The sequence below is a fragment of the Apteryx mantelli genome, chromosome 3 (assembly GCF_036417845.1).
Source record: "Apteryx mantelli isolate bAptMan1 chromosome 3, bAptMan1.hap1, whole genome shotgun sequence".
Lineage (NCBI taxonomy): Eukaryota > Metazoa > Chordata > Aves > Apterygiformes > Apterygidae > Apteryx > Apteryx mantelli.
Window position 1 is genome coordinate 89554633 of NC_089980.1, and position 144179 is coordinate 89698811.

Sequence of the window (144179 nt, forward strand, 5' to 3'; positions counted from 1 at the left end):
GCACTACATTGAACTTTTCAGTTGTTATGAATCAGAACTAAAAGAAGCACTAATATTTTTGTTTCTCTTTTCAAGAAGAAAGAAAGGCTGACTTGAAGAAAATCAGCAGAAAAGCATGCAGGAAGCTGTTGATATGGAAAATGTTAATACTATGCCAAGACACCCTTTTAATCGAGTTTTTTAAGGTGTCGCTTTGCAAGGCTTTTGCCTATTAAGTGCTGATAATGATGTTTTGCTACTAAATTTGGAGGAAATAAGGCTAGTGTAAGCTTTCTGTGTGAAAACCTGTAGAAGTTGACTTTGAATAGAGAAATATCCATAAACCATGAACGTGGCAGTGACTTATGCTTCTACAGAAAAGCTATAGCTATTGGGGATATGAACAAAGTTGTGAGCGTTTCTTCTCTCAGATTTGCATAGGTGGAGATACGTTGATTCAAAACAGAAGGATTCTGATGAACAGATATTAGCTTCAGCCATAGCTGAGTAAAGAGGAAAAAACGTAGGTCATATTCACAGCAATGGAAACTCAACAGCTTAATTATATGCTACAAATGGTCCTACTTCTTCAGTCAGCTAAGATGAAAAACTTCTGTGTTAAGTGTTATTAGTACACATGAAACTATGCTCTGCAAGTCAATGCGAACTGCTTCTGAAATCAGGACAGAGAATCAAGCTACACTGTAATTTGTTTTTCTGAATCCATGCATTTCAGGTTACGAGTGAAACTTAATTGGGTCAAATGAAAAGGTTTGGGTTTGATAAGTGAGTTGGTATATGTTTTATGTACTTTTGTTACTGTTCTGCCTTTTCAGTGAAGAAATATTAAAATATTTGGATAAAGTGAGTTAGTGAAAGTAATGCAACAGCTTAGATAGATAGTATAACTTTCATGATGGCTAAAGGATGGCTCAGCATCAATTACACATGATCAGTAATAAGAGTAAGCTAAAATTATACACTGGCAGTGTTTAGGAGGGGACTTGAAGGATATGTGTAATATATTTCCTTCTCTCTAAAACCTGTTGGAATATCAAGCTGACTACAGAAAAATCATGTAATTTAGCTTTTGTTGGCAGTATTGGCAGTGGCATAAATACATTGCTTTATACATATCTCAGCCCAGCTCTAACATGGTAATAAGTGAATATGGGAAAGTTTATGCAGTTGTTTTTTCTACTTTTCTTAAAGAATAAGAGGAATAGCCAGGTTTTTCCGGGGCTGTGTGCGTGGAGGCACGTGGGAAAACCTCTTGGTTCAAAGTGTCAGGCTGCGGGAAGGCAGCTGCCCTTACACCTCACCCCTGTCTCAGGTGAGGGCAGTGATTGCTGTTCTCCGGGTAGTCCCTCTGCCTCATGTCTGACACAGATGTGCCTGGTCACTGAAAAACACCTGCTGCAGCTCATGGGCTTTGCTTTGAGGTGTCTTTGGGATGGAATTTATTTATGATAGGTATGGACAATAAATAAAGAGTACTGCTGGTCCTGGTTTTAAATTTTGGAAGATGGTACAAGGCAGCAAAGTTGTATATTGTAAACATTTGGTTCCTGCTCCTGTGAGCTAAGGAAGTACTCGTAGTGATATGTTTTGCTGTTAAAAATGAGCATAAACAGACTCCAGCTCATGCCCTAGAGGGTCACTGTCCATTTTTGTGGCCCTTTTGGCCCCACATGTAAGGAAACAAAGAATGAGTCTAATCCGAAGATCCAAATGTTTGACTCTGTGCCAGCGAGCACCTTTCAGCAGGGCTTTACCAGGTCTTTGACCTCCAAACACAGATAAGCTGCTGTTGTGGGTCAGGAGATTTAAAACTGTTGGACTGAAATCCAGCATGTTGCATCCCAAGCTCTTTACCTTTTCCTTGGTTAATAGGTGCTTGAACTATTTGTCAAGGAGCCAGCAAGGTCTGCCAGGCCTGCAGTGGGGCAAGGAGTTAAATTAAAAGACCTCGTTTCCAGTTAATCCAGGTCCTTGAAACTTTCTAAGTGGCTTGCTCAGAGTCGCAGAGGCTCCCTGTTTTCATCATCTGCATGCGAGAGTGGGTGGGTCAGGCCTGGAGATTTCCTGAATGTTAAAGCTCGGTTTAGACCGTTACCATTTTGAAATCATTCATTGAAAATTGCTAGAAAATTATGTCTGTGGTTATACCTGAGGGGCAGAAGGCAGAGCAGAGGTAGCTGGACAGTGTTTCTCTCTTGGGCTGGAGCTCAGCATAGCACCATGACCTCTGAATAAAATAGCTCCTTGCAGGAGCTCCTGCCTGGTTCATCTCATGTTTAGAGGAGGCAAAAATGAGTGAGCCATCATTTAGCCTAATTTTTTTTGTTTTTCTTTCTGCAGTTGCTGCTGTAGGTCCTGGATGTGGGGAACTCACTGCTGCACCTCCATGGAAGCGCTGGTACGGCTTTGGCCGAGGGCGCAAGAGCTGGTCCTCCTTGTGCGTGTGCCTCGGCTCACTGAGCCGCCTGGTTGCTTTTGATATGCACTTGGTTCATATCCCAGATACTTGCCAAGTATCTTTCAAAGGCATTAGGTACCTCCTGATGCTGAAGGATGTCACGTGTGGAAATATGATGACCTGGTAACTCTAACATATGGCAAAGCTTTTTGGTGTAGCAATATTGCAGTGAATACCCCTTTGTAGCAACTGGGAAGAGGTTTGCTTCTCAAAGGCCTGGTTAGCATGATGACTGATATGGTCAACTGATCGGGTCACTTAAAAACAATTATAAATGCAGTGTTTGCAAGGTGGATCCTCTGCTCCTTGTTGCAATTGAAACGATGCTCACCATCATTTGCAGCAAATGACAGTTAAATGGAGTGCCTTGGTACACCTAGTTGTTGTTTTAACAATTCATCCTTGCAAGGGCTTTCAGGTCCCTCAAATTTTACTTGCTCAAAGAGGAGTCACTTAAAAAAATAAAAGTAAAAAAAGGCAGACAACAGGCATCACATAGGAAGCTTATTTTGCTTGAAGAGCATGCAAGTGTAAGTTGTTTTAGTAGCATTGCTATCAAATAATACTTTGAGTAGAAAAACTTTACTGGTGTTTCTGTTGTGAACTTCAAAGTGTCAGAGCAGTGTTAAAATAGTATAAATTGAGTTGAGATAAAAAGATCTAAGAAATGGCACTCAGGTTGCCCGAATCCTCTACAGTGTATGTTTAATAAATTTTCACTTAATCATCCATTGATACATATGATAAAAATAAATATGGCAATTGAACAGTGCAGTAATAAATACTGTTCTGAAAGAAAATCACATTGGGTAAACGAAAACAACTGCATTTCTTACTAATCTACACAATGCATTTCATTTAAAAGGAGAATTTATAGTATTTGAAATATCCTACCACATACTGAAACTTTTAGTGTAAACTGCCACTTTCTGACTATCGCATATTGAAATATTTGTGGTGCATAGTGAAATTTATGTTACATAGTGTAAAATATATAGTGAAACCAAACTGATGTATAATGAGACACACATGTGCCTGTAATGACTTATCAGTTCCATTATTTTCTAACAACATTATTTTCATGATCAAGTTTTTCTGGGTCAGAGGAAGACAATGGTGAAGACCAGAACTGGCACTGTAATGGAAAGTGTAGACCCAAACTTGTGCAAAACCCCCCCATCAAGCTGAGTGGGTTATCCTTTGTCCTTTATTGAGATAAATTCTAAATGTAAAGTCTGGTAATAGTTACAATATGTCTCTGCTTCTCTGCCAAAACTTCATTACGAACATCAGCATCACCCCAGTCAGGGAAATACCTCTAGTTACAAGTGGAGTGGCCAAGCGCCCAGTGCTTAGCGGCTTCTCCCCGTGCGGGGCTGACCCCCGGGGAGGTGTGCCAGGGTGCAGCCTGTGGGGCTGGGAGGCCCAGCACCCCACGAGAGAGCCCTGTGGCCATGTGGACGTCCTCTGAAAGTGCCACATGGAAGTGCCTGATCTGGACGACCAGGCTGCTGTTGCAGCTTGCAGGTGCTCTCCGAACTTATCAACGGCTTGCGTTGAAGGTCTCATCTCCTGCACTTGCTGGCTCGGGAGCGAGTTTTGTCCCTTTATCCCAGTGAATGGCAATATCTCGCAGGTCCTCCTCCACCTGCGTGAGCTAGCAGGACTTCTCCAGTCCTGCCCAGCACTGTCCCACAGAGCTTGAACTGCTGACCAAGCACTGCTGCTAGAGCTGGCCGAAAAGAAACTCTTATTCCAGCATCACTTGACCTAAAGAGGGGCAAATTAACAGCAAACCTTGCATCTTCCTGAGCAGTCCTACTCTGAGCTCCATTAGGCTGCTTGCTTTTATGAGTTATCCTTTGCCTGGTTTTGCGCCAGCATGCAAAAAGGCTTAAATATTCAGAAAGTGATAGCAGCAGTGAAGCTGTGATCTCCTTAACTGTCTCGACAGCACACAAGTCAAAATGTTTGCCTCATCCTAGCCACTGCAATGCTGTCCCTTCACTAAATCAAAGTGATCTAGGCCATGTTATAATTGAAAGAAGACCTTCTTACTTCATGGTCATTGTGCAATAAATGCTCATCAAGGAGGGTTGAAGGCACAAGACAAAACACACCCTACGTTTGAGGGTAACGTATATTAACCTTTCCACTTGGAATGCCTAATTGCTCAAATATTGCCAACATTGTTCAAACTGCCAGATATGTTAGGGAACAGGAAGAACTGGAGGGACAACTCTATATAAGGGGTATGACAAATTTATTGGGTAAATTGTATGGGAGTGCTTAACCCTTCTCTCTGTTCTGTTTTTTTATAAGGACAACTGCCAAGTAGATTTGGTCATGACTAATTCATGTGAGGAAACAGCACAGAAGTTTAACAGCAACAACCAGTTTAATTTCACTTGTTACCAATAAAAGCTAACTTAAGTTTCAAAAGGAGACGAAAGGTAAGTAAGTTTGCCATTTACTCTTCATGTTTTAGAAGCTGCAAGAGAGTGTGAAATGAGATTTGCTCCTCATTACTAATTCCACCTCAGGAGTGGTGGGAGGAGACAAAAACAGTTTAATTTGCACGTGCACCAGGACAAAAGGTCTGCAAAGCATTGGACTTGTCTTCTGTTTTCATTCTTCTCCAATCCTGCATTTTTTTAAATCATTCCAGGGAGGTAAAGTAGTTATAAGCAGGATACAGCATATACATGCTCTTACACATACCAATGCCCAAACTGACCAAGATGTTATAGAAGTGATAAAGAAGAAATTGTCTTGACGGAGAAGGAGAAATAAACAGGAAACAAATCTTAAGTATCTGAATATGGACCCTAACAAACAGCATATTAGGCGTGAATATTTTGCAGGTGGTACAATCATCTGGTACCTCTTTTTTGACCTATTTTATTACCTCCTATGAATCAAAGGGTGAGACAATGGTGACAGTGAGTGCATGAGGTAGTCCATATTTAGGTAACGTAGAAGATGATCTGTCATCAGGGAAGTAGAGGCCTTTCATAATGCTGAGAGGAAAATTCATACAGTAATCACAGAATAATAGATTTTTAATCCTTGGTGGTTTCCTCGTATGATACAAGCTAGTGAGCATCATGCACTCCTTTAACCCCTCTGTAATTTCCGTGAACTAGACCATTTGCTTTTGAAAGATGCTCAATCCAGAATGAAACATCTACCGATTCCTTCAGCTCTGTGGCTAAATTGTTCTTCTACTCAACCAGAATAGAGTAAAAGCACTCCATCTTTTCAAAAGCAGCATGGAGAATTATTGTCCCTTTGAGATAACTGGTAAACCACTGACATGGATTGCTCAGGCTGAAACATCATTCTCTTCATTTAAGATGTTTTAGCATAAAACAATCTTGACTTAAATATCCAACATATGTGGACTGCAGATGAAGATGGTCCAAAGTCAGGCCACCAAGATGAGTCTGTTCTGTACTAAGCTAGATGAGTCCCTGCGAGGAGGCTGAAGGCAAATCTCTCTGGTGTACATTAGCATCTTAATAATTTTCTCAGCATCCATGGGAAAGCTGGTGGTGATCATTTGTCAATAATGCAGATGCTTTCCTAGTACGAACCTAAATATTTTCTTCCCCAGCTGCCTGTGCCCAGCCATGGTGATGATGAGCATGCTAACAAGAGCATGAACCAGTGGCATTTCAGCTCCAGAGGGAAATATTAGCAAAGATATGTCAAAATAAGGAAAAATATAAAAAAAAGAAAAAAAAAGAAAAAGGGAGTAATTTGGCGATATCAACCCAACAAAACATTGAGGATGAGCTTTGGCAGGGTTTCTGAGGAGCCGCAAAGCACTGTGGATGTTATAGTTTGTCAAGTCATGGGTAAAATTTAATGTCTCAGAATAAATTGGAGAGAAGTCAGAGATGAGAAACTCTAGGCCTTTCAACGTGGGAGAGCTGAACCTATCAAAATAGTTTCACTTTGCATCTTCAGGCTGCACAAAGATCTTTCTTCCCTTTTTCTTTTCTTTTTCTCTTTTCTTTAAGTGTGTCATTGTCACCTTGCTGTAGTAGCATGGGTCCCTTTGCTTTGCAGACACTGGATTTTCCGAAGATGAGGATGTGCTTCACCATTTCCCTCAGCTGGGTCTTGTTTGGGAGGATTCAGGGAAGCTGCTGGTGGCTTTGCACCGCGGCATGGGGCAGGGCTGGCAGCCCTGGGGAGGGAGCTGGGGCAGCACAGGGGCTGGGGGACGCTGCCCTGAAGGGCCAGGAGCCAGCGAGGATGAGGATGGGAAAGGGTGACAGGGACTGCCATGAAGAGCCGGGCGGAGAAATGGCCAGACAGGGCCTATCTGGGTATGGGGCAGAAGCATATATTTCTGTTGCCCCCCCCACCACAGTGTGGGGCTGAGCCCAGCATTTAGGAGTCTCACCACTTCTTTTTTTCTTGTCGGCAAATATTAGGAAACCCAGCTACAACGCGTGGGACTCTTTGCCCTTTGGCGCTGGTCTGCATGATGGGCAGTGACCTGTTCCTGATATCAGCGCCACAGCAGCTGAATGGACTGGTTGATTCACAGAAAAAATATAATCCTTTCACATTATACTTTCATCCCCCAGGCCAGCCTCATGGTGGGATTTATTTAATTGGCAAAATCTAGGAAGTCACTGGGAAAGCATGTTAAAATACCATAAAGGCTGCGGACTCCAGTGCTCAGAAGTTTTTTTTTTTTTTAAAAAAGCTAGAATTAAGGTTGACTCAGACCCCTCATGGATATGTGTAATGATGTGGTCTTTACAGGATGTGTGTTACCTTTCCCTGCGACCTTTGCCATCTGAAACCAAAGGAGGCTCTAATTTGCAGAAGCCACATTTTGGTGGTTGCCGTTATGGAAAGGGCTGGGGTAAGCAGAGGGGCAATCTCGGCGCGAGAGCCCGTGCCCTGGCTGCTGCCTGGTGCAACCAGATTTTTCACCGGTGCCTATCAACAAAATTTCACATAACACAGAGCAAGTCACAGGGTTGAGTTTTCACACGCCATTGAACATAGCAGGGCTCGATTTTTTCAGTGCCCGGTTTGAAAGCCAGGAATCCACGGAAGTGCTGAGTGCTCCTAGGGACACCTGGAGTTAGCGTGAGCCACGCTATAGCCAAAAAATGGTTTGTTTGGGATAAACTGCCTTGGAAAATATGGGTGCCAAAAAAGAGCATTTGTCTTTTGACTCTTGTATTTAATTCCTTCGCTGCCTTGGGCAGGCTGGCTTGCTGCCGGGCACGAAGGCTGGGGCTACGCGGTGCCCCTGTGCATGAGCATCGCCCCACGTTGCGCGCTTGGCGAGCTAAAAGGTCCTGGGGGAAAAATTGCACATGATCACCCAGGCACGGGCTCCCCCTAAGCCGAGGTGCTGACAAGCTTAATTAATTCTGGCGGTTCATAACGTTTTAGTGCTTGACTTTGCAACCTTACGAGCGCTGCCCTAGCATGGGGAGGGGAGGTGGGCGTGCGGGCGAGTGAAAGTAGCATTAACATTTTGATTAGAACAAGATTTCCGCTGGCTACAGACAAATGTCCAGGCTGATACCCATTTGTTTCCAAGCTATGTGAAGCGACGGCCCACTCATTTTCAGCACACTTCTGGGGGCCCGGGCTTTTAATGGTGTATAATATTCCTGGCAACAGATGAGAGCTAATATATTGTGTTTAAATCTGGGATGAGCTGTTGACCAGCCGTGGTCTATGTGAAGAGATATCAAATGCATTTCTTTGGATAATGTCAGCTCCAGCCTGGAACCCACATGTGGGTCAGAGGCAGAACCAAAGACCATGAAAAATACCCATTTAAGCTCATGAAACAGTATCTGTTTGGCGCCGTTGTCCTCTAAGTATTTAAAAATTTCAGAAAGTTCTGGGTGAGATGGCTCATTTTTCGGTGTACATGTCAGTCTACCCTGGTGGGAGGTTTCTCTCCTTCTGTCTGCATCGAAGAGGTAAATTAGTTAAGCAGAGCCGCGAATTATTTGCATGCAGCTGAGGTGGTGAATGTGTTATCTTAACAGCAGAAAAGGAAATGGTTCTCTATAGATTATTAGTTTCTGAAAAAGCAAAGGCATGTTTTTTGTTGCCCCAGGACCCAGGGTCTGACTGTTGAGTAGATATGGATCAATACCCCCTCCTTCCTCCTCACCCCCCCTCATTCTTTACATTTTCACTTAGACTGAGGTGAAGAGGTTTCACTTTAATTTATGTCATTCTTGTATTGCCAAATGGCATGCCAGAGCAACCGAACCAGGCGTGATCTGACTCTGTGTTGTGTACTCTCACATGCAATCCCCTCGTGGGAAAATGCTGAGAGAAAATGGAAATTTAAGCTCTGCAGCTCGCCACTGTGGTTTTGGGTTTTTAATAGTGCTTAGTTTGTAAGCTCCTTGGGGCAAGGAGAGTTTTCGTTGTGTTCAGGGTAGTCACAGCCCATAAATGAGGACTTCTAAATATCACAATATTGCAGATGATAGTAATATAAGCAATGTGTTTTCTCTATGAACAACAAAAATGCATGCCTTCTTTTTACATATCAGAGTATCTCAAAACATGGTACAAATATTAGTCTTACACCACAGCTTGCACAAGTCTTGTACCTATTCTACAAATGAATCGGGTGGTGTATGGGAAGGTCAACTGACTTGTTCCAGACCTTGCTACCAGTTAATGAAGGTACCAAAATCATAAGCTAGCAGCCTTGGCTCCTGTTTCTCTGTTCTTGCTGCAAAAATTTCTCTCTGGCCTTGACATACTGAAATTTCTATTAAAAAAAAAAAAAGAGGTTTTAAATTTCCATTATTAGAGAAGTTTAAACTCAGATACGTTCCCTTGTGTAACTGTACATCACTGAGTGTGTATTGATATAAAAAATTAAATTGAAAATGAATTTAAAAAATGAAATGAATTAAAAATGGCATCAACAGGCATTCCTGGATTTAAATACTCCAGCTCTGGGAGAAATGAGCACCTGCAGCTAACCTCTGTGGCTGGGCCCATCCCTGATTGTGTTTTTGGAGTTAGACCCCCATGGGTTGGGGGTGCTCCCTTCCGTGCGTTCATCACTAACCCATGCAGAGGGAGTTGGTGGGCAGGTGGCCAGTGGCAATAACGTGGGATTTAGGATGCTCAGGTTTAATGAGGTTCTGCTACCGGTCCGTCGGTATTTTGTAGGGGTGCGCGCTGCTTCGGGAAAAAGGGCTTGAAGGTCCAGGAGGACCAGTGTAGACCTTTCTCCTCAATTTGGACAAGCAGCTGTGATGATTGAAATGTTTGGAGGAAACCAAAGACATCGTACCTTCACTGCAACCTGCCCCCTCGGCCTCGGAGCCTGCCCCTTTGGGGGCACTCAACATAAGGACAATTCCCCCCCCCCAGCTGGCAGAAGTGCTTGTGCTGCCCGAAGGAGCCCGGCTCCCTTGCGGGCACCAGGCAGAGGGAGCCGCATGTGCAGCGGGGCTCTATGCCGTCTCCCTGGCTCATCTCTGAGCTCGAGCAAGAAAAGTGACTGTGCAGCAAACACCACAGTCATTCCTGCATGTTGCTTGTGTGCGGGGGGGATCAAAAACCTCAAGCAGTTCAAAGGGCGGGAGGAAATCTGCATATCACTGCTGACTGCTATGTAGGTCATAACTTCATTTGAGAAATATTCAGATATTTCACGGAGAAGCCTGCTAGCGAGCCGCGGTGCTCGGCCTCGGAGGGCGCGGGAGGGTGTCTCGGCGGGTCTGGGTTAAATTCCCACAGAATGGCCCCAGGTGCAAGGGGGAAACTTTCTGCGGGTCGTTGTCACTGGGGATCCTAAATAAAACTGGTGGGGCTGTTGCTCAGGACAGCACTGAAAGCACCGTGAAGTCGGTGGGACTGCAGATGGCAGCAACGGCTCCCAGCAGACCCTGGAGGGGAGGCAGTTTTAAAGCAAAGGTGCAGATTCGCCAGGCAAAAACAGTCTTTTTGCGGCAGGAGGGGGCGCAGGGAAGGGCAACGGGCACCTCTTGGCCATGGCGCATCTGCGGGCAGGGGGATGGGGAGCATGAATATTGGCACGGACTCTCAACCAGGGGTTTTTAGCAGTTGGATGTAAGGACAACACTGTTCATTTGGAAATCAGCTGTATGGGTGAGCACAGGGATTGCTGCTAAGACCTTAGGTCTTTGGAGGGAAACTGGACCAGCTTCCCAAGAGACGCGGCACCCTCTTGCAATCACGGATGCAATTTTGCGCCATGGCTTGAAGTGAGACTCGCTCAAACCCCTGGCCAGGAAGGGGGACAAGCACAGGCCTTCTCCAGGCACCAACCGAACGTAAATGCTGCAGTTTAAAGCCAAAATTCATCCTGAAATATTCTAGGTAACCTCAGCAGGAAAGAGGTCTCCTGCCCCCAGTGGGGCCAAATTTGCACCACTCGCGGCAGCAGGGTGTTGCAAACACCCAAGAAATTGGAGGGAGGCGTCTTTGGGCCTCGGCAAGCGCTGTGGCTGGGAAGGGCATATTCGCCCCTGAGCATGAGGCTTTTGGAGGACGGGATGCAGGGAGGAAACGAGCACTTTGGTTGTCGCTTCGCTTTTCTGCGCTGGAAGAGATTTTGCTGGGTTCGCAGTGCCCGGGGGCCGGGCCCACCTCGCCGCAGTGCTGGCTGTACCCTGCATTGATAAGGCGAGTGCAAACTGTCCCCACAGCTCTCGAGAGAGGAATCAAACCGAAACTCGCCACTCAAAGTAGAAAACACATAACACCCACAGCTACAGACATGCATAAATTGCTGCAATATAGGTTAGAAAAGCAGCCTCATTCTGCACCCTTTGGTTTTGTAAAAAGAAAAAAAAAAAAAGCAAAAAAAAAGTCCTCTCTGAATGACTATAAGCACCAGTGCGTGTTCCCTCCTAAACACTCAACTAACTTGTAACGGCTTGTTAAAAAGGCAAATTTTCACTTTTCATGTATCCTTGCTCCCTTTCACACCTGGTCACAGTTTCTACAACATTTTTAACTTTTGTTTTTTTCATGATCAGTTGCAAGTAAAGTGAAACCTCCCCAAGACACTGCGCAGCCTTGTTAGTCAGGTCCCCACCTTGGGACACAGCCCCAGCGTAACCAGAACCAGCAAAACCCTCCCATGTTACTGAAGGCCTCAATGCTGAGAATGATTTCTACATGGCAGGGTTTTGAGGCCGAAAACAAGAGCAGATCTTGTTTGTGCTAATCTGTAAATAGGTGCCAAACCCATCCTAAAAAAAAAAAGTGCTGCCCCAATACACAAGACAGACTGAGGACTGGGAAAGCAAATGTTGCCTGCTGTTGGCAGGGAGGGGAATCCTCACGCACAAAGTTTTGCTGTAGAAAACCTGGAGAAAATCTGGGAACCAAGACTAGAGCCCAAGAAATCCTATTTGGGCATCTCACTACCATGCTCTTCTCCGTGCCCAAAAGCTATTTTCCACTTTGATCATGTAAAACTCATCTGGTAAATGTATGAACATTGGGGGTCTCCCTAACCCTAAGCCTGGTATCATGTTGTGACAACTTGGTTCCTTCGTGTGGGCAAGCCAGAGAAGAGATCTTCAGCCTTTTATTTTGCTGTGCATGGTTTCAATATTACCCGAATCGCTTCACTTCCCAGTGCAACGCAGCCACTTTGGGGCTGGAATGCTGCAAGGAATCTCACTAGGCACTTGGGATAAGGAAGTGATCAAGGACTTGCCTATTCACAATTAATGGGAAAGAAAAAAAAAAAAAAAAAGGAGCTGAAGGCCTTCATTAATTATTGCACAGTAAGGAAGTCGTACCGGTTTGGCTCCTTTCAATAGGGCTATTTGGTCACACCTACCTAAGTGGTTTGGCATCCCAACCATCTCCCTGCACGCTGGGAGAGGAGGAGGGAAGTGCCACTGCACCTGCGTGGCATGAACCCGCCTGGCCTTTGCCTCTCAGGGCAGGGAGAGTGGTGAGCGCCCATCACCCCTCTCTGTGGGGTGCTGGGTCTCCCTTTTCCAGGAGGTGCTCCAGCATCTCCTCAGCGCTGCCCATCATCATGCTCTGGGCACAGATTTCTGCCCCAAACCTTGACTCTGAGACACCTGTGTGTCAGAGGAGCAGAAGCCCACAGGTCCCACAGTCTGTGTTTCCTCCGTGCCCACTCCAGGGTTTCCCCGTGGGCAAGGGGAGCAGGTCTTCTCCCAGAGCCTGCCCCTGCCCCGTGAGCCCAGGTCCTCGGGTGGCCTAGAGTTATGGCCTGCAGCACCTGAGTATGTTTAACACCCAGATCCAGAAAGCAGATTCTGAACAGATGTGGAAGCAGTGGGTGCACCTGAGATGCCAGGAGACACATTCAGGAGTTGGGCTTTGGCCGACATGCCAGGTGGCACAACCTGCTCTGGACGAGGGCACCAGGGAGGGTCGTCTAGTAGATGGTGGGACATGGATGAGAGAGATGACGCTTTTGGGAGCCTGAGCTAGGTCTCCAGTGTCTTTGCTTGCATTCAGGCCCAGGTTGCAGAGCTGAGTGGCCTGAGCCAGTCGAGCCCATGCTACCTGGGGGTAGAAAGTGTCACCTAATCTCTCCTGCACTCAGCTTCCCTGCATCCTTTGGCTGGTGCCAAGCTGCAAGTTGTCACAGAGGAGGTAAAGAGGTTTGGTGTTGAGTGAGATGAGCAGAAGCAGTGTCTGCTCACATGTGTCTCCAAGCAACCAACCTCTGATGGGTTAAGAATACATCTCTGCATCCAAAGGTTTAGCGTGCACCCAGGCAGCGGGGGCTAGGCTGGCGTTAACAGGTCCCTTCCTCTTCCCTTCCCATCCCCGCGGCGAATCGCTGAGAAATCTTCCCCAGCGCCTTTTAAAAGCGAGAGGAAGCAGATTTGTGCAATATGTTTGAAAATATTGAACCTTCAGCTGTAATCTGCAGTTACTGCAGACAAGGCTTTGATGGGTGTGGAAACGTGCTCTTTGCCAGCACCTTCGTGTGCTGCTCAAGAGCAAGGGGCCAGCCTGTTTCCAGGATGTCCCTTTTTCTGCATCTTATGAAAAAATTTAACAACACCTGTGTTTTTGCAAAGTGATGAGCTTTTGACAAAAAGCCATTCCCCCCCCCCCCCCCCCCCCCATCCAGGCAGGGCTGGTTAGAGCTTGGTGGCTAAATTCTTCAGGATTTCTGCATGCACTCAGCATGTCCCAGTCCCAGCGGCCAACTGGCACTGTAGGGGAGGAAAGAAAGGCATCAGAGAGGGTCACCCAGCAGGAGAGCACTGGCATGGCCATTTAGAGGCCTGGTTCCTCCTTAAAAGAAAGCAAAGAGAAAGCCTCCCTTCTTTTTTCTTTTTTCTTTCTTCTTTTTTTTTTCCTTTTTTCTTTTTTTTTTGCCTTTACCCTGGGGCCTCAGCCACCTTAGGCAGTCAGATCCCAGTGGGCAACATTTTTTCTGGAAGATGTACTGTGCTTTTTTGCTAATACAGAGCCCAAACTCTCCATTTTTGTATCCCTCAAAGGGAACCACCAGACAACCATTGCTCAACCTGCAGCGGCCTAATAACCTCCTGAGACTCCTTAACAGCAGTTTTTTTGGATGGGGGGGGAAACTTTGTTGAAATGACCTTGAAGATGTCAGTAGCTTTTCCTTAGGCTGCCACTGGGCTTCCGCTTTTCAGGTCCCCGCCATGTGCCAGGCACAAGCCTTGGCCCCACCACAGCTGCAGCAATTACCCAACTGCTTCCTGGCTACCTTTAATAATACCCAAAGCTATTTTCCACCTTGTAATACCTCTAAACACCAGCAAAGTTTCAGGTCCCATCCCGCAACGAGCGCGGCTCCCAGCACGTGCTGGGCCAATGCTGCGTAGTGGCAGTGACCAATTTAAGCGTGAAGGGCTCACCCCCCCCCCCCCCCCCCCAGTGAGTCACGTTGGCTTTGTGGCCCTCCAGGCTGTAATTGCCAGCACTGGGAATGAGCTATCTCTCCCGGGAACCCAGCTAAGAGACCAGGGGCTTTATAATTCGGTAAGGACAGCCAGCTCCAGCACCGCTGACCTTGCAGGAGCGCGTCTTACTGAAGCAACCGAAAAAAAACACGACAATTTTTCACGCTTGTAATGGGTACTTCTCACATGGGCTGCAGTCCTGCTGTTGTCGTCGTCGGCAGTGCGGAAACCCGCTGTGTTTCTGGTCGCAATATGCTCCCTTCAGCAGCTTCTAACTGGCTTTGGCTTTGCCAGAAACAACTGCAACAGCTGCTGGGCTCAGCCTGGCGAGACTGTGATCTATAATGCGCATTGTCTTTTTATGTAATGTGTTTTATTAAACATCTTCTAAAGCTTACAAGTGTCCCCGGGACATAACTCTCCAGCGCAAAGGAATGCTCTGCCAAGTAATGAAGTATGATTTATGGTGGTAACGGTTATCCCATGTTTTTTCAAAAAATTATTACAGCAATAGCTCTGTCGAATATAGGAATATAACATGCTGCATTTGGCATGTTTATGACAACAGTGCTCTGGTTTTCTTAACTCCACAGTTCTGTGTTGGCAGTATTTCAAATTCTTGAGGCAGATGTTTAAATGAATTTTAAGAGGACAGTGAAATACTTCTAAAACATCATACAGTGCTGACTGTCTCAATATGAAAAGGAACATTATTTCTTTAACATTCAGGTAGGGAAGGACAGCACATGGCCTTTCTGTTTTAGATCTCACGGTAAATGATGGAAGCAGCAAATGCTGAATTAGCTTTCTGAGGCATCCCAGCATATTGTTGCCTTTTGGCTGAGGTTGTGGTGGGGGGAAAGGACACTTGACCTTTTTCTAGACTTAGTTCATACTCACATCTCATTTGCGAGCGGTGAAAACAGATGCACATTTGTTTTGAATGCAGTTCCCACCACGTTGATACAGGACTAAGTGGTCTTACGCTGACATTTTGATTGTGTCATTGTGGTCCCAGTGGTTACAGTTTCAGGCCAGAAATGACAATCATTTGGAAAAATGTAAACGAGAGCCCTGGTTACATCTCTGAGCGGCAGACGGCATTCACGTACTTCCATCGAAACACTGACAATTCTAAAAAGACGCTGTTTTTTTTAAAGGTATTGACTAGGAACTGAGCGAGCGCCTTGCTGAACGGAACAGGGAGCTTGGCTCTGGCATCGTTACTTGTGACTCTGAACCATGGAAAATTGGAGCCCGCAAAGGCAGAAGTGAGCATTGTTCGAGACATCATCGCTATCAGCGTACGCCGGGTTTGCGGTGGCACCGGGAAGGCGCTCCAGGACTGCGCTGTGCACAGCCAGTGTAGAGATATTGAAGACAGGCGAAGCATTAGTAAAGCAATGAACACTTATATTTAATTTACATTTGACAATTTGCACATAAATAATGATGTAAACCAATACGTAAACATATGATAGTTTGTTGTTCTAGCAAAGTAAAAAGCCTGTTAACTTTGGTCAGAGTCTTTCTTAAGAGAGACAAAAAAAACCCCAAACACTGTTGATTGTTGCTACATTCACATGTAAAACTTCTAAGGGAAGGGGGGAACAGTAAAGAGAAGTAACAATTTTTAAAGCTGATGCATATAAATCCTTGTAAAATTTGTATCAAATACAAGAAAGCACTACAGACAAATAATAGGAAAAGTGTGTGTCCAGTGACAGAGTAGTGATACTTTGGTTTATCCTACAGGTAAGTACTATACTTATGAACTATTGCTACATTTAAAAGATGTCAGCCTCACAATTTGCAGGAGTGGAAATGTAATGAACTGTAGTCCTTCAAAAGCTGTGTTGAGAGACTTTCTTAGATTTCAGGATTGTTTTTAACAGAATGCATTAGAACAAAGTTTACAGGAAAAAAAAACACCAAATCCTGGACTGATGAAGTGGGCTATTCTTAACATTATAATTTATAAGAATATAAACAGACAAAAAGATATACATAGAGGGAAAGTGTGTAATAATGCTACTTTTATTTACGTGAGTTGACCATGCAACTCTTTAATGGCAGGGTAAAATGAGACTATGGGCTCACCCCAACTACCTTTAACTGTGTATTATACTTACACCACGCATGGGCAATATTTGGCTTCTTTTCAAGTTCTTTCAGTTAAGTTTTCTGGCTGTTTGTTCACTGACCGCCCTCCTCCTTCCCCCCAGTATACATTGCCAGGCGATGGGGGGACCGAAGCCCCCAGTCCTGCAAACATGATAAAATTCCCACTCAATTCTTTGAGGCTCCACACGCGCGTGGAGTTGGTCACATAAGGTGTTTGCAAGTTCAGGCTTCACACAGACAACTGTGCCACGTGGACTTGCAAGTGATTTAGCACAACCTTCTGGGTCTGAGGTCATTGGTAATATGCAAAACTGGATAACATTTGATTTTCACACTTAGATGAAAAATAGGTTTTATTACATGGCTTGGCTCACAACTTAAGTGGTATAAATATATATACATATACATATATAGTATAGTGGTATAAATATATCTATAAATATACATGTATTCTTTGCTACACCTCAAATGTCACCATATCATCTTTGGGCTTAGCAAAACAAAGATAAAAGGACGTGCATTCTATCCTTCCCTGTGCACATTTTGGTTTCTTCTCTAAAGTAGCAAAGCATTTAGATAAAACAGCATTGTCTGCACCACTGGACACAAGCACTGAGGTAATTGTTGTTCAACAACTTTGCAATGCCCTTTTCATCTTTAATTAAATTAACCACAAAATGTACAAACACAAATACTGAGAAAAATCTGAGTTGTAGAGGAAGGAAGAAAAAAATGTATGTGCCAGAAAAGGATTTTGTTTCCCACTTCTACCCAGGCAATGTGGGAGAGGAGAATACAAATAAAAACAAACCGCTCATTTCTCAGGGAATTTGACCCTCCTTTTTATCCCTGGAAGGCTCTGGCCAAAAAAAAAAAAAAAAAAAAAAAAGGGAAGAAAAAAGTTTGCCAAAAAACTTCTTTTAAGAGAATATTAAGAATATTTGTGTTTTTGTTTTTAGATGTTTTTTGGAAATAAAAGAATGTAAGTGATATTTTATTTTGGAAGAGCCACTTGAAGCTGATGCAATCCTTTGGTCATAAAGTTATATGACAATATGTGGGGCGATAGCTGTTCTCTAAAAACCTAATGTATTGTCCATGGCAAGTAGGTGTTTGCTGTGCCACATCTGTTCTGGGCAGAGCTGCAAGTAGAAGAATCTCTCTCCTATCCCTGGAGAGCCAGGGGTAGTAGTTTCTTCTCTGCTTGCTGCTACTTTGCTTTTTTTGTTTGTTTGTTTTAATTCCCAATGGGGTGATTTGCACATAAGAGTACACAGCATTTTTTTCAAACCAACTGATCTAGGATTCTGTATGTCAAATGTCCAACTTTGGCAATACAAAAACCCACATTTGTTTAAAAGACATTGGTACATAAAACACATTTACTGAAACCCCAATCGTAGGTTTTTAAAACAGATGTGCGGGAAAAAGTATCTACAAAGAATGGCCATAAAACAAAAAAATAAAAACATTTAAAGTAAAAATTACAATGAATTTTCCAGTCATTGTAAACATTTTTCTAATTATTGCTTTTAGAATGATAAATTGTATAATAAATTATGAAGTACTATCATTGAAAAAATAATTACGGATAGATGATTGTCTTTTAGTAACTGGCGAGGCAATGCACAGTCCTTTGCCTCTTTTTATGCCCTGAGAAAACAGTAACTTTGGATTTCCTTCTTTCAGTTGGAGAGAGTAGGGAAACTACTGTAAGCCAAGATTGCTTTGCAGCATTGAAACTATGTACAAGCAACTGCTACAGGCACCCTGACTTGCCAAGTCATAAATAAAAAAAATCACTTTGCCAAAAAATCTTAAGGGTCCATTGGTTCAACCGTTTCTTGCTTGACCTTTACAGGTAACAGAGGTAGTGGGTGACCGTGAGGCAACTTCATAATTGACATATCTGAAGACTCGTAAAGGTTGCATCCTGAGGAGAGAAGTCCATTTCCCAGGTTCCTCTGTAAAGATACTTTCAGATTAGCTCCTTCCATTTCCCTTCTGAGCATGGTCAGTATATCCTTCTCCACGATTGATGTTAAGTCGATATTGTCCTCCATTTCTTCCAGCTTGTCGGCATTGTCACTGATGTCAAACTTTTCTATCTCTTCATTGATTCGATTCAGGTCCTCCATGGAGAGGCCGGAGGCAGGGGCTACAGGGCAGTTGCCCTTCATATGGACCTGGAGGCTGGAGAGGTGAATGTAGCTCTTGTGGCAGTGGATGCATTTATGCGGACGTTCCCGGGTGTGGAGACGCTTGTGCAGCTTCAGGTGCACAAACTGGGTGAATTTGGCTGGGCACAGCTTGCACTGGTAAGGCTTCTCTCCAGAGTGGAGCCGCAGGTGGGTTTTGAGATTGCTGGTGCTGCTGAATCGCTTGTGACAAACCTAGTGTGGGGGGGGGGCAGAGAAACAGTGAATGAGTGGGAGGGGATTTTATGTTTTAAATCACAGACACCTAGGAGGAGACAGCATGATGAAGCAGCAGCTTTTTATATCTTTACACTTTCTCACAAGGGGAAAAGAAGTCCCCACCTCTTTTATTTAAATTTTGCTGAACAGCGTTTCGAGTACGGCTGGTGTGGCAGAACTGTATCGGGCAGATGCTGCTCTAGCAGGCAAAAGGCAACCACGTTTTCTCACAGACACTGGCACACCAGGGCTGGAGACTGCCGCAATACGGACTTGAGTCTTCAGCAGCCACTGTTTTGACACGCAGACCGCCGCACATGCCACGCTGGGTGTGCACACGGGGCAAGGAGGGCATAGACCTTACAGTCCCTTTGGCCTCCAAGATAAGTTGTCCCTGTAGTGTGTTACATACCTGACACTCGTGGGGTTTTTCTCCTGTGTGTACCAGATAGTGCTTCTGGAGGTGCGCCAGCTGTGTAAAGCCTTTATTGCAAGTCTGGCATTTAAACGGTCTCTCTCCACTGTGTACTCGGAGGTGGACCTACGGAGAAACAAAGCACTTAAACTTGCAGTTCCCAGCAACCATAATGAAAGTACTTTCAAATGTTTCCTAAAGTTAGCAGAAGCCATCCCATTGCCAAAATATACTACTATCCAGTTAATTAGCTGGCGCCAATTTTAAAACATTGTCTTTACAACCATGCTGTCTTGGCAGGGGATGTGGAATTAAGCCCAGACTGATAAAGAGCCTAACAAAGAAGGAAGGTCTGTCCCTGCTTTTCCTAGATAACTTATAGGAAGAAATCAGAGCCTTCCAGGAAGGCTTGTACGTCTTATTCTCCACTGCCTACCTTCAGATTGGAGAGTTGGCCAAAGGTCTTGGAGCAGACGTTGCATTCATACTTGATCTTCCCGTTCTGCTTCTTCAGTGGGTACGGAAGGGTTTTGTAACCGGTCACATTCCTCTTACTTTTAATGAGATTCATGGCTTCTTCACTGCCGGTAGCAGCCAACACCACTGAGGTAGGTTTAGGTTGCATTATGTGTTCTGAACTGGCTGCTGTACCAGCAGTGGGAGACCCGCTGGTGGGGCTGCATGGCTTGTCCTTCATGCTGGCAGCAGCGCCCGTGATAGAGAAGGCACTGTTAGGTGCTGGTATGAGGAAGTCTCTTGGATGATCAGGCTGCAGCAATCGACGGCCTCCTTCACTGGGCAACGAACTGGGGAGCGTGGCTGGGTTCAACATGTGGTGGGAAAGGCTACCTCCACTGAGCAAGTTGCCATAAAGAGGATACATCCTTGGGAAGAGACCGAAATTGTTGATGCCATTGATATTGTTCAAAGCACTCAGGTTATTACAGCTCATATTGAATGGAGGTAACAGGAATTTGGGGTAGTGGGGGTTATAGGATGGTAGAAAGGCAGATGGGAGATGACTAGGGGGTGTGTACCCAGGATAAGACCCCAATCCTTCTGAGCCGTATGAGCCATTCAAGTAAGAGTATGACTCTCTGTGCTCTTGGGAAGCAGGTACCAGAGGTGAAACTGTGACCCCTGGACTGCTATGGGGGCTTGAACTTTTTAAACTTTGGTCCGGGCTGCTCCTCCCGGAAGGACTTGGTGTAGTAGATGACTGGATGGGTGAGTGATTAATGTAGCTAGGTCTGTCCATCCCATATGCTAAGGAAGCTTTCAGATAGTCTTCGGGAATGTGAGGTCGGATTGGATAGACAACTCGAGGGAAGAAACACCTCTCAGGGCTATAGTTCTTGCGCAAATCATCCAAGTCTTTTTCTGAAGTAACTGGTGAAATGTTGGTCTGGAAGAAGTCTTTTCCTTTTGGAGGGCTGGATTCCATTTTCAGGATTTCTTTCACACTGTGCTCTTTCTTTGGAATGCTTTTCTGACAGAGCTCATCTTTATCAGCACTGTGCTGCTTTGGATTAACATGGGTTTGTGCTGAAATACAAAGACAAGGTAACAATTATTTAGATAAGTCACCACGATTATCTCTTTTCAAAACACAATCTAACTCCTACAAGTTTACTGGGAAGGAAGGCCCAGTCTTGGAGGTGAACGATCACTTAACTCTCCCAAAAATTAACTTCTGTGCAAAGAAATGCCTGCTGATATGAAGTGCTAATCAAAAACATTGTTAACTTAAGGGATATCAGACAGTACATATAGATCTGGATGATGATTCATTTGCAGAGTGATAGTCTCCACTTTGCAAACTGATTTCACCTTTCGTTCCTCTTAAATTTGACTAGATTCATTGTTGATTATCTATAAAAGCTGTATATCTAATAAATGAGGTAACAAGCATTTGTTCAAAATACAAGTTTAACAGAAAGCCTGTGCAGAATGCAAGCTCCCAGAAATGTTCCTCACTAAAATAACAAGGCATGACAAATCGGCTTTTGCCAAACCACAGCAGTCACTTCACCAGCCAGTTCAATTACTTACAGTACCAAAAAACCCTTGGCTGGCTAGGATGAAAGCCTTCTTCAAAGAGAAGGTATTCTCCATCAGTAAACAGATCATTACTCATTAAATATACTGCTTAGGAACATCTACAACAAAGCAGACTATTTACTGCAGATTTCTGTGGCATTCAGTCTATGCAAAACTCCTCTGCTTACAGCTGTACTTTATAAAAAAAAATATGCTGAAGCAAAGCAAAAGAAAGCAAGTCTAGTTGGCCCCAGCTTAAGTTGAAAGGTACTTTTAAAAAAAAAAAGAAAGAAAGAAAAAGAAATATGCATTTAGAAGCAAATACAAGCTAGCATCCTTTTGGTCAGTTCAGCACATACACTGTTTCCTTGTATTCAGACTCTACCTTGTTATCTGGACATAATGTAATATAAACACTACATTGAAAGATGTATACAATAGAAAAAGAATTCTGCTTTTATCTAATCTCCCAAAGTTAATAGTTATATAATTTTGGAATGATTACTGGTGAGATATTTTATTATAGGGGAAAAAACTACAAGAAGGTTTCGTATTTGTGGTTAGTTATGCGCAAGGTTTTCCATCAGTAGGTACAAGTCAACAGTGATAGGTATGTGACTTGAAAGTATCACAGTTTTTATCCAAATTTCTACTTTGTGACTGACTGTTCTTACTTCACTAAGTGGGGTGAGAAACGGTTGTTTCTAATTTTTGGAGGACCAGCTAAACGCAGCAGGGAAGATGGAAATGGCCATTTTCATCACAGATTCTTTGCTTCGCTATTCACTACCCTCATGGAATCTATCGTTTGGCAACATTACCCTATAAGGCAAAGAAACAGCCTTTTATTAAACGTATCCAAGAAAACAGCTGCTTTCAAAGCATGCTCCTACTCACAGCAACTTGCTTTTACAGTAACATCTTTTTTCCAACAGCGTTAGACTAGTAGCAAGCAAATTTAGTGATGTGGGCAGTTTGCATATTTTGAAGTTGCAATGAAGTGTGATTGAACACAGATACGTTCAAGTAAAATATTTATGATGAAATATATGGTGTAATATATACAAGCACATACACACATAGGTGTGCAGATAGCTTCCCAATTGCTTTTCTAGACAGTGAAGTACAATTCAGAGCTGCTTCAAAGATAAATTAATAATGTTTCATGTTACCTGGCATTAGAAATCATCTACTTTCGTTTGCAATTTTGTCTGTACTCACAGACTAATGGCTAATTCACTAAAACCCCACCCAGATTTTATGGCACAGGCCACCTAGGTCCTGCCAGATTTAAGAAGCTCCACAAGGGTGGAGAGGAGAATATTGCCTTCATCTTCCTTTCAGCTGCCTGTCACTGCGTGCGCCAGTGGCTCAGAGCAAACATTCCCGGTGACACTATCAGCAGCGAGGCTGACTGGGAAGTATCGAAAGCTGGGCAGGGGGGTGGCAGGGGCGAAGAGGGACCCGGGAAGCCCCAGAATGGAAAAAATAAATAAATATCACCTTATCGGGCCCGCATCAGTTTGTCAGTGGGGTCTGTCAAGCAGGAAGTTCAAACTGACACTTTTTCTAAAAAAAACAAATAAATGACTCCGGGGGAAGGGGAAGAGGGAGAAGAAGTGCCAACACTGCTGGAAAAGTGATAGAGAAACTCGGCCGCCTCTGCAGGAGGAACGGCTTTCGCTGTGACAAGGTTAAACATTTAGGGTGGGGAACGTACGTGCCTTATGTGCAGGAGACGGCCTTTGAGTGACAGAAAGGAAGCTCACGCAGAGAATAAAACTTTCTGTGCGCAACAGCCTGACGTCCCCCCTTGACAGACTAACGATAATTGTTGTTTCCCTTCAGGGTTCCCAATAAAACCTTCCCTCCTATTAATTCCCACGTGTGGACAGAAATCGCAGTATTTAAAGATTATTGTTCACGCCTGACTGTGACAGATCTCTTTCTTTAGTTTGCATGTTAGCTTTGCTCCGTAAATCCCCACTTGACTTTTTCCCCTATTACCTGAGTGAAGGGAACTCTTGGGAACACCAGACACATCTAAATATATAAACAAGGGTGTCAACACTGTGTGAAAAAAGAGAAGGTAACGTCGGGGGCCAAGGAGAGATTCTTATGTTTTATACCGAACGTGGATTTAAACCAGGGCTGGACCTGACTGAGAGGTTTATGACCCTTTTTGTTGCTCTTAAAGGAGCCATACTTCAAAGTTAAAGAGAGATATTTCTTATAAATGGATTCTTTAACTTGTGATTTTAGATTTCTGTTCTTACTGGTCACAAATGTCTGTCTCTCTCTTGAAAAATGTTTCCCTCTGTTTCACTCCATATACATGTGTAAACACATATCATAAATATAGACACACACTCTTCCAAGATCCATCCAATTTCTGTGGTCAAATAGACACACAAGAAAGGGGTTCACGACCAAGCAAGAACAGTGCAACTGCATTTGTGAGTTACTGATCTGAGAAAGAAAAGAAACAGCTGTGCCTCCTCAGGAGCCTGATCTGCCTCTCCCTGAGGTCAAGAGATATCTGCTCAGACCTGAGAGTAGTGAATGTGTGCAAGAAAAAAAGGGACAAAATTCTTGTTACTTGTAAGTATGAACAAAACCTGAGTGGAGGGGATGTCTGAAGTCACTGTAACTTAAATATAGATGTTCCAGGCACAAACTGCTGCATAGCTGTTGGTTTTGCTCTCATTCTGATGCTTCTAGCTGTAGCCTGAGAAAGACTTTGCAAAAACAAAGATCTGTTTTTTTCTAAAAACTTGAGAAACGGTTGTAGGCAGGCAGTAATTTCAATAGTAATTTCAAGAGTGAAATGGTACTGAACCCTTCGAGTGGCAAAGCTTAATTATGCCGATTCACATTTTCGATCTAAATTAAGAACCTTCTTTACTAGTAGAAAGAGAACCTAGAAGTTGTGAAGCAGGCAAAACAAAGAGTGTTTCCACTCAAAATGAGAGTGGAGACCAACATTTAGAAGTATATGGTTTGATCATCTGTTTTCTAAATGTGTCCAAGGCAGTGTGACATGACTTTGAAAACATTTTGCTCAAAGGAGGTCTTCAAAGGATCCTTCAAATAATCCTCAATATTAAGTCAAATTGAGCCCCAAATTCTGATTTTATGAAAACAACCCTTCATATAAACTAAAAATCATTTTCCTGTGCCCTTTTGAAGATTCCAGTAGGCTTTTTTTTTTTTTAACAAATGCAGATGTTTCCTCTTAACCCAAATAGAAAAGCTTTTAAAACCAGAAAGTGAAACTGACCATAAACAAAAGGGAAAACGACTAGAATATTTTATTGAAGGACAAAGTTGTGGGGGCCAGCACAAAGAACAAAAAACAAATCACATTTTTAAACCAAGCTTTTGAAAGCTAATCTTGCTAGAATTTGAAAGATTTTTTAAAATACCTCCTTAAAATTGTTTATAAAACAAAAAAAATCAGCAAGTGTTTAAATAGGCAAATTATCTGCCCCTAACTCTAACTTTTTTCTGAAGCTTGACCAAATAAGATGTCACCTGCCTGTGGTTGACTGATGAGACAAACATGTCATGAATAGCAGGAAGTTGCATCACATGATTGCAATACGTGAACATTATTATCGAATAGTCATGTCCTGAGTCAATGCAATTGTATTTTGTTTTGTTTTGTTTTTTTAACTTTTACCCTCTCCACCCTCTATCCCAAAATAATGGTGTTCTGAGGAGACAGAAATGAAATGCTAGACTATGCGGGACCCCTAAGCAAACTTCCCGGCTCTGTCTGCTAGTCCAAATGCCAAGAACATTAAAGACTAACAGCCAGTCTGGAGGCACGACTGAATGAGGTTAAGCACATTTTAACAAATTATTGAAAATTAATTTTTTGGCCAGCAGAAAGCAAAAATCCTGTGTCATCACACTTAAAACCATTTACTGAACAACGGCACCATCTGAAGGTGATATATCACAAATCTTGACAGGAAACAACATCAATAGCCTCAAAAAGAAGGAAAATGGAATTATTTAAAATGAGAATCAGTGTCCCCTCCCCCAGTAGTATGTGGAGTCTTGATTCTACAGACACTGTACAATTCCTTGCAGGCACTTCAGCAGGTACTCAAAGCTCCCCTTGGAGCTAATCACGGCCATGAAGGTAGGCGTGTGCTTCAGTGTCTGAAGGACTGGGTCAAAGGCCCCAGTCCAACAAAACACGGCGGACATGGTTAAACCCATAACTAAGTACATGCCTAATTGCTGCTTGAATCTGGATGCTTTCCTTCTGCAGCACAAATGAACTAATGCTAGAGAAGTTACCTTTAATTTGAAAGTTTACTGTTACAGAGGCAAATAGATGTTATATGTGGATGTGTAAATATATTTATGCTCTGAAGTGGTAGTTCTCATTTCTGAGGCCACTAATTACAGGAAATAAAGCCAGAGAAATTCTCTGATACATTTTCCCTGGAGGCCCATCCAGCTCGGGCACGTACAGAGGAACATTTAGTGCTGAAGTTCAAGAGACTGATCCCCAAATCCCCAACATGCCTGAAGTAGCTGCCTATGTTTTACCCAGTAAAATTCAGGCACCGTTGGCAGTTCTTTGTCAGTGAGTATCCCAGACAGCCTCTGCCGTGCCATCCTGGATCACCCAAAGTCTCCGACGGGTGCCAGCACTTGCTGCACACCCAGTGGGACTGAGCCAACACAATGAACCGTGGCCGTGGCCACATCCATGCGAAAGCCCGATGGTGCTGCTGCCCCACGTTCATGCTGTGCCCAACTGACTGCACATGTCCCACCCGGAGGGAGCCTGGACGCCAGCAACCCTCTCGGTCTGGAGGGGCTGGACCCCAATTCTCCCTCCCTCTTGCTCAGAGCGTGCCAAACTCCCCAGCTAGTGGCTGGGAGAGGCGTACGATACTCTCTGCTGCTCCTCCTATGGAAACCGTGCCCCTCTAAACACAGAAAATCAGTGATGCATTAGGCTGGAGAGGGCCTTATTCTCTAGCACAGAGGTTGGAGCACTGATCTCTGTCTCAAATACTGTTTTAAGATATTTTGATGGGACAACGCCCTAAGTCCGCAGCAGGGGCAGTTTTAACAATTCAGGGAAAAGTGTTCTGAATTTATTCACAGCTGAACACAGTTTGAGGACACCTTGGTCAAGCTTGCCCTAGAAAGAAAAGCTGGAGAGGCAGTGGGATATTTGCTAGTTTGGGATTTAATTAGAAGTAGCAGCCTGGGAGGAAGGGGAAGGAGAAAACTGAAGGCCTCTGCCAACCCAAAAGTGCTGACATTCGCTTTAAGCTCCTTTGGTTCCAGTATTAATGCTGGCAAAAGAATCCCCGTTTGCACTGCTGCTACAAGTCCTTCAGTGAACGGGTGTCTTTGTGACATCTCTGGAATATTTTCAGTACTTTTCAAGAAGGAGCACTGAAACTCTAAAAAACTCCAATCCTTACATTATATGAAGGTTTTCTGGCCTGACTGAAGGCCTCAGGCCTGAATGGGTTTGTTACAAAGACAAGGGAGTAATACCAAAAAAGTGAGAGCTGTTGCTAGCAGTGGAAGACAATCAAAAAGCCAGAGAACTTTTGCCCATTTTGCTATGCTGCTATTTTCATGGTCTGCATGTTAATATAAAATATCTAAGCGGTTTACATGGAATAACTTTTAAAAGTAGAAGGGATGCTTCAGTTTTTGTGTCTGGAAAGACTGTTTTTTCTACTGTCAGGACTGAAATACATAATTCTTACAAGATCCAGTCTGTTTTAATCCACTTATTAAACCTGCTTTCACTAAAAAGGTATATGCTGCACATGTTCAGACAGTGTTGTAGGGTTAATAAATTAATGCTTATAAAGCACCAAAAATTCCCAGAAGGATTCTCATGTAGCAAGCAGTTGTGATATACCAAGTTTTATGTAATAACATAATTGGGTTTCAAATGTATTTTAGAATGAATTATATTTTTCTATCCAAGTAATAAGGAATTTTAAGATGTTGGTTTTTGCCATTTGATTTTCTAGGATAAAACTTTGTAAATTCTTCAAATTGCAAATGTCCACTTGAAAAACAAAAAAATTTACTCCTGCAAAATATTTCTTTGATCTTGCAAGAATGAACAGCCTAATTTTAGGTTTCACCTAAATAAGTTTTCACCTAAATAAGAGCTACCGGGTAATTTGTTGACACTTTGTGAATACATGCCTTACTACTTCTGGAAGGTAACTTAAGATACCAGCAGATGCAGAAAACTGAGAATGTATCTGTGTATCCACCCAGCTAGTATCCAAATGGGTCTGATTAGCGCTTTGCAAACTCCTGGTTCACAGGAACATCTAATGCTGTTGAGTTGTCCACCTGTAGGCCCCACTGAAAAGCCTTCATATCGGGAAATAAAACTGCACAGAGAGTGGTGAAATGACATATGAACAAAGATGACAAAATCGATGAGATATTTTGTGAATAGAGAATATAGCAGCATAGGACATATCTCTCTCTTCCTTCCGCCTACATTAAAAGAAAGCCAGTTTTCTTCTATAATTTGTTATATTTAGCAGGGAAAGGAAAAGACAAAAACTGCAGAAAGGAAGATGTTCACAGAAGACCGATGTATTTTTGATTAATCTGAATCTGTGACATCACTTTCATGATGTGGGGTCCCATTTTAGTTCTGATAATCCTCAAAGTAATAATGACATTTTATAATCCATTATTTGTTGCCAAATAACAGCAAATGGTCCTTTGCAGAAAAAAAAAACTGCTTGCAGTTTTTGCTTCCAATTCCAGTGCAGACACTGGCAGAATGATGAGAGAATGCTCTGCTGTAACTCAGACCAGCTAACAGGAGGGGAGGTAGCCTAGGAGTTAAACGAAAGTCCACAGGAATCGCTCTCTCTGTTCAAGGGGCTCTGGGTGACGTGCTGTACAGAGATTAAAGCTACGAGTAAAGCACCGAGGCTGGAAATGGTCAGAAACCACAGCGGAACCCAGAGATAAACTCCTGGAAATACCTCTTCCCCCTGCTACCATTGCTATTATTTTTGAACACAAAATGAAAGCTGAAATATACAGGCAAGAAGTGGGGACAACATACATGGAGCTTAAAAAATAAGTAACCAGATTAGACGACTACATGGGGTTTGCTCCCATAAGAGAGGTAACCTTAGATGCCAAACTTGAAGAACATTATACAGTCAACATATATTTTGCTAGACACCTAGACAGAGTCATGGCAAATGGCCACTTCCGTGTGCAGTAAAGGCAGCCCTTTGGGAGCATGACTGGACAGCCTTTAGTATATGCTGTCAAAGCAGATTTTTGCTCAATGCACTACAAGATCTGGACTTTGAAAGTCTGAGGGTGAATCAACATCTGTGACTCTGAAGAGAGAGGATGTATTTGGGTTGTTTGTCCAGAACTTCATCATATAATGCTCAGATTATAAAGCAATAACTGTTTAGATTTTGAATAATCTGTTTAGACTTAAATGGGCACAGGGAACTCATTTTGCTGCTTTTTTTTAATTTCCTCTTTCCACTCCAAGCTACCTGCTGTGACACAACAGACAATACAGCTACATAATTATACAACTTATTATTAGATCATATAGGCAGAAGAGACATTACTAGCATTCTTTGTTCATACTGTAATCCACTTACTGAGGTTCATCATTGTCAGCTCTCTGGAAGAGGGGTAGTGGAGCCTCTCTGCAAAGTCCCGACAATACCACACGAGCAGCTCCTGGTTGGCAGGGATGGGCTTGATGGTGTAGAAGTAAATGTTCATTCCATTCTGACAAGCAGCCAAGTTCTGCTCCTGGACAGAGTAGCCTGGGTTTACATAACGCATCCAGTTGCTCTTGTCCTCATTAAATCCGTCAATGAAGTGGTGAAGCTCACCATTTGAATAGATCTGGGATAGAGAGGAAGTACATATGAATACATACATACATACGTATATATATGCATAATACCCAACATGTTCTCATAGAGTTCTCCAGAGTGGAGATGATGAGCTTTTTTAAAAAAAACAAACATAAAAAGAAAAGGATTAGGTATTACTGAAATCAGAATTCAAGCTGGGTCCCTCTTTCCAACTATGATTTCCTCTGCATTAGGAAAAGAAATGCTTATTCAAAGGTAAGTACACAGTTACCTCTTCCATTTCTCCTTAGCCTGTGTGGCTCTGCTAGCAGGTACAACTGAGACACACGCAAAATCTGAAATGAAGAGTCCTCTCCCTGTATAAACAGTCTACCTTAGAGTCCTCTTCCTGGTGCTATGATCAACAAGTGGGTGATGCTAATGACTGCAGGTCTGAGTGCATGCTTGCATTAATGCTTTGAGTCACCTGTCTATAAGACTGAGTGGCTGTGCTACGTCAGAGTCTTTCTTGCCTTTTTCTATGGCCTCTGTACTTGCAGTTTCCTACCACCCCCGCCCAAAGGTTTAAACTATGCAAACATCCTCCACCCCACCGAGAGTCCTGAAGGAGCACTTGCTCATAGTTGGACTGTAGCCCTTCTGCAGAAAGGCTGGGTGAGGCAGAGATGAACTTCACCTGCCATAGCTCAGCGACAACCTGGAGAGGAGCCAGTCGATGAGAAGTCACTTTTCCTATCAAGGGACACGCTCTGGCTTGTCCATGGAGGGGAAAGAAAAGGCAAATTCAAAAAGTGCTCAGCAACTTGTGGTAGAAAGGAGCCCAAATAGCTGCGAGAAGCTACTGTTGCTTAAGTGATAAGAATAAGAGAAGTAATTAAAAAAAAAAAAAGTCTAACAAATTCAGCAAATACTTTCGTTAAAGATACAGCCGTGCTTAGTGAAATGGGACGTTTCGGTTTCACGCAATAAATGACCAGGCACAAGGCTGACCTTAAAGCAGGAGCAATCTGCATCAGCGATGAATCTCTTTGAGCAGGAAATGCCTTTCTAAAGCGCAGCTACAGCTTATCTCACCAAGAAAAGCACTCTGCGGCATGTTCCTGCCTTTGTGCTCTCGCACCACTTTCTTTTTCATTTGATCAGCGAGCAGTCACAGTGAAAGGCAGCCGGGCCCGCTCTTTTTAAGGGGATAAAAAGAGAGCGCGCTGGGCAGGAGGGGAAGGCAGGCTGGCCCTTTAACGCGGGCAGTAAACACCAGAATCACTTTCTTTAAGAGTAACTTCCTGTAAACTGAGAAGGGGGAAATACATGTGGCCTCATCAAAGAGGCTTGTGAGAGATTTTGCGGTGTGTTTGTTATGAGAAAATGGAACGGAGCCGGGTGAATTCTGCTATCAAGAGGAGGTTTTTTTTCACGTTTCTTTGTTTACTCGGCAGCGCAAACTTCCAGGAACGTGGGGCTCCAGCGCCGCGGCGCCTGGCGGAAGCTGCTTTCTAAAGCTGCCCTCGACGGCTTCCAGGCACCCGGCTGGAGAGCGGGACATTTACTGTACTTCTCTTTTCAGAAAAAGGAAAACGCATCAGGGCTCTGAGGTCATGCACACACGCACACACACACACGCACACACGCCTCCGCGGGGCTTCGTCCTGCCATCTCACTAGGTTTCCACGCCTGATGGAGAAGATTAAAACAAACGTGCTGAGTCACGGCGCCCTTACGAGAAGTGACGCTGCCACTGCCGGCCCGGGCAGCCCTCGCGCACAGCCGGGACCGGCCGGCCTTTGGTAACATGTGGGAAGTCATCTCCCACCATTTCCTTCGCCGGTGCAAGCCGGCTCAGCACCCTTCGGAAGGAGCTCGTTTTTGTCGCAGCAGTGCGTCTTGAATGAATCAAGGGACTATAGCAGCGGATTTAACGATGCTTAGATGACTCCTATAATATTATTTCTGAGGATCTCTCTGCGTTAAGGCTTAAAATCACATCATGAAAATGATGTCATCTCTCTCGCTGCAATATAGGAATAAAGTCTTGCAAGATGGTTAACAGCCCTTCTTCCTAACATCTGCTGAATTATTAACAACTGGCAGGGCTAGGCCAGGGCAATGATCGCTTCCTATGCTGGACACAAGCTCCTGAAAACTTAAGGAGAAAAAAAAAATCTTAGCCTTACGAATGTGCATACAGTTGTACACTTTGTGGAAGCGTCCATGCAAACAACTGCCTGTGCAATGCTGTGTAACACCGCACGAAGACAGTCGGAGAAACCCCAAATGATGCAATTCAGTGGGAAGCAAGGGGTGTGGGGAATGCTGGGTGCTGCCCCAGGTTTCACCTGGGTATGAGGTTGGGATATGGCTAAGGCAGGCACCCGGGCACAGGAGCTTGCGTATACTCCCAAATCCACTGATTTAAACCCAACCTAACTGACTAGATGGCAGCAAAACAAATCCATGGAAGGAGATGAGGCCGAAGGAACGTTCTCTAATAATTAATAATGGGTCTATAAAGGAAACTGAGCATTGTGTTAACTGATAAACTGGAAACATATTCCTCAGCACAGAGTTCCCAAGCCAAAACAAATTGGCTGATGCTCCCTTCCAACCTAAGCTACAGAGTACAAATTATCCATCACCTCTAATGCCTCTACCTGCCATTAATGGATTTTCTCTACACCAAGATCCATGGGCTGCTATTTTAACATTTTCTGAAGTGGTCTAGAAAAATCTATGAACTGAAAAACATATATGGAAGAACAACACCACTGTATTATAGCAGTTCTATTCAAAATCCAGGGGAAAAAAAAAATCACAAAATATATCACAATTTCAGAATAAAAAAACTATGCAATACTCTCCATAACTTCTTCTAGCTGGAGAAATCAAGGGTATGTGACATTTGCATAAACAAGAATGACTTTGCTGTGAAGAAATGCAAAATAACCTGCCCCTACAGCAATCGACAGATCTGTTTCTTTATAAGATCAAGCACTGATATGTCTCAGAAGACAGAGCTAGGAAGAGCTGTGCCTCTCCCCTGCTTTCTTTACCCACACAGTCCCAATATCCAAGAGAGCCAGACTTCTACTCAGCCCTGTTCACCACATTTGCTCTGTTCATATATGGCAGAGAAAAGAAGTTGCCCCCTCATTCACACAGGTCTGAAGCAGGAAGTGACCCAGCTTTTCAGCTGTACTCATTTAGTGATCTGCTTACTGCAACAACATGGTGCTGTTTTTTCCTGCTTACCCGCCAAAAGTATTTTCTGTTCGCATTCTTGGGAACCGTATCGCTGGTATAGATCTCTCCTACCAGGGGTCCAAAGCGTGTTCCTTTTGGGATATACTCTTTGCTTATCACTCCAGTGACCTACAAGAAGAACAGCACAGGATCAGTCTCCATCTCCAGAAGAAATTGAAAATTCCTCCTTCTTCTCCCCGTCCTCAGATCTTACAAGGTAAAATACCCAATGCAACAGATTTTTAGTGACAGGTCAGCAAAACAGAAATAACTTAACAGTCATGTTTGATATGATATGATCAGTTCTGCTAGAAAATAACATCTTACTGAGACATATGGAAGCCAGTGATGAACACTGACTGAAAAATGTGTTTTGTGGAAACATATATTTACAAGAAGAAACAGTAAGTGAAGTGTACAGAGTCTGTCAAACACTTTCATAAGTTATTTCCCCTATCAAAGGCAAACCCTAGAAGTCAAGTCCCACAAAACAAAAATACTCAATAACAACCGATCACTTCACAGCTAGAGAGCCAACTTTTCTGTGAAGTTGGGAACTGGAATGCATACTCCTCCTCTAGACCAAAATGAAAACCTCCCCCCCCCCCGCCCCCCGCTTTTTCTTGCTCTGTACCCTTCCCAATAGCTAAAAGGAGAACAAAAAGATAAAACCCCCCTACAATTCTCTCACCAGCATACAGTAACAAACAAAACAGAACATGAAATGGCTTTGGGACATGTACTCACAGATCACTCTCTTTTATAAAAAGGAGGCAGCAGTTCCGGTAACATATGTCAAGTGGGTTTGGTCAAAAAGGCGTACGGGTTTTAACAAAAATGCTCCACAATGCTAGGTCTAAGAAATGTACTCTAGTTGTTCAGCTTCCTTCTTGACAGTAATTATACCAAAAAAAGTCACTGACCACAAATCAGGAAGCAATTCATCATTATTCAGAAGAACGTGCCTTGGAGTAACCCTTTGCAAAACACTGCTGAGTTACTGGTTTTGTCTCTCTCTGTTCCTCACCAATCTTCTTAATTTTAATGTGTCCAAAAATACAGCAGTTTGGCAACCAAAAAACAAGACTTTGTAAGATTGATCCTGCTGCTGAAATGGCGGAGAAAAAGGAAGGTAAAAAGCCCATTAATTTGGTGGTCTAATCAAACTTTCACAGCAAAATGTATTAATCGTATCCCTTTCACACACCTTGCTACTTAATAATTGTCTTTTCAGAATTTCAGAAAAAGACGGCAACAGCAGAACTTGTTGATAAACACTGAGAATAGCAATTACTGCTGTCTGTACTCTGCAAGGAATCACCATTCTTACCAAAGCAGATATAACTGTATAACAGTAAAAACCCTAGACTGTACACGGCACTTGATAAATTTGCTAAGCCTTGTGATTTTCTCACACTACATTTTCTTCAGTCGTTTCACCTTGGGTGTGAGAAAAGGAGAGACAGAGACATAGAAATATCTGTTTGTGTATTGGGCAAGTGAGAATTAGTGAGCTTCTACTATCTGCTAACAATGCATGAATACTCCAAAAGCCATTTGAGCTCTTGATTTAAAATCCCAGTAAACGACTAATGCCTAGCATAATTTTACATTAAATCTCAAAATAAGGGGGACCAATAACAGCCCTAGAATCAAGGAGATAAAACTGCTGAGTATGGGTGGTAGCTGTTTGCACTTGTCTGTGTTTTAACATGTGTTTCAGAACACTAACAAAAAATAAATAAATTAAACATCAACAGTAGAGGTAGTTAAATGCTCCATTGATCTGTGCATCTGGACTGAAGAGAGAGAAAAGGGACTTCCAGAAATTTTCCTACACCTACCACAAGCTGAAACAAGCTCAGTGCCTCAGTTTTATTTTTGTCTTGCTTGTACATTTCTCATAGAGAGCTGAAAAAGGCAGATGTTCTTCTCATCTTCCCCATATATCTTCATTTACATCCATCTGCCCTCTCAAGAAAAGTTCACAACCAAGCTATAGCACACCCTAGCAGTTTTACTGCAAGGTAGCTCGAGTTCTTTCACAGTTTTAAAATATCTTGGTCTTAATTAAAACAAGTTTAATGAAATTCTCAGAATCTCTAGAAATCACTCCTTGGACTAGTCAACTTGAAACATTCACTGCACTGGCTTCTCTGACACAGCAGATACTTTTCGATATTTACCTTATATAGCATTTGCTTCTTCCCCACTGTGCAGAATACGAGCATAATTTGTCATCATGTAACCATCAGAAGGTATTCGGGCAGAACGCACTCCGGACACTTGCATGTCAACATTAAAGGTTTGTTAAACCAAACTACAATCGTTCAGCCATTTTTCAACCACGGGTGGCTTCCCAGGCAGAGGTCCCTCATCTCTGCTGCGCCCCCAGACTCTCTGTGGGCGCAGCCGAGGAGCAGGAGAGGCAGAGGAGGGTGCTGGCCACACAAGGCCACCACCGGCCCCGGTGCTGTGGTCCAAGTGCATCCTGCCTGGGACTTGGCAGCAGTGCTTAGCAGGAGGCAACGCAGGATGGCGTCATGCGGGACTGCACGCAAAGCGATGAAGAAACCCTGCACCCAGAGCCGAGGGGAAGCGGGCTGCCGGCTGCCGAAAAGCCGGCGTGGAGAGGCATTTCAGACTTGTGTCCACCAGGTGTCCTTCGGCACATGTCTGCCTCTGCGATGAGACCATCCGAGGCGGTCTCAGCACAGGGATGCGCAGGGGAGCATCAGCGCGGCCCTGAGCTCTCTCCCCACCGCCAGACTCCTGCCACCCCCATGCAGCCGCTGCGAGCACACCAGGCTGAACTACGAAGGCAGAAAACAGCACGCTATTTTTGCAGGATCCTCCCTACTGACCTTGTTTCCCTCTCTCTTCAAGCTACAACCATCCAAAACCTTTTAGCATTGCTGCCAGCAGCCTGCTAACATATTTCTCCTTTCTCCCATGAAAGTCACATCTAATGTTCTCTCGAAACTCCCGACTGGAGATTCCTCCTCCGAGCTGTGCACAAGCAGTGCTGCTGCCATGCTGAGATGTGCTAAACCACTTTCCCCATGGCCGAAGTGGGAGGAGATGAAGGGAGAGTGTTCGGGCTGGCAACCAGGTGCCGGTGTTCAGAAGAAACAGCAGCGGCATCCACACTGTCAGCCACCTGGAGACCCTGCCATGGCCGTGCCCAGCACTGTTGGCGAGGAGAGCCCCGCGGTGTCCGCCTGGGCACGGTGCGAGTGGGCTCCGGGGCCCCTGCAGGACCCGCGGGGCGGCCGGCGAAGGCGGGGAGCACCTAGCCCAGGAAGGAGGCACCGCTGGAACTGACCAGGGTCCTAATGGCGCGCGGCGGGGCCGGGCGCCCGCCCGCCTCCTGCAAAGCCGGCAGCCACCAGCTCCAACCTTTCAACACTTTCATGCTTCAGCTCCCCTCACAGAAGCCCGGCCAGGAGATGCTTTATGGGCCGCGCCGACCTCCCGGCCATTTTGGCGGATCTGTCTTTGTCACCGGGGCTGGGTCACGGAGCACATCCTGACAAGCCGCAGCTCCCAAACAAAAAACAGTATGGCTTAGGTTCTCATTTTGATATTAAAAAGCACTTTAAAATGCACCTTTGTTTAGCATGAGGGCACTGGAAGGAAACAACAAGCCCTATTAATTCTGAAAGAAGAGGGTATTTTGCAAGAGGACCAATAAATTGCTTTAAAAACAAACAAACAAACCCTTACTGGCTTCAATACCCTGTAGAACAACAGTACATCATGTATTCTGGCATAACACTAATATTTTTAACTACTGGATCTATAGTTACATAAGCCCACATAAAATCGACCCTTTCACTGAGCTAGCAGTTTTCTAGAAAGAATGCCACGAGGGAAAACGTTTTCAGATTGTTTCCTCTGTGATCATATATAAAAGAAATAAAACAAACATAATACAAGAGAGCAAGCGTATGAGGTCATTACAGTATATTTTATAACAGTTCAAAATCAATGCTTCAGAATTCAATGTCAGTCTCTAAAGAACGGCCTTGTCAGAAAAATGCAACAAGTAATGGGTTTGCTGAGGTATGTCTCTCTCTATGAAAATCAAAGGCCAGGATGAGGTACTAGTAACATTCAAGACCACAGAGCAACTGGCATTTTATATCAGGAAGGGCTGTTAGCGGTTTAAGGACTGAAACCAAAGGGAAAAAATTATTGAAAAAAAAGTCTTTAAATATCTGCGTGAAAAAGATTATTCACATGCAGTATTGTAGAGTGCGATTTTGTCACTGTGTTTCATCATTTCTGTTAATTGTCAAAATTGGAGCAAAGGGTAAATAACTCACACAAAAATAAATAAATGACTTCATGTAAATCTAACAGCCTAAAATGTTATGAGCAATAGTAATTCATTTTTTAAAATGCTGACACATACTGGGAACTCATAATGAAAAATGCGTCCTTTAGAAAAATCCCCAGTTGAGATCCAAGAATAAACAAAAGTATGATGTGTCATGGAATCTCTTGCAAATTCAACAAGCCTCTCAAGAGGAGCTACTGCCTTCGCAAAGCATGCAAAGAGCAGAAACACAAGAAATGGCCTCCCCCCCTCCAAGCAGCACCGATTGTACTTCCTCCCTCCCAAGCAGGCACACAGTAGTTTTCCTGCTCCAGAAGGAGATAAAACACTAATCATGACAGCATTAGTATTTCATGAGCTAATCATGACAGTATTAGCATTTCACAAGCAATGTATTATATGTTTTTGTCAATAAATTGACTCAGCATTTAAAACTCTCAACCAGATGAAGCCACAGCTCTCCCCGAAGTTAATAATGAAGACAGCTCACATCTGATATCCACTGGCATACACGCACGCATGCACCCCCCAAAATCTTACCTCATCCTTTTGCAAGTGAAAAAAAAAAAAGCCCTATCGAATTGTCAGAACTCCAGTGGTTTTATATCAGGTCAAAATCAGAATCGGGCTCCCTTTCCCTTCTGTCCTCTCCCTCTCTGACCCTGCAAATACTTATGTGCATAAGCAGTGGACACAGTTCTGACCCCACTGAGCAAAGTTAAACTTGTAGATCAGACAGAAGAACACAGCGTTTCAGGTCAGAAGTTGCTAGAACACAAGCGCGTTATGCCATTCACAACTGTTTTATCCTGCAGACAAGTAACGAGCGAGTGACCTACCTATAAATTTACAGTACTGTGGCTTTCACAGCAAGGAAAAAAATTCAGATTGGCTCCTTCATTCAGAGCTGTGTTAGAAACAGTCAGGATTCAGCAGTTCCTATTGCTCCTTACAGTAGGTGCTTTTTAGTGTAAATAAAAGAGAATGGGGAACTCTGGAGAACAAAAGGAGGATGTTCTATATTCAGACTCCCACTAGCAGGGATCTGTATTGGTCATATTTTACAAGAAAGAACTAGGAACCTTTCAACAACTTTTCTTTTCCTCCCCCCCCCACCCCCCGATAGGGATCACAACTCTGATTCATTAAGCTGAGCTATAGCGTAAGAAAATTACACGTTGGTGTTTCCAAACACACCACTGGGAATTTTAAAAGCTTCTTGGACTTCTCCTGTTGAAGGAGCAAAACTGAACGGAGGCAGCAGAGCAAGGAATTTGAGCAGCCAATCGGTTACGAGCTGGCTGCCTACGATCCGAGTGAGCTGTCTCGCTGCAGACTCATCGCTCAGCGAGGAGATTGTTCTGTAGCACACGACGGAATTGCAGCTTAATCTCCCCCAAAAGTAAGACTTATCTAACAACGCGATAATGCAAAAGAAAGTTTCGCCTTTGTTTCTTAAGCGCGTCCTCTCTCTGCCAAGTTCTACAGGGCAGGGCAGGGCAGGAGGGGGAAGAAGAATGATTTACACGGGAATTCGGCTTTAGCCTTTTACCAGACCTACCAGGTACTCTATTAGGCGCTGCCAAGCTAAATTCCCTTGCGCCAATACCCTCCAGCTGGGGGTCCGGCCCTATTTCTGTATGCGGGATCAAACAAGTACCTCCTTCGGAAGGAAATATTTGATAGACATGGATGAGTGTACCTCTTCTTTTCAGCTCTGTGGTCAGTGTGTTTAGCCAAAGTAGAAGCACAGGTAATAGCTGCTATACCACAAGTCTCAGCACAAGGAGAAATGAAGGGTTGTCCCTTGGGTTATTACCCCGCTGAACATCACACCTAGCTATAATAGCTACTCTATATGAAGGAGTAAACACAACCAAATTGCTCATCCGGACTCATTTCTTTCCAGCCCTTCTGAAACAACAACAAAGAATGTCCCCACTCCAGGGACAAGGATAGGACAGACTTGCATGTCTAGCTACCACTGAAGATACTGTCCCAGATAAACAAAAGTTAATTTAAGCTACGGCTGTCCTTCTGTGAAACTCGCTACAGTTTTACCATCACTTCCTTAATCGATATGCCAGAGTTTTTAAGAATTTAGGAAGCTGAAAAAAAGGCAAGCTTATGAAAAGAATAAAGCAATTTCATAACCAAGGGGAAAACAAAAAGAAATAATTAAACACATTTCCAGGAATTTGTTTTTTTCCTCTACTTTTTTTAAAAGCTATTTATTGGACAACCGAGGCACTTTAATCTCTGAGCCAGAGGTAATGAATGGTCCTGGCAAACAGCAGTCTAGAAATTGGCACAGAGAACTACCCCAGAGTTTAAATATGCTTATTCAGATGCTGTTCAAATTGTGTGAAAATTTAACTGTTTGCGAATTGGTACAGAACCAGTTTCAGGAATAGGCTGGCTAAAATTTCCAGTGAAAATATTACACGACAGATGACCAGTCCACAGTCTCTTAAAAGAGTTATTAGGGCCCCATCTTAAAAGCTGGCAGCATTTGGTGGTGGTGGTGGTGGTGGTGGTTTCTGTTAAAGAAGGGAAGCCAGGGTGAGCACACACTTCCCAAAGCGCTGTGATTTGGCTTGTCTGACTCCAACCTTCCCCAGAGCATTGCCGCTTACCTCTTTGCAGTTAGATGCGTATTTGAAAGTCAAGTTCCTTGGCAAGGAAGCCTCTGCCTGAGTTAGGGTGTCTCCATCAGCGCTGGGATCCCATGGGTGATCGTTTACAATGTAGGTGCATTTCTCTTCAAAATCACCTTCTGTCCACAGGGTCATGTCAGCATCCTCCATGTCCATTTTCATTGTCCACTCTCTCCCTTTCACCAGATCCTTGAAACTCACAGCGTCCGAGCTACACTGTGTAGCAGCCTGGAAAATAAGAAAACAGCCTTTAATCCTCATTGTCCTTCAGTGTTGTGGTTTCCGTTGAGACAGCGTGACTAATACAGTAGTCTGTGACACTTTAAAAGCGTATGCAGGATAGTTGGTACAGTTGAGTAATAGCCAAAAAGCAGTGTAAACTAAGCTGCTCTGACTGAGGCAGTGCCTTAAAACGCCAGCCTCGGTAATAATAAGGAGGGAATAAAAACAAAGAGGAGAAAAATCCCTAGGCTGACAACTGCATTACCTTTTTCAGCCCCTTCCCTTAATGCCTCAGAGAAAAAAAATGTATTCCATGCTGAAGAAAATGTTGGGTCATGGCCGCAAGACCACTTAGTTGCCCGTGGAAAAGCTGCCTCAGAAAAGTGTCACAAACAAGGAGAGGAAGAGGAAAGGAGCTGCTGTCTGCGTCTGAATGAAGCTAAAAATGGAAAGCGCATGTTGGAAGAGCGGAACCCAGCCTTGCCTTTTCCAAATGGGGAAGCCTGAACTTTCCCACCAGCTTTCAACACACAAACAACTTTCAAAACAACCTGCCCCCCTCCGCCCCGACGTCCCCTTATCCTTTGGCATGGACGGCTGAGAAAGTCCACATCCTGCCAGCATCACTGCAGCAACAGCCCTTCACAAAGCGCTGGAACATGTTCCCGTGGACCAAAAAAGAAAAGAAAAGGAGCGGGGGGGGGGGGGGGGGGGGGCGGGGGGGGGAAAAAAGTTCTTCTATCCCTTTTGATTTTGATGGTACCTCCGAGAATTACTTGCTCAAAGCACTAAGTAAGATCCTCACAGGACAACTCCATCAAGTCCTTCGCTACCTATTCCCATTCAGGACAAAAGTGCTGTTATCAAACATATAACCAGAGTCTTTCCAGAAGGTAAATAAAAGTCCATAATCCGTGCCTGTATCAGTAGTTGTGAACTGTGTTTAAGACCGGCATAAAACCCCTTCATTTTTCTTTCTGGAATATGCAGCTACTAAGAAATTCACAGCCCCCCTCCTCAAAAATTAAACATTCAGGATTATGGGATGAAGAGCACAATCTTTTGAGAAAGAGGTTAAGAACTTACTCCTGGTAACTCCTAGTTTAAATAAAACACCCAGTGACCTCACTGGGCGCCTTTCTCAGCGCAGTGGAGATGCGTTAAAACGCCAAACAACACGCCGCAGCCCCTGGAATATCTGCGAGAAGAGAGTTTACGCTGAGGTCACAGTACAGAGTTTTCTGATGGATTTTTACAGCAACGCTGCCCTCCAGTTCAACAGAGCTGAAGAGCCCCCGTCCTTACGCCGCGATCTGATTTAAATCAAAGTGATCAGTGAGGTATTCACCAGCTTCGAACACTAAAAAGGGGGGAGGAAGGACTAATAGTGAAACCTCGGGGAACTGACAGTTGCGCTAAGAAGTGAAAGGGTTAATGCTCATGAGCTCCGCGCTTCTGAGCCAGAAGAGGCTGCGGAGAAACTTCTGCTCCGTCCGTCCAGTCCTTGCCGCGTTCGGGCGAGCGCAGCCACCGGCGCGGCACGCCGAGGAAATGGGGGCAACGGGGGGAGTGAGGGGCGGCGTTGCTTACCCGGGCAGAGTCCGCCAGCGCTGCCAAGCACGAGCCCGCTGCCTACGGCCGCTCTTGCTCATATCTACGGCGTGAGCATTTCTTCTTCCTTCCACCGGCGGGGCCCGAGCCGGACTGACTCACACCTCGGTGCGTGCTCCCCGCTCCTCCTCTTCGCCGCCAGACAGGTGTTGCCGTGCGCACTGCTTTTGCCTCTCCGAAACACTGGAGGGCTGAGTGTTACAGCAATACTTTCAGTCCGCGTTAACTAACCAGCCGGTTCCTTTCCCCTCCCTGTTTCAGATTTCCTATTAGCCACTCATCTGATTTACGCACCGCCGCGGCTGCCAAGCGCGGGAGGTGGGGCGATACCTGCAGCCCCGGCAGTGCGCCACCGAAGCGCCGGGACAGGATGGCCGGTCGAGGGGAATTTGGGGGGTTTCCCCCTCCCCTCTTGACCAAAGTTTCATGGCTGGGGATTGTCTCCTCCGTCAACAGGGATAGTCGTGGTCCTGCCAAGCCTGGCTGGGTTTCACGCAAGAAACACCTATGCGCTTAGCAAGAAGAGCATGTGATCTGCTTTTTTTAATATAAAAATTTACTTTTCACGCTGTTTTAAACTCCAAAGGTCAACAACTACGTGATTTTATTCTCCCTCAATTTAAATACACATAACACTGTAATAATAACAATTAAAATGACCTCCAGACTACAGAATATTGATTAAAAAAAAAAAAATTTTAAAGCTCTCACTCCCAAATCTCAATTCTCTATTGCTTTATCTGATACAGCTCATGAGTTTCAGGATTCTGATTTTGGCTGCAAGGACTATTCCTTTCTGGAGTCTCTTCTTAATCAATGTTTGTTAAAGGAATTAGGAAAAACATCTCACTCAGTTTCTCTAAATAAAAACTTCTCCCACTCCCTAAGTAATAACAGGGAAGCTTACAAGAGAAATACAAGGCAGGCAATATTTTAAAACTTGACACCTCTTGTGCAGTGTGGTAAAAAAAAAAAAAACAGCACTAATCTTGTACAGGGCAATATGCAAGTGATCATCTGGGAGCGTGCTGCTAATGGGAGGAGGGTTGGTATAGTAATTAGCGGACCCTGAACCCAATTTTTCCCTCCGATCCAAGTCAGCATGTTGGCTGAAGGAAGGACATCCTGTGATGATGGCATACAATGTCCTGTTTGTTTATTATTAAGAGCATTCCTGCTTCTCATTACAAAACAACCAGATGCCTTACTTCCTTCAGTGGTCCTGTCTCTTCAGCGAGGAATCCTCCAGCTCAGAGAAATGATGATGCACGATTCCATTTATAGCCATCTATAGCCTATTGCACACACTAGCCGGTTCACTGAAAGGCAAGTCTCCTACTTTTCCTTCTCCTCTCACGTCTGCAAGCATAGCTTTCATTTCTTTCCCAGCACTTTACATTGCAGCTAGTTTCACATTATCTTTTTAAACAAACACATGCTTATATTCTGGGGTAATCTGGATGTTACGCATTTCTTTACAGGAAAAAGAAGGAAAAAAAAAAGCAGGTTTTATGAAATTGGATGTCTGCCTGTCCCTCTGTCTGGCAGCTATATACACCTCCCTTTCCCTTAACCTGCTCCTCCTCCCTCTGATAAAGAGACTGATGAGAAGGATTACTTGCTCTTTTAGGTCTGCAACGCTGAGAATAGTATATCTGTGTAAAGACCTTCTGCAGGCTCTAACACCAAAGGGCTCACGGCAGCAGACATAAGTAGGGCAAGTGCTGCAAGTGAGTGTCCTGGCTTAACTTCCACCACAGCATGATTCCACAAGAGAGGTGGCCAGAGCACTGGACCGAAGGAGAGAAATGTAATTGGATACACATGGTAAAACCGAGGCACAGCCAAAACGAGGTCTAGGAAGGCTCTGAAGTAGGAAGAACCATTCATTAAAGGAGAGAAATCCGGCCTACTTGATTGGGTTAATTAACTGATGCTGAGTCACACCACATAGAACAGAAAAACAATGTAGTCATACTGAAGGTGATTATTTTACCAAAAAATAGTCTCACTTTGAGAGGCAGCTGTTTCAGAGCTTTTCACTTCCCTGTTAGCTTGAAAAAAAAAAAAAAAAGACACACACACACACACACACACACACACACACAAAAGTTGATGTGTTTTCTTCAGGGGCTGATCTTCTTAACATGAAGGAAAACAGGAGAAAAGTAAATCTGCCTTTCAAGGAACTGAGAATGCTGTTTAGCTGGAGAAGAAGAGGAGGCAGAGATTAGATTGGATCAGATCCAGTGAAACATTCGTCGGGATGACAGAGGATGCCAATATTCCAGGTCAGTACAGACCTCTCTTCCAAGCTAGGGGAGGTGAACGCAGCCTATGCATACAAACTTCATTAACTCTGTGGCACACACTGAGGCTATCCTGAAATTAGCTCCAAGTGTCTCAGTGAAGCTGAGCAAAGCCTAAGTGCAGAACTACAGCAGTGTAGGAGATGGGATTTCACCAGCATGCGGGTCTAGCCTAACGCTGTCTGATCTGGAACAAAACTAAGTTTATTAAGAAAGGAGAAACAGAAAGAAATTGTTAAGAATCTGTATTAAAGTAAGAATCATAAAGGAAGCTCTGCCAATAGAAAAAATATATAGACTGACCTTCTGACCTTCCTCCTTAATAGAGAAACATTAAAAGACGTCCTATTCAGCTAGCAGGTTTCTGCTCTTTTATAGAAATCTTTCATACCAGTAGCTGCTATTGTCTGGAATGTGCAATCTCAAAATGTTGTTCATTTCAAAAAGAACATTTTTAGTCACATTTTCATTTTTTCCTTCTCGCTCATAGAAAACCTCAATTAACTTATTAATCAGCATTTCTCAGGCAGCTCTTCCCTGCAGCCGCTTTCAGCCTGGTAACAAATCATGAATGGCCATAACAGCTCTGATCTCAGAAATCCCCATCCATTTCCTTTGATGCTATCACTGCTTCAGCTCAACAACAAGCCAATGCAACTCAGCTTCAGCTGCTGCTGCTGCTGTTTTCCCAGTGCCTGGGAGAGCTGTAATCATAAGGGGAAGAAGGAGGGAAGGGAGCTGGCTCTAATAGATGAAACTTCTTTAGAAAGTTGGAGGGGAGATAAAATGCACACAAGAGATTAAAGCACAGTCTCATTTTCACATCCTCCCCTTCCCCTTACCCAAACAAGGTCAGTGGCAGATTGACCACATCAAGAGTAACTACCAGACCCACCCCCATTTCCCACTTCCTGCATGTAGGCATCCTTGTGCTGGTAAACATTTGGGGCCCAGTTGTGGTCATTACTCGGAGAAGGTACATGATGTAGTTGTATGACTGCACAGCTTTTAAAAGCCAACTTCGAAACAAAACTCAAAGAAGAACTTCTTTCAAGTTCTTCTGAGATGCACTCGTGTTCTGAGGCCACATTTTTGAAAACGTGGCCACTGAAAGGTTCAAGGGAAAGAGAGAGATCCAGCATATGACAGTGACTTTGCAACAGTAAAAGTTACAGCCTTCTTCTCACACACTGTCCTGACCTTTGCAAAACACAGCCTATAGGCTTCAGATATGATCTCAGACGCTTTGTATGCCCTAGACTACTTCAGTATGATATTGCCTATAAGGAGGGAAATTAAAATTACACTTGAATCTACATGAAGATTTTTTGCAAGGACATTTGGGGTGATGTATGTTGTAGCCAGCAGGCTTTTGAATTAATACATGCAGCTTTCAGGGACTGCCTTTAATTACAGAGCACCCTGGTCATTGCCTTGCAGCACTTCCAAATGCCTTTATATTTATTTTTGTCTTTGCTGTGCAATACCAGGAGTAGATCTATTGGTTGCACTCTCAGCTACTGCCTAGGGTAAGTCTGAATTTCTCTTTTGATTTCAATGTTCTCTTATCCTCTAAGAGATATTTCCCTTAAAAAGAGAACAAAAAAATAGTCGAACTAAAATATCATATTTCCTTTTATTTCCTACTAGGCCTTATTAAAATACTGTTCAGATGACTTCTGAATAAGCCAAAACAGCCCTCCTGCAATGGAAAAAATGTTCTTGCAGCACACAGAAGCAAGAACTAAGCTTCAGCCATTTCCTCTTGTTGAGGCTTGAGTTTGAGGAAAAGAGCTGAGGCTGTCTGAGCCCGCTATCAGACACCTCTTACTTAGTAGAAGGCAAGAGTATGCTGCAAGAAGTTTGGCTTCTCTTTGGTGTAAATGCAGCTGAGAAGAAGTAGTCTAAAGCCACTTGCTCTCATTTTCCAGGAAGCAGGCTGGGGTGAAGATATTGAGAAAGAAGCAGTAGGAGAGGCTTTGTCATTGCATTTCTTTGATTTCAGAGTGGGAGAGGGCAACAGACAGTAGGGTATGGAAGAGGAAAATGACTAAATGTAAGAAGCCATCTCCCTCCCCCTTATGAGAAGCAAAATGCCTCACACTGAAGACCACAGATGTTCCCCTCTTGGTTACCAGTAGCCTTCCTATCGCAATCCTGAACGATGGTGGTCTTCGGAAGGCAGGCAAGATAGCCAGTAGCCAATATGACACAGCTTGTATTGCCTTTGCATGCCTCTACCAACCCAAATTTAGCCTGGGCAGGAGAATGTGAGCACAGAAATCTGGTGTTACATCCCAGACATGGAATTTTGAATATTCTGTCCATAGTGACTGAGTTGGGGAAAAAAGAATTAACATAGGCCAACCAGTTCCAACCATTTTCTTACCCTACTGGTGACAGAGCAGAAGCCTGAAAAAAAATATTTTGGGAAACTTTCCTTTAAAATGGGCTGATTCCCAAATTATTGTGGGGGAGGGTTGGGAAGGAATAAATATACTGGAAGAATCATTCCTATGAATATTTCAAATATGTCAGCCCTGGAACCACCTTACAATGATCTCAAATAACAAAGCCACTCATATTTAGTTGCATGATTTCAGCTTTCATGTCTCTTCCCAACTTGACAATCATGACCCTTTTGGGGGCATTCTTTCCTCAACTTGCCTGGTAAGTAATAATGATTTGAACCACAGGGAAATTTTAGACCCTGTTCCTGCACAATTCTGTTCTCATTTCACATACTTTCCAGGCTGCCCAGTTTTGTGGAGCTGAATACATTAGAAAGAAGGCGAGATCCACTTTTAAATCAGTGGAACCATGCCACTTTTCTCAGACAAAGAATTGGCCATGGAGCACATTTCAAAACAGACTGACAAAAAAAAAAAAAAAAAAAGCTATGGACCATGGTAAAATGTATATATGGCAGAAATGAATATATTTAGCCCCAGATTATCACTGATCCAGCATTGTTACCACCATGCATCCAGGACCAAAGGATTCGAAAGAGTGAATACATGTTTAGAGCCCATTAGGGAATTCCAGCTAGGGTGGGTTGGACGAGCCTTTTTAAGCTTCTAAGAGTACAGTTGTCATTTCTCCACCTTTCCTACCCCACGGTGGTGAAATAACAGTCTTTTCATACCTGTGTGTTGGATGGGGAAGGCAGGAAGAATTCCTCTACTATTAAACACAACTTCTCATTAAATAGTTGACACCTTACCCTTCTTTAAATGTTGTAATGTTTACTTTGCAAAACCCAGGAAAGCTTTTAGAATAAAGATAGCAGAGAGATTCTTAAGCCCTGTGTCCTTGCTTATCTGCTCTTTATCAACCAGCTATTGTTTCTCGAGGCGCTCGTTGGGGAAGGTGGAGCAAAGAGGTTTAATGTTCAATAGGTATCTATCAGTTCCCCTGAAGGAATACTACTGCTGACAGAAGAGCAACACTGGGCTCTCAGCGACTTCCTGCAGAATGTGACAAATCAAAGAGAAAAAAACTAGGGCTGGAGCTACTACTTCTTTTTTTTTTTTTCTCTTTTTTTTTTTCTCCTGCTCTCCCCAAACAACTAGTTTTAAAGAAAGACATTGTCCTTACGAGAGATAATCCCACAATAGAGAGTCCATTAGAGGTATTAAAGCACTGGCAGCGCCTGATGTACAAGGGCTCTGTCCTGACAATAGACAATTAAAGCTGATAAATCTGCACTACTTGTTGCCGTTCTAATTCCTCGTAATTGTATGCTACTTGTCCCTGCCTCCTGCGTCCAGGGATGAAGCATGCTTCTTTAATCTCCGCAGTACCTGACCTAGTTCCTATGTGGTCTTTTCAGGACCTGTTTTCTTCCCATCTGGACTTCTTTCCTCCTACTCTCCTTTTCTGCTTCCTTCCCCTAAGCATTAAGAAGAGGTTACAGTAGAGGGCACAGAAAACATCAGAGCGCAGCACCCAGATCAATAATTCGGGAGCCCCAGACAATGCACTAATCTGCAGTAACAGCTAATCATGCTCAATTTGGCACACCAGTGATTAAACTGTACTTTTCATTAGGCTCAACAAGTAGAGCAGATGCACACTGGCAATTCAAATTGCCCTGTCAATAAAAGCTGCCAAACTCATGGGCACTCCTGTAGTTTTATCTACTGCCTCCCTAGTTTTGATCTCAGTGCCAGACTAAACGTTTTGCATGGATTTATATCGTTCTTTTGACATTTTATGGGCTGCAACTCTTAGCTGTGTTTTCTACAAAAAGCAATCTCCCCCCCGTCTCACTTCACTCCAACAATTTCTGCTAGTTTAAAGGACTCACTGGGTGGAATCGTGATGTGCTAGGCAGGATACTGGAAAAAGATCATCACAATTACATGTTCACTCCTAGTGTTAACAATACTCTTGGTTTTATTTGGCATCTTGAAGAAATTTGGTGTTTTTCTCAAATTTCCAACCTTTTTTTTTGTTCTTGAGAAGGCTTAGGATCCTACTGGTGACCAAGCAGAAGCCTGAAAACACGTCTCATGGGACTTAGAAGATAGAAAACAAGTATAAATTACGTTGGATCTAATTATTTTTCAAAATGAAATTTTCAGCTAATCTCACAAGCTTTTGAGAGACTGAAGAATGGTTTGGATTTTTTTCTTTATCCCTGAATATATGAACATGGCACCCTTGTATCCATCTTAAATCGACAAAGATATTAACTTTTACATGCCATTTGGATAGTGACCTCCTAGTCACCCGCACAGAACTGGATTCTCACAACAATTTCTTCCGGTTACAACTGTATGTAGCGGACCCTCTTTGCAAGCTGCCCTGAAAGCCTCACCCAAGAGTTTACCACAAACTTTCTATAAAGCAGAGCACTGAATTCCAGGACTCCTGGAGACCGACCTCACACACTCAGGGGTCTCCTTCTGTTTAACTTTAGCTTATCATCCTTGTATTAACTTGAATAAGTGTTAAAACTGCACTCCAGATTGCTCTTAAAAAAAAAAAAAAAAGGCACGGGATACAGCAAATGAATGAAGGAAATGTCTATTCTGCTATTAATACTAATGAATCCCTAATGCATTTGAAACCCACTTGAGTTAAGTCAGTTGAGTCCTTCTCCTGATGGCAATTCCTCATCAGACTACCAGTGTTAAAGATGCTGATTCTTTCCCTTTTGCTTATAATCTTTAAACAAAGTTTAAATCACACCAGAGGCTACCACAAAATAACGTACTTTATCCTGAGTGAAGGCAAAGCCCTGGAGACAGACATTTAAAACACTGCACATGTCTGCTCAATTTATCATTTTAAGATAGGAAGCTGCTGCAACAAACAAAACACCTCCTTGAAAGTGGGACAGCAGCAGATTGTGGTGCAGAAAGCTCGGGGATCTTTTGTTTTCCTGGAGAGCAACAACAGGGCTTTGCAAAGAAAGACAACAGCCTCCCCTTGCTGAAATCTAAATCAGCTCCTATATGAAAGCCTGCCAACTGCTAGTTGGATGGTAACAAAATATTGCAGATAATTCACTTTTCATGATAAAGGAAAAACAAGCAGGCATGAAGCACCCAGCAGGGGCTCAACTGATAAAACAGTGTCAAACTCAAACCATTTGTCAATTGGGAGGGAAGACAGCAAGCTGAAAGATGGACTCAGGAAGTAGATTTATCTAGTGCGACACATTAACTAGTATAAATACTAAGGAAAAAGTAAACACATTTACCCAGCAGTATCTCCAGCCAGCAAAGAAAAGGCTTCTGAGTCCCAGACCTGCACTAGCCATCTAACCACTCAGCTGTCAGCTGCGACAGCAGTAGCATTTTTCTTCCTGTGCAGCATTGCAATGCCATTTCATTCACGGCTCTAAAAGGTTTTATTAAAAGCATACATTATAATTAAACAAAACTAAAGTGTGACTCCTCTGCTGTTCTAGTCTCCTCCCCTCCACCCAGTAGCCAAAACAATAAAACAACCCTGGCAGCAAACAAGTCAGGTAACATACCCCAGAGAAGATCCCAGATTTGTTATATAATCATTCGCTTCACATTTTGCTCGCTCAAAACTGCCTTATCAGAGAAACTGCTGTGCAGGGGGCTCCCGAGGAAACAGAGCGGCCGCACAATGCGGGTCAGGCATGGCCCCCAGTAAGTCGCCAGCGGTGCAATGTGGGGCACGCAAACAAACTGGAGTGACACAGGGCAGAAGGGCTCTGTGGATGCATGCTTGCCATTTCAAAGTGGAAAGGAATAACACGATTTTGGGGTAGCACCTCCCTGCTGCAGTAACGGTGAAGGAAGAAGGAAAGCAGTTCACAGAAATTTAGGATACAAACCCATAGCTATGTGCATACAGATCTTGTGCCGGCAGCACCGCAATATCAAAGGATGGCATCCTTTGCCATGGTGCCATGGCATCCACGTCTCATCCACAAACCAATCTGACACCCAGCTGACCATGAAACTAAAAAATTAACAGTAATCATGCAAAAAAAAAAAAAGAAGAAGAAGAGTCAACTCATAAAGGAAAAGGCAGCGCATTTCTTTGTTTAACTGTACCTTCCTGTGTCCGCACTGAAGGGGCTCCCCACCGCCGGCTCATGCATTGCAGGCATTTAGTCCATAGGGAGAGTGTGCCACCCGCTCGCACGCTCTGACACCCGCACGCACGCTCCCGCACGCACTGCCGGCCACCAGGCCGCCCGGGGGTTTTAGGATTTCCTCTCGCTAGCAGAGTCCTCCCTCCCCTCCACATCCACTCCACCCCGTTCTGTAATTAGGCTTAACAAGAGCAATTAACAAAACAAACTCCTCTCCGCCTGGTGGTCTGATAATTCTGATTGTCATAATGTATTAAGATGTGTAAGCCAGTTTAAAATAAAGGTAAATTAGGACGTTGCACAAGACCCGTTTTGCACCTATTTTACCGCTTTTATCATACAGATAATGCACGGTCAACAACGCCTTTAATTTAAAAAACAAAACTCACCTCTGAACAGCAGAACGCAAAAATGTCACTTTTGGACCAACAAGACTATTTTGTTTTTCACTAATTTATTAGAGTGCAGTTCCTTCCTCCTATGTGCACAGCAGTATCCATACTCTTTATAAACACGTTTCTTTTTTTGAATTATCTAGTGACCCTAAAAATCTAAGATGTAAAATGAAGCTTAAATGCATCTTCTGGCTTTATATGTGTCCATGAATCAATGGGTGCTAATTGTTCCTTTCCCTACCTGTTGCCTAATGACATGATATGGGAGGCCAAAGTCTCAAAACATATTCTGATGTTTTTTCCATCCACTTTCAGAAGTTTGCCTCATTCGGTAATCAAATCAAAGAAATTTACTGTCAGAATCATCAAGAAAACAGCAATTAAGGACTGACTGAAAGGGCAGTCAATGGAGAAACCCTTGTTTGATTTCAGTGAGCTATGGGTCCAACCCATACAGAAACTTTACACACAGCCTGTATTCAACTGGAAAACACGCATGTTTGCACTGAGACCTACTTCCAGGTCGTCTCTAGTTCTTGTTCGGCTTATACATCTGAGAACAGAAACATCATGTTAACTATACACCTGATCAAAACTAGGAAGTGCTGTTTGCAGTAATAGTCGCATAAATTAATCACAATCTTCAGACCAAAACCAGTATAATTAAAATTGTCCACATAAATCAGTAAACATATCAAAATTATAATCTCACAGAAAACTAATAAACAGAAGAGAAGACCAGAAAATAAAACTAGTTTGGTATGTGACATGAACTCAGCTTCATATGAGCTAAACAAATATTCTGCTCCTTCAGATACATATAACCTGATTCACAGTACCATCTGCCAACTAACTGCAGAAGCAACTGAAAAGAGAAAAAAAGGTCTGTGTTGCTAGTGTATTTTTGGAATCCCACAGTTTCTGATAAGCTAGATAAGTTTTCTCAAGTTACTGATTTCATCTCTACTGGGTGTCAACATTTGCACAAGAATAAATTTGGGGGTCAGAAAGACATCAGCAAATGAGATTTCAAAAGGTTTCATAAGAGGGCAGATTGCTCAAACACAGGGAAAGGAGAGTTTCAGCTTCCAGAAGTTCACTCTTCTGCTTCTTCATCCTTCCTTGAAGCTGAGTCAAAGTTCTATAAAAACCCACAGTGGACCATCAGATTTGCAAGACAACAGCCTCACACAGAAAACTATGCTTTGCATAAGACAAACACTCCAAAATTACATGATTATGGTACAAAATTGGGCACTCAAATTTTAGAAGATACCAAGAATAGAATTACATGCAGGAACATAATTCTGCACTCCTGGCATACAAAGTACCGTAATTTTTTCCCCCAGACCTCTTCCTCATTCAATGTTTAGAAAGAACAGTGATGATTTAAGAAGTAACTATTCTGTATTTTGTTTTTTTCCTCTTCATTCTCCATGCCTTACTTTTCTCCCAATGCCTTACTTTTAGCTCAGGCTGTTCAAATGGAAGACAAACTGACCAGTTTTGTCTTGTATTTTTCCGCTTTGCTCATCACAGTAGCAGTGCTTGAATGCCTCACAAATATCAAATAATGACTAATCTCATTTTCACAATACCTGATGAGGGTATTATTACTATCCTTCTTGCTCTGCAGAAGGGTTGTGGAGACACAATGACATTAACATCAAAAGTATACATGAATTTTGGGATGCAGAAAAGCCAATGTACTCAGCATTATGTATTATTGTATATGTTCAAGACATTCTCTTATTCACATCTGTGATGGCTCTGTATTTTGCAGGGCTTCAAATCAGGCACTCAAAAAATGACAAAATTAATGACCACCTGCAAAAAGCATTTTTGAGGTGAACTGACATGAATTTTATTCAGAATCACAGGCGGAAATAGTATCTAGTTCCTCAGAACAGAATTCACTTGCCCTAAACAGAACAACACCTTCTTTCTGCAACTCCCATTTTACTTTCTTACACTATAGCAAGTGAGATGGGGGGGAGAGGTGTCTTAAAGACAACATTTTATTACACCACCCCAATTCATCTCCCCTAGCAAGCTTGTCTGATACTTGAATGAGGCAAGTAAGCAGTAGAAAAAACAGCAATTAAATGAGTAATTAAAGACTATATCATAATGCATAAGAGGATCAAATTGAGGTTAGGCAAACAACCTATACTCTGGAGTACTTGAATTTGCAATTTTAGTAATGTTCTTAAACAGTTCTTGTGTGTACAGTTTCCTGATTTTTAAAACTGCAAATAGAAAAAGCAGAAATCCTATGACCTGGCATCACACCAACACCCACACAGATCATCAGCAGAGTTAGGATATTCTGGTGTGCCACAGAGAGACCTCTGCCAGCAAAGCTAACAAACCTGGCTCAAAGCAACCGTATGTTGTTGTCAGCGTCAGCATGAGCACTAGAAGGGATGGGGCACCTCTGCCAGTGGATTTTGCCAGGTGATTTGCTGGAAGAAGAGGAAGGACTGGGTTCAGGAATCTTGCTTCAGTCCCAGGTTGGTGAGGAGTTTGTTCCTCCTTCCATCTCTTCCTGTCTCAGCCCTTCTTCCAGTCCTCTGCTCAGACTTCTCATCTATCTCCTTGCCCAACAAGTCCTCATCTTGTCCTTCCTGACACCTCTCTTAGTTTCCCTTTCCAGTCACTCCCACTTTCCTCTCCCCACACCCAGACTCCTTGTGGGAATCTTCTTATCAAGTCAGTTTCAGTCCCTCCTGATTCCTCCTGGTTCCTCATCTGAGCTGCACTTCTTCCTGATCCAGAATACACCATACACTCTCCAATCCCACATTCCCTTTTCCCACCGACTAGCTCGCCTAGCCTCCACAATCTGCACAGCAGCGTGGTGTACTCCAGCCTTCAAAGATCTCCTGGTGCTTCTCTGGAAATCCGATCAGTTGAGTAACACAGAAGTCGGGCAGGTGAAGTACATCACTTCTCCACCTGGCTGTGTCCCCCTCTCCCAGCTCCTTGCTCCAGCCTCTCTGCCACCCCACTCCCAGCCCCACTTGTCCCTGTGTGGTATTTGGCCCCTTCCCTGGCCTGGGCTCCAAGCCCAGCTTGGGGCTATGAAGGGGGCATGTAGCAGTGTGCTCAGCTCACACTTTGAGCAGACATGGTGTCAAGCCAACTGGAAGTCCTGTGACTATGTTAGCATGGCATTGAGCCCGAGCTAATAAGCCCTGGTGAGAAGCCGGATATATTAGCTTGGGCTTAGCACTGTGCTAATGCAGTCAGGCAGCTTTTGGATGAGAGCTGGCTTACATCCCACCCGCTTTTAACACGGAGCTTGCTTGCCTTTGTCTACAATAACCCATAAAGAGAAATCCCTCAGTCTCGTACCAACCTTACTCTCAGTTTCCCTCCTCCCTGACACTGCTGATCTCTAGGCCCAGTCTCTCCTCCTTCATAACCCTCTCCAGGTTCAGCTCTTGTCCGCAGGCTTTTAAAAACAGCTCCTTTTACGGTCCTCAGCCTCAGGAGGGTTTGCAGTAAGCACTGAACATACGCTGTGCTCTCAGTTCTAGACCCAGCAGCATTTACTGGCTGAAGAGAGCCACGTGCCCTGCTGCAGCCCCACAGGGTGCTGGTCTGCCACTCATCTAGGTTGGCTTCTAGCTCAAAAGCAATTCTTCTGGGAGTGGGAGCTGGGGATGGAGCTGGGGGAAGACTGGTGCATATCCTGGTCTTGCCCTGACAGTCACGTGGTGGGTGAAGCACATGGGCAGACCCAGGAACTGGAAAGTGCTCTTGGTTGGCTTGCAGAGGGACAGGATGCCATTTGAGCATCCCTGGTGACAAAGGCCATCCTCCCCTGCCAAATGCACTGTCCATTCCCTGTGTGCTGAACTTGTCATTCAAACCTCTGCTCCAAAAAATGGAGGCTGTCGTGGTAGAGAAGAGATTACTTTTCAAAAGGAAGGTCATCACACTCTTTTAATGTTAGCAACACAATTTCCATAGCCAAGTTCTTGGAAATCGCTGAACAGGTTTTGGGGAAAAATACACTATGAGGCAAGTAAATTGTCAGATATTACTGAGCCACATGTTTAGAATTTGGTAAATTTACAAACACCTAAAAGTAGCTTCTCCTAATGGGGATGGTCTGTCAGTCTTAACAACAGGTGATACAACCAACCTTGCTTATACTAGAGATTTGTTTCCTGAGATTAGTTTTAGGGAGATGGTATAGATAATTCTCCTTGGTATGAGAAAGAGAATATGAATACAACACACATCACACATTAAGCACTTGCAGATTTAAATCTTACTTCCTTGGTCTGCTATTCCTTTCAGTGGCCCAGGCCAAACGCACCAGAACTGTATTAATTATAAAACATGGCAGGATTTGATAAAGAGAGAGAGGATGCGCCTGACTCCAAGATGTTTACATAAAGCTCTCCTTCTCGTACACTAAATCCTAAATGGCAATGGAGACAGCAGAAATGCTGATGCTACTATTTTTCACTACTGTTACATTTAAAAAATAAACAAGCGACTGTCTAATTGCAACAGTTTGCTGTATTAAAAAAATCCTTAAGTGACTAATCTTGCCACCAAATAATAATCAAAAAAATTTTTTGAAAGATTAGTTTGCACTAATCTGCCCTGGCACACTCCTTGTCTAAAATTATTACCACTATATGCACACAAATCAGGCAACAGGGAGGAAGGACCTAATGTCTTCCCTTCCTCTCAGCCCCCAGTACAGGACAGCCACTTCCTTTCTACAAACGCTTCACTCAGATCTGTACACAAGACAGGCCACATCTTCCGGGGAGGCTCAAAGTCTTTGCAGACACAAAGTTCCCTTCAAAGCATCACTGGAAATCTGTGTGGGAAGACACTAAAATATTAAAACCATCCTATACTATTTATTAAGCCAACAACAAAAATCCTCCAAACTTGTCCATCACTTCTCTGTTCAACTTATTCTGGGTTGACAGAAGAAATTTTCTGACTGCTGAAACAGAGGCACAAAGCAGCACCACATGTGCAAAAGAAAACAATACAGAAGATCCATATGTGCTTTCCAAAAAGACAGTTCTCTCCCAAAACATTAAAATTGTGTATATGCTTTTCTTCCATTACCAAAAGCAGGCAAAAAAAGAAGGCTAATGTGATAATACTGCACTTAAAAAGATAGCTTATCTGTTCTAAAAATCTGAACTGACTTTGGATTAACACCCTATTGCCATCTTGCTTGCTTTTCTTCTACCAAAGGTAACCACTTACCCTCTAGCAGATTCACAAGTTGTTTAAGCCACGATTTTCAGTCTTAAGAAATCCCCAGCTGAAAGTTTTCTATAGTACTCACAACCACAGCAAAAAAGTGAGAGAGCACTGCACCGCTCCTCCTAGTGCAGTGTTCAGTAGGCCAGCCTGTGCTTGCTGACTGCAGGCAAGAGATTTCCACGTTTTCTCAGTTTCTCCATTTCTAATGTGAGAGCTACCCTTGTGAGTGAGGTTACTTTCAGAAGACACATCCTTTGTACCCTCTCCTTGCTGCCAGATGTCCTCTGCAGCCAATTCATGACCTTGGTTTTGCATTTCACATTAGCTTAAGAATTTTGGTAAAAACTCACAGCACAATACTACTGAGAAAAGGTATGTGTTGATTACTCATAAAGAAGGTGGAGAAGCCAAAGGATCCAATTTCAGTCTAATCCTCTGAATTTCTTTCATTTCATGTTTCTTTCTGATGGTCAAAAGCAGTCCTTTGCCAGTCCTATGCAGAGATAACTGGATACCTTTGAAATATGGTCAAGCTGATGAGTTATGGGGCAGTACAATCTAGACACTGTATGCCTGAAGTGCCTGGCATATTTGCAGCATGCTAGGACCTCAGGAGAGGGTAAATTAGCACAACTCACTGCATACGGAGCGGAGCTGACCTAACAGACCTTCAGAGACTTGTGATCAGTTTCTGAGCATGGATGCTGGGACCACACAGGTAACAATGAGGCTGGAAAACTGGTTTAAGTCCGGTAAGGATCCAAAGACAAACAGGTACCATAACTACAGAGTAGATGCTTGTTGCTAAAACAGACAAGAAATGTGGAAATATTTTTTCAGGTTAATTTACATAAAAATAGATTGCATTTTTGATGTACAGTAAATGCGGTTTTGCAAATCGCTGTGTTGCAGAAACCTAAACCAAATGCTTACATGCTTACAAACATGTAAAAAATGTTCAAGGGACACAATTTGTTTTTAAAAAAGTCAACAATAATGGTTAGTCCATGCTTCCAATTATATTCTTTCTTCAATTAGTCTTGAAGAAACTAACACCTCTATTAATCATTTCAGTTAACTGCACGCACCACATGACATCCGAACCAGCAGCCCATATGTTGCATTCCAATCACCCAAATATTAAAGCCTTTTTAATTGATTGATCTAAAGAACATTCAACAGGCTCAAGGTGGCAGCCAGCCAGGAAATCCCAAAAGAAGATGACAAAAAGGTGGGGGTGCTAAACCAGCTTCCCAATTTGTTTTTCCTCTTCCTCCAGGGTTCACTAAGTTAATCCAACCACAGCCCATAAAGCCCCTTTTTAATAAAATAAATAAATAGATAAGAGAACACACATGTTGGCTTTCCCCCAGAGAAGCCCCCTCTGCTAAAGCCACAGAGCCATCCTGTTAAGAAAGTGCCGCATATAAGGGTGCATTTTTTATCCGGCAGAAATATTTAGCTTGGCTGCCCGCCAGGGAATGCTGAAAGAATAGCCTGAATTAGGGGATTTACCTTCCACGTGTTTGGCACGCGTCATTAGAGGCTCTGAAGAGCCTGGCTCTTTCGCTCTCTCACTCTCCGTTTTTTCTCCCCCCATCAAAGCTTTGATGCGGAGAATAAAGTATGACCTAGAAGAGCAGCTGATGTGTTGCATTTCTAAGCGCTGGCACAGCAACTTTTGTTCTGTCCAAGAAAACTGATGCCCAATTTCAAAAGGCAGATTTTTTTTTCTTCCAGTCAGGTATGGGGTGATATGTTTCACAAGCTTTCACTTTAAAACATAGAAAGTATGCTCTCCCTCCCACTCCTTTTTTTTCCTAAAGAGTTTATGAAGTTTTCTGTAGGCAGATTTAAACTGGGAGAAAGTGGCTTAAAAGTAAATTCCTCAAATGAAACTCCAACCACAGAATATTTTAAGAACTCATTTGAAAGGTTAGTTTTGTAACAATAACCCGTGAATTGCTCTGTCATTTGACATTTATATGCTGTCATGTGGACTTATGTCATTTTGAAAAACACTTCTTTACATAAGTGCTTTGGTCCTGCAAATACCTCTTAAGATGTATAACCAGAACACATTAGTCAAGACTTGGTCCATACTTCCCGTAACCCATGTAACTTCTTAGAGCTTTTAATTTGTGAAGGGAAAGACTGTAAGTTAGCCTCTGGCCCCATTAGCTTATAGGAAAGAAAAATAAAAGAGGAAGATTTCCAGCTGAGTAAAAGCAAGGAAGTCCTTAAGCCAACACTAAATTCAAAAACCTATGTTTGTGTCTGGCACACATGCCAACCCTGTTTACGGGGACCAACTCCCCATGGCACCAATACCACGTCACTGAACTGGTGTGAGCACTGGGGAGAGCCCTACCAGAGCTGAGACTGTCGGGGCATCTGGTCACAGCATTAGTTAAATAAAGGCCCTGTTCACACACAGGTTTTATCATTATTGATTCAGGTAAATCAGTTTAGAAACTATTTGTTGAAATGCTTGCTCAAAGCAAGGTTCAAGCAGAGTTTCTTAACTGATGCTGACCATATCTTTATCCTACCTTCACTTGCAAATAAAACTGTTTTTGACTTTGGTTCCGCTAAATTGATGTCACCAGATGACAACATACGGTTTTTCATCTCTCCTTCAGTAAAACTAGTTCATTGTGCTGTGTATATAACAGGAGATTCAGGGGGCTACAGAAAAACAGCTAAAGGCATAGATACCAGCCTCAACTGAAAACACAAGAAATTAACTCCAATATCAGAAGGGTGCCAAGGCCCATCTCCTCAGCAGATGTGAAGCATATCAGCTGTGGGGACCTCCCCGAAGCTAGAGAAGCTGAAGGGCAGGCCCACAGCATATTGCTTCTTAAATAAATATTCTTACTTCATAGCCAGGTTAAAAAACACACAAATGATGAGCTCTCAGTATTACTCAGTGGAAAGTGAGAATTGGAGTTTTCCACCCAAAACCATAAAGCCTGACAAGCTCTGACATATTTTCATGATCTCTTCCTGGACCCCATGTTTTAAATTCAATTTAAAAAAAAAAGCTAGCCAGCCACTTCCCCCGTCTTTATATAAAAGATGTTAACATCTGCAGTAATACACCTACCTGTTCTTCTGTCACAGACTTCAGCAATTAAGAGAGGCTTTCTTTTTATCACAAGGGAAAACGTCAGAAATGAAGCTGTCTAGCTCTGCTGCTCACAGTGCATGTTTGGCTATACCCTGGACAGATGGTAGCCAGTCGCTGAAGTACTGCTTTATGTTTCCAGTTGAGTATCTTTGCTGCTAATTGAATCTTTGAATGACCGGCCATGCAGCACTTGACCACTGCATGCCAGTAGCAGCAGGAACTGTGACAGAGAATGCACCACCACTTGTTTCCACTTTACCAAGAACGTGGAATAAGTGTTCTGGATTGCCAGCCCCAAGTTAGATAATTTCTCTATGGAAAGACTGCAGTTTTAATAGAAAATAATTATGAATTAATGTACTGTACAGTGGCTACTGCAGGCTTATATTCCACTACAAAGCACAATGGGGTAGCAAGTGCTTTTCCTTGTAAACATGTAAGCAAAAGACATTTCACTGTTCGCTGCTCACTCTATATAGGGCTGATTTCCTTGCAAATGTCGGCCAACACAAAAGGTGCATTTCTCTATCTTTGGCCTCAGTAATATATGATCACAGTAATATCTTGGTGTCCAAGTCTGGAACTAGGAACTGCCCGTTTGATTTGCCTCTGAAGTGCCTACAGTGAAGCCAAGCACATTTCAGTACTGTGATTAATACTCTGAAACTTAGGCCAAATAACAGAATGCATTGGCCTGCCAATACTAGTAAGAGTTCAGCGGCTGATTACTTGATGTATTTGTCATCATTGCAACAAACTCATGTTTAAAAGAGTCTGCTACACCTTTCATATTTACAGATTAAAAATACAACTTTTGAAAGTGAAATAAAAGAGCCTTTTCTTCCTTACATCTCCTTCATCCAAGTTTTTAATAAAAACCGCAAAACAAAACATTTATCCATCCTTCTTTCTGTAATAGTTTGGAATTCCATTCTCAAATACTACACAGATAAAACGAACCTTTATGTGTTAGTGATTCACAATGCAGTAAATTCTCCTTTCCAAACCTGCCGTCTTCATTAAAATCTTATTTGCTTGGTAATCTCCTTTGATCGCTAAAGTTATAAGAAGCCCCCTCCTCTTCTTTTGATACTATCAGTGTAGCTTTTGACCAGAGAGCGTGATGAATTAAATGTATGACAGATATGACAGGTGAGGAGTGCTTGGAGAGGGCTTAAACAGCAGGGATAAGACAAAGCCCCCATTTAAGAACAAAACCCCTACCCGATGGCTAGCCCGTTAATGACCAACCACTCTATTTGTCCTCTTGGATGAGGAGCAAGCTGATACTACAGACAAAGCTTTGTTAGCCACAGGGCTGTTCTTCAGTCAGGCCACACAACTAACTAATTAAAATGCCCATTCCCCCCCCCCCCCAAGGATTTGATATACAAGCTAGGGGTTTTGTAGGTACACTGGGGTTTTTTTGTGGTTTTTGTTTTCTCCCTATAATGTATTAATTCAGCCACCACAACTTTAAAGCTGGACTAAGTGGAATTACAGCATATAAACCTGAAAATCTATCTGCAGGGATCCAGCTAAGCCCTGGAGAGAGACAAGTCCAGCAATACAAATCCAAGGAATTTTGGAAGTCAATCCATTAGGATTACTAGGCCTTTGATTTTGGAAGTCATAGGCTCAAAATATAGAAGCAATGAACTCTCAATCTTCCTTTATTTTAGCCTATTTTCAGAGGACTTATTGACCCCATTTCTATTAAAACACACTGATAAATGTAGATAAAATTACATATTTTTTCCACTATATTTGCAAGAGAGGAAGACAGGAAAATATCTGCTTTCCCAAACTAACTGATAACATGCCCTTTAAAATTTTGTATGTATTTTATATATATTTGGACTTGTCACAACAAAACTTGTCACCCTTCTTGTTAGCTGAAGGCCCCTTTCGCCCTCTTAAAACTTCACGTTAATTTTCAGCATGATGTGCTGTACCTCAACGAGGCGTTCGAGGCTCTAGTTACTTTACGCTACAGGCTGCCGCCCAGAGGTGAAGAATTCTCTGTGCCCCCTACAGACATGGATTATATTCTGAATGGGCAGCCTCTTATTTTATCCTACCAATCTGTGGTTAGCAGAAGGCCAGCAGTTTTCTGAGGTAGGTGCCAAAGTGATATTCATTGTTAAGCCCAACTGTTAAAAAAAATAAAAAATTATAGGGATACAAATACGACTTTATCTTTGCTTTGGGTAAAATGGAAAACACTAACTGAAGCAAGAAGAGTCTTCACTTTTAGAACAAATTCAATTTTTAAATACTTTGTTCCTTCCTGTCTCGCCTTCGCAGAATACTTTAGTTAAATCACAGGTGCTAGTATCAGGAAATCCGGGTTCTGTTCTTAGCTCTGCCACAGGCTTCTTACGTGGCTTTTGGCATGTCATGTACCTTCTCCGTGCCTCAGTTTCCTTATATAAAAATGCAAATATTCCTACCTATTTCAGAAAGAGTGTGGTCTAGTGGTTTAAACCACAGAATAAAGACATCCTAATTCTCAAACTGAATAACAATATCAATTTCTGCTGTGGCTTTGAGCAACTACTCTCACCTACCCTATGGGTCAGTCTCCCTCTCGGTAATATACGCAAACACTTCGGAAATATTCCGACAAGCTTTCTTTCCCCCCCCAGAAAACGCTGAATGGTCAAAACCAAAGCTTCCTGGCAGAATATGCATCCAGCTTCTTAAATGAGTGAAATTTTGGGCTGGGAGGAGCATGCTTACCTGGAGCGCTGGAGACCAGACGGTCTAAACTGGGGCAGGCAAAACCGCCAAGGCTGCCTCCTGCCCGCGCTCCCATCCTCCGGCTGCCCCACAGGGCCTGCCTGACTCTTTGGCCCAGCGGTTACCACCCTAATTCAGGATGTGGAGGCGTAAGGTTAAAGTCCCAAATCTGCAAGGAGCAGAACAAAGGACTGGAACGATAGCTTTTCGCTTCCCAAGGGAGTACTCTGACTTTGGGCTGTTTTGCAGCAGACCAGTTGGTCTCTCACGCTCTCTCCTCCTCCATGAAAAACTCTGAATCAAAGCCTTGAGTCCGTTCCACTCAGAATAAGCAGCATTTTGAAACCTTTCATGATGCAGAAAAAGCATTTCCTGCTTGGTTCTATCTCATGGTTCCCTGGCTCATTAGACACTTGAAAAGGTTAATTAAATAGTGTTTAGATATTTATAATACAAAAAGTCCAAGACAAGTGGTATGTATTGATGCCATAAAGCACCAAGCGGTCATTCAGAGAAAATAATCTTACAGAAACCTGGAAGAAAATACTACTAACCTACACAGAAATACATATTTCTTCACTATGAACTGAAATAAAGCTATGCAAAGTTGTTACAAGCATCATCACAAAACTTGTATTGAAAAAGAAAGATTTTTAGGAAAAGACTGTAGGACTCTGATCAATAAATTTATAGAAAACTATATTAAGCTGGGGTATTTGGGTTTTGAATCTGCAGATCTGAACAGAAGCTGGATTTTTAGACAGCTTTCCAATATCCCTATTAGATATAATGTTATAGTCTTATTACACATGTTGCCTACTAGACATGCTCTGACTTTTATAGATGTCAACTCCATTTCCTAATTCAAGCCATTTGTCTCTTGTGATCTCTGCGCCTCTGGGTTAGAGTTCCAGCCAAAGAGGTGAGCCAGCTCCTATCTGAAATACAGCCATAAAATCCTCCAGCTCTACATCCCCGAAAGCTGTTGCTGCCCTGTGAATAGGCCTGGATTTTGTCTGTCTGCAGCTCAGCACCCAGAAAGGACATTTTACAGAAGGGCTCAGTGGACATCCAGGAAAACTGCTTTCAGGACCTTATCTGAAGGACAATACTTAACTTTCACCACCTGGGCCTGGCCCCTGAAAGGAAACAGTCACACTCAATTATTGTCTTTTTCTAGACAATTACTATTTAATCAAACCTCCAGCTGATATTAACTGGTGGAAAAAAGGCTATTTTTAGTCAGGACAGTGATTCCCCCTCACTCCTTTCATCTATGAGTAATGTATTTCCTTTTGCTCTCAGTACCACAAACCAGTCCACACCAGATGCTCAGTATTAGGTAAAATTAAAAATGTGGGCATCATACCCTTTGAAAGATGCTTTGAACTCAAATTAATATACCTAAACCCGCTACTTAAATTAAAGATATCCTGTCTCTCTGCTGTGTAGTCTTCCCTTTTATCAGAAGGGGAATTTTAGTCCATTTAAAGGTTTTTTTTGGTTCAGCTCCACAGACCACACTTTGACTTAACAACACATTGTAATTTCCTTTTAGCCACAAGAATAAAGGAAATGTATAGAAGCAACACCATAATCTTGTCAAGCACCCTCTTTTGTTTCCCTGAACAAGCCTGTTCAAGAAAACATGAAGCCTAAGGTTTTTAAGCTGTTATCTGGAAAAGGTTTAGATCATGGAATACTTTTATTGAAAACAGACCTATGTATTTTTATGTATCTACTGATGTACCCACATACATAAAATATATGCCTACTAAATTTTTCTATGGACAAGAACAGAGTAGTCTGCAACCTGCAGAGTTTTTGCAGAGTTCAATCCCTATGCCTCAGCATTTTACTTTTCCAAGCTTTTTTCCCCCTAGAATCCACACATATGTTCAGCCCCCCCCAATTCTCCTGCTCATGGAAATGCAACCCAAGCCCATAACAACTGAGGACTATCTGCATTTGGACTCACTTGTGAACAGGGTTCTACAAATGATATCAGAAGCAAAAATGTGGAAGTGATGTAAAATATACTGATTTCTCACATCTATCTATCTATCTATATGGACTACTGCACTATTTGTGCCATTTATTTTCATACTGTTTTTTTCAAAACACTGATTTAAATGCTAGTTGCTCTGTTTCTGGTTTACAGCATAAGAGCTACAGAACTACATGCAGTTTGCTACGAACACCCAGACTTCACATTTCACAAGCAAACACCACCCACCTTCACACTAAGTCGATCCACTCTCGACGTCGCTCTTGATGCAACTTCTAATAGCACTACGGCATGCTTCAAGGTGCAAGAGCTGCCTCTCTGCTTCGTCGCTAAGCCATGACAGCGCTACGGACCGTCCGGAGGTGGCATTGCTCCACGGCCCACGGGATGGCGAGGCATCCCTGCGGCACAGGGCACACCATGCCAGGACACACATGGCAGGCGGGAGCACCCAAGGGCACGTGGGACACTGCTGCCTCTGCAGATGCTGAGGTCTCGCTTGGCCCCTGGCAGCTTTGCCCCAGTAATGCAGCAAAGGCTAGAACCGGCCACATCCCAGAAGAAAGAATTAATAGCAGTAAAACAAAGCACCAGATTGAAGAAATCAGTGGTGAACCCGCTTTATTTAGCCAGGGGAGAGGTACGATAGTCCACAGCAACCTTATGCTAAGAAAATGTATTTTAGGACAAAGCAAACTGGTAAATGAACCATATGTGAGCTCTCTCAGTGCCGTTGAGACAGTGATAGTAAGGCAGTTTATCCCCAAGAGCTTTCTCCTCCTCAGAGGTGTTGAGTTAACTCGCAGTGACCTCCGCCTGACCTACACACAGAGTCTGTAAGTGCTGTGCAGCGGTCACAGCCAGGAAGCACTGCTCCCAAACAGTGCCCTTTCCAAACACCCCTCCGAAAAGCAACAGCCGAGGTGACCCAGGAGTCAGCCGCCCATCCTCGCCCAGCACGGACCACGTCTCCCTTCACCCTTTTGGGGCTCCATCCATCTTCATTTGCTTTTTCTTGCTGCCATTTCCTCTGACTTTTCAAACTTGGGACACTGGTAGCTATTATTCATTCTCTTGTTTCTTAGCAGTTGCACAGCAAAGAGCTGCAGCTTGCTTTCAATACCACATTAATGCTTACTTAGCCATTTGGTCTTATTTTAATCTTTGTTTTTTTTCTGCTCAGATATCAAAAGCCAGAGCATAACAGTCCTTGAACAAAAGCAGGATTTACTGCAGCGCTCCAGGTTAGATTTCTAAGAGAAAAAGATCTCAGTGCAATTATTAAGCGTCGCTCTGTGCGGCTGTAAAATAACCTACTAATGAAAATCCTGAATAGGAATGAAAATACAACTGAGGTATGAAGAAAGCAACTGCCCAGACCATTTGAGGTTAAACAAGTAGGAACAAACATCTTCATTGTGATCCTCTTTTGTATATCAAAAGGGTGAAGAGGTGAAGCAACAGAACTTACTCCTTCCACCACTAACAATGGTGTAAACACCACACTCGCTCCCATTTTCAGCTGTAACAGATCATTTAGCTTTGGGTAATTTCAATAGTTTCAGTCACCAATGTGCAAAACTGTGCAACTTGTACTCGGTTTTACATGAGTCTGAATGATCTTTTTCCCACATCTGGTTGAGAAAAGACTGATAACTGATAACATATTTTGATTTCACGGTGGGGAGGGGGAAAGCTGGCCCTTCTATCCCTTTCCACTCTCGGCTGGTTCGGAAGGGATGGCGGAGAAAAGGAGATGGGGGAAAAAAAGAGAACCAGAAGGGCTAAAAGTGTGGGGAAGATTCCTGGTAGCTCACTGGTGCGTGGGATCACATCCTCTCTTCTAAGAAGGGTTCCTTGAACTTCCATGCTTGAACAGTCCTCAATAAATGTAAGAGTACCCAAATACCCACGGACACGCATTCTTTATTGTTGTACCGTAAGACACCAAATTGCCCGTGTACCGGATGCCTACGAACGCACAGCTGGTGAAAAGATTTTGTCATCTCAATAGAGAAGACAGAAAGAATCAGAGTTTTTACATAAGAGGAAGAGATTAAATGACTTCCTCAGGGTTTCACTGAAAGCTGACAGCAGACAGGAGCTGAACCCATGTCTCCTGAATCACAGCCATTTGGTTCAATCACAAGATCCTCCTTCCTCTTGTATGTTTTGCATTACCTAGTATTATCAAAAGAAAGACTGCCTTGCCCTATTAAATCAGGAATTGAATATTAAACCTATAAATTCCTTAGATAATTCAAATGTCTAGACCGAAGGACAATGTGTTCCACAGAAATGACAGCCCATTGCTCTGGAAGGATGGAGCCATTTCCTATGCTGGCTGTCCATGTTGAACCAAGATCAATTTAAATGGCAATAGGTTAGAGAAAGCAGAGTCTTTCTCAGAAAAGCTGCTGAAAGGAATGTCTAGGCCATGCAGCACACTGCCATAGAGACTGCAGAGTCCAAGCATGCTGAGTGTGGCACAGTGCAATGTCACCAGGGGCACGAATAGATCAAGAGAGCAATACAGACACAAAAGTAGCTATGTTAACAAACCCTACTGCTCAGCAAAGCATGCAAATTTAAGTCCAGGGACACATTTATATTGTTTCTAAGGTACCTCAATCGCTGCTTATACTCCTGAAGGCCTCTGAACCTTGTTGCATTGTGCAACGCAAGCATCATCTGAAAGAGCCTTTCTTGCTTAGCCAAGGTTGGGAGAAGTTATGGTTGTGCTCCATAAATATGTCATAGGGTAATAAGCAAGAAAAGAACAGGGCTATTTCAGCTAAAGATTTTCACACAAGAACAAAACTGACCAGAACACGTTCAGGCTAGAATTTATTTAGTCTGAGAGGCGCAAGGTTCTGCAACAGCACTGGGGCAAAAAGTTATAGCTGGTGGTAAGATGAAACCTGATCATTAGTAAAATGATTATATGGTGAAGCTGCCATTCACAGCAGATGCCTGGGCTGAATGACCAGGGAGACCTCCTCTAGACCCCCCTTTTCTAGGAAATCTTCTAAGAAATATCATGGTAGTCTAGACATTGGGGTACTTCCAGAAGGATGATCTAGTAAAGTATCACGCATACTTTCTTCAGAGCAGACCATAAATAACAAAATAAAACAAAGGTTTCCACCCTTAGAGAAAATTGTAGCTGACTGTACAGTATATATGTGTGTGCATGCACACAAATACATACTATTTTCAATATCAAGACCATCTTCAAGCAATTTCTCACACTTATAATGCATTTATTTTATGCAAAACAATGCATGTCTTTGGGTAGGCTTTGTCTTTTAGTCTTGTATTGTGAGCATTCCTTTTAATTAAAACAGGAAACACAAATTTCCTTGTCTCTTTCTAAGCTCAAAGCCCACTAGCACAAGCAGCTGTCTGCAGATTCAGCTGGAACCCTTTTAGCCTTCCACAATATGTCTGCTGCTCAAATTCAGGATCTCTGGACGGGTATAAATCAGTGTAGCTCCACTGAGGTGGGCCCAGTTACACCAGCTGTAAAGAAGCTCAACCACTAGCTATGTATCAGGCCAAAGTTCCTTAAACAAGTCCTGAAACTCCATAACAGAAGATTATTACATTAATAGTATTTAGTATCTCCAAGGCTGATGAGCACAGAAGTGCCACCTTTGTGTTAAGATCACCCTACTGTGTGCTATGCCCATCATGGAGTGGGATGAAGAATAACTTCATACAAAAAGTAGTGAACATCAAAAGTGGAGATTATCAAAGCGATCTAGAAGTGAATGGGAAAAAAACCCACTGAATATGATCCTGAAATCAAAGTAATTCAGACCTATCCTTCTAATTAAAATACATTTAAAAAATGGTGTTCCTCTTTCTTCCCCTCCCCAAACAGAGGCGGAAGCAAGCATTTCCTTTACTGATGATGGAACTGATACCAAGTAGTATGCCAGTATTAAGTGAACTTCCTCCCCATCCATTTTTGTTGAGTTAATATTGTCTGACTCAGACTCGATTAATAAAAGTGGGCTGTTCAGTTCTGACAAACTGAAGCCTTGCAAGTTTGCGGACACAATTGCTTCAGGCTTCCCCTGTGGTTGATCTGATAGGGTGTCTTTTGAAGGGACTCAAAGAAACACATTTTCACACCTGTCAGGCCTAGATTAATATCCCTGCTAATTGCACTTTAGGAATGGCCAATTAGTTCTAGTTATAGCAGCTTTCATTGGTAAGAGGGAAAAGCAGCCTGTTAACACCATCAGGATGCTTTGTTCCCCTGAAGAGATTTGTGTCCAAAACTGCTTGCGCCTCAGAGGTTTCCCTGCAATTCCTGCTGTATGCCACAGCAATAATGCCTTTATCCTAGCTGCACATCTACTTTAATGATGATGAAGACAACAGAGGTGACTGTGATCATAAAAGGAAAATAAACTAACACTACGTTGAGATTACAGAGGCTAACACCCATTTTCAAACCCAAAGTAGTTTTCTGAAATTTCTTCATCATTTCAATGTCTTTCTTTTAACTGTTTTTCTAAGTTAAAATCTCCTTTTTGCTCAAAAGGGATAGTACTTCACTTGTAATAAAATACTCCTCCCTCATGGAAAAAAAAAAAAAGCCCAATCCAGCCTAAGCCAATAATTTTGCTGAATTCACAAAACGAGGTTACGTAAAGTCCTGGCCTTGAAGCAGCAGCCTGAATACAGACACCTGAAGTGCCAGTAATACTGCTGGAATGGTTAAAAACACAAGGCAGGGACCAAGGGTTATTCCAGCGATTCAAACATGGCAGGAAGGCTAGTTAATAAACACCAACTAACCCCTTCAATTACAGCAATAAATGGTTCAATTGGTTAAATGTCCACAGGTTCTGCCCCAAACACCGCTGTGAACTGTTTAATTAGCAAACTCTTGCATCACTGGGCAAACAGGTAGCGGCAGCTGGGGGGACACTGGGCCCCGGGAGATGGAGCAGCGCTGCTGCCTTCGGCAGGGCTCCCGCGACGGACCAGTAACTCTTTAAACAGCTCTTACGGGCCGCTAAACAGCGTTCATTCATTACTGCCCATTTTACAAGACAGAATTAAGACTGCATGGGCCAAACATGGTTTAATCATCGCCATTCTCTTCCGCATAGGTTTTCCGTATTTTGATAAGATGTCCTGTGAATGACAGCTTCTCACCTGCAGCAAGATTAGATAGCCAGGTAAACAAGCCGGGTTACACTACACAAGAGATACTGGGTACCTGAAAACTGCACGCTGCACACAACAGCCCTGCAGACTGAAGTCAGCAGGCCTATTTCTCAAAAATATTGAACATCCTAAATTTGGGATTATTCCACTACGAGTTAAGAACATCCAAAGCCTTTTAAAATGATTTATAACCAAGATCACCATCGGCTAATAAGGATATTTGGCATGTATTAATGAGGCACCGCCATCATAACATTTAAAAAAGTATAAAAATGCTGGTAAATATTACAAGATTTGGTATCAAAGCTAAAGTCATTTCTGGGAATAAAGCATCAAGTTTAAGTTGATCACTCAGGATCAACTCAAGAGTTTAGAGAGTCACTGAAGTTGACTTCATTAGACTTTTAATCACATTGGTGAACCATTGATTCTACATACTCCATTACTAAATAAAAACCGCAAACTGATAAAGGAAAGGAAGTATTTTTTTTTAATTTTATATTAGATCAATATAAAAGAAATTTCATCTCTGAAAAAAAAACCCCCAGGAGATAAATACTATTTGTTATGTTTATGCAGGGAGAAGAAATTGCATTTCTCTACTGAAGTTTTCTTTAGTGAATTAAAACAGAGGTAAATGAATCACAGTTGGGAGCAAAATACATACTTGAATGCTTGTGGAATGTGGCAAGTGTTCCCTCCCTGTCTCTCTGGCAAAAATATTTCTTTGGAAAGGGGCCTTACATAGAAACATACATTTAGAACCAAATGTTCGATAACCCTGAGGAGTCCACCATTTGTACTTCTGCCTGAGAGCTGGAGCCTGGATTCTCAAAGATATGTCTGGGCATTAATTGCCACCACAGTTAGAGTTAGGCCACAGAATGCCTTGATGGATTACAACCCAGGTTTTTTGAATTTTGTGGGAACCTGTGAATAAAGAGAAATACACAGAAGGGGTGTCAAAATGTGCCTATTCTTCATTCTCATTTATATTAATTTTATACAATAGAGAAATCCTTTGGATATCCAGCTATCCAATTAAATTCAATTAATTTAATTTCTTAATTTATTTGGGGTGTGTGTGAAGACTATGTCCCATCCTCTGCAAAGATGCACAAATTGTTCTCTGCAACTGAAGTCGGGATGCTCCCAGTGGAGCTTTCTGGCTCCTGAGAATCCCTTCCAGAGCAATTTCTTCTCCCAGTGAGCTGCCTGGAGAGCCTCAGTGCCTGGCTCAAGCTTCAAGAATCTCCCCCAAGGTACCTACCACAGGGGTCTAGATGCCATTCTGGGAATCTGGCCTCTATACATTGAACACTGTACTACCTCTCATTTCATGACATAAATGCCCTTATTTGATTTAGCTTGCAGATCTTGCACAGCTGACCAAAGCAAACTCTGAAATTTCGATTGACAGAAAGATTTCTGTTGACTTCAGCAGTCACAGGATCAATCTGATACTCGGCATTCTGAATGCACATTTTAATCTGTATGATGCCAGATCCAACAGAGAGAAAATGCTGCAGAGAGATGTTTTACTGCTAACAAATTACATCAGTCACCTCATGTTTGTACTCCATTATACTTGTGTTTAATGTTGAAGAAAATAGTTCTGTTAAATCAACACTATTAAAGCTGTGTACTCACTGAAGTAGCTTGCTGAATTTGGGTTTTTAATATCAGTGCTTCAAGGATGAACAATTTAGAAATTTTCTCTATTTTCTTGGTAGTTTTGTAGTACTAACTGGATCAACACCTCTGAAGAGTCTCAGGACAAGTTTTCACTCACTGAATTAAACAGACTGAAGCAATTCTCACCATTAAGAATCCATAGGGGAAGGGTGGGGAGAAAATGGAAATTAAAAATAAGAATAGAGAACACAGTACTGGCACTGATGATCCCCCACATGGGCTTTTATTCTGGAGATAGTTTACAAGCAGTTCCTAACCTTTGTACTCCAGACAGTCTTTAGAACCAACACTATGAGGTTAAAGATTCGGCCATGAATTTTCCATCCAAACACAGCACTTTAAATATTTGGAAGGTGCACGGGCACTCAAAGTTGACATAAAATGGATGTTAGTGCCAAAACAAAAACAACAACAACAACAAAAACCCAAAATGGTATTCAAAAATGATTTTAGAAAGTAACATTTACTATTAACTTAATTGGCATAGACTTTGTACAAGCAAAGTCAAATGAAGTATACTGTTAATAAACAACACAAGAATGAAAGAAAGAAGTTATTTTAGAATTCTCTGTTTTGTTTCTTGTCACACTTTTAATAAAGTAAGTCACAAGGAACTTCACTGAACTAAATATACTTACACCAGTCTAAGGATAACCTAAATGAAGAGGGAATGCAATGCATTAACAAAGAATTTTTATCTGCTCCGTAAAAACTTTAAATGTGTCAAATTTTAAACTTTTGCCCTGAACAGGGGCTTCTGTTGTGAGCAGTGGGTGCTACACAGTTATAAATGTATAACTTAATTCAAAGTTAACAATTTCATTTGTTTGTAGAGCTAGTTCATCAAGGGAGGAAAAGTTACTCTGGAAAAACACCCCAAAAGAGACAATTTCTGAAATACTTAATGTGTATCCTACTAGCCATGGTCAAAAAGCTGAAATACCAGCTTACTCTGCCCATAGCTGTGGAAGACCAAAATACATTGTTTTTGCCCTAGATGTGTTTTTGGCACCTTTCGTGTTGAGTTTTGGCTTCCATATTTAGGAAGGAATAATTTGCATATGCTAAACAACAGCCAGCATTTCTTACTTCAGATGTACACAGTGGATTTGTGTTCACCATTAAAAAAAAAAAGAGAATTACAACTGATCTAGAGCCAGTGTTTGTCTAACGTTCAATAACTGTTGAGACTAAAGATACTACTTCACCCTACTTTAAAGTGTGCAGATGAATCAAGCTGACAATGCAAAGCTATTGCTGCAAAACCTGTGCTTGGGTGAGAGCTCTCTCCCAAATACAAAACGTAAATGTCTGCCTTGGTATATATAGTCAGTTCAGAAAACAAGGAGTTATCTTACAACAGGGCTGGTTTCTTACAACTGGCAATTTCGACAAGTCTTCACAAGCCACAAGATATAAGCAAGATCCACAGAGTTTTGACTCACCTCATCTATTAGGTTCTGGGCTTGTTCAGAAAGCTCAAAGTTTCGGCACTCTCCCGCCCCTTCATTCAGCACACAGGGTAACTCCGCACCGCAACCTCCCATGTAAAAGCATGATCTTGCCTATTCCCCCCTTCTCAAAGTGCGGAGTTACGCCAGCTATCCTGAGCAGCTTTACACTGCATCAAGCACCTGTTCAGACCACGGCAAGTTAAAAAAGCAAAATAACAGCTGAGTTGAGGTCAGCCCCCCTGCGAACTCCCGGACGTATTCACAGACCCCACCACCCTCATCCCTCCTGTCTTTATTTGAAAATAGCAGCTCCCGTAAGGCGATGCTTCCCTCCCCTGTTTGGACAGGCAGTGAAAGCCCCGGTGTGCATGGCACTGCCGTGTCCTCTCGCGACAAAAGCGGCACCCTCCCAACCGGCACGATGCCTCCAGCTGCGGAAAGCACAGGGCTCATCCCGCACCGGCAGTGTTTGTTTAAGGAGCACAGGTCCAACACGGACTGTTAACCATTAGCTAGCGCCCATCCAGCTCGTATTGCATTGCGCACACTTGTTAACACGCTCTTGAACGAAGTGGAGTTTCGGGCAACCACTTGGGTTAGTCAGTCTTCCCTACGCCTCTTTAAATGGTAACGCAAATTGGCACAGCGCCGAATATTGTGTCGCCCACTGAGCGAGGCTCACATGTCAGGTCCATGTTTGCAGAAATGACGGCTGCCAAGCACTTCGCTTGTGCAACTCCAGTGTTTATTGCGTGGACCAAAACCTGCCCAGAAGGATGCCACAGGCACTAAGAACTCCAACCAGAGGTCTGTGCATTTAACAAACATCCCTAAAAACCACTCCACACAAAAGAGGTTTCATTCCCATACATTCACCCATAAGCAGCTTGACTATACAAGCTGAAAACAGCAGCTGTCTTCCTAAAAAAAAGCAGGAAGTTACCACACTTCTTCAAATCTTTTTTCCTAGAGTCTCACAAATTACTCATGGAGGTCAAAAAAACCCACTTAGTGCTGCCATTATTTTCTATTAACCTAAACTGTGACAAAAACTTCAGCTGTAATGATACCCAGTCATGTCACATAGATTATTTTGACAAATCCAAAGCAAAAGTTGTACTATTTTGGGCTTTTAGTACAAAAGTGTCCAGAAGTCACAAGCCAGAGCCTTGTGCCAGGCATCACATAAACACATGGCAAGAAATTTCATCGCCTCCAAGAGTTTGCAGTCAGAGAGAGGAGGGAGGCACAGAGTGAAAGAAGGGAAGGGACATTATCTTCACTTCCCAGGACAAGTGGAGGCTGTATTGGGGCTTAGAAAGATTAAGCCCCTTCTCCTGCAACTTTAGACTTAGGAAGGCAGATATTAAAGTTATGCGGCTTTTTACACATATCAGGGCTCACCAGTGCCAGAACTGAAGCAACAGAGATCACTGAAATTCATTAATTTAGTCTAAAATAGAAGCAGGAACTGAATCTACATCTCTCATGTTCTACCCACTATTTTAACAACACCAGGTTTACTCCATTTTTACACCTATATACCCTTCTTCTTGTGACAGTTGGTGCTACCCTCTTCCTGGTTTATATTAATGCAAGATCCAAATCTAGTGCCTAGCTTTTCAATCTTTGTAGCACAAATAAGATTAATTTTTAATTTTAGGGCCCTGATTCAGCAAAACATTTAACTACGTGCTTAATTCTATCCCTATTCAGTAAAGTACTTAAGTATTTGCTTAATTCTCATTTACTTGAACATGTGCTTAAAGATAAGCCTCTTCTTCAGTACTTTGCTGAACTAGGGCCTAAACTGTGACCTAGGAGCCAGGAGGGGAAAAAAATAGATCAATAATGTCCAGTGTTATTTCCTCACAGATATTAGGCTAACAGCTGAAGGGAAAACATGAAGAAAAAAAATCAAAATCAGGCTGATGCAAACAGTACAGTTGTTTTATGGGGAGAAAAGATTTTCTTTAAATCCTGCTAAGAAATACCTCTGTAAAAAGTCCTTCTTCTTGCCTACTTATGCCTACAAACATACATAACAGCAATTTTTTGAGCCAGCCACTCACTGTTAGTTACCTAACAGGAATCTTAAGTTTTTTTCAAGCTAGATACCTGATGATTAAGCATAAAATTAAATTTAGAACAGAATCCAATTTAATGAGTACACTGGAATAGAATTCAGTTTTGCCTTATTTTAAGACAAAACTAATGGAGAAATTGGGGAGATTTAAAGGAAGAGAATACATGGTGAAAAGCAACCAGAAAGAGAGCACTACAGATGGACTTTGATACTTTGGTACTCCACTAGGAAGGAACTGCTAGAGCTTAGTTGTCACCAACAGAGATCACGCAGGCAATGTAATACATTCCCATGCAAAAGGGTTTCATCATGGGTGGATCCTTGGGTCAGCATGGAGATCATTAAAAGAGCAGACTCAAAAAAGCCCTTGGAGGGGTTGGGGAAAATATGCCTACATGGTATCTCAGGTTAAGATAGCAGAGAAGACAAAATATTGTATGGTTTCAAAAAAGACAAATATATTTGCTAGTGGTTTATTTTCTTATGCATTCGCCTGCCCTACCCTTATGACCCCCAATCATTCAATAAAGCATGTTTCTCCAGTGATAAGATCCTACACTGACCAAACATGCTCTCTTTACTGCAGGTTCACTGTTCAAACTAAAGCTACCTCGCCTGGTTCAAGGATATTAATATCAATTCAACCAACAAGACCGTAAAAAATTGGGAAGTTACAAGTCAGGAAAAATAGCTGCAAATGAAACATAGACATATTTTCTGTTTCTGCCAAAAATGCATCTCTGTAATTTCATTGGCAAAAAGCTTGGTCGAGCTCAAGTACTAAAATCAGACACATAGTGGTAAACACGAGAAACATGTTTTACTATGTGTGTGCCTACGCGACTGGGACAGGGTGCCGGAGGATGCCTCCTGCCCTCAGAGGGGGCCATCCTGGTCCCTCCCCAAATAAAGATCAAAACTTGCATGCTACTGTCAAGTATTTTATGTCAACTGCTGCTTGCACTTTCCTTAGGAACCGCTGTTTCTCTATAGCTGGGGTCACTGTTATGTACCTTTTGATTTCTAGCGAATAGGAATGGTATGTAATCTTTGCAATTCCTATCTTGCAAGGACTTACACATATGCTTAATTTAATGCACTGTGAATGGTTCCACTGAAGCCTGAATTACGGTACATAAAGTTAAAACATATGCTTAAGCGCCTGCAGGATTGGGGCCTAAAAACCTGAGCATCCACTAGCTATTATCCTTTTGATGAATCCATCCCACTATAACGATGGATAAAAGTGTTTATAAAAAAAAGCTTTGAAGATGAGAAATACTGCTTAAGTACATGTGCGGCGTAGGGGAAGTGGAAAGGGAAAAGGGATAGAAACACAGATTGTCTTGACTGTCCTGATGTTTGCCATAGAAACCACAAATCATTATTAGCAGCTGTAGGATTAAGAAGCCTATATAGTCGAGGAGGTTCCTCATATTTTGGACTAGCACAGCCAGACATTAAATTATAAAATTTTTCAGTTTCCACCTCAGTTTAGTCTTTGAAAGGAAGATACACAATTCTCCATGTGCACACAGCATTCCTTGGAAGGTCCAGCTTTGATAATATCCATGCTCATAACCAATTTTACATGAAAAAACAGAAAACCTGCAAAATGGCAAAAAAGTCCCCACTTAACTGTAAAATCTCTCATCCTATCTTAAAAATGCATGAAATGAATGAATGAGCTCTAAGGCAGAGAAGAAAAATTTTCAGCCCAGTAAAACCTGAAATGTCTTTAAACGAAAACACTCTAAAAACATACCCAAATTTTGTTCATCTTCTAGCTGTCTTAATAACATTTTCAATTTTAGCAAATATAGAAACCACTCAGAACATTTTGCCTTATTTGCCTTATTTTGTCATCAGGCAGACTTCTGCCTGCAATTGCCATTATCAAAGAAAATTCAATGTAGTCAGCATTTATCTTGCTTATTTAGGAGTAGTTCAGATCTCCATAAAATCCTTCTGATCTACAAGAAGGCAAAGGATATACGCCTGCTCACGTGTGGATTGACACCACTCATCTTTATCCCTGTTAGATGTATGAAATGTTTCATCACAGCTGTGGATTACAGAAATCACTGCAGATACAGCAGCAGTTGTCACTTCTGTATCACTACTACCTGTGACAAACAGAGAATTCACTGTTGCTCTCATCTCTTCACTTGCCTGTTGATGGAAAAGCACAGCCCGCTATCAAGCACATACTCACTTTTCCCCTCCAGACGCTCCCAATGGTATTTGATCCCCAGAGCACTCGAGAGAGTTGTGCATTTGCGGAGTGCCTTTCTTCTTTGCAGCACAGAGGCCACTTACACTGTTTTCTCACTCCCAAACGCGTCTCTCGAAGTCTCCTGTGTCAACAGCGCTATCAGGAGTTCATGTGACACGGCCTTTGTCTCTCTCCTGCCAGTGTGGCAGTGGTCATGGCCAACGATTAAGACAGAGGATCGCAAAGAGATGAAAAATGTTTAATCTGTATTCCAGTTGTCAAAAGGGTAGGAAAGGTCACCCCGCGCTTTCCTTCAATCATACTTGGAGCTAGGTACCTACCATTGCCTCCTGAACTACCGGGGCTGTGAAGTTATGAAATATTTTCTAACAAAAAGAAGCTGGATCACTTGCTAGGGGAGCTGTAACGATTATTCCAATGACAATGAAAGACCACTTTGATCACCGTAGTGGCCATACGTCTTCAACTGCAGAAAGCAAGCCCACCTCACTACCGTTACAACATGTGTATCAGCCCCCTGCCTCCAGCTGGCCTGAATGTCAGGCTAATCAGTTTGATCTGACAGATTTAAATTAAATTAATTAAGGCTTTTCTGAATGGACTTGATTAGTGTTCCACAGAGGAATCTCTTGTGGAAAGAAACCCTATCAGGATAAGCGCTAATACTTTTCTCCTCTCTCACAATGAGAAGTTTCTTGAGTTGGGATTTTTTACATCGTTAATAAAAGTACTTCCTAAACGCATAACGTATGATACTTGTGAAGCTTGACATCCATTAATATTAAATTAATGGTCTCCTACAAACAAACAGAAAATTCCCATGTTCTTCTGCAAGCACTTTTGCTGATTTGCAATTATTCCCAACTCCAGTGTTTCAAATATGGCCACTTACTCTGATTTATACAAAAATATGCAAAATCAAGATGCAAAACATCTTGATCGCTTCCAAACAACTTTTTCAGAGTGGCACCTTGTACAAAAGTTGGAAACTCACAATTTGTAGAAATGAATTATTATCACTGTGAGAGGACAGTCTGTGTTTTTCCCCCCATTGATTTGCGTAAGAACAAAGACCATTTTTGTTCCACAGGGTTTGACTGAGATTTTTTTGGCCAGTGTCGTTTAACATCCAATCCTATTGAGTACTCTATGGTTTGAGGGTTACCTATATGATTCAAAAGCAGCACATCTGTGGCAAGAGAGTGGCTTCTAGGACATGGAAGAGTTGCCCTCTCCTTCCACCTCCTGAGCTATCCATCTTCTTCACCTGGGATCCCTTTCTCCAATCCAGCTTTCTTGGAGTACAGGATGAACATGTTGCCCCTCACTTACCCATTTGGGTGTTGAAATCTTCCTTCCCACCCCCACTTCATTCTCCCTCTCCCTTTCCGACCAGCCCCAGTTCACCCTCCTATGCTCCTTGGGCTGCCAGAGGAGAAAAGAAGAGGACAGGAGTGGCATCCCTTCTCTCTGAGGAAAGAGGGGGAAGAGATGAGGTAAAAGGATAGGGCTGGGTGGGAGAGCCAAAGAGCAGTCCCAGAAAGCAGGGTTTTTTACTGCTGCTGCCAGGAGTTGGGAGGGTGGGTAGGAGAGCTCACCCATGTGTCCCACGCTTCCTCGCGTTTTTCTCAGCAGAAACTGCAGGATGAAAGCGTTGTACAGCAGAAAGCAAGGATTGGACCGATTCCTGTCTCCTCAGGCTCAGTAGCAGTCAGGACCCCAGTAATCGGTAGGCTTCTGGCTACGCTTTCTATGCTACAGGGCAGCTCCATATGCACGATGCTGAATGCAGAGTCACTCCCAGAATTCCCACAGCAGGAAGAGGTCCCACAACCGGAGGCAGAAAGACCTAGTATGCACAAAATACCATGTGCTGCAGCTAATACTGACTACTGCTCTAGCAGAGCTAGTCAAATGTATGTGCACTTCAAGGGCCTATGATTACAAATGACAGGAAATTCTAACTTTACAAATAGAAGAACTTGTTGAGAAAAGGTATTTTTATCGTATTTACAGGAAGGGCATCCTTGACTAGGTGATAACCACCATAAAAATGCAGGTAATTCTTATGACTACTTTAAATTAAATTTATCTTGAAAAATAAGCTTGTCTCAATCTTTTGCAGCTTTCCCTGCATACCAGGAAGAAAGTGGACTTCTCTATGCACTTTTCCTATCTCCTGTTTCTCCCCTGCAGAAAACTCTGCAGGTTTAATTTAACAGTCAGTGAAGCTACCCAGAAGTTGCAAAGGATCCTGAATTCAACTTCAAAGGAAGTAGCAGCGATCTTGTTGAAAGGATGCTAAGAGCTTAGGTACTGAATAACTGCTATTCCATCTTCCCAAAATTTCCTTCTCCTCTGAAACCGGAGTGGTCATTCAAGACACTTGATATTAAATTGTCAAATCATGGTAAGTCCTACAGAATTTATTCTGACAAAGACTAAATAGGGGAAGGGGACTCTGAAGTGGGAAGATACTGTACTTGGAATAGAGTCAAAATGAAGGTTAAAAAATGAAGTTAAAAAAAAAAAACACCAGGAAAAGGAGGCAAAAAGAGCAGAGCAAGAAGCTAGAGGGAGAAGATTAAGACACAAAGGAATCTGAGGGAGAGAATGAATGGGATAAAAAAAGAGGTAAGGCTGATGTTCTCCAAAGAAACAAAAGATCCTGAAAAAGAGAAAATAGGGTTAACAGACACTTTATAAAAGTCTAAACAAGAAAAAAAAAAAGGAAGAAAAAGAAAAGGCCACCAGCATTTTATTCCATTCCACTCTTTGGGATATATTCTTTTTCATTTTATTTTCAACATATCTATCATGCTACACATGTCTCAAGAAAACCCTATATTTTGCCAGGTCAGCATCCATTTATTACAGTGTTTCAATAAATACAGGCTATTCCAGCTCATCTGCTGGCCAGCCAGAATCCAGCAACCCCAAATGCATCTTGTGGTGTGATTTTCTTTAGAATCTCACGGTTTTCTGAAATTCAAATTCATTATTCTGTGCTTTACCATGGCACTAAAGATCTTAAGCCAACTACTAAAATCTTTTCATTGTATTGAGATGAGATGTACATGTTGATGTACAAATTCCACTCTCAAAAACATACCAGTAGGCAGCATCTATTGAAGTTTTATTCTCATATATTCAGGCAGAAAATATAAATCTTCTGGCTAAAGTGTAATTCTGGCTAGTAATTCTTGCTAGTAATTTCTATAAAAACATCTGCTTTGAGATTTCCAATATGGGATATTTTATATATCTCTCTTCTTTTCTCAGAGGATTAACAAAGAAGAAATGATTTGCCTTCCACTCTGTAGGAAACAAAAAGGGGTTCTGTTAAATAAATTATAGAAACAAAGATCTGTTGCAATAAAAAAGATGCATCCAGGAAGAAAAAAGAATTCAGTGTGACTGACCTTCAAGTTCCCCCTACTCTTTCATTAACTGTCCACTGAGGTGAGCCCTGGCCAAATACGGGCAATTCAGAGCCTGTCATAGAATTACAAGATGAATTAGGGACTGCTGCCACAAATTTACTGCTACCAAGGCCTTTGCTGATTAAATTTTCCCAGACTTGAAAGCAATTTCACTGGAAACACTCTTAATGTGGCCCCAGATCAGCATCAGGACAAATGAGGAAGGGGGATAACACTTTTCCCTTCAAATTATCACATGATATTTTTCTCCTGTGTGATTGATAAGCAAATAAATACAATTTAAGTCAGCGTGACTGAAAAAGAAAACTCCCAGATCTAACATGGATTGTTTGCATCCTAAAAAACACCCCCAAAAAATCTCACAAAATTTTCAATTTCCTTAAGGAAAAGTGACCCCTGTATTTTCTCTTAACCTCTGAACTGCAGAGCTTATTAAATAACTTGAATTATCACGCTAAACAATTACTGACTCACAATGAAATCGATTGAAAAGCTAATGCAGTTGAGACTGTATACAGATATGCACACTACAGGTGAGTAACTTCACATGCATGAGCAGTGTCACTGCACTCAGTGGCATAACTCTTGTGCATAACTATGTGCAAAACCAGGGCCTCCGACTGTAAACTCACTGAAGCAGAAACCAGATCTTATCTGTCTGTAAAGCACCTGGCAGTGCACCTATCTTTGCCACTACATAAATTAATTATCATTAGCATCTGAATTTTCTCAGCTCCAGCATTCTCCCCTAACCCCAAACACTGATTATTTTTTTTTCCCAGGGGGATGTTTTGTACAGTGGATGGTAATACAATGTACATGCATATTTAACTGTTCTGTATAATTACATTAAATATTTCAATACAAGATGAACAACTGTGTAAGACATTTGAAAAGTTTCTGAAGTCTGAGGTCTGGGTGGGGTAAGGGAATACTTAAAGGGTGAAAAATATACTGAATTCAAATCCTGAAACACTTTGACCTTTAAACGGAACCTTCCTCCCCTTCTCAGGTTTAAGATAAGTTCAGCAAACAAAATTTCACGCTGGGCTTGATACCTAATCTGCTAAACTACTGAAGAAATCAACAAACACTTTTTCCTTAAAAAAATCTCAGCATAATTTTAGGAGAAAGACAGACCCCATTACTTACAGTGTAATGGTGATGGTATACACATACAAACTTACATATAAGGTAAAGTGCTCTATCTTAGATTTTGATTAACAGGAAATACAAACTTAAAAAGAAAGAAACAGTTGTGAAATACCAGCTTGAAGATAAGGCACTCTTAACAAGATGACTTTTGGTCATCTGAAGAAAAGAATAGTTGTCTTTCTTAATCATTTCAGAGTGATTGCTTCAGCTGGGTAATCTCACATTTCAATAGCTTTTTACTGCTGGTCCTAGAGAAACTTTGGGCCTAAATCAGAGAGACAGGGGAGACCTGAAGTGCCAATCAACTTATTCAGCACTTTTAGGTAACAATTTCTAAAAAGTTCTCCAGATTTTTCTTGCATAATCAAAATGCTACCAGTTTTAATCTCAGTGGCAAAAACAACAATGATCAAGTGAGTAGGAAGACAAAAGAGAAGTATAGTGGAATACAGGGGGTTTTTTCCATGACAAGAAAAAACAGATTTGAACAGAATATTTCCAAAAGCTACTGTTAAGCAAACCTTATTCATCAAGATAACAGCTGGCTTCAATGTATGTATTACTACTCAGTGCCACTCTCCTTTTTTGCCTCTGCTTTCTCTTCTGCTATCTAGTCTTTACTAGTGAACTATTTAGACAGCTCCTTCAATAGGCACAAAATTCTCCAAAGAGCAGTGAAACCTACTACATATGCAACAGACAAAACTAAACTGAAATGGAGAAAAACAAACAAAAAACAATTTAAAAAATACAAAAAAGGAGTATTCATTCACTCATTCATTTAGATAAAACTGAAGTCCTAACTCAGTAATCACATGCCAGCAAAGACATTAATTTTAACTGTAGTCACAAAGACTCAGATTAAATTACGTATTACAGAAAAGGTTGTCTCATTAAAAAGCAAAAAAAAAGGCATGTTTTTGATTCTTGTCTGAGGCCCACTTGGCTATATACACAAGAGTTCTTTACCTGCTACCTTATGACACCGTTATTTAAAAGCTATTTTTATTTTATTGTTCCATAAACCACAAGCGCTCCACAAGTCAGTTTCTGGTAGCACATTTTTCTTTAAATTCTTAGCTGGGCCCATGAAAAAAATGCTTGATGAAATTTTGTTCACATTTACCATTTTTGTAGGCAGTATTATGCCAAGTTCAACAGTATAAAGCAATACTATTGATTCTTAAGCTTCAAGTCAAAGAAAGCAGCATCGTTTTCCAGTCCATGAAAGAAAACAACGGAATGGTGGATAAAATCCGCCACATAAAGAATTATGGAAACAAAAAACTATGATTAAATACAATGACATCACAATGAAATGTCAATCTGCTTGGAATCTTTACCTCGTTTCACTGCCTGTGCCATGTAATAGAAAGCTTAAATATACCTCACAACATCCCACCCCAGAGAGAGGGGCTTCTCTTGGCACAACATACACCAAACTTTGTATTTAATAACTATGTACATTAAAAAAAAACAGATGTAACTTAACTTGGAAATGTTACAAAAATACAACTCATACTGGATTACAGAAACACTTATTTAAGTTCTACATCATGTTGGAGCAAGAAGGGCTTACAGCAAAAGTCCCATCTCAAGAAATAACTCTTGGTAGCAGCTACTTATAGCTTTTTCTTCAAACTGAAAAAAGCAAACTGTAAACCTCACCTTCAATATAGGTCAGAATATAAGCTGCAGTTTACTGGCCAGTGGCTATTTCAGGTGTGAACCAGGGCAGACCGCTTTCACACTGCGCCCCATGCGAGCATTTGAAAGTCTTTATCAAGTGAGAAAGTAGAGCAGAAGCTAAGAGAGTACATCTTTTAAGCAGGATATTTAGGAGCCTTCACAATCCTTTTATCAGACACACAAATGCAACCTGCCTTTTTTTTTTTTCCCCCTCTCTCCCCACTCTAAAAATACTAAACCTTCTACTGAACTAGTTGGAAGGGACTTAGGAAGGGGTGGAGTAAGAGAAATCAGTGCAGCGAGTCACCTTTCAGCCACCTCTGACATCAGCCCGCTGCCCTGATTCCTTCATTAATACCTTTGAGCTGAAAACAATGGGCCTGCCATTAAGCACCACACAGTTCAAGATAAGAAAGCCCTAAGCAGATAATAATCGGTGCATTTAGCTGGATTTCAAACATTCAGCTGCTTAATCATTTCTTCCTCGCTGCATGCTACCCAAACACCCCAGGAATGCCTCGGATGCCTTGGGCTAAGGAAGAAGGAGCTGGGGTGCGGGGAAGAGGAGGGAGAGAGCAAGGCGCAGGATGGGGATTGGGGTGGGGGGGGAGAAGGGGATTTCACTGGCAATCCTCTCCCTGGGAAATGAAAACATTTCTTAATTGCCATTAGGGAAATAGGTTAAATACAGGCTTGGTAAGCTGCTAAGGACTGGCCAACAGATTAGAACGGATGGCTGTTGAAGTATACTCATTTCCATTATATGACAGAGCAGGGAATTTTTTATTTTCTTAATAGTCTTCCAAGACTGCTCCTGTCAGGCACTGGGTGTGAGACTGCTAGTTAGATTTTAACTAGTCACCTTCCAGCTGATGAAATGAGGCCAAATTCGCTGGCCCTTAAGTGACTGCTTTACCACTTATGCAAGGAAATAGAAACTGCGGGACCTGCTGACAAGGGTGTGTGTAGAGGAGGGTATCGTAATATCTGCCTGCCTTTGCTAATGCGGAATAACCATGAGTAATCACAGAATCAGAGAAACTAAAAACATGATGCGGCGCACCCGCCACACAGAGAAAGGAGAAAAAAAAAAAACTCCAACTGACCGAACCCTGAGCAGACCCAGGGGCTGAGAGGTGCTTAGCCACCATCCTCCCAGGTCTGAGCAGCTCCACGCCCAGCAGACCTTGGTGCCCCTGTGGGTGGGAGCGTGGGCAACTTGTGAAACTCGGATGCCATTGTTTGTCTGGAAGATCTTTGCAGCCCTCTCCTTTCCCCAAGTTCACCCAAGGCAACTCCTTCTTGTGGGCTGCTTCTCCCTCTACCGCTATAGATAAAGGGCAGATTCTTTGCAAGCCCCACCTCTATTCTCATAAAAAGGAGGTAAAAAATTTCCATTAAATGTAGTGTGAGCAAGCAGAAGCCAAGTTGCCCTCTGAATGGGCACAGTCTTACTAGTCATACACAAAACTAAAATGCAGCTACTGGCAGTACACATTGCAAAAGCTAAGACACCATCCTGTAATCCTTCGTCATGCAAAACTCCCTGGGGCATCAGTGGGAGTTTTATCTGAGTAAGGTCTGAGTTTTTAAGGACAGCCTTTGTTCTGGGGCTCCCTGAAGCCAATATACTGAACTATGCAAACGATCACGGATGGGCAGGTGAAGTCGACAGGGGGTCATTGGAAGAACAAGTTTCTGGCAGCAATGTTGTTTAAGCAGTTGCTGCCTCCCCCCTCTTCCTACCTTGCAGACACCTTCACCTTCCCCCACTGCAATCTTCCTTGAGCTATAAAGGCACTAGCATTTGTACAGCTGTGTGTGAAATGGATCAAGGAGCTGCTCCGGCTGTAAACTACCCCGGCTGAGTGATTTTCCATAAGCTTTAACTTATGCTCATAAACAACTCTGAGGCAGGAATACTATCACCGTTATTTAAAAAATAGGGAACTGAGACACACAGGCTACAGACACACTAGCAAGTTAAACATGGCTGTAACCATTCTCTGGCACTGAGGCACAGAGAGTGGCCTGTGCCCACACTATTAACATCTTTTAGCCCCTAAAACAGGGCTGCATCCAAGCCACCTATTAGGAATGATCCCTGGCCTGTGCTTAACACCCAGGTTGTGCCCGGGAACTGTTTGAAAACATTGGTTGGGCCAGGCCAAAACTGCTGGCAACCACTCCAACAAGTTGACAGTACAGATTTCCAGGGCCTAGGGCTCCTTTGCACTGTTTAATGCCCAGTATACTAGCATTGCTAACCCAGAGAAGCTCAGAGACTGATTTTTAAAGATACTTTGTCACTTCGGGGAACAGAGAGGCAGACTAGAATTAAATCTCCAGGTCTTTTGGTACCTCCAGTGGGTACCCATCTGCACCATCAGACATCTTAAAGTCTGGTGTTAAGTATTGGTTTCATTTAACTAAATGAAAGTTTCTATATTGCAGATGTCTGAAACATCGATAAAATGTGCTAGAAATGTTGGCTTTTTCTCTCCAGTGACAGTAAAGGAAGCTCTGAGAGAGCTGACTCAAATACGGACAGCTGAAGTGAGGTGAAAAATATGCCATCCCAGCTACCTGCCCAGGATCATACTGGAGATGAAGGCAGATCATGAAATTCAGCTTGCACGTGTCTCCTTTCAAGTCAGCATACTCACCATGAGATTGTCCTCCGCTTAAAGCACACTCACCTGTGTATAAATGCAGATACAGGATCACTGTATAACAGCAACCACACTGGTAACAAATGCTATTTAATACAGTTTGCTCAGCTGTTCTGACGCCGCAGATTCAGACCGTAAGGACAGAAAGCCCATTCAGTCACTTACATGGCACCAGCCCATGTTCTTCACTTGCCTAGTTGATCCCATTCACTTCATCTGCATGGAGCGTACGTCCCAAAAAAGCACCAGATCGTGATCGGAAGTCAACAAGATATGGTAGTCCCTGGGCTACGGATAGGTATTCTTCCTGGATGACCCAGGAATTGACAGGAAAACATACACCAGGGCAACTAGGGAACTGAGTTTATAGTAAGCTTGTTTAAAGAGCCCGGGCCAGATCCTTTGTCTCTGTCAACCATTCTAGGTGAGAAGTTTTAAAATATGTTTTTCCTTTGACTACATATTTAGTCACAGCCAATTCAAACTGGCCACAGCATCGCCAGAAAGACACCTGAGTAATAAAAGTATGATTTTGCATGGTGGCTGCACATGATACCACTAGTGGCTGAATGCAGGCATGCTGGCTGTATTTGAGGATCACTGGTTCAGGTCCATGGAAATCAATGGCGATGAACACAGTTCGGCAAGCTCAGGATGGGCCTTTTACATGAATTTCTATAATAACATTAAAATAATAATAAAAAAAAATTATAAATAATGAGCTAATTTGTGCTGTATCTCTTTTTTTGGTAGAGAGAGAGTGCACGTCAAGAAAATAACAGAGGTGTCTACTGTTATCTCAGCTTATTTGACAAGGCTTTTTTTTCCAGCATAGGTACAGTTCAAGACTATGCACCCTTTAAACTGTTTACGTCTGGACATGAAAGTGTAAGCCTTTTCAAACTCATGACTGTGCTACGACTCAGCTCTTTTTAGCAAATAGCATATATTTATTCACATTCTAGAACATCCAAGTATTTCTGAAAGGCACTGTGTGCTAAGCCACCAAAATCCTGTTCCCAAGTAAGAATAAAGATGCTGTCTGAAATACAATAGTAACATGTTCCTTCTGTCATTAAGGAAAGGAAAAGTACCATTTTGAAGTATTAGTATAGTGGCAAAGTAGCGAACACATTGTGCTTTACATCAAGCACTTTCCTTGACAACCTAAGTAGCATACAGATAAATTGGCTCTTTCTGCAAGTTACGACAAGTCCAATTACTACAAACCTTACCTCTGGTTCAAGGCACTCGAATTCTCATTCCTATCCCATAAAACCTCTAGCATACACATTCCTGTAATAGAACAAATTCCTTTTCCCTGTTTATTACATAAGCATTTATATGATATTTAAATATATAAATAATGTATCTGTATTAACAGATATTCTTTATAGTAGTATCATGGTACCACATGATTATCTTTTGATAGTATAACATTACAAAGATCAATGGAAGAAGCAGCTTTACAGCAAACAAGGGGACTATTGCTGCAAAGAGAGTTCCTGAATCCTATATACTAAAGAGAAATAATTCCAGAGGGTTTTTTTTTCAAAGTTATTCTTTACAATTTTTTTTCTGGGCATCCTGTATATTTAAAGAGAACATCTCTATTACAATATTATATTCTACAAGAAGGAAAATTAACCTCATCAGCCATTCCAGAATCTCCCACATTATGAATTACATCTCAAACCACACTTGGCAAACCAAGAACGCTTTGAGGAATTCTGGACAACAAGTAGTTGGACAGAAGTCTACTTGTAATTACGAAAATATGTTGTGCTGGCAAATAAGTTACTTGTGAATTAACTATTAAGGACAGGCCATTTTTCATAAAGATGCTACTTGCATCCAGTAGCTTTACACCAAAGTGCCATGAGGAACAAACAGAAAATGTTCTATCATGGGTGAAAACATCTTCTCAACTATACTATAGCAGCTCTACTGAAGTCCCCTATAGACACATTAGCAAGAAACTGAAACTAGGTGTAGTTAGAGAGTAAAGCAGAATTTTAAAGATTACATTTATTTTAAATAAATGAGAACCAAGTGAACAACCTGATATGAGTGTGGGGGGGTCTGCATTATTTAATGTCTTTAAATCAAGATTAGATGGCGTTCTAAAAACAAGTTCTGGCATATTCAGAGGACATGTGGTTTGTGCAGGAATTACTGGGTGAATTTCTGTAACTGATGTTTTGCAGAAGATGGATTTACCTGATCATAACAAATTTAGGCTTTAAATTCTGTAAACCTGGGAATGTGATCCACTGTTCCTTATGATGTGACAGAAGAGCTCCTTCACCTATTTATGTGGAAGGGCAAATTAATTTTAAAGACAATTAACTGAACTTTTTGTTATCCAAGTACAAATTTTTTGCTGTCACCCTCCTTTCCCCCCCCTTTTTATTCAAAACACAAATATACAAGCCTATTTTAAGATGAGACAAAATTAATGTGAGACTTTGTGCATGAAAGGAAAAGAAGTCTGAGTTCCTATAAACCTTTCAAACTTTCATTCCACCTCCCTTCCCAATTTGCACAGAGGAGTCTATTTTACAACTTTATCCATGTAATGGTCCTGCAGACCGCTTCTTCATGCCAAAATTTCTCTTTGAAGTTTGCTCTCCCATTAGTGTTTCAGTGTAGGTATTCAAACTGATCACACAAGCACAGCAGAACTCCAGAACTGTCCACGTTCCATCGAATACAGTTGTTTCATGTTGCCTGTGATTTACAGTCTTAATTAATGCTCAGAAGAAGAGCACATCTTTGGTGGAGCGTCCCCCCTCCACACACACATACCCCTCCTCCCCCTTTTTTTTTTTTTGGTACAAAACAGTGCTCTCAGGGTTTTGTTGGACATTGTGCAGGATGGCTTTGCCAAGCAGAATGGAACACACTTAATACTTTTCCTTTATAACCTTTGCAATAAATCAGCTACCACTCCACTTGCACGAGAACGGCCATTAGTGTCCTGTCCCCTCCCCCAGCACTTCCCGAATTTTAAACAAAGTAGGAATAAACTGAAGCTGAGCAGAACCAGCGAGCCCAGTAAATCAGCTTAATGAGAACTGAATCAATCGTATGAAGTCCGCTACTGAACAAATAAGGTGGACAGAAGAGGCTGGGCGTTCAACAGAGGTATTGGGATGGGGAAGTGGGAAAGCAGCACTCGCATATTTGATCTTCAGCAGTGACGCATGTCTGTTGTGAACACTGTGTTCTGTAAAATCACAATTGCTGCAGCTTGCTGCTGCAATTCACTGTTTAGATTTGGCTGTTTCCTCTCCTGCTTGTGGTTTTGTTCCTCCATGTTTTCCCACAGAAGTGGAGTTTTCTGTTTACCCATCACCACTTATCCCCCCTGTGATTCACTTCAACTCTTCATTTATCCTTCTCAGGTCTCTCCTATTTCTGCATTCACAGTAAGTGAACACATCTACACACATATACATACTACTGTCCATTAAAAAACATGAAAGCTAATGATACTGTATTTGGAGGAATGCACAGTGTTAAATAAACTATATAAACTTCAGTACACGACTGCATTTAGATTCTGGGCATTCAGCATTAAAAAGACCTTTTGATAACAGTATTTCTTGTTAACCAGGAATAAATTCATAAGAAGCTGGGAAATCATAAGATGAGATTCTTCAGCATCATGGGACGGGATGGTATTGGAACAGTAATGACAAGAGAAAGTGTAAAAAACCAAACCAAACCAAACCCAAACCAATGCACAGCTGAGGAGAACCACATCTTCAAACTGGGGCAGTAACATGTACAAGTCGCCAAGTATGAATTTCTTGGTCAAAGGGGACTAACAGGCCCTTTACCTCCTGCACATCATTCTCCATCTCCAGTGCCACAGCTTCTCCTTGGCACTCAGAGAAAGGAACTGACAAGATGTACTGATGAGCAAAGTCAAGAAGGAGTATGTTTCCCCATCCACAGCACTGTGCTCTTGCCCCACTCCTGCAACAAGAACTGATGGATGGGAGGCAGCACGGCCCACCCCTTCCCATCACGTCTGTAGCTCTTCCTTGGGACTCCACGCCTCCTTCCCTGGGCTTGGTTAAGACAACCTCATTCTACCCAAGGTGCCCCATCCCCAGCTACTACTCCTCTTCACTGGGAGCCTAATGAAAGAGTGGAAGTAATGCATATATCTGAAATACTTAAGTACCACAGGGCTATACTTTTAATCCTAACAGCATGGTCAGTGAAACCCACCAAAAGATCCTGTGCTGCTCCTTCTGCCAGTGCATCAATTTTTCAGATGCACTCTTGCCCATTTTTCTGTACCTGAAAAATTACAGACTCTACAGTATTCAGTTTCCAGAGCTGTTGCAAGAAAAACTGGCACTCGTCCACCACTTCCATGGCTTTTGGGAAAGGACAACTAATTAGAGCTGCTGTAAGAGACGGGCAGAGCCAACTTTTGCACATTCTTGCCCCCTGCTTTCTCCTTTCTCAGTACAAGGGAGAGAAAAGGACACACCTGGACCTGCCAACATGGTCTAGGAGGTGAGAACCTTGGCCACTGCCTGCACAGTGGGGAATTTCTGTACCATTATGGGTGGCAGGTGCTCCTTAACAGTTTGTGAGCATGATATTTAATGATAATAAGATGAGATCTATCTGATTAGGTGGGGAACAGAATGAATTTATTAGAATTAATTTGGAAACCCTGCTTACCATCAGCCTGTACTACATGCAAGCCTGGTGCTATGAGCTCTTAAGAGTTCTACTGAGAGTCTTATGACACTGGCTTTTCTTAAAGCCTCATATTCAAAAATCATGCGATTTTTTTGAGACTCTCAGCCTTCATGAGAGGAAGAAATTAAGTGTCTAGTCCTCCTGGTGACAAAGAAAAGACTGAAACTGTGAAATCTAATACCACCAAACACAGAAGGCTAATAAAAAAACCCAAAATATTACCTTCATGCCCTGTGATTTTTAAGCCAGCTCTGTGATCATAGAGCATGACTTACAATTTTTGGAAGCTAGGGTTTGATTATATTACAAGTGATAATCTAAAGAAAGACTCTGTATTCTCTGCATTGATTTTAAAGCTTTCTTGGTTTTTTTTTCTGTACAAACAGAATTCTCGCTTGATACCTTAACTCATAATAAATTCCTCTGTCCAACTTCTGGACTGATGCTTTGTTCTTTGTTGCATTTAACAGCCACACTCTTTTAGTGAAGCCTGCAGTTTTCTGACAAAGCAAGTGCACTCTGTTCACTGTTCTTAGCTAAAAAAAAAAAAAAAAAAAAAAAAAAAGGATGCAAGGCAAATGATACTAACTATGCTCTCACAAGCAGTTTTAAGCGTCTCTTGCTCACAAGCACATTGAAGAACTTGATATGTTAACACATTAATTAAGACAAACTTCCATTTTTCTCTCTGTCTTTCCCATTCTCTCTGACTCTTCTTCTGTTATGGGTATTTAAACTACCTGTGATGACGCAGGGATTCAGTGAATCAAACAAACTGAGCAATTCAGGAAAGTAAACAAGAAAAAGAAAATGAAAAGCATTAAAGGTCCTTGGCACAGCTAATTCACTCTTTTCATTCTAAACGGTTACAAATATCTCCAATCTTTGTTAAAAAAAAAAAATGCACTGCATTCAAAGTAAAATAATAAGACAGTCTATAGAGTATCAAAGAGTTTGGAAGAGGGAAGGCATTTCATTCCAAGGCGACTGAAGGTTGTTCTCTTCTTTCTCTCTTCACCTAAACTTTACAGGCATCTATAAAACAGGAAACTAAAACCGATTTATTGTAATAGACCATCATTCTGGTCATAGCCACCCATGGGCCAGATCCAAAGCCCTATAAAATGAAAGTCTCCCTGTTGACTTCATAGCTTTGGATCAAGACCAATGTTTGTGCATTTTTTTCAAGGAGCAATTTTTCCAAATAAGCTGGAGTTTATTTGGAATTATTCCAGGGGCTACGTGACACTTTCAAGAGTTTATATTCATCCAAGTGACTTTTAGGAGCCAGTTCTCTGGTTTTTACATGGAAAAACTGGGGGAGGGGAAGGGAGAGAAGAACACTTTTTAAGTCCATCTAGAATTTTCTAGATCCTTTCTTAAAAATGTGTCCCTCAGTTCTCGTGGAAGAGGAAGGGGCACGCTGGCAGCCCACGATCCATCCACTTCTTATAGCCTGAGCTGTCACCTTCGTGAGGAATAATCATGGTCTCCCGGCCGCACTGGGGGCACTGCTGCAGTACAACCCTGAGCTACCAGCATGGTTCCCTGGGCACCTACTTCTCGGCGCTGAAGACCATCCACTTTTTCCGTTGGCCTCTAGCATCCAAATTTTCAAAAGCAATGAGCACCCAGGCCCCAAATCAGGGACTGCACGGGTTGGCATAAGCTGGAACAGCCCTGGGGCTGCTCTCACTTGCGCAGGAGGCCTGACCCGTCCTCAGCCACCAAGCAGAGGAAGAGGAAGGGTGGAAGGAAGTTGATGCAACATCACCTCTATCTTTCACTTTCCCTGTGTGTCAGGACATCAGAGGATCCTAGTGTGGGGTATGCTGTCATTTAGCACAGAAGAACTGATGTAACGGCATTTTGGTCAATTGTCTTCCTGTTCGTTAGAAATAAAGACCATCACATGTCTGACCACCTTCAGAAGAAATGTGAAGGACTAATGTCATTACATTTGCCTCCCCACAACAATATCAAAACAATCTGACAACTCTGCTCTAAAGCATGAGCAAGCAAAAATGAAACACACTTTTTCACATTCATGTGGTATAATTAGATGTAAAACTGAAGAACAGAAGTCCCACTCACTGAACTCTGAACACAGTTTTTTTAGTACTTAGAAACCCTTGTGATATGTCTAAAATAAACACCCACCTACAAAAATACTGTTAACAGTAAAAATATGTCAAAAATTCCTTGGCAGACTTCTAGGATCTATCGCACCAATATTCAGTACCAGAGCTCTTACAGATATATAATTAACGCAGCTTGAGCTGTTCAGGACAAATGTTAAGCAGCCTGGAAATTTACAGTTTTAAAGCAGTACTTCTGCATAAATACAGCAATCCTATGATTTGTTACAGCAGTGTCATAGTAGTGAAGACCAGTCAACAGCTTTACTTATTAAATTGTTAACCACTGCACTTGTTTTTTCTTTAGTGAATATAGGAATGTAGTCAGGCCCTTCAATACTTGAAGAGTATTTAGGTGGTCTTTGGGGCCAATATCCTGAGGTATTTAGGTGCTTAACCTCAGCTGAAATCAAACAGTTCTGTTAGTTTATTAGGAACTATATTTTGACTCTTTAACAGCTTTTTATAGTATTTACTGAAGAAACTTTCTGCCAAAAAGTCAGGCCAGAAAAACCCACCGCATATAGTGAGCTAGATCTACCAAGTTTATATTAACTGATCTGAGCTGAAAATACTAGGTCCATAAAAAATTAAAAATGGCTAAAGTCAACATAAGCTGATTATACAGACCTGCTCTTATTCACTTTGTGATTTTGACTGCATCCTGCAAGCCCTACTGTGAAAACTCAAAAGCACTTTTTCAAATGAAAGAAAATCAGAGTATCTAGTGTCAGCAAGCCTTGTAAAGTCCATACATGTTTACACTTGGCATCAGATTACACACATTTGACTTCTTGATTTAGTGTGCGCGCTTGTGTTTTCCCTTCTTTTGTCAGAAATAAAATACAGCTATTCTTAAGAGAAGACTTTGTTTTCAAAAAGACCTAATTTGTACTGTATGTTAGGAGAGTTCACTTTTCACCCCACCCAGAGAGAAGCCTGATTCAAATACTGAAAAAAAATTCAAAACTCAGAAGAGGTTAATCTGGGTAAAGGCAACGTCTATTTGCAAGACATAGAGAGAGAGAAAGACAGAGAGAGGAAAAACAGTGGAGTTCTTAGACTTTTTTTTTTTTTTTTTTTTTTGCTGCATCGCAAAAGCAATTCTGCTGAAATCTTATTCGGAACATCAAATGAGTAAAAAAGAGAAACACAGTTCTTAAATTATTTTGTACTTTCCATGCATAGAGGAACAGTCAGAACTGTATGGGGTTTTACGCCTTCTTAGTAGCCAGCTTATAAACAGCGCAGCTACCAGCCGCTTTCCATAGGAAAAACAGTGTTCTGTGGATTATAGTAGCATTGCTAACTGCTAGAGCTTAAGGGGCAAAGAACGCATTCTACCTAAATAACACATGATATCTGATGATCTATTAAATAACAGACAACTGATAAGTAATAAAAGTAATCAAAAAGAAACACGAGATGAGAGTCAGGAATTTAGGGAAAGGTCCTATACAGTTGAAAAGATTGTGCAAGCTGACTTTTCTCTCTCTGATTTCTGTGATTCTCTGACAAGAGTACTACGATCAAATTAGACGAAAGAGAAGTTTCGTTATTTGTACAGTGTGTGCTAACAGGCCTTCACCAGAACATTGGTACATAAGTGTTTGTAGAATCAAACTCATAAAGATAGCAGTAGCCACAACAAAGTGAATAACTTGGTGAGACTTAAATTTTTCAGCATGTTTTTATGGATATTTATATACAGGAAAAGGAAACTAGCCCAAATACAGAAATCAGGTCAAATACAAACAGTTATACAATTTCTAAGTTAATTCCGACATTACCCTATCATTGATCATTATGTAACTGAAAAGCAAGTTAAATTAAACATCCGTGCCTGTTAATCGTTTGAAGAAAAAACATAATCCAAACCGTTTTTTCCAAATATAACAGAACATATTTGTCTCAGAACATGGCTTGATGCCCTCTGTATATAGCCAACCTAAAATCAGCCCAAAAGAAACCATTTATAAGCAAGCAAGCAAAGAAACAAAATATTTACTTATGAATGCTACTATCTCTCCGAATTGCCTCTGTCAACCATGTATACTTAGCTTTGCTGCTATGGCAAAACTGGAGCAATATTTGCACAACTGGAGCCTTACTTATATCCACTCTTGTAATCTAAAAATAATATATTAATCTGGATAAAAGAATAAAATATAATGCTTCATAGAAACAATATATTAAACCACACTTTTTTCCAGTGTGTTAGCCACATAGCATTTTTCACATATGTTCTACAATGTCTTATTATAGACAGAAACAGTACTTTATGCATAACAACTTTCATAAATCTATCATAGCTCAATATCAAATTAATAGTGACAGAAAAATGTGTATGTTCTTACTTCGACACTTACATTGGAGGCTGTGCTGTTCAGAGCTACCATGAGTGCATGAATCAAATACAGGCCCACGTAAAACTTTCCCATGTATGCTGGAAGCATTAAGCTCTAATTGTCTTTGAGAAAAGGCTGTCAAATTGTTGATAGCTTAAAAATTTTCATTAATTCATGATCTTGGCTTGAAATCTCATGACTGAAATTGAAATTCCGTGTTTCTACACAAAGCCAAGTTAAAACTATTTTTCTTGATTGCAATCTTGCCATTGTTTAGAGCCAGAACCCACGACCAAATTTGTAAGACAGGACGCAGATACAACCTGAATACAGGATTTCCGGAAATCCATGGAAAAGAAAATTTTGGAATTTTGTTTTCAGCTGGGATGTGAAATGAGACCTTTCTGGGAACTGGGATGAGGCAGTGATTTGGGAACTCTAGGTTCAATTTGCATAGTTATTATTTAGTCTAAGAGGATAACACAATAAATAGCAGCCTTATGCTGTCTAAGGAATTCTCTTTGTGTTGGTAGAAATGTCTGCGAGGGGAGTCACCTCTACTCCGGGGGAAGCTCCAGCTTTGTTATTCATCATTCTTTCCTGATCTAAGAGATCTTAAACCTTGGCATAGCATAGCGTGCAAACAATTTATAGAAGCAGAGACACCACATTTTAAATTATATATATTAGGGTTCCCCTCAATAAGTTTCAAAGCATTTTTTCCATTCATTTTATTAGATTTCTGAAAATAAACTGTGTGATGTACTAAAGAGATCCCAAATAGAAAGGCCACTACAGCTGTCTTGTTTACATGAAGAGTAAGTGTGTTTCTCTTTTGATTAGCAGAGGAGAAAATGGTATTATTGTATATGGATTTATTCTTGTATAGCTGATGAACAATCGTTTTATCAACTGGCCTTTGTGCTTGAATTTGGAGAAGCTGCTTGTCTGTTTTAATAACCATATTAATTATAGTTTTATGCTGTATTTTTGGGAAGCTAAAAATGTTACAACATAGAAGGCAGATTTCCTAAACTGGCCTCGCTCATAGGGAATTTTGATTTTGTGCTGGCAGGGTGCTCACAGTCCCAGCACAAAGTCTCAAACTTCTTTAAAATTTCTTGTTTAAACATTTTCAAACATAGGTGTAGTACCAAGGCCCTCCTGCAAACGTGGACCCAATTGCATAGTTTCAAAATAGAGCTGCCGTGGGAAACGTTTTTTGATGGCTTCTGTTTGGCAGATTAGGTGTAACTCCTAAATCACAGTAATCTAGCATACAACTGAGGTGGTGCCACATTTAGGTGAAGAACTTCCAAAACTTCTTCAAGTAAATGCCTTGGGATGAGAAAGTCAGTCAATAATCGGGTATCCCCAGCTCACTGCCGCCTCACCTGTAGCTCCAGCTCTTGTGATACTGTAATACTGCATGAGCTGAGGATGTGGGAAGCTTTTTTTGTTAAGGTGCGATAATGCATGTTTTTTTTCTAAGTATCTTAAATTTCCATTGTCTGTTGACATTTGTTTTTAACTAAATGGGAAAGCTATTTCCAGGTTTTTTTTGTTGTCAGGATATGAAGTGAAACTGCATATATATGGCACCCTCCCCAAAAGCTCAAATGAGGCAGGTGCTGTAAGAAATATTTCATGTTTAAATGCTACAAGAATCTGCAGGAGACACTATTTTAAAAAGTGTGCTTTGTGCCTTGATGCTGTTCACCTATGATTTCAGTTAAGAGCTAATAAGCTTTTAAATTATTACAGTAGTTCTGTGCTGGGCAGGATGGAAGAGGAATAACAACGATCTAAGACCTGAAAGTGCAACAACAAAGCTTCATACAATTGGCACTGTGTTTGTGGTCCAGATATTAAATTACAATTTGATTAACCTACTTAGCAAAGTTCAGGTGATAAATGTGACTTTGGTGAAATTATTTTACTGGAAACAAAAACTTCTCAGACTACTTAAAAGACATGAGAATGTTAAACACCGATAGAGCAATTTAATGAGTATTTAATTTCACTGCGACACTGGAAAATCAGACAACATAGTTATAGTTTGAGCTTGGGCAGATTCTGATCAAAGGTTTTCATTATTTTCAGTTTTGTTTTAACAGCTTCTGCAATTTTTGTATTGTTACTTCTCATTAATAATTTCAACAAAATGGACCTCTATTATACAAAGTCTGTGTCGCTTTCCTTTTTTTTTTTTTATAATAATTCGAGCCCTAAACCTTTAAGGTGAGTGAGCCTGGCCTGCATGACTCATAGGGATGTGTGGGGTCCTCTCAGGAATCTGGATCACTCTGACTTCTTTTTGAGTTTATATTTAGCAGTACCACTTTTCACATCAGACTTTTGAAGTGTCCCTCTGTCATATAGATAAAATACCTCAGTTCTTGTACCTTCCTCCTACACATCCGCTAAGCACTGCTTATGGGACCAATTCATTTTGTTCTAGCATTTGACTATTTTTGATGAGCTCACGGCTGTAAGACAAGCACCTTCCAACTGGTTTCCCACTGACATACAGCGCTGGCCTATGCCTACGTTTTTTTGAGAGGCCTTTCGCCCGCTAAGGCCAACACCCTCCGTGCAGCTGATTTATTTTGAAGTACTGTGTGACAAGGACTTTGTAGCTCCATTGACCGTTTTGGTGGGCACAACCCTCCTCAGCATCTCCAAGCTCCAGTACAAACAAAGAAAAGCAATGGAGGCAAAAGACATACAGCAATTAGTAAAAATTATTTCAGGAAAACTTTGTGACAACTGAGAATGCCTATTAAAAAAAAAAAAAGGAAAACTTTTAGATATAATTAGCAATTGTACAGAATTCCTCCGTCCTGGTAGCTGTCATTGATGACAATGAAAAACAGGAAATCTCACTTATTTGACTAAGTGAGAAAGGCTAGAGACCTTTAGAAGTCTAACTATAATTTCCAGTATTTTGCATTGCTCAAACACTTTATGGAGCCAGAAATAGATAGGCAAGAGGGCCCGTCTAAACATGAAGTGGTATTACAGGAAACATGCAGTTTTTTGATTTTAGGGAGGTGCTTGCCACATTTGTTTATGTAATCACTCATTCTGTTTACAGGGACATTAACTGCATGAGTATCATTTTTCCTCTCAGAGATTTTTATAAACTTTTCACTCATTCTGAAAGCAAGTTACAGGACCCTGCTTTCCGCAGTTTGAGCCTAGCACTACAACATAGTCATTAGGGCATTTCCTACGGACATTAATTATTGAAAATGCTGACCCCAAAATAAAACGATGCAAATCACATAACCGTTCACTCCAAATCCCGGTGTACTGGCAGCGAAAGGAAGGCATGAGCGCGTCACAGTGGCACAAGGGCACCGGGACCGCTCAGCCATCCTGCAACCTTCCCCGTCACGGCCGGAGAGGGCGAAGGGAGCCAGCGGCTGGCGGGTCTGAAACGAGGAGAGGGGACACTAGGGCATACGGCTTAATCATGGAGAAGAAACTGAAGAGCCAAAGCCAGAAACAAGGGAAAACGCGTGTTAAAACTTGAAGGAAACCTGAGTGAAGGAAACAGGTGTGGAAGAGCAGATAAATGATGAGGGAAAGAGAGATCGGTCATAATTCCTATTTTCAAAAATAAAAGAGGGAGTAGATGAGAAGGGAGGAGCAAGTCCACCCATTAGGCAGGAGGGAGGCACAGGAAAGGTGAGAAGGAAGGTCAAAATGACAAAAGGCAAAGGAAAGAGGGAAAAGGGAGAAAAACCTCAAGAAAAATGAAAAAAACATGAATTTTTTTTTTTTCAAGAGAAAGTTCCCTCTCATCTTGTTTTTCTCTTGGCAAAAAAGCAGACTAAAAGAAAGCAAAAGGATGATTACAGTCTCACAGTAAGGCGATAAAGGAGGGGAGCAAATTGGATATCAGTTGTATTCATCAGAGGATATATAAAGGAGTAGCTGGATTCAAGAACACTGCAGTGCAAAAAGAACATTTCTTCGAGGAGGAAAACTCCTCTATCTGTCCAGCAGAATTCCTAAAATATTACTACAAGGCCACAACTTTGTCCAAAAAACAGTAAATAAAACTTCTGTCTGAAACTTTTCCCACCATTCCAATGCAGTTGGTATTTAATCTAAACAACCTCCTGCTCAGCGCAGCCCATAGCTCTGCAACACAGTCTCATCATAGCCCCCTAAACAGAGCTTTAATAAATACTCAGCTTAAATTTACTCAAATTCCATCTTGTTCAGAGTGTGAGCTATATTTGTGAGCCAGTCAGGGCTGAACCGAAAAGCCACTGGAACTTCTCAGGTGTTTGTGAAATGCTGAATTTTTATGTCAGTCTTTAACTGTAGGACTGTTGTGAAGCCACTGTTGTTTGGTGCATTAACCATTTTGGTTGGAAAAAATTATAATGCGTGTTTGAATATATAAAAAGCCTAAAGCTATGGCCAGAATAAAAGAGTTGAGAACGCCTCAATGGTAGGCCGACCACAGCACTTCGGATAGGGGCTGTTTTCTGATTGGAAGTATTGATCCGTCATTGTGGGAAACAGGAAAAGGAAATTAGAATTTTATTTGTTTCAGCCCGTGTTCTTCCCATCTCACTCCAACCACTGCTTTTGCACTGTTTTGCTTCTACCCCTGGATATTTATTTTAATGGTGTAGGCACTCTCCCTCACTGCCTATTCTATACCTACTTTAAATTCCAGTGAGCCACCCCTAGTCACAGCAAATCCACTCTGAACAGTAACAGATTTATGGACTTGCACAGGAGTCCAAACTGGAGAAAATTAGATTTGTTCAAATCCAAATGTCATAGGAAACTGGAGCCTAAAAATTCACATACACAATTTCTATTTACATGGGCATTTCTAAGCTCTCTAGAGACCCTACTGTCCTATTGACAAAATATTTTTTCCTTGAGAAAAAAAACATGAGCATGCCTGTTTTGGAAGCAAATAAGAGGTGCTCACCCAGTCCTCACCTAAAAACAAAGCACTCACTGCTGTGAGTGACTCAAGACAGCAGTTGCTTCTTCAGCCAGATACCTCATCCAAAATAACCCCTTCCCCACCTGCCAGATCCAATCAGTGACCCAAGAGGAGGGGTTTTATGGAGTCCAACTATTGTTTCCTCCTGCTTTAGATCTAGTGACCCAATGCTAACATCATTCCCTGCTACAACATTATTACACTGACTGACAGGGTCAATCCTTGCTAGATGTCACTAAATCAACATCCCTTCAGGGTCTCTTTCTAAAGAGAGAATAAGTTCTCTCTGATGACCTTCAGGGTTCAAAAGTGACTTAAGCAGAATTGCTGCCCCATCCATCACTCGGGAATGAGGGGACATTTGCACAGGGTCAGAGTGGCACCGGACTGCCATGAACTTCCTGCACCCTGCTTCCCTGCATACCAAACTTAGCTGCTCTCAGTGATTCATTTCTGTGGAGAAAGGAATAGAAGGTGAAGTCAATGAAGCCGTGGTGTACGCAGCAGAGGTCAAACCCAGAAGGGAATCCAGAGTGTGCACACCCGCATACACATGAGAAAAGGAGAGAGAGGAGGCAAGAGTGTTTTCTATTAGCTGCCTGCTATAAATATTACCTTTCAGGTCAAATATTTTGTTTTGAAAATAGCCAAATCCCAAGGACTGCTTCCACCCATCAATCTAAAAGGAGGAGAAAGAAATGTCAATGCTGTCTTCATCTGAAAACTAGCTCAAAACAAACAAGGTCATGGCTGCTTTGCAGCTAACGGAGATGAGCTACTTCCATCAGCTTCTCTTTTGTCCCCTACAGAGGTAAGCAAAAAATCCAAATTACTGATGCATCAAGGAGCAATCCCCAATGTGAGTGCATGATGCATAGAGGAATGATCCCTAACATGAAGTTTGATCTCAAGTGCCAGTACAGCAAATCTAGAATTGACCAAACTGATTTGCAGCACAAACATGCAGTACAGCTAATGTTCTACCATATGAAGATACTAAAACATAACCAAAAGATTACAGGGTTTGGTGGATTAATATGCTAGGAGGCATGAATCTCCTTCGATTGCTGACTAAAGTAATACCTCCATTACAATTAATTATCTGGTTAAAAAAAAAAGAAAAAAGAAAAAATAGAAAAACAATACATCTTCCTTCACCTCATGTTATCTGTTGTTCTCCAAAGAATATTTGGGGAAAAACAACAGCTTGGCTGGCAAGTGATACCTAAGGACTTAAAAACAGCTCTCTTCCTTGACACAGCCCTCATCAAGGTTGGGAGCAGTCCAGGGGACACAAATCAAGAGGCTGCATTTTGCATTCTTAGCCTCTCCTGCTCTAGTAGCAGAAGCAGTTTACAGCCACAGCTGGGGAAAGGGAGTAACTGGAGGCACACCTGCTGCCCACATGCCAGCGCAGGAATCAAGCTCATTACCTTTTCCACCATTATTTTCCTCTTACTGTTGAGAAAATGACAGGGAGGAGGCCTTTATTACTCCATTCAGGACAAAGCAGAGTTACTTGAGTCTAGGCAGCACAGGTATCTTAAGTTTATGAATGTGACTTCAAAGAAATCCCTGCTAGAAGACATTCCTCAGAGAGCTGAATTTTCACTTCATTTATGTTACAAACTGAAGTGTGCTGCACCGAGTTTTGTAAAGTAGCACGTAGGTAAGAGAACATCAAAACCCCAAAGAACTCTGTCCCATTTAAATACATCACCACATGCTTCACAGAATGGACTTTATTCATTTTGGCAGCTGCAATTATGTATGATAATTCCTCACCGTGTATTTTTATGGCCTAGTAAATATTCCATGGTGTGTTTTGAAAAATGAAAGTATGATAATAAAAATAGACTGTATTACAGTTTTAGAGCAGACCGCCCTACCTGGTGTGCTGGCCTTATGCTGTGCGCATGTGTGTGCGCGTCATGGTGAGGAACGGGCTGTAAGTACACCTTACCAGTCACTTCTCATCCTCTTACTCCCCACAGGGAAAGCAGAACAAGCAGTTGAATGCTAAGTTCCTTTCTTGAGTCCGAATATCACCAAATGTAGGCATTTTCCTCAAACACCCCCATGCTAGATGTGAGGCAGTTATGTTGCATTGCTCATCACTAACAATTTTTATATAAATGGGCAGACAGGACTTGCAGAGACAGAAATGAAAAACTCAGAGGAAGCTCTTCTGCAACGGAGAGGCAAGGAGCTGGACAACAGAAATAGCTGAACTATTACCAGCTGCTCCATGAGTGCGTAACTTGACCATTGAAACACCATTATGCCCTAACCAAAAGTCCAGAATTTGGTGTCAGTGAAAGCGTTTTTCCAGAGCAAGTTTGATGCCCGGTGTACTGGCATGAGCCTGGCTTGCTGCTCTGCTCTCGACAGCTCTCGCTGCAGCAGAGGGTTGAGAGCGTGAGACTCATGGGATGACTATTCTGCAGCAGGAACACTGCAAGTAACTGCACACTGATAAAGCACATCCAGACATACAAAGCCACGACAATGGCTAATTTGTTGCAATAAGAGGGACTCTATTAATTGTCATCAGTCAAGCTGAACATGTCCCCAACTAAATGCTAAATCCCATTTGCTGCCACCTTCACAGAAGAGCCTGAAGTTTAGAAAGGAAATTAAAACCCTCTCATATGCATGCTTGACCAGGTGCCCTACTGTAACTGGAATATATGCAGCAGCTGTGGATCACTCCTCAAACTGGCCGACACTGCTACAAGACTGAAGTACGCAGACTAATGATCATACTTAATTTAGACCCAAGCTTAATTTAGTTAATGTGACTGGCAGGATATTTCTTACCTATCTGAATAACTAGCCCCTTTTTTCCTAGAAGATCTACTTTAAAGACAGTGACAGTGTGAAAAAGGATACAAGCAGATGGGCAGTGATGGAGAAGGGGCACAAGGAAGAAGTAACATGAAGGGGAGGGAGAACTAGAACAAAAATATATGTTTAGTTTTGTTCTTTTTTTTTTTTTTTTTTTAGTTGCCCCACTACAGGCTCTTAGTCATTTCATCTTTTAATCTACCATTTTTCTACCATGTCTACAAAAGCCAGTATTTGAAAGTTTACAGTATTCCAGTCTCCATGTAAATAAATCTCATTTGTAAATAATTATGATTGAAAGAGAGGCACTGTCGTGTCTTATGCTGCCACATCAGGTATACCAAAACTAGTTTCTTTACAGTGACAAAGTGCTTGGGCAAAGGAGGTTTGTTCCAGAGGAAAGCATGAAATGGACCCATAGGTACTTGCTCTGAAGGTCTTGCCCCAGCAACAGAAGAGGGTAGGAGTAACAGCAGAGTGAGAGGCAATGCTAAGATTAAGAGGGGGCACACATTCAGTGAAAGTGTGATTTGCTGTCAGCACAGGTACCACTGTGGGGAGCACAAGGAGCACACGTGCAAGGAACCAGAGGGAGACACATAGGCACTGCCACCACCTGAAGCGCTTGTCCAAGGCTCCCCTGCCTCCCCACTTCTCCTCATCACGTGCACGTCTGCAATAAGCAGCTGCTGCCCAATTGTTTATCACTATTCTGGCCACTCCGGGTTATGCACCGGAATGGGATTATCTGGGGTTTTCAGGCAATTGGGCTGGGATGAGGACTAGCTGGCTGAGACTCGAGCCAGCCAACGTGGAGCTCAGGTGACCGCGCTGCGTGGTGCAGCAGGCGCGTGGGGAGCAGACAGCAGGAAAGATAAGCGGGTATCAGCCACGCTTCCAACCACTCTTTTACACACAAATCGAGTTTGCAGCGCAGAGGTCTCATCAGAGACAAAGCTGCTACTACACTACAGCCACATCAAAGAGCTCTTTTTCTTTGTCTTGCTCGGTAAAGAGAGCGCGACCTCTTATTTTAGATGTGGAGTTCTGACATTTACCATATTCTGGTCACCTCAAGAGCAGGCTACTGTAGTGGCTTTACTTGTTCTGCTCCTTAAGATTATTCAGAAGCTGAAGGGAAATCCAACACACAGAGGCCTTAATATATAAATGTGGCTTTATGACTATTTTATGCATGAGGGTTTGCAGGTTGAATTTAAGGCAGTGTTACAGATTTTTAACTTTTAAACAGTTTGAGTTTCCTGGGAGGTATGTCTGTCTATACTGCTACAATAAAATTCAATGGCACCATACATCTGCATCAGATTATTCATATGCAAGAAGCTGCACAATCTAAATGTTAATCTTAGATTTGTAACCAATTCACAGGGGAGGGGGATTTCTTGACATGACTACTGTTATTTTTATACTCTTCTCTCAATCTTTTCTGATTTTGCTTGGTTATTGAAACCGTCTGCTTTATATTTTTCAATACAGATCAATTTTACATTAAATATAACCAGGAAGAAGAAAGACCTAGTCTATGCATCTTAGAAGTAATAATACACATAAAACTCTTACAGACTTTTAGGCACTGAATACTGCAAATCAGTACTTCAGATTTAGTGGTTACGCTGTCTATACCCACTATATACAAAAGCCAAATTGTGTGATGATACAACTTTCACAACTACTACATACTCTACAGTGAGATGAAATGTGGTAGGATAACTGCTTCTTACAAAATATCGATGGCTAGGAATTTTGCATATTTAAATATACAAAGTTGTATCATAGTTTCCAAGACACATCTCATTAGGAAGTGAACTCAACACTTCTCCTTGAAATAAAATAATCTAGATGTTACCTCTACCAACATAAAATATTTTTTTTCTTTCCTAGCATACTGATTTCTAAAATGGAAACTAGTGAAAAACTTAGTTTTTGAGAGAACTTTTACCAAGAATGAGAGTTTCCAAACTTTTTAAAATTTCTGTAAGCATGCCTGTGAGAAGGGACACCTCTGCAATGTTTCCCACACAAATGGTGCAGCAATGTGCTAGTGTATGAGGAGGATCAGAAAGTGAAACAGACATGAGTTAAAATGAACAACTTCAGTTGCATGGTCTGAAAGTAAGCTAAAAGCCTAAATAACATCAACAAACTTCTTTTTATTCTGGGTAAGAAATACATTTTTGTAAAATGGGTGTGCTGTTTCTTATTCTTTCAAATTTAGCAATAGCTCTTAATGCACATTAAGTATCTGCTCTTGCCAAACTGTCCATAGTAACAGATTTCTTCCTGAGTGCAGCGGTATAAAGAATACTTTTTTTTTTTTTTTTTTTTTTTAAGTCAGGAGACATTCTGCTACATTTCTTCCCTTTATTTTTTCAAAATTATCAAAAGCTTACTGCAGTAACTTCAAGTCACACTGAGATATTAGACTCTCTCCTACTGATATCCAAGAAAGGGACAAAGAAAAAGGTGGGGAAAAAAGAGAGTTGTCTCAAAAACAGTTAAGAAGGCAGGAGGGAGTTTGTGCACAATGAAAAAGTTTGGATTTGGGACAAATGAAAAATGCTAATCAATGTGAAACAAAACAAGTTGTCTCATCAAGGGTTCCCAAACAAAATCTGAGTATTTAAAAAATACTTGTTTTATTTTTGTAAGGGGAGCACTAAGATGCCGCATTTCGAGAACGTTCAAAAAAAGCTTCAGCTAAAAACTCTCCAACTCTTAACCAGATCAATCAATTAAATTCATAACCAGTCAAGTTAATTGTTTTGGTTTCCAGAACAGCACATTTTGGCAAAGTATTTGTCATGCAAAGCTCTTTTACCCAACTCCAGCTGAAGAACACATGGATATCTCTCCAAATTTAGGAGATAAAAGAGCAGCTCTAATGTCCTTCAGACCATCGTAGGCCATCCTGGTTGCCAAAGGCAGCTGGCACTCTGCAGAGTTCTAACTACACCTTATTTCCACCCAGATCACTCTGGGGCTGGCATAGCCAAGAAGTAATACAGAAGCATGGAAATCCCCGCAATGAGGGGAGGAGGAAGACAGGGAGAAACAACACGTTGGGAATTTCCTTCACATGAGCTGAATTTCCTGGGAGCCATTCTAGTGGGCTATGGCATTTGCATGAAAGCAGCATTAAAATGCCACAGCAGAGCATAGTATCAGTCTTATTTCCTTGAAGGGGAACCAGTAACGTCAAACACATTAACCATATCTGGTTTGTGATGCGCTTCAGTGACAATCTATGTTTCCAGTTACCTAATTTTCTTGTGTACTTCTCAAGCTATCTTCCCTTAGTAGCATTAACATATATAACTTAAAATTATTTGCCTGGTAACCTCACTGCTCATGGCTGTTCCTTGATCATTCTCTGCCTTAACTAACACCACTCCTAATACCAATTTCTCAAAGCTTCACTTATATAGGAGTCTCCTCCATGTGGAGAGTAAGAACCTATTATTACTTACCTCCTGTCTTTTCACCTGTTTAAATTCATGACAAGACTTCACCACTACATTAGTTTAGTACCTTTGTGAAAGACTGCATCAAAAGACTATCTGAAGGTTTCAATTTTTGTTTTCATACACTTCTTTTCCCCATTTTTCCTCCAGAAGAATCCAGAATGCCCAGCAGCATGCTGCACCTTACAAAACCCACGTTACTCCATCTCATTTACACTTCCTCCTTTTACTTACTTGTTTCTATTAATTAGTGGGAGCAGGGATTCATTACACTACAGAATAATTCTTAGGAACATTCTTTATGAAACATAGGGAAAGAAATGTAACTCATTATCAAGTCTATTGTCCTCTGGTTAATGCACAACAAGAGAATTAATTAAAGGTGACTATTCTTGTATCTACTTCAACTGTTTAGGTCTTCACTTTCTTTAGAACTCTCCACAGAAAAATCTAAACTTGGATATTAGTTGCAATGTACTTTCTAAAGCTTTTTCAATTCCTTTTTTGGGGGAGGGAAAAAAGGGAAATTTGTTGCCTTTTTCCAATTCCTCAGCTTCATAACTGGCAGTGAGTAACTCCAGGATGGTTATTTCCGTCCATCATCCATTGTGGTGAAGCTGACACAATAATTCCTAGCATACAGCTGCTAGGAAACCCCCCACGATGTGTTAATGCTCATTATACAGTGCTAAAAGAACATGCAACTGTGTTTAAGGAGCTACCATATAAGATATTGAACATTTATATCCTGTTTCAGCCTAGTTAAAGCTTAGCTTCAGGAATACAAATGATCCCACCAATTTAACCAGTACCTCTCATAGAAGTAAAGCTGAGGATGCCAGAGGATGGCAGTGCTAAAACTGAACAAGAATTCTCTGTATTTGAGCAGAATACATACCTCCTCTGGATCAAGAACAGCATGACACTGTTCTAAAAACCTTGCCCTTCCCATTTGACTCTCAGTTACAAACACACCTGCATTTTTAAGCTCAGCTGAATAAATGATGGCAAACACTTAAACTTTACACTACCCATTTTGAGGACAGCCATTCAGATTTATCAGCTGGCAAACCTGCCACTTAGGCTAAGGATTTCAGAGTTTAAAGAGTTTACATCAGCACACCATGACGCAAAGAAAAGCGAGAAAAAAACTTCACAGATTTTCAGCATATAAAGTTGTCGTAAGAGGTGCCAAAAGAAATCATTTTGAGCCAAACAGTTGGTTTGATGGCTCCACTAATTGCAGGCCAGCGCTGCTCCTGCTGAGCTGAAGGCGGCCACGGCTTGTTGTCAAGCAGACAGATTAGCCACCGTTACCCATTAAGACCACCGTTTGAGTGTAGACAGAGACATGGAAGGAAACATAAGAAGGTGGCATATGCATAACCAAACAGGCTACCTTGCTGAAAAGAAACCCCCTAAAGCCACATTCTGCTTCATTAGCACATGAAAATAAGGTAATTGAATACTTCATTCTCCCATCAAGAGCCAAGATCCATCATTCATGGAAATGGAGTTTTGATAAGGTGGGGTGTTTAAATGAGGCAGAAAGATTCTTTGAGTGTGTGTTACTCTGTTTATCTGAGAGAAATCCCACCTAAATATAAGTGAAAAAGACATTAGAAAAATCACTTTATCCCATGAATCATTAGAACGCAACAAAGCCTCTGTAAGTATAAAGCTTGAACAAACCCATTTTAACATTATTCTGTGGAAGACAGGAGGCATTTTGCTTTTCGCTCTGTTTATTCTTGTATCAGGAATCCAGGTTTCTCTGTCCTGTTTTTTTCCCCTCTCTTCTTGAAGTCTGACTAGCTATTTTTGCTGGCTTTTAACATCACATATATCAGGGAGGAAAACTTAAGCAATTGGCAGGGCAGGGCACTTTTCTTTGCATCACATTTTGGTTTTAAGCTATGCATGTTGTACATTCAGGTTTCTGGGGTTTTTTTTCCCCAAATTTTTTTAAACACTTCAGCTCATGACCAAAATAAGATGATGAATTTAATGAAAGATTTATTATTCCCAATTTCAGACTGAGATGGCTCCTGCTTTAGCTCTTTAGCTGTGTTTCGGGGGGGGGGGGGAAGATAAAACTAGATGATTCCAATATTTAAAAGGCAAACACATAAGCAGCAAGTGTTGAGATCTTCTTTAGCAAGCTAAAGAGGAACAAATTCATTTTCCCCCACTGGCTGGTCACCTTAAGTATAAAGCACAGTGAGTGCCATTTCTTCCAGAAAAAGATATTCATGTTTATACTGGAAATGCAGTCCCGGCCTCAACCACAAACACCTGCTCTGGTATTGCCAAGTCTTTTACAGAAAGCAGGAACTACAGGAGCATACAGACACACTGGACCCTTCTTCTTCAGGTTTGTCTAAACATAAGTTAAAGTGGTATAGTTTCCTAGTTTGGAAATTGTTATGCTGGTATAATGTTATCTCCAAAGAAAAAGAAAAACAATATGACAATACAGACCAGCTCTCAGTCACTGGCAAGCGCAGGGATTTTGTAACATTTAAAACAAACAACCCTGCCACCCCGCTCCCCCCCCTTTCCCAGACTCGACATCAGCGATGTATAAAATGTCCCTAACTTTTCTCGTGTTCTCTGATGTGTTCAGACACATGATAAAAAAAATGAGAAGTCTTTCCCTCTTACAAATAATGTGCAATAGCACTGGTGCTAGGAAAGAAGGTTCATGTTAGTATTAGTAAGCTGTATTTTTACAACACTTTCAAGGGACCTAAATCGTGCTGGTGCTGCAACAGCTCTACCATTTCCCCCATCTAGGGCTGTCTGCTCCCAGCACCTCTGCAGTGCTGGCGGGGAGCTTGTCTGCGACGAGCGAGTTGAGGGAGATAACCCTGTTGAAAGAGATTCGGTGTTCTGGGGGTTGGCCTTCTGCCCCTTGGGTGCCGTAAGCTGGCTCCTCTGGGATCAGATGGCGCCAGGTCCAGAGCCACCGCACCAACACCTGGCCACAACTGGAAGGAAAGAGTGCTTGCACGAGTACTAACATGGATCAGCTTAAACTGCTGCAGGACTACTCCTTTTGGAGCAATGCTATTTGGCAAAATGACCAAAGATGGAATAGATGGAAATTTGGAGGGGTGGCATGGGCGAGGAGAACTTCAGGGTCCAGCAGGTAAACATTTAGTCACCCCCCATAGCCAATATAACAGTGGGAACCTTAAACAGGTTAGGAGCTGAACACCAACGCCCTTCAGAATGAAGCTCCAGGAAGCGCTCTTTAAGGGAACTGGGCCCAACTGTATTGCAAGCTTTAAATACATATATATGTGTGTGCATGTGTGTATATAAATATAAATATATCAGCAGCACCTTAAAGTCAAGTCACTACTTCATCAGTTGCCAACTTAAGAAACAGAGGGCTGACATAGTAAGACTGCAGTACCACAAGCTGACAAGCAAACATGCTGCTGCTTTCTGATCAAGTGGCAAGCAAAGGAGAAGCCTGGCTGCAGGCTTCACTAAAAGGGAATTACAATAATCCAGCCTCGTGATCATAACAGCACGTGCTGCTGTTGCACAGTTGCCATTGGCAAAAGCAAGGCTGGTAACCCTTTTTTGTGCTGGTGGCTGAAGAGAGCTTCCAAGCAAAATTAGCAGGCCACGAATTAACACCCTTTTAGTGCCTGCCAACAGAATGCAAAAATAAAATAAAACCATGTGGCCGAAGCTTGCATGAAATGGTGTCGGAGGCCTTACTGCATATTTCCCCCACCCTTTGACTAGGGGAACACACTATGAAAACTGTGCAACTAAAGCAAAATTTGCAAATTACACACAGCTTGTTACTTTCTATGGAATAAGTCTGGACAAAGCAAAATGAAGACTTGATCTGAATCACTATCTCTGAAAGAATACCTTAATTTAAACTGTCCTAACAACAGTCTTTATCCACTAGTAAGAATCTTGATTTCCCAGACCTGAATACAGTAAGCAAATAATGTGCCGTAGGAATTCATCCAGAGCAAGCTGGGGTTGCAGAGCCCACAGGGGAAAAGAAAAACGTGTATTATCAAAATGTGAGTAACATTCCATAACACATTGAAAAAAAGATCGCAAGAGGTCTTACACACACTGAGCATGGACAACAAGCTAAGTCCTCATTGACCACAGTTATCCAACACCCCATCTTACTACTTTGCAAATGTGCTTGAAATCAGACATATAAGTAATTTCCCTTAGGCCGTATCTACACTCAGATTTTCATCTAAAATTCTCACAATGCTGCTACCGGTTTAGTTGAGCCAATGGAAAATTCTTCCTGAAATTCCTTGGTGCTGACAGGCCCCAGTGCTGAACCAACATGATAAATTACATCATAAGCTGCCAAGAATTCTATCATGACCAAAATGTTAATATAATAGAAGCAGAAAACCACTGACAACTGTGATGGGGACAGTTTTGACTCTCCTGTAAGTTACCTTTGTTATACAAAAATCAATTCAGGTATGCCACTGTAGCGAGCAAAAATTTGATATTAAAAGTCTATCTGTACTATAAAAAGCTAGTATTTCTGATTTTAAAAAAGTTTGGTTATGTAAGATGAGAATTACTGTCAGATGTAATAACACACATTCATACAACACAAATACGTAACAGCACAATTCCCACATAACTTACATAAAAACAAAGCAAGCATTATTCTGCATATCTAAAATGAAATCTAATTTTTTTAAACACTGCTAACAATAGGAGAAGAGTTAACAGGTGTCATTGTTTCTCCCAGGTGTAATAATCTTTTTCATTTGCCCATGTGAAAAGAAAAGCCAATTAATGAGCAGGCTGAAAGTGATGATTAATTAAACAACTTCCAAGGCCTGGGGGATCCTCCATTTGGGATACATTTCATTTAGCTGTGAGCAAGCTGCAAGGCAAGAGACAGGCTCCTCCTTAGCTTTTTGTTTTAGCTGACATGTATTTGTAAAGGGTCGAAGACGCTTTAGCTGATACATGTTCGTAAAGGGTCAAAGACGTTTCTCAGCTTGTCTGCCTTTCTGGCACTGCTAGTCCGGTGTAACACTCAGTCACAACACAATGTTTTAAGTCCTTCTGACAATATCCCAGCACTGTTCCATGCAAGGTCAGGCATCAGTTTCAGTATTTAACCAGCATCATTTGCAGCCAGTATTTCTTCTTTTGATCACTTAGACCTGAATCTGCCATTTCTTGAACTAAATACTCCTGTGCAGTAAGTGAACCCCTGAAAGTAAGTTGTCTCATCCAAGCAGGCTTCCGACTGGTTTTCTAGTGAAAACTTGCAAACAATGAGCAAGACGGCAGGTCAGAGTTGGTAAGACATGTGGCCCCTTTCCCTTTTTCTCACCACAACAACACCTCGAGGACCTTTGATCTGGATGTCAGCAGCGAAAATACACAAACAGATCTTCTCTTATTATATCCTCACAGGTGTACATTCCTAAAACTGTTACATTCCTTTACTTCCAATGGCGCTGGAAAACAATACCTTAAGAAGTTGACCCCTTCTCTCCTCAGATCGCACTGGTATCCAAGCACAAAGCATCACGGTAAGCACGGCACTGTAAACACAGCCTGCCTGGCAAAAATTACACCGACAAATTCAAGCGTCACATAAAAGGACAGATCAACGCGGTGGCTGGGATTTTTCCGTAGTGCTTACGCTGCGCCCCCGTTTGCAGTTCAGAGGGAAAGGGCGCTTCTCACGCTTGGCACTAGGGCTGCTGGCAGACCAGGCTTCTGCACCAGGCAGCTGGAGCCGCGATCCGCCGGCCGCTGCCTTTAAGGCTAACTCGACTCAACTTTGTCAGTCCGGCAAGAATTAGAAATCTTGCTGAAATAGATAGGGCCCCTGAGGACTCCTCATAAACAGCAGGCAGTGAGATTGCTCTTCTGGGCTGTGGCTATCTAATGCAAAAACACACCCTATCTCCCCAGAAACACTGATCCTGCTTTTTAAAAATCAGTCTCCAGCTTTGGCAGCCTCACACAGGACACAGTGCTTTTCTCCTTCTGTTACAAATATGCTAATACGCTTCAGTAACTGGAAAGGAGAAAAAAAAAGCGTGAGGAATTCAGCAGTCTGTTCTTCTCTCCAATTGTCGTGCACTGTGTTTATCAGTAGGTTGGTACTGCATCTCCTTTTGTTAGAAAATTAAAAGTTGAACTGCAAGCATAAAAGCCGCCCCGGACCATGCAATAACCTTCAGGCATTTTAAGAGCAGCAGAGGTTAGAAGGGCAGCTCCTGACTCTAAACAGCACCTATTGTTTCTTTTTCTTCTTGAATAACAAAAGTAGAGCTGAAAGCTATTTACCTGGTTTTACGTCAGTCAGATCTCATTTCCCCTTTATTTTTGGTAGATGATCTTATCAAATAGTGTCATTTTTAACAATTGTTTTGGTCAGACATCTTTTTCTATTTTTTCTTTCTTTTTTTCATTAATATGTCCTATAATATAACTCAATACAGAATCACAGCAGAAAAACACTATCAATTAGAAGATTTTAGGATTCTGTCAAATGCATGTTTAAATTAAGGGTAACTAGATTTATTTTTAAGATTGATTATAGATTTTAATATGACTCTGTTTTGAAATCATGAGGGCCGAGTCACAATACACAGCTCTGATCCTGCAAACATCCCACGCAAACAACTTTCTGCCTGTGCAGAGTCCCCTGTGTTCCCTCACACTGCAATCTGTATAACCGGACACTTAACTTGTACAAACATGACTGCAGAACAAGGGTGGAAGGATAAAATCCTGATCCAAAGTTATGGGAGTTCTGCTATTGAATGCAGTGGGTCCAGTATGTTACTCAAATTGTTTATAATACAGAAACAAAAAAGTTTCATGAAAGAAAGAAAGAAAGAAAAAGAGAAAGAAGAAACACTCCTCACATGAGTAGGCATCACGCAGAGTTTTTGTGACTGACTAGGAGTTATCTGTAGTTAATATATAAAATCCTCTGAGATGTATCTCTAAAAAACTCACTAGAGACAAAAGCAATCCAAAACATATCATTTCTTTCACTGTTTTTAAAATACAATTAAAATATTTATAAAACTTAAAAGGAAATTCTCTCTGTGGTGTTCTTCTCATTATGGACAGAGTTCATACAAAAGCAATCACTTCTAGATTTACTGACCTCCACTTGGGAAAAAAAAAATCTTACTTTAGTTTCTCTAAATCATTTCCCAATATGCGCCTCTCACTTTTTGTACACTTGTGCAATTTCATAAAAAAAAAAGCTAATTGAAAATATTTAACAGAAATCATTCTCCATTTCATGAGCTGCTGTTTCTACAGTTGTAAGGGACTGAACACAGAAATGACTTTATTTTAGCTACCTATGAATTAAATTTCAATGCAGTATTTGCAACCATAGAAACCCTATTAGACACAGCAATCTATAATGCAATTTTATGGCATTTGGTTCTTCAACACTAGCTGGAGTTTGTAAATACCATACGAAAGTTTAAGAAAAACATTTAAATTGCTAAAATAACAGGACTTCCCTTTGCTACGAAAGCATCTTACAAATTTGTATTTTTAGGAAATGTTCTTGGATAAAAATCCCAAAGTTCAATTTTCCTTAGAACAACACGCTGTCTATAAAATTTGACTCCATTGAATGTTATATTAGCAGGTCCGAGCACTGAAGTATTATATCTGATTCTCAGCTGCTATAAACTGCCATAACTTAACTGGAGCTGATGTCCCATTAGGACTAATTTGAGACACGCAAAGTGCTTCTGACAGTAAAACAGACACAAAAAAGACTGAAAACATTTCTCCTTGCACAAGTTTGAAGTGTACTGAAGAGACACATTTCTGAAAATGACCAAGTGTTATAGCCTTCTAGTCAAGTTTAGAATTTTGTAAGAATATTTTCACTTCCTGTGAAGATTGTATCACCAGATATATATATTGCAGAATCAAGACAGGCTCTGAAACTTTTTTTTTTTTTCCTATGGCATCAACTCTTGCCCTTTTGCAGCACAATTTTTATCCAAAGCTTTTCCTGACTACAAATGAAAAGGAAATCTACACCTGAGTGCCTACAAGAACCAAAATTATTGCATATATTATTGGTTTTCTTTGCATCTTTACTGAGTCACTTGAAATGTTGCAATTACATATATTGTCTGCTTTAATAAAATGCTGGTGAAAGCTTTAGTAACTTCAGTCCTTTATAGCTCTGGAGGAACTGGCAAGCTAGAAAGAGGAAAGTATGTTCCCAGTCAGTTCAAAGGAAATGCAGCACGCTCATTCCCACTTGCAGAATCCACTCTTTATCAGACAATACAGGCACTTCTACATAACCTTTATCAATGCAGCATCTGGACACAACATTTTCATCTTATTACTTTTTTTCCACTGAAGATATTATTAGTCTCTAAACCTCAGGAAAAAATGGGCATAGGGTGAGAAGAAGTTTGAGCAAAAAATATATGATTACACAGCTAATCACGTTCTCCTCATAGCTGCTGGGAAGTAGGGGGAGGATTTATGATTTCTCCCTTGCTTCCAAATCTGAACGCACATGCATACATTTTCAAATCTCCCATCTTTCTCCAAAAGCATCAATTTTGGGCAATCATCTAACAAACTTCATTATTTCACTCCATTGCTTAAGAAAGCAAGATTCATTAAAAACATTTATGCTGAAATTCTAAAACCTGAATTATACTTTCAATAGGAAAGAAAAGGATTTAGCTTGAACTTTTGAAAGTGAGCAGCCCCCTGCTCTAAGAAAGTTTTCCCACGTCTGCCAAGAGCTAGTTTACTAACACTGCCTTCAAAAATGTTTATTAGTGGCTTGGAACACACAGAAAAAAAATCATTTATTTCTCCTCTTTACTGCTCAAATATCATTTCAGTCTTCTCACTGCACAAGATGTACACACTAAACATTTTCAATTATTTCTCATGAATGATGCGGTTTAGTTACTAAAAACATTAAGACACTTGGCAGACAGTAAAATCATTTCTGGGAAATAGATGTGGGGGGCAATGTTTCTGAGCTTCTTTACATCAAACAAATTACTAATAAGAGGGTTGCTAACAACAGTATTTAGGACCCTTTAATCACAAATACAGTATCATCAGGAAGCTATAATACACCTACATCTGGCAGGCTAGACAAGACTGGAATGTTCCTGAATATTTAGTGACACTGTATTTCAGGTGTGATTTTGAGGAGGACGGATACCTCCACAGGCTTGGAGGGGGATTAGAACATATATAATAAATAAAGCATACACCCTCATATAAAAGAAAAGCCACCAAAGGCTTAAAGGAAGAGGAAAATAGGGAAATGTTATCCCATCTTCACTCCACACTTCTGGAATGTGGGCAGATCATAGTAAAAGTTTAAATGGCAAGAAGATTAAAGGAAAACTGTTAAAGCCAAAAAGGACACTCACATCATCTGGTGCAAGTCATCTGTGTCTCCACAGACTCCGTGGAGATACACTGATTTACGCCAGTTGATGTTTGGCCCGACGGCTTCACAGAAGATACTATCGATTAAATGCGTGTTCTATTTCGATTAAAAGCTTCTCCTGCCGTTAGAGCACATCTTGCCCCAGCTGGAAGTCACTCTGGTGTTTTTCTTTTTGCTAGAAAGGACCCTATAGGCAAATTCCATAATAAAAAAATAAATGTCTACATAAATTATCAACTACTGTTTGTTATTATTTATCATTTTTTGGCACACAGAAGCATGCCAGGCACTTTATAGAAAATACGCTGAAGACAATTCCCTGCCCTGCGGAGCTTAAAACACAAGGGCCAGTCAGTTCTGCAAACAGTAATGCTTTACTGAAAATTACTCCAATTACTTTAGTGGTGTTTCTCACAGTAGTAACACTGCTCATTACTCATGTTAGCAATTTCAGGTCTCAGGTGATGAACGTGGCAAAGGGGAGGACAAAACAGAAAGGCAGATGCCAAAGAGAAATGGCCCTACACTCACCTGGCTTAGGCACACCTATATCTGTACACTTTTCTGAACCTAACCACATTTGCTGGGCATTTAATCCATCTTTTGCTTAAAGAAGTGAATCTTTTCTTTTCAAAATGTTAATATGGAAGCACATGATGTTTCACATGTGTTTTCTAATGTGATACATTGCTAATAAAGAGATCTCTTAACATTGCCTTTAATGAGAAAGGGGAATCAGGAACATCGGCAAAAATCCTTGAGTAGTAACACCCATATGGTTTCAAGCATCGCCACCCATCCCTGCACTGAGCAGTGCAACTGCAGCTGACAAGCTTTCTGCCCTGTGTTCAAAGCAAAAAGAAAAGTGGAACATGAGGCCAACTATGAAACTGAAAGAGCTATCAGGTTTGAGGAGGGCTGCAGGGAAAACTCATAAATTACAAGGCTTAGCAATGAAGACCAGTTTTAACTTCACATTCTGAATATCAGAAAGCCACTGTCATGATTTCATAGCATCCAAAAAAAACAAACAAAAAAAGCAAGTTATCAAATATCAAAAATTATTGCTAGAAATACTGTGACTTCACATCATCAGGTATTTTCCTAAACATTACTTGGAACCAACAAATATTTATTTTTAAAAGATGAGGCATATAGGTCCCTACTGTCAAGGAATGACTAAAATTAGCATGTCTAACATATAATGAATATACAAAAAAAGACACATTCCCTTCTTTGTCCCATTCTCTGGGCCACAGTACTGAAATGTTAGCATGAAACTTCTATCTCAGGTTTGGTCACTCACTTTTACAAAGCTAACACACTAACTTTTGTCATGGCTACCATATGACCGGCCACCCATAAAGTAAAATACAGTAAAAATGTCAGATTTCTTCTTTTGTACAAGGCTTTTAGGAAAGTAATTGATGATTTTTATTCTTTAACTATTGTTACTTTTAAAAGATAGGTAGAACCTAGTTAATTTTCACCAGTCTCAAAGGAATGAATTTTGCAAATAAAGAAGCAAGAAATCAAACCTACAAGATTAGACAAATCTGTGTTCATTTATATAATTTTCAAAGACTGGCCATTAAGAAGGGTATTTCCAAACTTATCAATTTAGCACACAACACTATTTCAATCAAAGTTACAAGACATGAAACGCTTTATTAAGTGCTTTAGCAATCTCTTAAGAGCTGCTGAGAACATGAGAGTTCCTATGGCTTTTGGCAAGATTTAGCAGGTTTGGAAATCAGGAAGATGAGATCTAGCATAGGTATTTTTAGGAGCAAATATCTCAAAAAATAATAATCACAATCTAAGTAATCATATGTCCAATTTGCAGTTAAATTATCAATTGTACTACTCTGCCTCTTCTCCTGTAGCTTCACGTTACATTGTAAACTTTTAATTCTACAAGGGAAAAGTAAGTATGAATGTTAGAGGTATGCAAAACTTTAAAACTCCCACTCTGAAAAAGCTTACTGGTCATAAATATGCATTCTTCTGAAATTATATTAACTGCTTTTAAAAAAGTTACCCATTTCAAAATGAAACTGATGGAACAATCATTTTTACTTCCATCCAAAATACTTCACATGAATTACAGAATGTTTTAATTTGTTAGGCATATAATACCGACTGATCTATTTTATGTAAAATTATTTCCTCTTTTGTAGTGTTTGATAAGTATTCATCTGAAGGATGCACTGTCCCACATAAATTTATTACTGCAGAAAAACTTAAGAAAATGACACTGCTAGCAGTAGAAGCCTTAGGAATAGTATAGCATAGCATTAGAAATGGCTTAAGATAATCTATTTGGCTCTTATTTGCCTGAAGTCAGGTATTTAGAGGAGAGGGGTCTATTTTGCAGATTCTGATTGTTCACCTGGAATTAGTATTTAATATTTATCAATCAAAGCGAAACAGAATTCACCCGAACTGGAGAGCTAGGGCTTGAGTTAATTTGTCATCCATGATTATCACTTGGAAGCTCACTGAGTTTATTAAAGACAACTACTGTGTGATAAGGACAGTAGAGACACTATTAACCATGTCACTTAAATTGCTTGAGTTGGCACCATGCCCAAGTCCTTCAGATCAGTATATCAACACACTTGTTGCTGGCAGACTCATTTAAAGTGGGGGGGGGGGGGAGGGAAGTGAGGAACTCCCTCAGAACTGAGTATGCTGTACGGATTTCTACAATAACTCACAAGAATAAGCAGCATTACTCAGTCTTTATATTTTCGATTGCTAGAGAACGACAAAATCATGACAACTAAGTGAAAGACGTTGTTCTTCCTAAGAAGTTAAAACAAACAAAAAAAAGTGCTTTACAATTATCATTTGAAATAACCTTACTGGAACAGCACATTTTGCTTGCAACTGCAATATTGCCAAACAAAGCCACTCAAGAAAACACTTGTTCTGCCAAATTTTATGATCCCATATCTCCCCCACCCATGTCTCTTCCCCAAGGTCTCTTGCTTTCACTTTATCAAGCCAGTGGGAAGGAGAAAAAACTCTGGTGGCTGGACACAGTTTATTTTCAGAAGATGTAAGAGTCATTTTATTTCACTTCAGACAAGAGTCGTGCCACAAAGTAACATATAACACATTGGTGAAAGCTGCAGTTAAGAAGGTACAAGCATTTTTTCCCGACTCATACTGAAATTAATACCAACATCTTTGTTGGAAAAGCCCTACACGTTAACTTAGGCATATTACTTTCACGTGCAGAAAACAATCGCAACAAGAACTTTTTCTCTGTACTCTTCATCTCTCGTTTTCTTAAACATACTATGTCCTGCTTAAGAAAAGAGAGTATCCTTTTCTCGGAAGTGAGGAATTCATCAGCCCTAATAACTCGGTGTGTAAAAGCAGCTTATTTGTTTGCTATAAGCTGTATTCCCCAATGTCCAAATCGTGGCCAGCAACAGCATTCTCCTATTTATCCCTTCACCGGGACGCAGACACGCGAATTAGCTGGCGCTACGGGCCTCAGCGGCACGACAAATGCTCAGGTAGCCGCACGGCACATGGCCTGGGAGGGTAATCTTTGGGGGGAAAAAAGGCTCTCTTACCTTCCGCAAGCCGTCCTCCGGCGTCTCCGAGTGAATGCTCTGGAAACACAGAAACAAGCCCCCCTAAAGTAACAGCACAGCCCGCAGCCAGCCCCGCTGCCTTGCCACCCCCTCCCTTCCAGACCACTTTCCCACCGCCTCCACTATAAACAGCAACTTTCCGGTGGCGTTTATTTTTTACTGGTGAGCCATAAAATCGCCTGTCCAATTAATGTGAGCATCATCATTTTCATTTACCTTTCACCATCTCCGGGGAAGGGAAGCAGAGGGGGGGGGAACAGAAAAGCAAATGCATAAAAGAAGCTTCAGAAACACGAGTTTCAACTCATTTACGATCCCAGATAAAGGTTAATAGTTAAACTCCTTCCTCTCCCTCCCACCCTCACAATTATTGATGCCCTTCAAGAAATGAAATGTTTTTTGTTCTCGTTTACCAGAGGCTAGACAAACTGTCAACATCTCCACTTTATTTACGGGTTGAGCAAGAGCAGTTCCTCAAATATCAACATTTTTTACGTTAATCCTGGAGAGAATCCACTTCTCTAAAACTACAAAATTTGCCAACTTCGGTCGTATTTATTTTTAACAAACAAAAGCGAGAGCCCTGAGCGATCTTCCCTGCGCTCAGAGGAGGGGAAGGGGGGGGGAAAACCCGGCTCCAGCCTCCCAGCTGCAAACCCCTCTCCCCCTGCACCCCGCAGCTCCTGCTCGCTCGCCAACCCCCCCCCCCCCCAAAAAATCTCTCCCCTCCTGATCCCCCACCTGCTCCACGTCCAGTGGGATTTCAAGGGAGGAAACAAAATCTGCCAAGTGGTTCCTTTCGGGCGATTCCTTCAACCCGTCTGGAGGTTTAAACCTGAAAAACAAACACCTCTATTGAATGCAAACTAAGCTTTGGGGGCTGCCGAGTTAATTCCTCGGCAGACAGCTACTCTCCGTGTCTGGTTACACAAACATACCTACAGACAGGTTGGAGAGAGATCCCTCCGAAACCCAAAAAAGGAAAGAAAAAGGAAAAAAAAAACCACCCACCCCAAGCAGACGGCGGCGGGCGGGGGAGCCCGGGAGGGGGCAGGCTGCAGGGGGGGATGCGCGGCGGGAGACAGGTTTCACCCCGGGAAGGGACCGGGAGAGTTAAAACACAGGGGAAGCTGGGAGGGGGCAGAGATCCCAGCTGGGGGCCGGCCCGGGGGGGGGGGCTCCTTTTGGGTGGCGGTGTTAACAAGTTTTTATATATATATATATATATATATATATATATATATATAAATAGATAGGTAGACTAAATAAAAAAAAGAAAGGGACGAACCCCCGCAAGTCTCGGAGCGGCTGGGAGCACAGAAACACCAGTGTGAGTGCGTGAGGACCGGGCTGGTTTAGGGGCGGGGAGGGGGGGTGGATGGGGGGGCAGGACCAAGTGTCACCGAGCTCCCGCCGCGCCGCCACGGACCGGGCTCCCCTCCGCCGCGGGGCCGGGGCCGGGGCCGCGCCCGCCCGCGCCCGCTTTAAGAACCGGCCCCGCCGCCGCCGCCGCGGCCCTCCCCCGGCGCCGCCCGCCCGCCCGCGCCGCTTACCTGCCGCCGCCGGGCGCCGCGGGCCGGCCCCTCGCCTCATCGCGCCGGGCACAAAGGGGCGACGGGCGAGCAACGGCCGCCGCCAGCACGGCACAGCAGAGGATTTATTATTATTATTATTATTTTATTTTTTTAAGAAAAGCACTCTAAAAAACCGCCGTGACCCTGCAGGGAGGGCGAGCCGGGAGCAGCCCTGGCGGAGGGGGCGCGGCGCCCGCCTTGCCCGACAGGACCCTGGCGGAGGGACGAGCCGCCGGCCCGGCCTCCCGCGCCGCCGCCTCTGGGGACGGGCGCGGAGGGAGACGGCGGACGCGGCCGGGCCCGGCGGGGGGGAGCACCGCAGCCGCTCCTGCCGCCGTGGTTAAAAGTAGTAACCGAAATCGCCCCCCATTAGCCACCCCGCGCAGGCCGGCGAAGCTGTGCCGCTTCCCAGCTGTCACATGGCACTGCCCCCCCCCCTCCGGTTTGGGAGTCGCTTCACTTTCACTTTGGCCCCGCCGAGGGCCCCCGGGGGCCGCGGTGCCTGACAGGAGCCCCCGAGCAAGGGGCTCACCCGCTGCTCCCCCCCCAAAAAAAAACCCTCGGGGGGGAGGGGGCAGCAGAACCCCCCTGCAGCGCTGTGAAGGAACGAGGCCTCCCCTGGGGCCCGGTGGGGCTCGGGCACCGGCCTGGGCCTGTGGCCTTCGCCCGCCGCCCTGCACAGCCGCTGCGGCTCCCCGCACCAAGTGCTGCTCGCCCTCCCTGCGCTGCTAAACGGGGAAAAAAAAGGATAATAAAAAGAGAAAACTGGGTTTCTAGGAGCTCCTGGGTGGGCAGGGGAGCGTCGTGAGGGAGCAGAGGGGTGCAGAGGGGCGAGTGGTGAGAGCAGGGTGTTTTGGGCCCAGGCGGCAGGCAGGGAGGCTTTCCCTGGCTCCCAGGAGGGCCACCAGATCTCCTTGATGGTTTCTGACAGTTTGTCTAACGGAGTGGTAAAAGATCCCCCTGGAGAGGCAATGCTGAGCGTGGTGCGATGCCGAGTGTGGCACGATGCCTTGTGTCTCCAGTGGGTGTCCCACACAGGGCTGCCCGAGGCCCTCGACTCTGGCAGCACGCTGCGCTCATGATAAACCCAGCAACCAGTTTTTACACAAGGGATGAACCTGGCCCCGTATCATGTCTTTCGGCACTCAGAATAAACGCTTCCAACGTGGGACGTGCCCTTAACAGAAGCACGCCAAATGGCGTTGCCTCCCTGCTTAATTTTGGAAAAGCAGTTAAATGGGAAAAGGGAGTTACTGCTTTTGTTGCGCTCCCCTCTTTTCCTGTAGGCACCCCCGTCTCTTGGACATGGTCCTCCTGTATGAAGAAGGAGTTTTTCTGCGAGTGTTTCTGGTCTAAATGTTGAGACCGTCCAAAGCAGAAAGGGGAGAGTCTGGAAAGGGCAGCAGCCTTCTGTGGAGAGGCTCTTCTGGCGCCTCTCCGAAATTATGATCACCTGCACTGCACTCACCGGCGGATGCTCATTAACCGCCTAACGGAGCCGAAGGTTCTCACCAATTGCCGGAAGATGTGGCAACACTCACTTCACTAATTATGACTCCGCATGCTATGTTCAGAGCGAATGTTGCCGAGTGAGTCAGTTGCCATTATAGCCTTGTTAATGCTTTTAATGTAAGCTCTTTCATTCTGGCATTCCCTCAGCAGTCATCAAACATGGCACGGCACACGTTCGTCGTCCCTAACGAACACGCGCGTAACCACGTTCCCCGGGGCCCTCGTCACGAGCGCGGCAGCAGTCTGTCAGGTTTAGTCAAAGCTCAGCCGATGCCTGGGCCAACCATCAGCCTGTGTACGCTGTGAAGCACGAGCACGCGCTTGGTTCCTTGGCACCTCAGCCTGCTGTCCGAACATCTCGCATGTTTTGCACAGCATGAACAAGCAAAATATAATTACAGTGTTTTTTTTTTCCCCCAAAGTGTGGTTACATAAGAGATTACAACCCGGAATAATCATACATGTTCCAGTGACAGCAGACTCAGGAGAAATTCCAATATCGCACACTTTAGTATTCTGTCATGAGGGTTTTGTGTTTGAACTAGAACTTGACATCAATAGACTTGATAAAATGGAGCAAAAATGACTATAACATCTGTGTTTTTTCCTTTTTTTGTGTTTATCATGTTGCCTCTACCATTCCAGGAGGCAACGAGAAGCATTGATAAATCACTGTGAAAAAATGCTCCCTCAAAAACCATTTACTGCATGGCCTGTTATTTTTAGTATTTGCTAATATTAAATTGCTATTTGAGACTAAGTGCACATTATGGCCCTACTCCATAATATTCATTATCTTTCCTTAATTTTTCCTTCAAGCACAAGGCCTAATTCAGCCCCTTTTATCCATGTTTTTCTGCTAGAAATCCCCATGAAATTAACAGCACTAGACAGGCCAAGATACTACTAACTGGCAAAACAGGGCAGAATCTGTCCCTAATTATATAGTTCCGTGCTCACATCCCCTCTCCAGTGAGGGCATGCTCACTATCCAGGAGCAATGGCCTGAAGTTGAGAAAGAAAACATTTTACAATAAGTGAAATACAGGCAAACAATAGCCTAATTTACCAAATAAGAATAGCAAGATATCATCCCTGTAAAGAGTAATCCAGCTAAAAGAAGAGAGAGTGAAGAGATGATCAGGCAGTCATTCAGGCCTATCTTATGCTGCTGCCAGAAAGATTAAATCTGTCTTAAAAGCAGAACAAGGGCTTGGAATAATGTTATCTTCCTGCTCCTTCCCCCCTTTGCTGCATTTTTATCAAGCTCTTTTACCTTCAGATGCCCAGAAAACAAAAGGAAAGGGGGAAAATACAGAAAGTGAGAGGATGGGAATTTGCTTTTGCTTTTTTTTAATGAGAAATGAAAGAGAAATGAACCCATTTATTTGTTACCTCACTTTCATAACTTGGCATTTTTTGTTAAATGTTTGCAGTAAAAATAAAATCTTACAAATGGATAGAGTTAATAGAATATCAAATAAAGTTAAGTGTCCACCAAGTGTCCTTGATATTTTGAGTAAAAGATATTTTTTGGCTTTGTTTGTTTGTTTTGCCTTTTCAACACCAGAAAGAGTGGTCTCAAAGAACTGAGATGTATTCTTAAATCAACACTGGCTAGAAGACTTTTCCCCCTCAGAATTACAGGAGGAAGTGCTGAATAGCAGAAAAATATTTCATTAACCAATAGCAGAATAATTGGAGGTGACCCAGCCTGCATTTGCATGCTGAGGTGCACTGAGAATATGAGAGAGATGAGTGAGCTCAGTTTTCACAATATCAAAATTTACCAACATGTAAAAGCAAAACCAAGAAGGGCGAATTTAAATTTACACCTGGCACATATTTTTATTTCAAAAAACTTGCAAACTGTCTTCATGATTTAAGTAGTTCTAAGTGTCACTTATGATTATGTTATACATGAGTCTAAATGGCATCCTGTTATGAAGAAAAGAGCAGACAGAAAAGTGCTTTCCAACAGTCTACAGCCTTTTTTTGTCTTTCAGCCATGAAGACAACAATAGGTACACAATATTGCATATATGTAGTACTGTATTAGGTGGGCAGGCAGGATTAAATACAGTGTGGAAAAGTGGGCTTGTTATGGGAATTGGAGAACAGATTTCTGTTCCTGAACTAGGCAGTCTTCCTGCATTCTTGAGCAGGATATTGTACCTTACTTTCTCTATGTAATGTAAATAATATTTCTGTGCAATGCAGTCCTCCATATTCCAGCAATTGTAAGGCTAGCTGTACTGCGGTTTGTAAATTGCCTCAGCAGTCGCAGGTGGGAAGGTGCGTCCTCTTAAGTGGCAAGGAGTTTATTTAAGAGATTTGCTCTTGGCGTTGAAGTTCAGTCTGTATCAGGGAGAAATTACTGTATCAGAGTCCTGGGAATTATTCTTACTAAAAATAAAGAAATAAAAATAAAAGTGGATTTTTTGTAGTTTCAAGAAAATTTTACATTGCATGGTTGTACTCTTCTACTAATATAAGTTCCAAAATTAGAACACAAAGATTTCCTGTAGCATTTCCTTAAACTGGAAGGGAAAGTTAAACTGATTCTGCCATGTATGAAGAACCAGACAAATGATGTGATTCTTATTTTGAATAGGTTGAGGAGGAAACAGTTTATGCATTACACATTGTTATTTAGTCTGTAGGTAATGTTTTCAGCAGCTCCCAAGTCCCACCTTCAAAAATCTCCTAGATGCTTTGGAAACTTTATATTTTTCTAACAGTCTCTGAGGCATCCTGATTCACATCGGTGCTGTAACACATGGAAAAAAGGAGGGAAGAGGAGCATTGTTCCACTTAAAATTTTTGTGTCATATTTGATATTTCTATTCTGTGAATTCAGTTCCAGACTCTGTGCTAGAAAGCAGCACTAAAAGATGTCCAGGAAAGAATGCTGCTCCAGGAGAGATGAAAACACATGGGAAAGGTAATGCTGGTTTACTCCAAGGCTTTTCCAGTATTCAACCTTGCATTATGGGGTATAGTGGCTACTTCAGAGGAAGCTGCAAGAACCCCAACATTTATAGGTTAATCGTGTTTCTTCCTATCTCCTATTACTCTGAGACAGACTTACAGATGAAGCATGAAGACTTGCATTCCTTCTAAATTTAATAATACAAAAATATTCTTATGATAATTAGGAATATAACTCTTGTTATCCATATATAATATTTCTTTGAATTCCATCAAGACCTTGGTTTTAATGACATCTTATGACAACGAGTTCTACAAGTTAACTATGCTGTGTAGATAAAATTCCTAAGATCCGTTTTCCATTTTCTCTTGTCTTGTTTATGGTATTACTCATACAAGTCATGAGGGTGGATAGAAGTTCCTGACCTACCTTGTATATCACCCATTATATTTTACACATCTCTTATTCATCTTATCCTCTGATTATCCCATACTCCCCAAATCAGTCATGGTCTTTTCACATATCAGTGTTATCTCTATCACTTACAATTCATGTTGCTTTTCCCTGAGCCTCTTTATTTCTGCTCCTTTCTTTTGGAGCTCCTATTCCTGGCAGGGGCTTCCCACTGATCTACATGCTTATGTAAATCTTTCTCCCATGCCTGCCTCCCATTCCTATGCAATCCAATATTTAATTAGCTTCCTTTACTGTTGCTGCCCTTTGGCTAGAGGTTTTCACTGAGTTATCCACAGTGATGTCCAGATATCCATCCTGAGTCACTCCAGCAAATGAAGAGGCAAATCAGTGAATGTGTTTTTCAAATCTTGTGTCTGCTGTTTAGCATTGGCCAGCCTGTTACCCATTCACATGGCTGGCTTGGGCCTCTCTGAAATTCCTCTCAGTCTGTCAAGCGTTTGGCCAAAGTAACTGCTTGCACCTTTAAAGATTGATGCCGCTTAGTTGCATTTATCCCCCACTCAGCTGCCAGACTATTGGCAGGTTGGGGTCACTTGTCCGAGTTTAGGAAAGAAAGTGAAGAGCTGAGAAGCCCGAGCCATCATTGTGTCAAAGGGCCAAACTTTCATCTCCTGATAACCTTCCTCCTAGTTAAACCTAGTTAAGCTGAGGTCCCTCAGGGAACTGTTCCTCCTCTGCTGAACAGGGATTCTAGGAGATGTTGCCTTTTCTACTAGTTGTTTGAATCCTGCTTATCACCAGATAGGCCATGTAATTTAGGAACAAAACCAAGTTTTGAGGGTTTTTTTTTTTTTTAGTTGCAGTAGATGGCACACTAAAGTGGGATGTCTTACTTGTTCTGAGGTGGCCTTAAATATTAGAAATACTAGAAGTGATTAAACAACTCTTTTTCCCCATCTCCGTTTGGGTATGTCTGATACAGACACAGGGGGAGAACCCGTTCCCTCTGGATTACTGTTAAAGTGAGAGACATTGTTAAAAGGCTAATAAAAAATCAAGGAGCCATAAATACTAAGTGATTTTTAAGTAAATATGTTTTTTTTCCCCACGGAATGCTCAGCTGTTAGTGTTATGTTTGACAGCTTGTAAAAAGGTGAGTTTTCACTGAAGAGCAAGAACAGGTCGAAGAGAGACAAAGGCATGTTCTGAGATGAAGAAATCAAGACTAGCAGAGGTATCTGCTCCACAGATTGAAGGTTTTGCATTACTCTGCGCAATGTCCAGAGAGGGAGAAGTCTGCACAGCAAAATGGTCATAAAATACATTTTTGTAAAGAAGACAGGAAATGTTTCTCTCCAAAAAAAAAAAAAAACCAACCCCTCTGGTGCAGTTTTCCCATCTGGTGAAACAAAATGAGACAGATCTCCCCCCTCCCCCCCAACCTGACTATCCCCAAACCACCACTGTGTCTTATGGCAGTGGTTTCAGACCCAGAGCAAGGTGCTGTGCTTCAGGACCCCTTGTGCCATGGGAATGGGAAGTGCTGCCAGCGCTGCACACCCCAGGACAGCTATGATGCTCTCTGGGTCGGCTTGGTGAAGACAGAGCAATCAAATAGACCAAAGCTGGGCTTACTATAACATCATGGCTCATTTGAGTATGTTACTCAAAGGTTGCTGCATTAGTGCTGAGGAAAAACACTTGCTGTTTCATACTTCCCTCAGGGTTTATTGTCAGTGTGATTATATTTTCAGGAGTGACAGGAGGCCCAGATTTATAAATCTAAGGGAGATATGGAGCAAGCTGATTATCAGACACCTCCTTCCCCGCTCTGAAGTCAATAACCTCAGCATTTTGCAAACTTAATTTCTGGAGCAAAACAGTCTCTCAGCCAGGCTCTCCCCATGTGGGTCTGCTGGGTTGCATTCAGACTGTCTTTCCTATAGCTCTGAAATCAACAGGTCTCCAACCATCCCAAAGCCCAGCAACCCCAAGCTTTTTGTACTAGTGTGAAAGAGGTTCAGGTCTTCACTGAATTAGCCGAAAGGGTTTGAAGGGCTGTGGGTGATTTAGGGGCAGAGTTGGTGCCTGCTCAGAAGGAAGGTTGCTGTTCCCCACTCCCCAAACCCAGCATGGGTGCCTCTCCTCCCGCAAGCACCGGGCCCCTTGTCTTTGAACCCCCACAGATAATCCAGCGATGTTTTAATGACCAGAAAGCTACGAGGCAGTATGCTAAATGTCACATTTATAACAAACCAAGGAAGACATCAACAGCATCCTGGAACCTAATTTCCACCCCCAAGGTACGTTTATTGTTAGAAGGTTACTGTTGCCTTACCCCAAAGGCAAATGGTAAACTCAGCCGATAATAACAGGTCATTTAGCTTCTGAGAGCCTGCTTACAGATGGGAATCGGTTTTTATAAACCACGTATGAAGGCACACATTTAAAACAGCCTTTGCGAATGCCTCCAAATGCCCATCCAGCTGTGGCTCCATCAGGCTCCTGCACCCCCCCCCCCCCGGCCCAGCAACGCTGATGAACGAGTTAACTCTTCAGGCTGAACCTAAACCATTTGCTGAAGTACTTCCTGTTTTATGATATAACCATGCACTTCAAAACACTTTTTAAAGGGATTTTTTTTTCACGTAAACCTCCGGGAAGAAAAACAGAAGAAAAAAAAAATCCCTACTTTCCTTCCCGACACCAGCCCGGGTGTGTTTCCTGGGCATTAGAAATTGCCCTGCTCGTGGCTGATTCACCCTTCAGTATAAGAAACACGGAGAAGTTCCTCTTTTTTTTTTTTTTTTTTTTGTGGTGTGCATTTCACAGCAATAAAAGCATGAAACTGTGCTGGATGGCTGCGTTATCCCACCAGTAATTAGTGTGAGGGAAAAGAAAAATATCTCCAGATCGGCCTTGATGCTGGGAAGCCGGCGCCAGTTCCCAGCTCCCGGGAAGGGTTTTGCGGCGGGGCTGGGCTGCGGGCACCGAGAGAGCACCCCGCCCGCCGGACCTGCTCCGGGCCGAGGCCGGGGGTCTCTTGGGGGTCCCGGGGGGGCCCCGCCAGGCCCCGCGGGCCGCCTGCGAGACGCGGCCCCGGTGCTGCCGCGCCGGGCTCCGCTGCTGCGGGGCGGGCAGGGGATGGGGCAGCCGAGAGCATCAATTAGCGGCGCGTTAATCTCCCTCTCGGCTTTTGCACTGCTCCCTTTCGTGAAGCCCTCGCTCGCTTGCAGGCAGCGGCGGCCCCAATCCGCCCGGCCCGGCCCGGCCCGGCCCGGCCCACCTGCCGCTCCGCGCCGCCCCGCGCACCTGAGCGGCCCCCGCGGGAGCGGCGCCAGGGTCTGGAGCCGCCGGCAGCGGGGAGCGGCGAGCGGGAGCCGCGGGAGCTGCGCCGGCGTCGCATGGAGCGAAGCCGCGGCGGGTTTCCACCGCCCGCAGCCACCGAGCAAAGCACCTTTCTCGCCGCGCGTGTTGTCGCTGCGCACATCCAGAGCCGCTGACACGCTGACTCCGCGGCAGTCCTGGCACTAGGCAACCATATTCATGTGCACATCCTTCCCAAAATCTTTTGCCTCGGTTGCCTTGTTGCAGTTTTGCGTAAACAGTTTTACTATGTAACTCTCAGGAAACATAAATGCACGCAAACAAATAACAGCGCGCAAACCGGCATGAATAACCCTGGGCAAAGCGGACAGAGGAAAGCAGAAAGTAAAAGGATTATCTCCCAGAATATCTTTTTTTTTTTCCCCCACGAGCAGGGCGAGGCAATTTAATTAAAACATAAATATCTTCCCCCTGTTTGATGCGTACAAGAGTAGCGTCTTGAAGAACAAGACAGCGATAAGGTTCGGGCGCCGCTAATTAGAAAGCAACGAATGCCGGCATTTAATAAACTTTTTAATAGCCAGTGGCGCAAAACGAGCAATCGGACGGGCACCGGTTTCTCATTGCGCCGGGGGAAACTCCGAATCGGTTCAGCACACGGGAAACACGCGAGGTTCCCGCGCGGGGCCGCGGCGCCGAGCAGGGAGCCGCCGTGCGGGCAGCGCGCCCCGGCCGCCGCGCTGCTCCGGGCGGATGCGCAGCCCTCCGCGGGCGCTGCGGGAGCCAGGCCAGGGCTGAACCGCGCCGATTTCCCACGGAGGGGTCCCTCCCCTGCCCACGCAGCCCTTCTTCTCACGCGCGGCTCCCCGCTCCCTTCCCCGCCGCGAGGGGCCGGCGCGCCCCGCACCGCGGCTCCAGCCGCGGCTCCGCGCACCCGCGGGCTGCAGCGTATCTGGGGGCGAAGAGGCGGAAAGCCCCGACATCCCGATCCGTTTTCGGGGGGCCGGCGGCGGAGGGCCGCGAGGGGGGGATGCCTCCCGGCGGTGCTGGATGCCGCCGGGGGAGCTGAGCGCGGTGCCGCCGGTGCCTCCCTCCGCCCCCCCCTCCGCGGCCGCGCCGCCAGCTCGGCACCCACCTGGGGACGGCGCGGCAGGGGCGCGGGGGCGCAGGGGCGCAGGGGCGCGGAGCGCAGCCGGAGCCGGAGCCGGGGCCGGGGCCGGGGCCGGGGCGAGGGGCCGGGCCCTCCCTCACGCCCCCGCCGCGGGCGGCCTCCATGCCCGGGGCCGGGGCCGGGGGCTTTTCCCCTCCGCGACGGTACGAGGTGCTGGCCGGGGAAGGGTCCCCCCGCTGGGGCTGCACCGTTTTTGGTGGCCCGACACGAGGGACTGCAGCAAGGAGGGGGACGGGAGCCAGATGAGCCCTCCTGCCAGCCTCGCCGGGGCTGAACTTGAGGTCACTGGAGTGCAAAACTCCTCCAGGGAAGGAGGAAACAAATGTTTGTGGATCGGGTATCGACAAACTTGAACAAGTGGGAGGGGGAGAAGAAGGGGCAGTCGGAGCTGCCTTCGTGAAAACTGTAAAAAGCAATGTTGGGGCACAGTTGGAAGGAAATGGCCCAGCAGCTGCTTGGAGTTTCCCTGTGAAGAGCTGCTCCCAGGCTCTCCCTGTGAGCGAGGAGAAAGCCCTTTGCAGGAAACTTCACAACCTGCCGCAGAAGTTTGCTGTCCCCTGGCAGGTTCCCCTCTGGTTATAGTCAGGCTGGCAGCGAAGTTGGACCCGGAGGAGAAACCTCGCCACTGCTGAGTTATGGCCTCCGCACGGGGACACAATGCGCTCCAGTGTCCCAGCCCTCGCAGCTTCTCCCGCCAGGCAAAAGGTGACTGCCCCCTCCACAGGCTGCCTCTCTGTTCAGGTGCTTATTAAATTGGCCCTGGCTGCTGGCAAGGGGAAAACTTCCCATTGATTTTTACAAACTGTGAAACCTTAAGCCTGTATCAGGTGATGAGAGAGAGGGGGAGATCAGGGGGTTTCAGCACTTGCAAATCTCTTCATTTCATCACTTTAAAAAGGAATTTTTGTCTCCAACCATATTGAAGATAAATGATCTATTAATAATAATAAAAGAGAGTTCCAGGCAAAGAGAGCCAGGTATTCAGTTTTTTTAATGGACTTCTGGTTTAGGATTGATTTTCTGAACAATGCTTCAGTGATGGTTTTTCATAAAATACAATATTTGATTTTTCCATGAGATATCAAGAACAGATGCATCTAAGTAAACAGATACATGTAAGTACAGACACTCACAGAAGGCATTGCTCATTTTGTCCATGTGAGCTTGAAGAATGATTTATTTTTGTAGCCCTTAAGCATAATAATAATAATAATAATAATAATAGAACTTGTGTATCCATTTTATTGCCATATTTCCAAAGTTCATGCAACTCAGCAAGCAAAGACCGTTTTTGTTTCAAACTGGGCCTTAGACCATATACTTTATTAAAGAAAATTCCACAAGACCCAGAACTGGTAAAACTGTATGCAAAGGGCCAAGGAATTGCTTTACTAAAACAGTTGTATCTAATATGTGCGTGATGGATCAGAACTATGCTCTTAGTTACTCACCTTACCAGAAAGTCTATGACATCCAGAGCTTAGGCTACATAATCATTCCATTATAAACCACACATTTCCCAGTTGTAAACGGTCACGGTAAAAACGTATTTGTGGCTTAAGTTTGGTGTGGAGAGTCTCAGACAGAACATTTTTTTCCTCTCTGAAAGAGTCTGAAATTAAGCAATTCAGTCAATTATTCGTGTTTGGAAACAGTAGAAAAGGATCATTTTAACATATATTTTCCAGGCTTTAATACTTAGAAGTGGCCCAGTTTTAAGAGTAATCTTCGGTCATCAGAGAAAGAGCTTGAAGCTACGCATTAAAGCCTAAGGGGAATTTGTGATGAAGTTCAGCAGAAACAGGAGAGAGTTCTTAATTTTTCTGACATTTACATTTACTATGTAGACCATAGCTGCGGTTCCAGAAATCAGTTCTGGGTATAAGAGCAGTGAGACTGAAAGTTTACTGCGAGATGAAGATGTCAATATGACACATTTATACAGTATAAGATATCCCTGAGGATCCAGTTCTGTATGGTCCTGTAGGGGCGGGAATTCTTTTACTTGTCAGTGAAAACTTGGGTGCAGGATATGGTAACCAACACTACACAGCCAAGCTATGTAACAGATTGTGGAAGGAAGTGAATTTTGTCATCATTCACGCTGCAGTCAGCCAAGGCTGGGCTCTGTAGTGCCTGGTCCTCTCCATATCCAAGGGTCTTGTGCACCACTGCTGGAAATGGTTCTCAGAAGGGAATCAGGGCAAAGACAGAACCAGGCCCAAAGAGTTTACAACTGAGTGTAGTGATCCTGGAAGTGTTTCTGAACATGACTCTTTTCCCCCCCTTCTAATTTTGTCTGCTATAGATGTAAGAATTCGACATGGGAGGATGCAGTGAAGGCGTTAGCTAAAATGCAAAAATACAGGTGTGAGAGGTATCATTGAGGAGAGGAGGAGAGAGGAAAGAAGAGAAAGGAGGGGATAGGGAGGGGAAAATAGAAAGGACCACACATGGTAAGTAGCCTGTCTGAATTAAGGAACCAGATAGTGAGACTGTAGGAAGGATCTGGTGCCAAAGGCCAATCAACCAATGGAAAAGAAAATTCCAGGATTCATGATGTGTCTCCATCTGCTGCAACTGTATCTGCATCTGACAATTTAAGTTTCTGAGTCCTGTGCTGACAGCAGGCTTCTCCCTTCTCCATGCCCTGGGAAGAGAAATGACTGCTGTAGAGAATTAGGGTGCAAGTCGGAGGGGAGCACTGACAAAGGAAAGGGAACCATCCTGCTTTAACTTGGGGCATGTCTAACCCACACCATGCTCTGCAGTGTTAAAGAGCCCTGAACTAGTGCCAGATGAACAGATATGTCTGCTCCAGAAACACACCTCTGTTTCTCAGGAGAACAGGTATCAGTATGCCCCACTAACAGCCCACAGCCAGCACTGCCACTTGACAGAGTCGTCTTAAAGCCCTGCACAGAATGATGTTATACTGCGTGTTCATTGAGACCAGACTTCCTGCACATGAAATGTTTAATGCATTTTCACTGTACATTACATGGGCATGGTCGCTCTGCATGTGAGCATCACTTAAAACTCCATGTCATTGAGCATATGCACAGAGCCGTGGGGTGAGATCTTTTCAGCAAATCTGAAATCTTCAACATAACTCACACTGAAGACTTCTCATCAGCTGGGACCCCTGGCCCAGACCCCATGAGCTCACACTTAGCATTCGCTATCATTCTTCTCTTCAGGACAGCCCTGACCTCTTAGTGGTTATGCATACAGTATGACTCCTAGTTCAACCACCTCAGCAGTGCTTAGTTAGTTCTTCTGGGGTTTGCTGTGGTTAGCGAGGCCCATGCTGAGATGAACGGAGTACAGGCTGGGGGAGAAGGAGCGCATGGACCTGAGGAGGTAACACCCACATCTCATCAGTGACACTGTGCCATGATACTGCAGAAACAAAAACAACATCATCTTCAGAACTGGGAACAGAAAGGCTGAAAGAAGGTCTAAAGGAGGCCGCAAAAGAGAGAGAGAAAGGGAGGCACTTGCAATTCTTCATTTATCCTTAGGCTGACATTGCCAAGAGCAAGACCAGGGCCACCGTTCCTGTCAACAACAGTAGATATGCCTAGCTGACAAAACAGCATCAAGTAAAATGAGGCAGGCCCAGTATTCAGTTTCTATACATGCTCTTGGTTGGACTAGATACTTATATTCTTTGCCAGTGCTCCTGGTGTGTGTTGGGGCCACTCCAAACTCTTAGCTGTGGGGCCCAGGGGTGTCCGAGTTATGTGCCCAGCCCAGCACTGGTGATGCTCTGCCTGGCCCTACTACGGTAGGCATCTTGAGCAGAAGAGAGACTGTGCAAGGGCCTATCATCTGGCCCTGTCACATCTCTTTTTCTCTTTCGTGTGGCATTCCTGCCACCCTTACTCATAAGATCTCCACAGTGCCTCTGCTCAGAAGCTTGAACATAGCCACACCACCACTTCTGCTCCCCTCCCAGTGTCACACTTAGTGATACTGAAAGGAAAAGAAAAAGGGGCAGCTGTATTTCAGTGTGAAATGAAATGTGCTGCAAGAAAAAAAGAAAACAATTAAACACATTACTATTTTTCTAGTTCCCCATACTTCAGTACTGCCCAACATCTGCTAATAATATTTAATCTAACTTCTGAAAGTGTGAGTTCAGACACTATCAAATGGATGGTTCTGATCCTGGAAACCTCTTAAATGCATAGCCCTGACAGACATTAATTGCTTTCATTTAAGTAAGTAGATTATTCCTTTATCATCAGGTAATTGATTTAAAAGTGTTTCACCGTATGTTTACACTTGGCATGAATTGGTGTGCCCAAGGGTTTAATCATTTAATAGATTTAGTCATTTAATGAAATCTGATGGTCATTGCATTACACAAACACTTGATGATATTTATACAGTTCTTTCTGAGGGGGAACTGCATATCTCAGTTTGTGTACAGAAAAAATGTTTGAGGGATTTTAGCTGATATTTTTCATCAACTGCTTTTAAAGGGATTTCCTGTGTGAAAGGTAGGCAGTGGGGCTGTATATGCATGTGCAAAAGCACATATGCACCATGCATACTTTTTTTCACTCATACATAGTGATACATTGCTGTTTCTGTTGCCTTATCCATATACTGGTTTCTGTGTTTTATGGATTTCTTGTGAAGCTATCTATCTGTTCATCGTCGCTCTGGCTGGTAGATTTTGCTGTTATTGTTTACCGGGTGGATGGTGGTGAAGATAGTCTCAGAGAAAATAAAGAAATCACACTTACACTTTTAGACCAGTTGTGGAGGCGAGACACTGCCAAGTGCCCAAAGTTTCTTTTGAAAATGAAATGCTGAAAAAGCTATTTACATTTTCATCTTACTGAGGTGGCCAGTGGGGTAATGCAATAAAATATACTGCATTTAGCTTTGTTCTTGGAAAACAGCTTCTATTGATATGCAAGAATGTTTGAGGAGCCCTTCATTTGGCTTTGCATGTATCTTGGAGCAATTCGCAGACCAGTAATAGGCAATCTTAGAGGTAGTTTTTAGCAATGGATTTTAAAGGTGGAAAAAGTCAAAATGCTTTGTCATTATATTAGCACTGGGAACTACCTTTCTGAGCAAATAGTTTATTGCTCTTTTTATTTTGAGTCCTGTTTTAATTTATGGTTGATGATATGTGTACCCTTAAAAGCAGTTATGTCAGGTTGTCACTCTCAGATGATAAAATGATTATAGTCAAGGATGTTTGTGCCTGAATTGCCATTGGCTTAAATTCAGTTTGGGAGTAATTCCAATGGCTTCAGAGAAGCATTGTTTCTGCTTGTGGGTGTCTCTGGGTTTGAGTTATTTACACATTTGCTTAATATTATTTAATTTCATATCTTAGTATATATTTAACTGTGATGTAATTGTGAGTTTAGAGCAGATTTGCCTATGACTATGAATATTTCTGTGTGCTACATTTTTTTTCCAGTGACACTTTATCTGTTAATATGGTCTATGAATTTTTCTTTAGGACCCAATCCAGCAATACTTCTTACTCTGGAGTTACATGGTCCTTTAATCCCTCACAGTGTAACTGCTGATAGAGTGGTAATATTGAGGGAAGCTGTAGAAAGATAACCTCTGTTCAGCAAGCTGTGCACTCTCTTTTGCTTGGATGTACAGGCTCGCCCATCCCCACCGTTGCCATGTCCCTTAAAAAGTATAATAAACAACTCTTATTACTCTATATAATCCCTGTTTTTAAATCAACCATCTTCTGTTTTCCCCCCAAATGCCACAAATATGTTACTCAGCTTTTGAGACAATAGCTGTAATTTGGCTACAATTAGAATCTGATCAGAGCAGGAGAATGGATGAATACAAAAGAAATCATCAGATTCCAGAAATGTGATACCATGGGCCAAATTCTGCTTGCTTTGCTAATAAAAGCTGGCTTGCATGAGTTAGACGAGCATAATTTTAATCAAATGAGAAAAAAAAATCTAATAATAATATTGGCTATTACAGAGTCTAAAAAGGAAAAAAAGAGCTGAGGTCTTTGAGTAAAAAAAATCTTCAAAGGAGTATAATGTATTTTGATTTAATCCTGCTAACATCTGCCTGTTTTGAACCCGAAGCAGCCTAAAGTTCACCTAATAGTCTTAGTGCATTTTGTAATTAAACTAATTAAACAAAACATCTTACAGCTTTTCCCTGGAAAGAACCCCCTCTCTCTCCCGCTCATAACAGAAACTGAAAATAATCTCTTTTGTTTGCAAGGCAGATAAAATGACTTCCCTCTTTATGTGTATTTTTCAGCAAATGCCTTTCAATATTGGAGAGTCAAGAAGCAATTGAGCCCAATGCAGAGATGGCAGAAACTGCTCCCCCCGAAACCTCTCTCTACAGAAGGAAAGTTTTTGATCTTAGGAGCTCTGCTTTCCCCCGCTCTCGGCTTCCAAAGTCCATAAAAATGCTTCTAAGCAAAATTAGCTTCCAAGTCCATAAAATTGCAATATATCATTTAAATCATGACTTTTATAGCATCCTTTTTTTAGTACTGGAAAGGGGAAACCCATGAAATGGTGTCAAGACATTCTAGGCTTTGAAGATGGTTAGAGATATGATGGCATTTTCAGCACACCTCCTTATTGCCATGAAATGAAAGGTGCTTAGTTGATTAGCAGGCTGATCCAACAGGGTGAATTCCAGTTAAAGTCAATGGGAGTTTTGCCAGAGTAAGGACTGCATGAACAGCCGTTCAGGGACTTCTTAACCATATTCTCAGAAATGGAGCAAAATCTCTGTTTTTTTCTAGCACTCCATCTACTTTTTTTCCTCTTTACAGCTACCCCTGTTTAGACTATATGAGTTAAATAATTTTAAGCACCTGCATATATTAAAATCAAACAAATTTGCAAAGAACACAGGTCTGTTGAACTAGAGAGAGTCTCTGTTTTCATCTCCTGTACAGTGCCGACCCTTGTACATTCTAGCCCTGCTTCATGAACAAGAAAATCCAGAATTACTCTTTGTGTGAGGATTATGGCATACCGAAAATAGCACGTTTTGTATTAACATCTAAGTAGTACTGGTATTAGATGTCACCGATATGAATGGTGTATGTAGCTCCCATGCACATATGTCTGTGAACAACCAGGACAGTGTGAACTATAAAAACATTTTTTGCTTTCTGAAAGGTCTGCAGGTGGAACGTCAGACAACGTTAGGAAACTCCACAAGAATCTGCTCCACTGGGCTACGACAAAACTTTTGTTCTCTTCGCTGGGTAAATACATATAGTCTGTTAAGTGTGGGTCTATGCCTGCTCTTGAACCAAGATTTCCCTTGCTGCCAAGCCGCTTGGACAAGCTGGTGCTCAGGGGCAGGCTTTGAGACATAGCGAGCGAGAAAGAAAGAAATTGCATCCTGCCTTTGCTCTCTGTCAGATCTGCTCCACTGAATGTTGCAGACATAGCGTTGAACGAGGTTTTTACCTGTACTGACTTTGAAGGGATCGGGATAAGACCTTTGGTGAATGTCAAGGTCTACTCAATGAATAAATAGCTTTGTTCACTGCAGGAAACAAACAGATGTATTATATTAAAGGATGTAAAGGCCAGTATTTTTTGAAAAAATGTGAATTATTATCTCCAAGATTTTTTCAGGGACAAATCTACATTTAAATGCTATGTCCCCATATACAGTCTGTTACCTTACAAAAACATGTGATCATGATTTCACATTAGAGTGTTTGACATGCAGTTATTTTGTACATTGTGCAAGTTAATGGGAACGGCACTGTTCATTTTCCTGCACTCTTTTATAGTTTCAGTAACTATAAAAGGTGCAAAGCAGTGCTTAGAATTGATCCTGTCAACTTCAAGTGATCTCTTCAGTGTTAGGAGAAATAAATCAGGTCCACAATGATTTTGTATAAACATAAAAAAACTCAACAAACCTCTCTCTCTAGCAACAATTTCACATATTGTTTCAGCCAGAGAGGCCAGCTACAAGGAAGAATTGAATTTCCAGAGGCTGCTGAATGTCTCTGCTCAGCAGACTCGTTTTAATTAGTCAAGAGGAATCTTCTCACCCGGACAAAGAAAAACAGCTATTTAAAACAACATTAAACAAAGGTGGGACATCACATCTATCACTGCCCTAGCAATTAGCAGTGTTTTGTGCATGCAGCTATCATCTATATTAGTAACATTATCCTTTGGCAATGTAATCACTTTTTAATTGGAGCCTATGAACAGTGAGGATTGGCTAGATTGGGAACTCTGTAGAGTGGAGGTGTAATTTTACTGACCAAGTTCGGTGAATAGTAGCGTATTAAAATTTGATGTTTCTCCTTGTGTTTCTGGAATCATTACTGCCTTCCTGGCTGTTACCTACTCACATCTCCCACTTTGCAGCCTTCTATTCTTTCCCCTATAATTCTAATGTTAGACTGATTAGCCACTAAATTACATTGCATTCAGGTAACAAGATCTTTGTTATTGATTTGCTCTGAAGGCTCTCTTTGACAGACAGACAGGCAGAATCCTTCATCCAGGTTAGAGAATAATCTTTTGAAGGTTTCTTCCAGATGTCACTACTATAGCAACAGCTTCTACAGTGTTAATGCTGATATTAAATAGGGTTCAGCCCAGCATTACCATCCAGCCATATGGCCCTGTTTTTTTAAACTTGAAAATGAGTTTACTGCTCCTTCCATAGGGGAGGCTGCCTGTCAGTATCTTCTCTTTATTTCTACTGTCTACTTCTTTAACTCTTCCAAAAGCAGATTTAAAACTCTCAAAAGACCATTAAGAACAGAGACAAATTCTTTTTTTTTTTTTTGTATTTATAGATCTGACTAGTCTTTTTCAACAAATTATGGAAAACTGTGACATTGTATAATTATTTTCCTGCTAAAATCAGTATTTCAGACATTTGCTGCTTGCTTTTTGTTGCTTCCTTTCTTAGGTTTGCTGAGCTATGTCCACCTTCACATCCTTACATCTCATTTCCACTTCTTATTCACAGGAGTCCCGGCCCAGTCTCCTTTGTCATCTGATTTCCAGAAGCTCCCTCCAGCTCCAGGAAATTTGATATTCAGCCCCAGGCCTCGTCCCCCTGCTGGTAGAAATCTTTGTGGTAGGTTCTTCCCCCACCCCAAGGCAACTGTCTTTTCACTTTTTTCCTCCTTTTTATTAAAGCATTAAGCATCAGATTTTAGCTAGCCTGCGCTCCCTGTGGCCCCATTTCATTTGTATCAAGTGGAGTCACTAAATGCACTGCAGGGTCAACCCTGAAGATCTCCAGGGTTTGCGAGAGACCAGGTTTCAAGAAGAGGTTGAATTCAGTTCCTCTCTATGACTATGGGCCCTTGGCACTGCTGCATCCCTGCAGCCAACCTGCTTCTCCCGCTTCATTTATGTTCGAGGCTTTGGGGCGTACAACTCATCGCCGCAGAGATCCCGCTAGCCAGACGCCACCCAGCAAAGGGAGGAAAGCCCACCAAACCAGCAGGCAGCTGCAAGCTCCATTCGGACTTGCCTTGGGGGATGTGAGGGGAGCTGCAGCGGCGGAGCAGGGCGGTGTGGTGCGAGGTGGCTGGACGCCAGGAAACCGCTGGGGTGGGAGGATGGCTGCACCCACAGGCAGCAGCCTGGCGGGAGCAGGGAAATGCTGTTTCTCAGTCAGGGTCTAGGGCCACTGATTCAAAGTCAGTGATGGGAGTCATGCGAGATCGTGCTGCAGAATGTAAGGAGTGTTTTTTTCTTCCCGTAAGGCATTGCCCAACTGGTGAGGTACTTTATGGATAGAGTTGGAAGGGACAGGAAAGATGGTCTTGTAATTATGGGATTCAGTGGCAAATCAGGAAATCTGAGTTTAATAATCAGCCATGACACAGATTTCCTGTGTGATCTTCTTCAGATCACTTAGTCACTCACTCTGTGACTCAAGTCGCAGTTTGTAATATGGGCAATAACACTTCTTTTCTTGCACCTTTTGTCTGCCTTGTCTATTTAGATAGCTCTTCTGTGGTGCAGGTGTTTCCGACATATAGCACCTCGCCCCAAAGTGATTTTTAGTTTGATCCCTTGGTATGATTGATATTAGTTTGATACTACTTTAGTTCATACAAACTGTCATGGGTCCAGCAAGAATTACCTGAGTAACTGTTTTTAAATTATGCTTTGTGGCAATTTAGCTTTGTGGAATCCCTTTTCATCTGAAGTAACTGTATTTCTCTCAGAAGGGGAATTCAAGTGCAGTAATAAGAGAGGTGATCCCACTGATATATCACTAAGTAAAATCTGACATGCAGATATAATGAAAACATGAGGCAGTTTAATAATGAAAAATGTATAGTCCTGAGCTAATGGCTGAAAAATGTTTAGTGAAGGATTACAGTGAGGTAAAAAACCACAAGAAAGAAATTCAGATAGATTAAACATTGGGAATTCATTTGTAAGTCCAGAAAATCTATGGTCTGTAATGTACTTTCGTGGTATAACAGGATGCAAAGAAATAATTTTTCAGAAGACTTATTATCCTTCCTGGTAGGACTTCTGTAGTCTTCATCAAGCACCATGAATCTGCCTTGAAACTCCTATCTAATCTCAGGGCTGGTTGGTGCCATACCACCGAGAGACAGGCACTGAACCAAGAGGCCAGGGCTGTGTGACGGAGGATAGAAGTGCTGGCTGAAGTCAGAGAGAGGACATGATACTAGTGAAAAACCCTTTGTGGCATCAGATGAGTTGAGACCAGACTGAGCTGAGTCACGAATGAATCACTGCACAAAGCAGCACGGGAAGGCTGGCCATAAAGGGCCTGCGTTGAAGTACTGAAAACATGTGTAAACATGTGCCCCATGGGGACAACCGCAAGGGCAACTCCACATCCAGAAAGCAGGTGATCGTATACAGTGGGGAGTTGGAAGGCATCTCAGATCTGCATTTGTAGCTAAGAAATTAGACTCTCTGGGTAAGAAGTATTGCAGGTGAGCAGAAATATCCCAGGTATTGAAAGATATCTAATGAGTAACAAATGTAAATGCTTACAGCTGAGACAGAGTTTCCTGGCTCCTAGATTATGACTCTCCTCCCAGGAGTTAAACAGTCATGAGAATTAACTGAACTATCAAAATGATAATTGATTGCTCAGCAATGCATTAAAAAATATACAAGTTTAGCGTGGAATGATGGTTGTTATGTAGTCCCAAGGGGAAGAAGGTCTCTAGGAATCTCTCTCTTAACTTTCAGATCTTCCAGTAATAAGTCATCCTGGCAAAACTTGTGATTTCTGTTTTTACCCTAACAGCTTGCATTGAATTTTCATCTAGGAGAGTATGCATGACAATGGAAGAAAAAAAACAATCTAGATCATGGTTCTTTTTAATAAAATGCCCTGTCTGTCATAGGCCAGGCAGCAGTGAATGTTGTGGTGCCTTGGCTGTTTTTCCTAGGTAGCCAGCTGTACCTACCTGGAAAGTCAGGTAAAGTTTCTGTTGTAGCAAATATGCCTAGGACTGTGCTGGGACTTTTTTCTTCTGTACAAAGATATGCACATGATCAACCTTTTTCTGCTGGCACAAATGCAGCCCATCTTTGTCTCATCTCTAAAAAAATTGCTTCCCTTTTTCCAAAAACTCACCAACATGAAAAGGGAGATTTACTTCTCCTATTTGTGGCTCCTCAGTGGTTCAGCCACATTATTTTTTCACCACGACCCAGTTGCAGTTGGTCTCAGCACTTTGAGTAAAAGAACATTTAGAGACATACTACTGCTTTGCTGCAAGAAGGAAAAGGTCTTATCAGCCTCCTGTTAAAGATGACTTTTTGTTTACTGAAAATTTTGATTCATCCTTTTTTACCTGTCTACAAGCATTACCCTTTAATTTCCCATGTCCCCAGGACTTACTTTAACACTTCTAGAGAGAGCTTTCTTCCTTACCTCAGCCCTTTTTTATTCTCTGAAAACAAACTCTCACCTCATCTCAAGCAGGGAGCGGGAGCTCTCAGCCCTTGAAATGGCTCTTTCAGGTTCCCACAGGGCCTGGTGGGGCACTGGGGATGGGGCTTGATCCCATGTTGTCCTCCCTGGAAGAGGGCATCAGACCCAGGCGGTCCTGTGGGCTGAGGCTGCCATCTGAAGATCCTGTGAGCACTGCCCTCACTGAAGTCTTTCACAAAAAGCTTCTCTCAGGATGATTTGATTTCTTGTCCAGTTGCGTTTCACTATCTGTCCCTACTCCTGGCCAGGCTCATTTTGCCACCTATCCGCAGCAGAGGGATGTATAAATTTGTCCCCACCTGATATAAAGGGTATATACCCAGTGCGGTCTGCAAGGACTGCCATCCTGTTGAGTCCTTGCTCTCTTTAACCCTGTCTGTTCTGTTCCCCTTGGCTCCAGTCATTCCCCCTAGGTTTTTCTTCTTTTCTGTCACCGATGACTATTCATTCTTTTAACTTTCCCCTCGTAGTACCTGGTGTTGATGGGGTTATGAGAAGGCTAGTGCTTTCGCAGCTTTGGACTAAGTCCAGTGAGGGGTAAGGGCCAAATGGGACCAACTCTGGAGGGTTATGTTTGACTTTTATGGGCAGAAGAGGAGACCTGAGCTTCAGACCCCGTCCGGAAGCCCTGTGTCTACCCTTTCTCTTTTCCCTGAGACTTGGTGTGTCAGATCCCAGGGGCTGGCATGGCTCCAGATTTCAGGAGGCCAAGCTGAGAGCAATCTGATGTTCCCCATTTGCTGAGTATGGCTTAAAGTCAATTCTTTCACCCACTGAACGTTTCTTTGCATGTTAGCTTTAAGATACTGTTAACATCAACTGGTAGATCATCTCTAACAAAGTTGCTGCTTGCCACTTGGACACATCTGCTGTATCTTAATTCACCTGAGTGTCCCAGTCAAAGCCTGTATATCAACTGCAGTTGGGACCAGCTAGTTCATGCTTTTATTCGCTAGCTCCACGGTCTGGGATTAACCCTTTTCATGCCTTCACATTTTATAAAACTGATGCTTTTTCAGAAGCTATCATCTCTAATGTTTTCATAGCATCCCCAGTAACATTTTATACTGGCAGCACAGTGAGCAGAGAAAATGCTTCACATTATCAAATTCGTGGGAACTTTGTATACAATTTCCTGTATGATTTTTTGTTCAGTTTTCTGCTACAGTTTTCCAATATCTCCTCTTTGTGCTTTTGCTTTTTTATATTTTAGGGTTTATTTTAAGCAAACAGCTCCCAGGGCATAAAAATCAACATAAAATCTTTTAAGAGCTAGTTTACATTGACCAGCTGTCACAGAAACAGAGAGAAATGTGTGGGATAGTGGTGGACAATATGTGTACAGAGGAAGGTAGGCATTTTAGAGTTGTTAAATCCTATTGCTAAACCCAGGGCTTAACAGGCTTCACATTTTTTGCTCCAGGGTATCATGGTACAGTGAAAGCAAGCTGATGGGCTCCATTAGCATGAATGATGGCTTCCTTCTACACACAAGTCAATTTGCAGGTAAAGTTTTTTTCACACTGACAAGAGATAAAGCAAGCCTTTCTGAAAATGTCCCGGAGCTGATCTTAGGGCAAGGGAGGGTCTCAGTTCAGTCAAAGCAAATGTTTGCTGACATTGTTCAGCTATTTTGGAAACTGTTAACCGTTGTTTCCAGCCTGACAAAATTAATAAGTGGATTCCCTGAAACTGAGCATTAATCTCTGTCATCACCAGCTTTACTTCTTTAAACTTCAGAAGTGTTTTTGTTAAATTCTTACTTTAATTTAAATAATAAAAGGATCCCTTCACAAAGCTCTATTCACACAATAAATGCTGCATGCATTTTTAGAAACTATTTTTTTAAAGATTAGAGCAGTTTTAAAAGTTCTCTTTATAGGCCTTCTTTTGCTTGCTTTGCCATTTGGTTCAGCTGGATCTTTTGCCAATGAAATAAGTGGTAGAGGTGTAAGGACTTTTTTTTAAATAAACTGTAAAGAAGAAGCAGCCCACGTGTTCCAGCTATGGATATCTAAAGAAGACATTATTAGGGCCAGGCTCAGAATACTTGAAGGATTAGATCCCAAAACAGCGTGAGCATTACATAAAGCATGTTCTAGCTATTAGGCAATGCTTATGTCACTGTTTGCACTTTTAAAGAGAAATTTCACCTGCATCCTCTAATGCATCAGAAGACTTAAAACACACACAGATTACTGCCTAAAAAGGCCACATGTGAAAAGTGTTAAGTGGCAATGCTGCTGTAAATATTTACAAAGGAGTAAGGCACCTGCCTACAACACGCCCATAATTCTTTAAC

At 42.4% G+C, this 144179-nt stretch overlaps 1 protein-coding gene across 3 annotated transcripts; it reads right to left on the minus strand.

Moving 5' to 3' along the window:
* Positions 1–17386: 17386 nt before the first annotated feature.
* Positions 17387–119953, minus strand: PRDM1 (PR/SET domain 1). Of its 3 annotated transcripts, XM_013948981.2 has the most exons (8): positions 119910–119953; positions 119713–119806; positions 118951–118989; positions 39486–39734; positions 29046–29298; positions 19781–20889; positions 19342–19470; positions 17387–18905 (listed from the first exon to the last, which is right to left on the minus strand). In XM_013948981.2, the coding sequence occupies exons 4-8, from the start codon at positions 39666–39668 to the stop codon at positions 18330–18332; spliced, it is 2250 nt and encodes a 749-aa protein (XP_013804435.1). In that variant the 5' UTR covers positions 39669–39734; positions 118951–118989; positions 119713–119806; positions 119910–119953; the 3' UTR covers positions 17387–18329. The 3 variants fall into 3 exon arrangements, with proteins under 3 accessions (XP_013804435.1, XP_013804436.1, XP_013804434.1); XM_013948982.2 differs by lacking the exons at positions 118951–118989; positions 119713–119806; positions 119910–119953 and adding an exon at positions 41319–41342; XM_013948980.2 differs by lacking the exons at positions 118951–118989; positions 119713–119806; positions 119910–119953 and having other exon boundaries at positions 39486–39767.
* Positions 119954–144179: the final 24226 nt, after the last annotated feature.

What these genes read in the sequence shown, in the direction of transcription:
- PRDM1 (XM_013948980.2), bottom strand. Translation starts at nt 39,767, where the DNA reads ATGAGGATTAAAGGCTGTTTTCTTATTTTCCAGGCTGCTACACAGTGT. An exon ending in ACGCATCTAACTGCAAAGAG is followed by an intron (nt 29,299 to 39,485) that starts GTAAGCGGCAAT and finishes TCTCTATCCCAG; the next exon opens with ATCTATTCAAATGGTGAGCT. An exon ending in GCTGACAATGATGAACCTCA is followed by an intron (nt 20,890 to 29,045) that starts GTAAGTGGATTA and finishes TTTGTATTTCAG; the next exon opens with CACAAACCCATGTTAATCCA.